The sequence below is a fragment of the Apteryx mantelli genome, chromosome 14 (assembly GCF_036417845.1).
Source record: "Apteryx mantelli isolate bAptMan1 chromosome 14, bAptMan1.hap1, whole genome shotgun sequence".
NCBI classification, from domain to species: domain Eukaryota; kingdom Metazoa; phylum Chordata; class Aves; order Apterygiformes; family Apterygidae; genus Apteryx; species Apteryx mantelli.
The window spans coordinates 22,819,521-22,959,315 of NC_089991.1; the positions used below are offsets into that span (position 1 = coordinate 22,819,521).

Consider the following 139,795-nt stretch of genomic DNA (forward strand, 5'->3'; position numbering starts at 1 on the left):
GCTGATGCCCTTGCCCCTCGACTGAGGGGATGGGAGTACTGGTGAGAGAGCACAGGAGCTTGGCTCTGCCTAAGGAGCATCTCTTTGGCTGCCTTGGAAGCAAAGCCAGAAGCCCAGGGAAGTCCTGTTGTTCCTCACCGCAGGATGGGGGTCAACAGCTGGGGCTGGCACTGCAGCAACCCAGTGGCTTGCATTAGCACTGAGATGACATCCAGGACTTCGGACGTGGAGAAGGTCCTTCTGCAAGATGAATGCTCAGTAATATCTTCATTTCTAGGTCATCAGAGCTGCCAGCTAGGCTCCTCGAGTGTGTCACCACATCTGTCTTGTTTCAAGGGCTTCTCTCTCCTTCCACCAAGGCAGGGAGCAGGAGCCTGCCAGCTCCCATCTGCACAGGCATCTCCACTGCTTTCTTCCCACAGAGGAGCCAATCCCCACGAGGCCTCTGGCAGTCACCTCCAAGAGCTGCTAAAGTGCAGTGAACAGGATCATGATAGGCCTGTACAAATACCTGTACAAATACTCCACAGGAAGGCATCTCTTGGAGGGCAGCAGTCAACAGAGGCTGGACTGAGGACAAACTGTGAGCTGGCTGGACCTAAACAAAGAGAGGTATCATGTCAATGATGTGGAGAGAAAAAATGAGCAAGGGGTGGGAGCAATCTGATGAAAGGAGCTACCAAGAGAGGGCTGCTGAGGCACGGTGGAGGCAGAGACTGAAAAGGAACGAGGTGGCATGTATTAGAGGAAGAGCCTGTGTTGGTGGAAGACTGGAGGGATGAAGGTGCTGCAAGGTGTATGTAATTAAGTGGATCACTACAGCAAAAGATGCCCTAGCAACACGGCATGGTTTCTCCCAGCTGTGCCTGTCTGCAACACAGCCATCCCTGCTTCCCCCATAGTATTTGGGAGGGCTGGAGTAGGCCAACTCCACCACCCTCATCCATGCTGCAGGGAGCCTATTTTAAGCCTTGCTAACGTAGGAGGATTAAATTTGGCTGTCTGAGACACGTCCTGCTCCCAGCTGTCCCCCAACCTCTCCTGAGGTTGGCAGCTCTGCTGCAGGCATGTCTCATGACATAGGAGGCTGCCTTGGACCTCCATGGTCAGCTGCCCTGCACAAGGGGAAAACAAAATTAGGGCATTTTACGTGTCTCTGCTACATAGGCACCCATCTTGGGTTTGCGGCAAGAACTCTTCCAGGCGTTGGTCTCAATGGGTTGAGCATGTCCCCCATGTGCAAAGCACCCTGGGACAAGATCTAGTGGGATGGGTGGGTTTGGAGGGAGCCCCAGCCCCATGGTCATTCTGCCCCATCTGTGAGGAGCAGTGCCCTTACACCAGCCAGCCTTCATTTCAACTTGTTACACGGCAGCTACAGGGGGGCCCTGCATCTTCTCCCCTGGCCAGCCCATCACTAGGGTGAGGGAAGAAAGCCAGCCCCACGAATGTCCGTCTGTGCCCACCCTGCTGGAGGAGGCAGGTGTCTGGGGAGCTATAGTTTGCCCTCATTTGTCCGGACTCCTGCATACACTATACATTCCTGGTCAATCATGTATTTTATTAATTTATAGAGTGCTTGTTCTTGGAGCACTTGCAGAAGAGCCTCACAGAAAATTGTGTCTTGCCTGGGCAGATCAATCTGCCCAGAGCCTGCAGTGTATATATTTAAGAGAACATTACACCCAGCCATTGCTGGCTGAATTACTGACCGCCATCTGGAGGCTGGGCAGGAAGGACCAAATATTCAGCTGGAGAAATTGGGCAAGCAGTGGAGGGCACAGCTCTGATTTACACTCAGTGGGGCAGACTGTGGCCTCCTCCTGAGCACCGAACTGGGCTCTGTCCCTGGTTACCAGTATCATGGGGGACATCACTCAGTGGCTCTTCCTCGGTTTGCTCACTTGGAAAATGGGGGTAATAATACCCATCACCTATCTGCAAGGCTGTTGTGAATTTTCATGAGCTACCATCTGAACGGGGCTTTGAGCAGGGAAATTGCTGTATCAGCTCTAGGCAATGATAAACAATACTCAGCATTTACATATTCAAAGCACTTTGATTAACTCTTGGGGTTTAAGGACTTGATTCAATTCCCACTGAACCGTAATGGCAGCTGGACGGGGTTATCAGCAGCGCTGCTGTCTCGTGCTGGCCCTCGGCACTGGGTGCAACCTCGGCTGGCCGCAGGCCGGGAGCCTGGGGTGGGTGCTGGAGCTGGGGCTTCACCCCTCCTGACGCTGCTTTGCTGGGGGACCCTGGTGAAATCAGGCAAAGCGCCTTGTGCCTTAAGTCCCTGCCTAATAAAGAAGAAATAAATAACACTCATCCCCCCTTTGGAAAGCAGTGAGATCCTGTGATGCAAAGCCAGTGCAGAGCACAGAGTATCATCAGTTCTGCTGCAAAAGCTGTAACCAGGTGTTAAATAGCTGTGAAATTCTAACTTGATTCATGCAGAAGATGCCAAATAAAGGGGTTTTTCTTTTCTTCTTCTTCTTTTTTTTTTTTTTTTTCAATAGGGAAGGGTAAGAGGTGGGCCTTTGCCTCCTCTATTGCAAAGCGCCGCAGATCCAGAGTGACCTCCCCCCAGCCCGCCTGCTAATGCCAAGGTGGTGTTAAGCAAAGGAGACCAAACCCAGGAGCACACTTCATAATTTTATTCAGCAGATTATTTTGCTTTTTCCTTTCAAGTCTGTTCAGCCCCTTGATTTTAAATGGCCCCCCTCTGTCCAGCCGGATGATAAGTCTCCCCCGGGGTGCCTTGTGTAAGAAGATCCTTCGGCATTATTATTAAGATCACCGTAAAACAATAGCAAAACCTGGCGAAACTGCGGTCCCACCGTGACCCATTGGCATAAGATTAGGAAGCCTCCAGCCGGCTGCGGGAGTGGGGCTGCTTGTGCAGGGCAAGGGGTGTCCGTGGGGAACTGCAACAACAGGCTGTGAGCTCCCAGGGTAAAACCCCTCCAGCCTTCCTAACTGCCGCCAAGCCACCAGGCAGCCCCGTCAGCTCCTTCTGCCATTAATTAAAGGCGCTCTGTGAAAAAGTAGCTCTCTCCATTGCTCGAGCATTGGGGGACAGCGCTGATCCTGCATGAATGATTTCGGAGCATCCCCTGAGGCAGCCTGGGGAGGGGAGACGCGCTGCCGTGTCTGACACTGTCATTTTACGCCACTGCTGAGCCCAGCAAGGCTAGGCCCCCAGCCTGCGTCCCAGGCCCTGAAAATCAGGCACTGGCTGGAAGAGATAAACTATAGAGACACACTTCCCCCCCTCTCGAGGATGAATAAATGGTGAGCTTGGCTGTATTGGCCTCCGGTGCCTGTGCACCAAATGCCAGCCTGTTTGCTTTTAGATATTAAAAAAAGATTTCTCTGCCACCAGGAAGGAAACTTTGGGCAATGCCTCGAGTGCAGCACTCTGAAAGCAGCCGCCGCAGCAAAGTCCTCACCAGCCCCGGGGACAGCAGACGCCCAGAGCTGGCAGAGGTGGGGTTGGCGCATGGGTCTGCATGGGCCCCACAGCTCTGGTCCCGGCACTGGCGCCTGACTGTGCCAGTTGGGCAGCTCTTTGGGCTCGGTGGTGCAAGACACCTGCAAAGAGCTGCAAGGCCCAGGGTTATGGAAGCTGCACTAGATCTTCAGGCTGGCTGGATCCTGCTCCTGCCTCTAAAACGGCTCCACAAATTGGGGGTGAGGGAGACCCCAAGGGAACATCCTGGTACCTTCTGCAGGAGGATCTGGGAGGGGAGACACAGTGGGAGGGGCCAGGCTGGGTTTGGGGGTGCAGGGGGTGGCCAGGCTGTGCTGCAGCAGCCCTCCAGTCTCAATGTGTTCTTGACCCCTCCCCCCCCCGCCCCCCCCAGGCCACAGGAACACTGTGGGCTGGGGAAGCCTGAACTCGTCATACAGCAGCAAATTTTGCTGTCCCCTCAGCACATCCCAGGCAGTCCTAGATGTGTGGGTGTCGCACCGACCGACCCCCTTGCAAATGGGTCCTCCCAGGTTTAGTGGGACGTGCCTGGGGCTCGGTCCCTGGCTCTCATCCCCTTCGCAGACCCTGGTGCCGTGGGTCACCCCGGGCAGGCAGTGCCGCTTTCCGCTGATCCCTGCAGCCTCAGCACGGCCCCTTCTTCCGTGGGGTGCCCGGTGAGGCAGTGCCTGGGGCCCGGCACCCGGCGGGAGGGAGCACCGGGGAGCATCGCTGGGCTCCGGTGCAATGCGGAGCGGGGAAAGGCAGGCTGCCGATATCAAATCAAGCCGTCTCGGCTCGCCGCTTTCGGGAGCGAGGTGCAGCGTGCGGTGCCCCGGCCCTGCCGCCGTCCTGGGGTCCCCCGGCCCGGCGGGGCGCGGGGTGGCGCCGGGGCCCCCCGGCGCTGCGGCCCCGGGGCAGCCGCGCGGGGCCAGGGGCGCCGGGACCGGGGGCCGGGGCCGCGGTGCCGGGCGTCCCGCGGCGGCGACGTGCGGGCGCGCCGCGCCGCTGCGCAGCCCGCGCCGGCCGCGCCGCGATCGATCCGCATCGACCGTCCCCGCCGAGCTGCTCCACTTTCCAGCCAATGTCAGGCGGCGGCGGCGGCGGCCCGGGGAGCCCCGCCGGTGGCACCGCACACCCTCGCCTGGCGCGCCGCCCGCGCCGCGCTGCCCCGAAGAGCCGGCCTGGACCGCGCCGCGCCGCGGAGCCGCACCGCGCCGCGCCGCGCAGCGCCGGGCAGCGCCGCGCCGGGCACCGCACCGGGCACCACGCCGGGCAACGCTGCGCCGGGCACCTCGCCGGGGACCACGCCGGGGACCACGCCGGGGACCTCGCCGGGGACCACACCGGGCACCACACTGGGCAGCGCTACGCCAGGCACCGCACCGGGCACTGCTGTGCCAGGCAGCGCCGGCCACCTCGCCAAGCAGCACTGTGCCGGGCACTGCACTGGGCACTCTGTGCCGGGCACCACACCGGGCACCACACTGGGCAGTGCTGTACCGGGACTGGGCAGCACCACGCTGCCACCATACCAGTCACTGCCATACTGGGCAGCACTGTACTGGGCACCTTACTGGGCACTGCTGCGCCAGGGACCACTGTACCAAGCAGCACTGTGCTGGGCATTGGCACACCAGGCACCACCATACTGGGTGGCATTGTGCCAGTCAGTGCTGCACTGGGCAGCACCAAATCAGACACCTCTGCACCTTGCGCTGTTGTACCAGGCACCACCCTGGCCACTGCACCGGGCACAACTACACCAGGCACTGCGCTGGGCACTGCCATAACGGGTACTGCACCAGGCTGCGCTGCACCAGGCATAGCCACACAGAGCATCACTGCACTGCACTGGCACTGCCGCACCAGGCACTGCACTGTGGCAGGCATCATACTGGGCACCACTGCACCGGGCACTGTATCACCACCACACACCACCAACCCATACAGCCCCTCCCGTGTTGCATCGCCACCCCACACCATCCCGCACAGGCCCCCCATAGCACCACCCAGCAGTGCCCCAGCTCCTCACCTCCTACCACGCACCACCCCATGACACCCTGCATTGCCACCCCACACCCCACTGTGCCAGGCCACCCCTCCACACTGCACCCACCATTCCCACTCCTGCTGCGCTCTGCGCCCTACTGCCCTTCGCACTTGCTCCCCATGCTGGAAGGCTCCCAGTGAGGCGCACGTCTGCCCCCAGGACACCGACACCACATTCCCATCCCTCTGGGCTGTTCCCTTGATTTTGCAGAAGAAATAGCACACGGAACAGGATCTTCCTCTACGTTTATGCTGGTGGCCCCTGGAGGACAGCCAGGCCCATGCCCCACGCACTGAGTCCAGCTGTGCAGCCACGTTGCGGAGCCCGTCCAGGCACGCAGCAAGGGGAGCTGCCCCTCGGCACAGGCCTGCGCACCCGGGGCAGCGTGCCTGCAGCGCTGGGAAGGTGCTGGGGCCGTTGTGCAGCTGCAGAGATGATTGCTGGGTTGCGTTATTTCCCTGATAATGCAGAAATACGTCCAAACACTGACTCCATTATCTCCTGCTCGGTTTTCTGCGTAAGCGTGAGAGTGACCCATGCATGTTTTTAAATGTAGCCTTTGCACTAGGTACACAAACCGGTGACTTTTACTTACCACGGAAATGCTGTCTGCAGACTTAATAGAACAGCTTTTGATTGTGTGGATAACACTTTGAAACCTGGCTCGGTGTGTGCTGCTCACCTCAACTGCTTTACAACCGGCAACGCAAACAGTTTAAAAACAAGGCTGTCCTAAGCGTGATACAAAATAAGCCTGTAATAATGCTTCACTGAGAGCCTGCTGGGGAAGCTGCGCGTAGCCCAAATATTAATATGAGAGCACAAGCAATGCACTTTTCAGGGCGTCCTTTGTGAAAGTGGAGGAGGGGGATTTTTAAGTGTCTAATCGCCATGCCACTCACAACGGTGATTTCAGAGGAAGAGGCTGATGATTTTAATGAGCGGTGAAACGAGCGTGCAACAAGTAGCTAGTGGGACTGCGAGGGAGAGTGAAACGTTTGCAGCAGCAGGTGAGCTGGGAAGTTTGGGCAGCCTCAGCTCTTGGGCTGCTCTCTGAAACCTGGAGCATCTGACTCCTCTGATGTACCTTGGCCGTCAGCATCCTTCTCCCAGCCGTGCTTCCCGCTGCCTCTCCCCAGGCTCAGCAGCCTCGTCTCCCTCGGGGCAGCCTCGTGAGCCTGGCGCAGGTTGGCCTGTCCCCGCTCTTGCCCATGGGAACTCGCCCCAGCACCCTGGTGGGGAGGGGGGTGGCCCCTGCAGACCATTTCGCTTGTGCTAACAAGGAAAGTCTGGAGGGCGAGCACTGCACGTGGCTGCTCTCCCCAGCGAGAAGGCAGTGGAGAACAGCCAAAGCAGGCGGTGAGGCTCTTAGCATCAGGCTGGCACAGCCCGAAGGCCGCTGCCCCGAGGGTGGGGTGGAGAGTCCCCAGGCGTGCTGGTGGCACATGCACATGGTGCTGGCGCGGGGACGTCGGGCTGCCTCTGGAGGCGTGGGGGGGGGGGGCGCTCAGTGACTCAGTTTCCCCATTGGACGGCAGGCGGGGGGCTGGCTGCCCCTGCCAGCTCTCCGGGAGGCCCGTGGCGGCGGTGGCCGTTGGGCTCGCAGGCAGGCGGTTGCAGAGGCTTCCTGTTTCTGCGGGATCCGACTGGCATTGTGCCGCACAGCGAGGGGGGCAGAGCCTCTTCTTGCACCTGCCCAGAGCATCTGCTAGGGAGAAAATCGCCATGGCAACTCCGCCGCTTCCTCCATCGCTGTTCCACGGGGGGCGGGGGGGGGTCTCCTCGCCTCCCCCGCCGCGGTGCGCTGGCCTGCTGACCCAGCGAGACGGGCGCTCCCCACGGCTCGAGGCAGGCCGTCTGTGCCCCAAAAGCACGGCTTACGTGGAAGGAAGGCTTTGCTGTGGGGTGTCTCCCACCGCCAAACCCTGTTGCCCTTGTGCGGTGCCCGGGCTGGGTGGGAGGAGATGCTGTCCTGCTCCAACCCTGGAGGGACACCAGGTCTCCAAGGCCACCCATAATGGGAGATGAGATCTGGACTTCACTGAATTTAGGGGAGGGTCCCCACTTTGAACCTAGCTTAAGGGAGGGCACATGGGTCCCCACCTTCCCAAACAGCTCCACACAGGGCACAAGAGGGAGTTGAGGACTTGGCCCTTTATGGAGGGGGGCAATTTCTGGGCCTGGCACAAGTGGGCCCAAGGCTCCTGAGCCTGGAGCAAGCAGCAAACCTGGCTACGTGGTGCACAGTCCATGCGGCTCGTGCCCTAGGGTGCTGCTGATGCTGCTGGTGGTAATTCAGAGCCCTGATGTCTCCCCCTCACCTCATACAGGTGCAGGGGAAGACAGGGGAGATGTTCTCATGGGCAAAGAGGTCCCTGCGAGTCAGGTGTCCTGGGACTCCTTGGGAAGCTGGGAAGCGTGGGAGGCAGGCCTGCTTCTTCAGCCTCCATCACATGGTCCCCTTGAACTCCTAACACCCTTCATCTTGCTCTGCCCTTGCTCATCACCAAGGGGCCATGGGCCTTGGCTTGCCAAACCATGGGCGGAGGAAGGGGCCATGGAGGAGGACAACGTGGGAAGAGCTGAGCTGAGATGGGAGAGGAAATAGAGGAAATTGAAATTGGAAGCTGAGCTCCTGAGGGCTACAGAGACTGTCATAAAATCATCTGGCCCTAGTGCTTATGAAGGCACAGATGCACCCAGGAAAATACTGATTTTGAAGGGCTGGTGAGACCCAGTTTCTTGCAAACCCTCTCCTGATTCCAAAAGTGGGTGGGATATTGGGGAAAAATCCAGCTCACCAAAGGTCATCAGTCGCTCCGAGCCCTCCTCCATGGCTCTCAGCCCTGCCATCCTTGTTTCCCAGTGTGAGGCCTGCCTGGGCTGCTTGTGAAAGAGCAGCCAGCGGGGTGGCTTTTCCCAGAGTGAGGGCTTGTGGCAACTCTTCTCTCGCCTGGGTCTCTCCCTTCTGTCGTCTCCTTTCACCTCTCTGCTGAGTCAGGTTCAAGCGCTCAGGGTAGCGGGGATGTAGCTCTGATCTGCTGGGGTGGCAGTTCCAGTGCAGAGATTGCGTCTGCATCCTTCTCATTGCAGCTGGCCAGTCAGGGTGCAGGCGGGACAACGGGGTGATGGGCTGCAGCAGGAGCAAGGCCTGACCGGTTGGGGTGCTTGAGGACACCAGGCCGCTGGCCTGCGGCGAGCTCTCATCTCCTTCAGTCCCACCTGCAGCCAGAAATGGTCCTCTGCCTGGACCTAAACTGCGAGCAACGCATGGGGATGCCAGGTGTCTTGATGGTGGAGAGCTTCTCCTCGACGTGCCAAGCCTCCCTCACTGCTGTGAGACTCCCGTCTTGAAATTCGCTTCACAGCACCTTTGCAAACCTTTTCCCTTGCTGTGATGGAGGCTTTGGCCGCCCCTACTTTAAGGAAACTTTTCCAACCTTGTTCATTGGCCAACTGGGAGAAGGCAGCAGGCGCAGAGCGGTCAAACTCCAGAAGGGACCGTCCCTTCACCCCACCACCCCAACTCCTTGCAGGGTGTCTGCTCTGAACTGCAGCCCCTCTTCAAATTCAGAGTGTTTAGTCAAACTTCAGCTGCTTGAAACTAAAGCGGTGCCCCAGTACATGCATTTTTTAATGGGGAAAACAAGCCCGTTTTGCACTGCAAACAAGTAATTTAATGAGGGAAGCCCAGCCCTTGTTCTGAATGAAGACAGGCCCATTTTTCAAGTGCAGACAGCTTTCCCTGCTAGGGCTGGACGCTTGAAGGTTTAGTTTTCTCAGCCAAGATGCTGTCAAGCCCTGCAATGAGGGGCTGTCTCTGCCCCAGAACGCTTACAGAAGGGAGGACAACAGCAGGATGAAAAAAGGAGCAGTATCCCCATTTTACAAAAGGGGAAACTGAGGCACAGAGCAATTTTGGGACTCAGCCAGGTCATGTGCTACAGCAGTGGTAATGCGGGAGTTGAATGCAGATGGCTCAAATCCCAGGCTCTTTTCTGAATTGTGGCTGAATTTTCCAGAGGCAAAAATGGCTATCTTTGCCTCTGAAGCACCCAACCAAGGCTGCTGAGGCCTCAGGAGGAAGGGAACCACCACAGTGTCTGCGGAAAGTCTCCTGGGGCACAAACTCAAGTGTGGAGAGAAGGATCCAGCCCCCAGGGGATGGACTGTGAGTGTCAGAGTGCTAAGACCTGTGCCCTGCTCCTCAGGACAGCACTGTCCTCCCAGAGATGAATATTTGTGATCATCTGTGGCATGAAGTGAGTGTCAGCACCCAGATCTCCGTTAAGCATTTGCTAAGGCACCTGCTGGCCTCCCTCCAGCAGGTCATTTGTTTCTGGAAAGCTTGGGGCCTCCTGCACCCATGTGACAGTGACCCAGAGGGTGCTGCAATTTGATGGGGCCCTTGTTGGGACAGTCTTCATGCCCATCCCTGAAGTGACTAACTTGTTTTTTTGGCTGATATCAAGGTGGACACATATCATTGTTCTCATACCACAGACGGGGCAACAGAGGCACAGAGAGGTGAAAGGACGGGCCCAAGACCATCCAGTGGCCAAAGCGTGATTGAAGCCTGGCTCCTCAGAGCAGTCCTCAGCTGTGCTGTGGCCCGTGGGCTGTAAATCTGCCCCTCAGTCAGGGCATCGCTTGAAAAAAAACTGATCTCTGCCTCTGGGCAGCATTGGGTAACTCCAGGCGACCTTGCCAGTGGGGCTGACTCAGGAGCTAGAGCAGGGCTCAGGGTGCCAGGTGCCCCATATCCCGGCTGCTTGCGGGGCACACGCAAGCTCAGCCTGGCTTTGCCCCCGTGCCTGCCTACGTGCCAGATGGTGGAAGAGTTTGGCCTTTGCTGCGGGCTGAGCAAAGCGCCTGTTGAAAACTGGCCATGTGTGAAGATAAAATAAAGGGAAAGTCACGTTCCGAAGCCGTGGTCTCCGGGTGCTGTTGAGCGGGCTGGGATTGTGCCGGGAGGACAGCGGCCAGGACGCCGAGGCAGATCGGCAACTCCCCCAAGCCCAGCCTGAAATCAGAGACGTTTGTACCTAAGCAACACACAAATCTGCTATGAGCTGAGTTTACTGATTTCACTCCTCTTCTAGGCGCAGTCAGCGCGCTTTGCACAGAGCAAAAGCAGAAAGCGCCGAATGCCAGGCCCTTCCCAGGGGCTTCCAAGCCACAGAACCTCCTGTTTGCTCTGCTCTGGGTTTAGATGGTTGTGTCTGTCCTGTCTCGCTATGCCTGGACTCCAGTGGAGGTCCCCAATTAGCTGATGAGCAGCTGTGAAGGCATGCAGCCTGCAGTGAGCTCGCCGTGGCCAGGGCGCTGGGGCAGCATGCTGGGAGTCTGCCCTCCTGGCTTATTCTTGTCCTCAGCCTTGGTTTGGTCATGTCCTGACCGCGCACTGGACTTTTCAAGCAGGTCCGAAGGGAGGAAAAAGTGTCCAACTGCTCCTCAAAGCCGGAAGTGGCCCAGCTCGCCCAAGAGCGCCGCTGCTGAGGTCTGCACTAAACTGGCAAGGCCACACCCGGGGTTTCTGTCTGCCCTGCCGTGAGATGTGACAGTGCCCTGGCTGCGCAGTGCCCCAGTCCTAGGACAGGACCCCCAGTGGGAACGCGGGAGGAGAGCTCGGATGTTTGGGGCCTGTGCAAGGTCTGGACAAAATGTGCTCATCACCCCGATTTGGACCGGAATCTGCTATTTTAGTAGCTGTGACCTAATGCTCTGTAGGTGCCTTTGAAAATAGCCAGAGTGTGTTAGCAGAGGCTGTATTTCAGCAGTGCTCTCTATCCTGAGCCCTTATGGAGCAGCACCAGCCATACTCTCATAGTCCAAAAAAAAAGGGCAGTTTGACAGCAAATTCCTGAGTTCTGGTGGAATTTAAATTCCAATTATTTGTATGTGGAAGGAGTGAAAATGTATTGTCCGGCTAATGCCAGAGCACTCGATTGTCGCAGTACATGAGAACAGGGAAAGATGGTGAAGTCCAAGGGAACAGCACTGAAATAGTCTGCGTTAAAAATGGCATGAAAATCAGCTTTTTCCTGTGAAATACTTTGGCTGGAATGAAATTGTTTTTCCTGATGGCAGCTGGTTCCTTCAGGGGTTAACTGCAGCTCTTTCCAGAGAGCTGTAAAAAGTGTTTCCGAAATAGTTCCACTGCCCGTTGTTTTTATGGCCGGGAAAGGCAGGGCAGGCCTGCCCAGGCAGGAGGGGAGCCACAGGCTCGTCGCGCAGATGGAAACTGAGTTCAGGAGATGAAGTGGGAATTCAGGCTGGGCATCAGGAAAGTTATCCCGGCAGTGAGGACAGCGGGCCTTTGGCAGCAGATGTCTGAGCCTTATCTGCAGTCCACGGCGGTGGCATGGAGAGACCGCAGAGCCACAGCAGTGGGCACAGAAAGGGGCTTGGGAGCCCCCATCCTGATGCCACCAATGTCACTGAGGTGGTGAACAGCTCTCCCTCGCTCACAGGGCGCAGTGAGGCCTCTCAGAGCAAATGTGTCGGGATCAGCTCTGGCCTGCTGATTTCAAGGAGGGCAATGGAGAGCCTGGAGGTGCCCGTGGCTCCCTCAGATACAGGCTGTGACATGACGATACTTGTGCCGGGAGGGTGGTGTCTGGGGGGGGGGGGGGGTGGGCTGAGGCTGCAGCCCATCGGAGGTCCTGTTCCCCTTCCCTGAGGCCAGTAGCGCTTGAGGCTGCTGGCCCAGCTCCCCTCTGCCACCAGCAGACTGGGTCCCCTCATGGCAATGGAGGCTCAATGGGCCAGCTCCAGGAATGAGGGGAGAGGGAAGAATTTGGACTTCATCAAGCAGCAATCCAAATCTTAGGTGCCTGTTCTGCAATGGGTAGGGTTGGTTTTTGGGACTGTGGGGCTATGTTCATCCAGCCTAATTCAGCCTCCCTTGCCTAGTATCGATGGCTGAGATGTTCATGGATCTCCAACACAGGAGAGGAGGAAGAGATGCAACACCCTGATGATGGTGACTCAAAGCCAAAGTGGGTAGAAATAGAGATGTTTGCAGATCTGAAGGCCACAGCAGAGTCTCTGGGTGCCTGGTCGCTCTCCTTTTTATACCCTGGGTCGTTGGACTTCTTTAGGGTGCCCTTGGGTTGGGCTTGGACACATGGGGCTGGACACATGGGGACACTTTGGGAGCCAAAGTCCTGAGGGAAGCAGAAGGTGCTGGACGTTGGCTTACCAAGTACTCCAAAACTCACCCAGTGCCTAAATAGCACATATGAGAGAGTGTGGCTAACAGGCATGCTTGGCTTTGATGCTTGCCAAGAAGCCAGGAGGTTTCCCCCTTTCTGATCCCTCCTTTAAACTGCCTCCAGCACTCAGGGGTTGCACTGCACTTGCTCCCTCCTGCTCTGCTGTGCAAACCTTTGGCTGCATGTTGTCCTCCGACGCTTTCAGGCCAGAGAGTTTTCCAAGTGCTTTATACTTAACTCAGGCACAGAAATTAGTGTCCAGGATGCAGCAGAGAAGGAGCAGCCAAGTTTGATTTGGGCAAAAAGTCTATTGAATTCCCTGACCTGCAGAGTGCATGTCTAAAAACAGTATGTGAAACGGGAAGGCAGCCGAGGAGTCTCCTCTCCAAAGTGTGTCTGCATTTGAGTGGGGGGTGTCAGAGGAGCAGAACAGGGAAGGCAGCTGGGCAGGGAGGTGCGTGGGCTCCAGGCACCATGGTCCCTGGAAAGGGGCATTCTCGGTTTAAGGATAAGTGGAAGAAATATGTGCAGTTTTGTGAGCAGCAGAGCTGGCAGAGATGGGATTTCTGCAGATGTACGTCTCAAGGGTGGAGGCCAGCTTATAATTGTGTAAGCGACGAGGCTGATAGAAACAGGCTTGCGTTCGGTGGCCAGGCTTGGCCCAGCTCGGCGGGGGTGAAGAGCTGGGGAATTTTTATTTTCGTTCTGTGCCTTTTCTCACTCTCAGAAGTAATGAAATGCAGGAGCCAGCATTAATGCACCATTAAGACTGCAAATTTCAGCACGCAGCCATCAGGAAATGCAAATACTTGGGTCTACTGTCAGCTCTACCTTCGCTACAGCAGCGGAGGAAGGGGCTGGCGTGCTGCTGACCTTTGCTACCTTGATTAAATCCTTGGTGACTCGCAGTTTCTTGTGCTTGCCTCCCTTTCTGAACCCTTCATCTTCCCCCACCTGCATCTGGGCTGCTCTTCTACTAGCACGGATGGACACAGAGAGGAGCGTGGTGGCATAAGCTGGCTTGCTCTAGGACCCCATGGTCAGGCCGAGACCTGTGGCCAGTGGGTTCTCCCAGGAAGCCTGCATTCCAGGAGAGTAGGAATCTGGGAAACAGGCTGTGCCATGGGGCGCAGCATCTTCTGACAGCCAGGAAGGATGGCGCAGCCTGGCCCCACGTCCTTTGGCTATGCAGAGAAGTCTCCGTCACCCAGGCCGCCAAGGACAACAGCCCTGAGAAAGAGGCGGAGAGTGAGAGAAAGAAAAGGGTTGCAAATGGGGAAGGGGAGACTGAAAGGAGCCCTTTTTGCAGCCGGCGAGCACCGTCTGTTCTACCTTTGGGTTGTACTGCATTTCCCTGGCAGGGACCTGCTTTTCCATAAATTTGGGTGGAAGGGAGAGTTTGGCAGAGCCCCTGGCTGCAGGGAAGGATTTACTGCTGCTCTGACTGCTCTGCACTCTCCCTGCGGAGCCTGGGCTCCCGCAAAAATGCCCTGCACAGGGAGGAGGAGAAGGAGGAGGAGGAGGAGGAGGAGGAGGGAGCGGGTGCTGGTGTCCAACTGGGGGCTGCTGGCAGGGCCTTTCCTGGAGGTCCAAAGGGGGAGGGCGATGGTTGGGCTCTCCATGGAGAACCCCCAGGCTTGCTGCTGCCACAGGGGGACATCTTTCACGGGCAGCCCGGTGGGCAAAGGGCAGGCACCCAGCCCCTCTCACCTCATGTGGCTGCCTGTCCTTGGTTGCCAGCCGGCAGTCCTGTGCCCCTCAGCAGGACTCCTGGCTGGGTTCGCCCTCCTCCCCATGCTGTCGTGGGTGAGTGCGAGGGGTCCCAGCCAGTCCCAGTCTGGGGCCACGCAGGGCATGCAGGTGGCAGGGCAAGGAAGGAAGGTTCACGGGCAAGCGTGGCCTTGGCTCACCTGCGGACCTGCAGCGACAGAGACGGCGGGGGGGCCGGGGGCTGGCTGGGCCCCCCAGCGCTGCCCCGCTGGCTTGCTGAGCTGTCCCGCCAGACTCGAGGCGGGTGAGGGCTGTCGGAGTGGGCACGGCCAGCTGCCAAGGCTCCGGCGGGTCTCCTAGCAATGAGGAAGCACCGAGGAGACCGTCTGAGCCGCCTCCGCTGAGGCCCGTGAAATCTCCTGGCACCAGCCTTCCTGCGTGCCCGCGCGCTGGCCTGTCTGCCCCATCCTGGGACGTAGCTCTTCGGGGCTGGATGCAGCTCTCCCGTGTTTGCACGTCCTCGGGCGCACGTCGGGACCAGGCTGCCCATGCTTCCTGCCCTCCACGGCTGCCGCGTCGCTACGGCGGGCAGTGGTCTCCTCGAGCGAGTGATGGTGCAGTGGGCCTGGGTGGGGGTTCGCTAATAACCGACAGGTTTCCAACACTGGCTCTTTGCCGCCTGCCTCGCTGGCCCAGCCCCGGGCACCTCACAGCCTGGCGGATGGTCCCTGGATGCTCCCTGCAGCCCAGATGGTGCACGTCTGCGCATCCCTCCTCGGAGACAGCAAGCCAAGGAAACGGCTGGGGCTGAATCGCGTGAAACAAAATGAGCTGGAAGCAGCGGTTGGAAAGGCCGGACTCCAGCTTGCTCTGCGTTATTAGAGATGAAAAGTCATGCTGCCGCACCCTGCTGGGAAAGGACATTTTCCTTCCATTTCCACAGAGGACGTGAATTTGCCAGGCAACCTCTAGGATGTGAGTAACGACCCTGCGAGCAGCTGTGCAGCTCTTCCCAGCCGGTTCGGTCAGGCGCTGCACCGCCTTGCTTCCCAGCCGCCAGCAACCCCAACGCTGCAGAGCCCTGGCTGCGCTCCTCCGGCCACGCTCGCAGGGGGTCTCGGAGCTCCTGGCAAACCTGCCGGCAGCCTCACAGCACGCGCGCGCGCGCAAGAGGCATATTGCGGTGGGTGTATGTTATGAAAGGCGAAGCGGAGCCGGGTGGGTTTTGCTTTCTCCCCCTTCAATCGAGAGCCGTCGGGGAAGTGATAAGACAGCTGCCATTTTGTTTGCGGTTGGACGCGGAGCGCCGCAGAAGGAGCCATTCTGCTTTCTTTCCCTCGTGGCGACTTTCTATTTATTCTTCCTTTCTTTCCCGCTTGCTCTCTTTAACTTGAAACGAAAGTCACCCGAGGAGGGAAATGCATCTCAAATGCCTGTCCTCTCTCCTTCGCAGTGAGCACAAAATAGGTGTTGGCCACGTTCTCAGATGGAAAAGAGAGGCCTGAGGATGGATAAATACTTTTCCAAAGCTTTGGAGCAAGGTGTGGACAGCGCTGAGAATAGCATCTCGAAATCTCAACTGCCAAGCCCTTAGCCTAACCAGAAGGTTATTCTTCTTCCCTTATGCTCATACATATCCATTAGGATGAGACCATATGTGTGAGATGTAGATGAATTTCTTTCCTCTTGACAAGTCCAGTTGGTCTTCCTAGGTAAGGAAATGGAGATCTGTTCCCATCCAACTTTGGGCTGGCTCTTTGCCGTGATTTCCTGGGTTGCGTTTGCCCTGTTAGAAACAAAGCTACAAGTCTGATGATGCCCAGCTATCTCCCCTATCTCCTAGCTATTCTCCACCCTTGGGGGCTTTTTATGCCAGACATTTCTGGAGATGTGCAGAGGTTCCCCCTGAGTGTAGGAAGTGGACGAATGTGTGGAAGCCTTCAGTGGAGGAGAGCAGCAGAGTGAGATGTTCTGGTGGGGAAAAACAGCTGGCTGGGGAGCGCTGGAGACCTCTCTGGGTGATCTTAATGAGGACCCAAGTTCCTCACCAGATCACAGAGAGCTTCTCGATGAAGAGGCGACTTCTCTGACAGCAGGGAGCAGTGGGGTGAGCACACCTCAGTGCTCCTGCTCTTCAGGTGGTTGCCCAAGGTGTCTTCTCAGACTCCAGGCAGGTGAGCCTTTGATGGGATCCCTGCACATCTCAGCCTGCCCAGGAATTTGATACTGTCCTTCTAGTTGAACACTGTTATTCAAGGATCCTTTGAAGATGAATTTAGGAGAGATATCTTGGAGGTGTCTTACGTGGTTAAGGAACTAGCTTGTGACGTGAGACACATGCAGTTATTGCTCAGCCCCTAAGCTTCCTTTCTGGAGGAAGAGATATCTGGACGTAATGGGTCCTTTTGACATCTTCCAATCCATTACAGGCTGCAGATCAGTGCAGAAGTGGCATCAACCTGGATGATGGATGTTGTTTAAGTGATCAAGCAGAGACAGCGTCCTAATACCCATATGGTCAGATCTATCAGCTTCTTTCAATAGCATCGATCGCATGTTGTTGCTGACATCTTTACAAACAGTAAACGGGAGCACAGAGAGATGCCCCAGGTTTTGGGCACTTATCCAGCGCTTAGGTGTAAGCATAAGGGGCTGATTGCTTATCACGTCTGAGATGGTGGAGCTGGGCAAAGGAGCCCAGCCCAACTTGGAGGGGATAGTGCTTGGGAATCCTTTTTGCAAGGCACACAAAAGGGAATCGGATGAAGTATGCTTAGTAACTAACTGATGCTATGCACAGCTCTTGCACCCCCAGCTCCCCTTTCAAAGGTGGTTCAGTCAAGACTGCGGCTGTGTGGACATTACTGAAGTACTAGATGTAGAATAAGGGGAAAATGGGTCTGGGAGGCATCTCACAGGCAGGGGTGACCCGCTGTGCTCCCTTCCTTGGAGACCCGATGACCTTCAGAGGTGATAGAGCATGCTTTGTCTGCCAGACTTTCTCAGCCTCGCTCAGACTTTCTTGCTGCCAAACTGGGTGCTGAGAGCAGCCTGAGCTCTCAGCAGACTGACCTGGCCTGATGATAGAGACTTGCCTCTGTAGGGATGCGGAAGATGACAGGGAGTTTCATGGGGGCTCTCATAACCCTTAGGGCTAAACTCTGCTCTAAAGTTACCGTGCTCCTGGGGCTCCCTAGTGATTTGCTTCTTGGGAGCATCCCCCCAGGTCGGTGCCCTTGCTAGCCAGGACCTCTGCTACCAGGGCTTGCCTGGCCAGGGCTCTTGGTGAGCCAGCTCCCCCAATTCAGGGACTGTCACGGTGTAAAGGGTTCCCTGCAAAACAGGGATTGTCCCCTGCTTGGTCAACCCAGAGACCATCCTCTCCCACTATGTCCATGTCCTTCATTGACTGCTGGCCCAGGTATGCCAAGGCAGCTGGAGAAAAGCTGCTGTGAACTGGTTCTTGCGATACAAGCTCAGCTTCGCTTGATTGCTTCTCCATGGCTTGCAATGAAACAGCAGTGTGCTCAGATGAGACTCACCACCGTCTTCAGACACCCAAATCCCCCAGGCTTCCCTCGGCATTGGTGCCTAAACACTCTGTTGGCTGCCGCTGCCCCTTCCCAGGGGCACCTTGTGGGTGCAGGGGCCAGGCCCATCCCTACTGATCACTGCCTGCCGGCAAGTCGCATGGGCAAGACCTTGGGCGCGGGCGGCACGGGGGGCACGTGGTTGATGTGCTGGGTGGAAGGAGACGTCCTGACCGTCATACTGGTGAGGGGGAGGCCATCACAGCTTTCACGGTTGTTTCTCCGCAGCTCCTGACTCAAGCGCACCCAAATTAGCTCTTGCCATAAGTAACTTTTGATATTTCCTGGGGGGGGGGGGGGGGGATTGTTTAACTTACGTATCCCTTTCTAAAATTGCAGTTGCCTTGAACCACAGCGTTTGCTGACTTTGGAGTGCTGCTGCGAGCAGAAGTGGTTCAGTAAGCCCCATCTGACCCCCTCTGTGCATGCCTGCAAGAAGGGACCCTCTCGAACAACCGTCCTGTCTCTCCCCAGGTACCGTGGTGGAAGGGTCCTGTCCTGTCTTGGGAACGATGCTGAACTGGGTGGGCCAGGGGCTGTGATGGCAAAACAGGGCTGGCCAGGAGAAGAAATGAGTGAGTATGCAAGTGGGGCAGGAAGAACTTTTCCTGTGGGTCTGGCTTGGTTTGGATTTCAGCTTCCACCTGAAGAACAGCTGCCTTGAGCTGAGAACAGGCATTTTCATGTCACTAGTGTGTTCCCAGACCTGACTGCTGAGCAGCAGCTTGGGGTGAGCCAAAAAGCTGCAGGCACTAGGAAAGCTCCTGTGTTACCATGACCCAGGCTGAGTGTCCCCTGCCTGGCTGTGAGTCACAGTGCTTGCCAGTCCCCCTCTCGCGGGTCTTGGGCACGCTTCCTTAAACCACCAGCAGCAGACGTACGCAGCAGGAGTGGCCGGGAAGGGATCTGAGCAGAGCCGACGTGCCCCAGCCCCACGGCCGCATCCCGGCTGCCTGCCCAGCCTGCACAAGCAGATGGCTTTTGCAGGGTGCTCCGGAGGTTGGAGCAAGGCTATTTTGGACCACGTGGGCGTCTGAATTCCAGGCGAATCCCTGCTCAAAAGACGCCTGCCAGGGTCCCCGGAGGTGGAAACACTGCAGCTTGAATGTCCTCGTGGCTCTGCTGCCGTCTCTCACGTAGGCGTTCCTGCAGCCATGCCTGCTCGCCAAGCAGTCAGGCCAGCACCCAGTCCCACTCGCCTTCCTGCATTGCAAAAAGGCATCACGCCCACGTACCCTGCTGCTGGTAAGGGCTGCTTGCCCGGGGCACCCAGCCGGCCTCCAAGTGCCCCACATGTTATCGCAGCCCCCTTAACACTGGTGCAAGCAGCTCCTCAGCCCCTAGACAGGATTGCTTTGGAGGGGGCTCGTCTTGTGTCCCTGCGGGAGGCACAAGCGGATGCCCTGCACCCCTGCCACTTGGCACTGTGCCGCGGTCATCAGGCTGCCACCTCCATCCATCCTCCTGCAGGCTGGGTGAGGGAACCTGGACATCTGCTGATGCTTCCCTGTGCCCAGCAGCCCCCGGACCTCTCGGGCGCTGGAGACAGCTAAGCCCAGAGGCAGAGACCCACAGACGAGCTGCTCCACCTCTAGCGAATGCTTCCCCGGACTGTGCTGTGCAGCAGCAAGACCTAGTGCTGCGGGCCGAGGGGGATGCTCCCCCGCCTGCCCCCGCTGGGGGCTTCTCCCCAGACCCCTGCCCACTGCGGCTCCCACGGTCGCCCGCCCACCGTTTCTCCCTGCCGCCCGCGGCGTGACTCACGCAGCTGGGCTGGCTCCCCCCGCTGCCGCGCTGGGGTGGGAGAGGGCAGAGGGAAACCGACTTCCTGCCCTTCTCGCAACTGCCTGCGCTGCTTGTGTTTGCTTTGAGGCCCGTGTCCCTCTTGCCAGGACATTCCCGGGCAGCGGCCGCTGCAGTTGCGGAGGAGCCGTGGGACAGCCCTGACCGCAGCCGTCCGTGTGCTGGCTGCAAAGGCGAGCACCGCATGCCTGCCCCACAGCTGCGTCCCCCCCCGAAACCCCCCGGCCCACCACGGCTCTGGGCTGGGATCCCACGAGGGGGGGGAAGCGGCCAGTGAGCCCCGGCACAGCGGGAGCGCGTCCACCCCGTGGGCCCTTTTTGGGAAGGGGTGGCCAGCCCCAGGGCAGCGCCGAGCACCCGCTGCACGTCCCCGGGAACTGGGAGCAGAATGCGCCACGGTGGCGAGCGACTGCTGTGCGGGAGCCGGCTGGGGTTAAAAATTAACACAGCCAGAGCCTCGATTAATGCACGGCGGGGACGTGAGCTGGCTGAGGGCTGCGTGTCCCTCTTGACACTCACTTCGCAGAACCCAAAGGTTTCGCGCCCTGGCGCCTGCCTCTCACAGCCCCCCTCACTGCGGGACGAGGAGGCGCTGCGCCCCCTCGGCTGGGCTCGTGGCCCCACGACTGAGAAGCGGGCTTGCATGCGCTGAGAAACGGGCGGCCCAGAGCAGTAGGCCAAGCGGTGCCGTGGGTCATCCTGACCCCGGGCACAGCAGCCACGCTCCGGCGTGCACGCTGGCAGGTTGACTCAGAAACCCCCCAGCGACTCCAGCTCGGCTTTCTGGCACCATTAGAGCGAGGGCCATGGGAGGAAACCGCTTCCTAAAAAGACCAAAGGCTTGCGCTGGCCTGTTCTCCCTGCTGGGCCAGGGGCTCTCGCAGCGCAGCATCTGGCGGAGCTATTCTGGCTTCGCAGTCCTGTGTCCCACGAAGTTCCTGTGTCCTGGTGCTGGGGGGGTTTCAGGAGGAAACTCATTCAACAGGCTTTCAATGGCTGAAGAAATCCAGACCCCTAAATTGGGGGTGTCGCTGAGATCTGGGGCTCCCTGCGCAGGGCTGGCATTTGCTGCTGCCCAGATTGGGGTTCCCTCTGGGAGAAGGTGCCCTGCGTCCGTGCTGGGTCCCAGTGGGGAGGAGGTGGCGAGTGGGTGCCCGTGCTGTAACCCACTTGGATCACGGCGGCTGGGCCAGGCTTTGGGCTTTGGGGTCGGATTTTTTTTGGAACGTGTTTGTGTGCCGGAGGTTGTTGGGATGCATCTTTTTCTCATGCAGCCTTGGCAGGCCTCCAGCTGCTATCCCACAGTGCCCTGCATCCCACTGGCATCCAAGGGGCTGTGTACCTGCGTGACCCACACCTCTGCAGCGTGGGCCTGCCCGGTGTCCCCTCCCCAGCTGTACGCTGGCGTGCCACCCGGCCGGCTCCGTCTGTGGCGCGAGGGTGCGTGCCTCTGCTTCCCCCGCTGTTATTCCAACAATGCCGTAGCAGCCCGGCCCTGTGCCTCTGTCTGGAGCCGAGCAGAGGTCCTGGATTTGCTCACCAGCCAGGGAGAGGAGACAGCATCGGCCCCCGCCGCAGGAGCCGCGTGCCCTGCATGGCGGGGAAGATTTTGGCACCAGTTCTGGCATGCAGAGATGGGAGGCAGCATGGCTGCTTGCAGGCCTGCCTTCCGCCCTGTCCCCCTCACCCTCCATCCCTGTCCCCCTCGTCCTCCATCCCATGCCCCTTGTCCTCCATCCCTGTCCCCTTGCCCTCCATCCCATACCCCTCACCCTCCATCCCTGTCTTTCTCCCTCTGTCCTGGCCCCCTTGCCCTTCATCCCTGTCCCCCTCAGCCTTCATCCCCATCCCCCTCACTCTCCATCCATCCCCCTTGCGCCCCCACAAGCACTGGCAATCCCGCAGCCCCCAGGCTCTGGGCTGCAGTGTGGGGGACATTCCCAGGAAGATAGAGACTTTCTCCAGTGCAAAGGCAGGTCAGTGCAGATTTGCTGGGGAGGGGGAGTAGGGGAGATGCGGGGAGCAAGTACTGGTGCTCTGGAACTGCCCAGTGTGGCCCCCAGTCTTGCAGCAACCATGCTGGCAGTGGGCCACGTTGCAAGTGCCATGGTAGCAGCGGGGGGACTCCGGCAAACAAGGTACCAGCTCTGGGGCCGCTCAGGAGCCGGGGGTTTGCTGGGGAGCTCTGGGCTGGAGTTCTGCCTTTGCTATCGGCTTCCTGCCTGCCTGTGAGCGAGTCACTGCTTGGCTCCGTGCCTCGGTCCCCTCTTGGCTGGGTGCAGCGCCTGTTCTGTCGCCCTGTAAGGTCACGGTGGACTGGGCTTTCTTGCTGTGCCACACTGGCATGCGGTTGTCCCTATCGAGACTGGCACAGCCTGAAGCTTTAAGTGGCTTCTGCCCTCAGTAAAGGTGATTTCCTTTTATCGGAGTTTTCCGAGCCTGCTGGCAGGTGAAATCACCCCATGGTTGTGCAAGGACCTTTTCTGGGGTGCAGTGTCACTGTGCTTGGGAGACTTCAGCTCAATAGTTAGGGCACGGGGCTGGGGTCTGCAAAATCCAGGTGCAACTGCAACTGGCCCTGCTGTGGCCCTGTCTCTGCAAGGGGGATATTAGAACCCTCCATCTCAGAGTGGCGTCAGGTCCATAAAAATGGCAAAAAATGGCCAAAGAAATGCCTAGGACTTCTCTGAATACCCAGGCGAGGAGGCCTCCCACACTGGGCAGCACTGAGCAGGTAGCCAGCATTGCTGGGTTTGGGCTGGGGCTGGTAGCTGCTGCCGGGGCTCAGCTCTGGTGGGGAGCCGGCCACCTCCTGCGTCACTGGTGCCGCTGGGATCCCGCACGTCTGAGAGCAAGGCGCTCCACCGGCCCTTTTTGGGAAGAGCATTTTGGAGGGAGGCTGGTGAGCCCCAGACTGATGGCACGCGCAGGCGCCTGCGGGAGGGCGAGCGGAGGAGCCGGGGGGCTCTGAGTGACGAGGTGGGCTGGTGGCGGGGGAGCAGCAGTGACCCCACACGCCAGCTGTCCCTCACGGCCCGGCTGCCGGCGCTGGCCCCCTCCGGACCCACGGCGGGCTGCAGAAGTTGGGCAACCAGGGCACCCTGAGAGCGGGGCAGTGCCGCTAGCCCCGGGGCCCCAAGCTCGCCCTGGTGCGGGCCGACGCCGGGGGAGCATCCCGGGGAACATCTCGGGCTGCGTCCTGCCTTTCCCATCCCGCGTGGCAGTTTTTCCCTGTCTGCAGCCCAATGAACGTGGTCACCAGCCGCATGGCCCAGCCCCGCTGCGGGACCTTGGGGGCACGGGGCAACGCTCCCCTCTCACCCCGACGTGCCCCATGGCCGCCCGGCACGGCAGAACCGCTCTCCCCACGGTGGCACCGGAGGGAGATTCTGGGGAGCGCCTTGTGGTGGGCTGAACGGGCTCGCAGGCAGGGGAGCGCATCGTCACGCCAGCAGCAACCGCGTCTGAAAATCCCAGTTGCTAAATATGTGAAACTTGCATAATTAACAAGACGTGTGTCAAATACAAACAGCGCATTCACATTACTTTCACGTTACGTTTTCTGCGTGGCCCCCCCCCCCCCCATTGCACCGTCTACAGTTTTGTTTCGTTTAAAGGCTCGAGCGGGGTGGGAAGTGATTTTGTATTCCTGTGAAAAAAAAAAAATCAACGGCAACAAAACTGAGTTTCATTTTTGTCAGTGTTTTCTTTTGGAAGGTTTTGGATATTTGTTGGCAACTGAAAAGCCTGCAGGACTGAGGGCTTTTTTGGTGTTTGTCCCTGGAAAGCTGCAGTGCTCTCTGCCGAAGAGTGTGTTTTAATGAATTTTTAACTCCAATTTTTCATTTCCCGCCACTCACAACTGAAAACGACCCCCCCCCCCCCCGAACCCAGGGCTGTGCTCATTTTAGCTGAGGCTTGGTACTCGGCTTTGCGGGATTCGGAGCGGAGAGCAGATTTATCCTGAAGCCAACTCCATTTTGCCAAAGGGGAAAAAAAAAAAGCATGCAAAAAAGTTTAGCAGAAAACTTCTGGGCCAAGAATAGCTCAGAGGGGCCAAATCACAGGAGATCTTTTCCCCCTCCCTCTAGCTGGCTGATTATTTTTGCATCTTTGGTTATTTGCTATTTATTTGGGGGCAATTTCTATGGGACAGAGGGCAAAGGACTCTCTGCCTTAGAAATCAGCAAGATTCGGGATCCCAAGAGCTCTCCTGGGATGTCCTGTATGTCTTGGCACCGTGACTCCCCCAGCGCCCCAACCGCGGCTGCTAACGCTTTGGGCTTCGGTGGCGGCGGCACACTCAGGTGCGCTGGCCCTGGCATTTCAGCCTTGTTTAAGGTGGCTCTCGATCTCGCTCCAACCAAAGGGAATCGTCTCTTGGAATAAAAGAAATGTTAAAACGCTCGGCCCAGGCAGCCGGCGGGGGGACGCTGGGAGGGACCCGCTGGCCACGCGGCCCCGAAGCCCCCCAGGACGGTACGAAGGGCAGGGCGGGCGGCGCGACGCAGCCGGCGGGGCGACCCTGGCGTCTCCCATGCGGGGAGGGGGCTCGGTGGCCCCGGTGTCCCCAGCGTCGCCAGCTGGGCGCGCCGGAGCGTGGGCCAGTGGGAGAGGAGGCAACGGGGCGCACTCGGGCACCCCACCGGCGCGAAAGCCGGGCGACGGGAAGGGAGGGAGGCCGTGGGAAGGGAGCGTGGGGCCGAGCGGGCCGGCAGCGCCGGGCAGCACGCCTGCGGCTCGCCGCGGTTCAAATCCAATAATCTAAGATGTCTCCGGCGAGCGGCTGCGTGGCTCCCGGCGCGCCGGGCGCCGCAAGGCGGGGACGCGCGGGCGGGCCGCGGCCCGAGCCGGGGACGGGGTGGCGCTCGGGCGCGCGGGGGCCGGCGGCTGCTCACACGCCGACGGGGGGGCAGAGGGGCGGGTGACACCCCGCTGCGGGGGCAGTGGGACGGGGGCACATGCCGGGGGAAACTCTGTGGGGCTGGATGGGGGGGTGGGGGACACCCTGGGGTGACACCCCGTGGGGTAGATGAGGGGATGAGGGGCAGGTTGGGGTGACACCTCGTGGAGGGGGGTGGGGGGCACACTGGGATGACACCGTGTGGGCATGGGTGGGGGACAGGGGAGCACCCTGGGGTGGCATGGGTAGATGGAGGGATGGGGGGCATCTTGGGGTGATATGCGGTGGGGCAGATGGGGCAGGAGGACACCCTGCGGTGGCATCCTGTGGGGCACGGGGGTGACACCCCACGGGGGCGGAGGGAGGGCAGGGCGCACAGCACGGTGACACCCGGGGGGCGGATGGGGTGGAGGATGGACACACCAGGGTGACACCCCACGGGGGTGCTTGGGGGGTAGGGCCCCACACCAGGCTGACCCCCCCTGTGGGGCAGAGGTGGCGGGGGAGCACACCGCGGGGACACGCCACGGAGCGGGCGGGGGTCGGGGAAGCCCACGGCGGGGACACGGCGAGGGGCGGGGGGGGCGCGCCGCGGTGACACCCCACGGGGGCGGGGGCCCGCCGCGGTGCCGGCGCGGGGGGGGGCGCAGCGCTGCCGGGGGGGGCCCCGTGCCGCGGGGGGCGGCGGGGCCGGCGCGCGCGTGGGGCGGCGGGGGGCGCGCGCGGCGCGGCGCGGCGCGGCGCGGCACGGCACGGCACGGCACGGCGCGGCACGGCGCGGCGCGGCGCGGCGCGCGGGGCGGTCCGGTCCGGTCCGGGTTTTGCCGGCAGCCGCGGGCAGCGGCCGCGGCAGCGCCGTGCAGCGTGTTTCGGTGGCTGTGCACTCCCAGAGCGAGCAGGGATGTGGAGGTGGGTGTGCGGCGGCGGCGAGGCACCGTGCCCGCCTCGGCTCCCCTCTCGGCGGCGGGCCCCCTCCCCGGCACCGGGCAGGTGCTGAGCCCCCCCGGCGGCGCGCCCCGGGGCCGCCCGCCCGGCGCCAGCCCCCGCCGCGCACGGCCGCGCTGCCCGGAGCGGCGGCGGCGGCGGCGGCGGCTCCCGAGCCCCCGCCGCGGCGCCCGCGCCCGCCCCGGACCGCCGGTAGGTGCCGGCCCCGCGGGGCCGCCCCGGCGGGCGGCGGCGGCGGAGTTGGGGGAAAAGTCTCGGGAAAAAGTTTGGCGGGGGGCGGCGGGGGGAGCGGGGCGGCGGGCCGGGGGCGGCGGGGGCCGGTGCGCGCCGCGCCGCGCCGCGCCGCCCGGCCGGCGGCGGTGCCGTGCCGCGCCGTGCAGCGTCGTGCCGTGCCGTGCCGCTCGCGGCGGCGGCGGGCGCCGGGCTGGCCGTTTGCCCGCGCCGGGGCCCCGGCGGCCGGCAGCGGCCGGTGCTGCATGCGCGGCGCCCGGGCGGCCCCGCCGCCTCCCCGGGGTGGCGGCGGCGGCGGCGCGGTCGCGTTGTAACGAGCAAAGTTTTGTTGGCGCGGTTGAAGCCACCGTCCCCGCTCCCCCCGGCGCGGCCCTTTATGCCCCCGGCGGCGCGGCGGCGGGCGCGCTACCGGGCGGCGCTGCCCGGTGCCGGCTGGCGGCGGGGGCCGGGGGCCGGGGGAGCGGGGGGGCCGCGCCGTCCCCGCCGCCCCCGGCCGCCGCAGCATCGCCGCCGCGCCGTGCCCAGCGCGGCCGCCGGTGGTTTCCCGGGTGACAATGGTGGCGGCGGCGGGGCCGGCCGGGGGCGGCGGGGGCGGCGGGCAGCGGGGCGCCCGCTAGCGCCGCGCCGGCTCGGGGCCGCGGCGCCGCCCGCCCGCCCGCGCCCGGGGGAGGCGGCGCGCCCGGGCACCGGGCACCGCGCGGGGCCGCGCCGCCGCCGCCCGCGGCCGCGGGGGCGCCCGGGGCCGCGCCGGGGCGGCGCTGGCGGCGGGCCGGGCGGGGGGCTGCCCTCCCCCGCAGCCGGGGGCCGCGGGGAGCCCCGCGGCCGCCCCCGCGGGTCCCGCTTCGCTGGTCCCGGGGGCGGGCAGCGCGAACGCCGCGGCCCCGCCGCGCTCGGTTCCCGGCGTTGTTTTTTTTTTGCCAGCACATTTTGCCTCCCCGCAGTCGGTTCCATCCTTTGGGGTTTCTCTCGTTCGAACGGCAAGCGCAGTTTTGTTTTCCGCCGGCGACAGCTGAGGGGTGGACGTGGGAACGGTGCCGCTCCGTATAGCTGAGCCATGTGTAACAAGTAACTGAAGTTTTTTTTCTCCTTGCAAAGTAATTTTTTTCCCACTTTGCTGTTGGATCTGTAATATGCAATTCATAAAGCTCCGCTCCCCCCTGTGTTTGATGTGAGGGCACTGAACATACTCTAAGAATAAAAGATTAAATGGAAGCAGACGAATCGCAATGTACAATGTGTAATATATCTAATACGCATCCAGAGCGGGTGCTGCCAGCTGTAAAGCGATAGTGGATTTTGTGAATGATGACTGAATGTTGTGATTATTGTACAAAACTCCACTGAATCGGAGCCAGACAGGCCCCATGGGTGAAGTGCCTTTTTTTTTTTATTATTATTATTATTTTTCACGGCAAGGTTGTATCCTGTAATCAGAGATGTCCTTCTTATTGCAGGCCCTTGTTTGGTTTGGGTCATTTCATTCTTTGCTCAAATGATTGATTGGGAAAAGAGAGAAGGGGGGGGAAGTCCTCCTCGTTCTGCGTCCTACACATAAACAAAGCTGTACACACATCCTGTGATAACAGATCACATGTGTGCCGAGCCGGGCCTGACCCTGGCCTGGCAACCTTTACTCCCGGGAGCAGTTCCCTTGAAGTGGCGGGGACGGCTCACGTGCCCGGGGCGGTTTGAGGGAGGCCGGGGCAGTGGGCACCCGTTGGAAGCGCTGCCCGGAGAAACGCCTTGCCGTCGCGCCGGGGTCCCCCTGCGCGGAGACCTGGGGGGCTCGCTGGCTCCCACCGAAGTTGGGGAAGTTTTGCTTCTTTGGAAACAGGCCCTGCTGTGTCAGCAGCCCCTTTGTGAAGGCTTTGTCGGCTCTTGGCATCCCCTTCGCCCGGCGTTTCGGTACCCTTTGGCCCCATCCGTGCCTGGAACCGTGGAGGGAACCCCGTCTGCGGCTCTTTGCTTGCTGGAAGGCCTGGTGAAGGCTGGTGTTGTGGCCGCAGGTGTAACAGGTCCCTCCCGCAGAGCTGCGCGCGGTGCCCCGGTCCAGCCGGCGGCGGGGGCAAGATGGGCAGCTCGCCGCGTGAGTCCTCAGCGAGGTGCCGTTGGGCAGCCCTCGCGCCTAACCTGACCGCGGGGTCGCAGGCCGCAGGCGGCTGCTGCGAGCGGTTGCGGAGGGTCCAGCTGAACCCCAGAGGAGCCGGGAGATGAAGAGCTGAGCCTGCAGCTTCCTTCTTGACTCCATCCCGCTTATCCCCTGGGGTCCTGGAGGGCTCCCCGGCCTCCGGGCAGCCTCCCAGGCCCTGCCTAGCAGGCCGGAGTGACCGGCGACCGCCGTTACACTCGCCTGAACGTGCTGCTGTGCTTTCTGTCTCGTTGCACTCATTTCCCCTCTCCCTTTGATTTAGGTCTTTCTCAGTTGAATATCTGGGCCGTTTTTAGATCGGCCTGGAGACAAGCAGGGGGAGGCCAGGAAACCTGGATCAAGGTGTTCGCCTCCAAGGGGCGTTGGTTAATGGGAAAGCAGAGCTGGTTTTTCTTGGAGGGCTGCGTTGGTGGACGCGGAAACTGTTCCCCTGTCCGCTCTGTTGGTCTGCCTCTCCTTTTAAAATCTCTGTCCTGAAAGATTGGCGGGAAACATCTTTAGCCACCGAGGAACTCCCTGCATCCCTGAAGAAAGATAAAACACGACAGGAAAAACAAATCTTGGCTTTTCAGAGGTGGCTGAGAGCTCTCATCCCAACGTCCAAAACTGGCGCCGCCGCCGTGTGATTTGAGCCTGAAACCCTAAAAGTGTCGCTGCCCAAGGCTGCTGCCCGCATTAGGGAGATAGCGCGCAGAGGCCGTTGAAAGTCCCCTGCCGCAGGCAGCCATGAGACGTCAGATGGTTTTACGAGCGTCGCCCCTCGGAGCTGGGGAGCGCTGGGAACAGACGGTATTCCCTCGTGGTGGGAAGGGGCTCGTTTGGCAGCGCGGCGCCCTGGCGCCGGCCGTGGGGGTGCGCGTCTGCGCGCGGCGAGGTGCGTGTCAGCAGGCTCGCAGATGTCGTGCTCTGACCTCCGGCGCTGACGCGGGGTGACCCGCCGGTGGGTGACAATAAGAGTGAGCTAACAAAGGACCCGCTCGGAGCTCTCCGAAGTTCATCCCGGCTTTCCGCGGCGGTTTCTTTAACGGCGGGGCGATCCTGCGCCGTGCACCGGGGCTGGCGCAGGCTCCAGCAGGGGTTTGAAGGGCTCGCGAAGGAAACAGGCAGAGCGAAGCGGTCGGCGGGGGCTCCGTGCCTTTGCCCAAGGACGCGCGTGGGATCCTTAGCTGAACTCGCTGGAGCCATGACTCACAACCTGAGTGCGCCCCGCGCCTCGGATGGGATGGCGGAGGGTTGCGCGGGGTGAAGCGGGGGGGTCTGCAGAGTCGGCGAGGACCGGGCCTGGGCGGGAAGGCCTGCGCCCGAGAGGCAGGGGACCGGGAAAGCGCGGAGAGGCGCGTGTGAACCAGCGCTCTTCAGACGGACGCCCCCCCCGCCGCCGCCGCCGCCCGCGCAATTCAGATTACGCCGCCTCGGTGGGAAAAATGCAGGAGTTGTCCGAGGCTTTGAGCTGAGCTGTCCTTGACATGGATATTGCGGTGGAGACGTGGCGAGCGGCCGCAGCGCTGTCAGGTGCCTCTCCGCTGACCTCGGGGCAGTCGCGCCAGCCTCCAGCGGGCCCGCCTGGCCCGCAGCCCGGCCGGGGGAGTGCGGGGCCTCACGGGGCTCTGGGGCCGTGGCCACGGCAGGGCTCGTCCAACAGCAGCCTCAGCCCCGCCGCCAGAAGTCCACGGTGCAAAATGAGCTGGCAAGGGGGGACTTGCAGATGCTGCTCTCCAAAATTCAGCCTGTTTCTCCATGATAAAAGGAGGTGGCTGGCCTAGGCAGCGGGGACTAAAGCGGAGGGGCCCGTGGCAGGAGGGGGAGAGGGTGCACGCGTGGCACGTCTCCCTCTGGACTTTGGTTGTCGTGTTGTCCTGTCCCCATTCAAGGGGGGGCCTTACCCTCGCCTGCGGCCCCAGCTTGGCTCAGCCGCTGTCCCTCGCAGACAGGGCATCCCCTGGTGTCGCCTGTGCTGCTTGTAGGTTGTTGCCCCAGTGGTGCTGAGGACAGGCAGGTGTAGGCAGAGCAGGTGCTGCTTGCCGTTACCCTTGGATTTGGGGTCGTTGCATGGCTTTTGGTAGTGCCCCCTCCCCAGATCGGTCCCTCTCTGCCTCCTGCCGCAGCTTGTGTTTTGGGGGCTTTGGGGGTGGAGGGGGATGGCGGTGAAGGGGGCGGGATCCTGGCACGCTCGGGCCCTCGCCGCCAGCATCTCCCCTGGCACATGCTGCGGTTGTTCTGCAAGTACCTTCTGTGCTTGGAAGGCCCTGAGTGTCTTGCCTGCGCGCTGGCGTGGGCTGCTGCGCTCTGGCCACCTGCCTCTCCGTGCCGCACTGAACGGCCACGTCTGGGCGGGTGCTGCTGAGGCTGGATCCAGCCCTGGCTTGTCCCAGGCTCTTAGCCTCCTCGTGGTCTCCTTTCTCCTGAGGAGAGGGAGGCTGGGCAGTCTGTGGCCTGGGGGAGCACATCACTAAGGCCATGTTGACCTAGTCCAGTCCCGTCAGCTTCTGTCCCTCACTTTGCTCTGGTGGCACATTTGTTTTCCTAAACCTTGGGTGCAGGAACAACCTCTTGATTAAGTGTATTAATAGTTAAACTTTCAGCTCATAGCTTAAACTCACCAGACCACGAAAAGCCTCCGTCCTTTACTCATGCTCTGTTGCTCAACTAAAATATTGCACTCAGAGGCGTTTTTTTTTTTTTTCCCCCCCTTTTCCCCTGACTCAACTTTGACTCTTGGGATCTTGGGGGCCTTCCAGGGGCTCCATCACCTCCCCATCCAGGGGTGATCCCAGCTTTCCACTCTGCCACTGGCTTCCCCTGCTCTGTTGAACAGCCAGGAGCAAAATTCTCCTCCAAATGCCGAGCGGAGGGGAGGGAGGTTTGCAGCCCTCAGGCTCTGTCTCTCAGTGAGTGCCCTTGAGTGTGGCCAGGCCCAAGCAGCCATGTCTTACCCCATGTAACGGAGAACTGAAAGCCCGGATGGGCTGGGGAGCACTGGAGCTGATGTACAGGGGAGGCCTGGCTGTGTCCAGAGGTGGAGAGTAGAGGAGAGCCTTGGCTGTTCTTCCCCCAAATCGCCCCCTGCCCTGTGGGGAGTGGGTTAGAGACACGGCCAGTCAGCGAGGGCGACCGGCTGGGACCGAAGGGAAGGGACAGGAGTCACTGGTGGTAACCAGCCTCTGAGATCAACTATTTTCCTTCCTGTCTGGCAAGCCACGAGGTGGACGGGACAGGGGAAGGCAGAAGGAAGGATGGAAAGGAGGAGTCGTGGCGTAGGAGGGGGAGAAGGGAAGAGGTGTTGGGAGCAAAGGAGTAGCCAGACGGGGAATCGCTTCCCCTGCCAGCAAAGCTTGGGTCCAGGCAGATGGGGAGGAAACATGGGGGTTTGCTCCAGCTCGGGGGTGGCTCTCCTGTGGGGAGTGGGTCAGGATCAACCCTGCAGCAGGTTTAACCTTCACCGTGAGCGTGGGCCCTGGAGGGGAGGTGGAGGACAAATCCCCCATCCTGGGGAGGCCGTGGGAAGCTTCTATCCTTGGGCAGAGCAGGGGGTGAGTGGCAGGGGAGGGGGCAAGAGCAGCTAGCTCCTGGCTCCATACTCCTGCACAGCCCCTGTGGGGTCTCTTGTGGGACCACTGGGATGCCTGCGGTGTTGGAGCCAGGGATCGGACGCAGACTTTGTGAGATGAGCCCTGCCCTAGGAAAGCTCCCAAGAGCTGGGGAGCAGGACAGAGTGACCCGGAATGAATGGCTGTCGATCCCATCATCTTTGGGAGAGTCCAGGCAAAGGGCATGGCAGATGTATGTTGGACAGTGGTATAATGTATGTTGGACGATGGCCCTCAGGTGTCTGAAGACAGTTGAAGGAAGCTTTTGAGCCCATCAGTATCTCTGTGCTCACGGCACAGCTGTGCTGTGCCACAGAGCAGGTCCTCCCCCTGCCCAGTATCCTCGCCGTCAGGGTGCTGCAGGGCTCAGGGTGTGCTGTGTTAATGTGTCTGGAGTGGTTGCATCTTGGCTTGTCTTCCCTGATGGCTTGGAAGCAGGTGGAGGGCACTGTATGGGCTGGGATGACAGTCATTGCTGTGCATGGGTGGCAGCCTGTTATTATATGAATAAAAGGATTTTTAAGGTCACAAGTTTTTCAAGAGACAGAATAAAGCTGGGGGAATCCATGTGTTTTGCGGGAGTTCTTGGATCTGTTTGTGCACCAGGCTGCTTTGCCCACGTTTGAATGCAGTTGTCTGTCCAGCATGAACAGCGGTCGCATCCTGTGCGTACTTGCTTCAGGCTTTCTCTGCTGCCTTTGCTGATGCTGGGTCCATCCGAATGAAGCTAACTGGGAGCTCACGGGCTGATGCTCCCCCGCATGTGCATGTTGTCTACTGTCTCTGACCTCCACCCGTGTGTCCTGCATGACCTCATGTGCCTACCTGGGAGGTGCTCTGTGATCCCTCACTGTGAGGGTGGCATCTGCATGGTGGTCCCTCCTGCCCTGCTCCATGAGTGGTGTGTGACCTGTGCCATCCTCTGTGCAGAACCGGCCTTCTGTGCTGCCTCTTGGGATGGGTATGTCCTTTGTGGGTCACTAACGCAGCAGCTCAGAGATGAAGTTATGGTATGGAGAAGGGACTCGGGTAATGGTCTGAACATCCTTTGCCTCCCTTACTGAATTCACATTATGAAGACTTGGCTCACAATCTGGCCTTGGGATTTGAGGTCCAGCTCGGTAATGGTTGTACCAGAAGGTCTTCCATAGGCCAAATGTGGACATCCTTTGTGCTGGGAGGATGCAGACCCATCACCTTTATGGAGTGATGCCTACAGAGTGCTGGTCCTGACCTGGGAAGGTGTATGTTGGCCTTGTCCCTAGAATTGATGGCGGAAAAAGGAAATGCTGTCTTCTGACTTTCCAGGTAGGATGTGCTTCCCCACCTTGCCTCTCCCAGCTCAGAGAGATGAGAGCTGGAAAAGGGCTTAGATCATTGGCTGTATCTCTTATTGAAGGCATGATATAATTCTTCAGCGAGAGCACGTTGTAGGTAATAAGTGGGCCCTGCACTGTGTTGTAAGATATAGAGTTTTTCTCTTCTGAGTCATTGGATCAGGTTCATCCCAAGGGCCTGATCCTCAGCTTCGCAGCACCGTATCCTGCAGGCATAAGAACCCTGACTTCAGGAAGCAGCTCCACGCCTGCTCCCTGGCTGGATCAGAGCTAACCCCAGGTGACAGTGCTGAAAGACCATTTCTCTCCAACCCTTGGCTGATGGCCTCTGAAATCTCAAGCAGCTTGGCTTAAACTAACTTCAGGGCCCTCAGAAGTGAGAAATTGCTAGTGTACCTGCAAGGCACTCTCTGCGTTCCTGAAATGCCTTGGTGGCAGGTGTAGGAAAGGGTGCTGTGGATCCAGCTCTGCTGCTGGGATAAATCTGAGTGATTCCATTGAGTGCTGGATCATGGGTGCAACTGGGAGGAGTGTGGCCCTATGACTTTGAGATGCAGCTGACCCTAGCATAAGTTTACTTAGCACTTATGGTTTCTAGGGATGGTCCAGGCCTGAGCAAGGTTTGGATTTGTGCTGTGGTGTGATGGGATTGAGCATGTTCACTTCCAGCTTCCTTTGCCTGTGCTGTTCCTGGTCATCTCTTGGTTTCCTGGTGGTCGCCTGCTGTTTGAAGGCAGCCCTGGGCTAGCTCGTGACCACGACTTGTTGGATGTTTCATTTTTGCCTTTGCAATCCCACCTTGAGTTCTTGTCTCCACTCCAACTCTCGATAGAGATATCTGAGCCACATCTACCTCCCACAGTTGTCTTCATGAGAGTCTTCCTCTGTGCCCAAAGAGGCAACACTGCTCCATCTATTCTGATCCCAGATGGTTCCCAGAGTCCTCAGGGTCCTGGGATCGCTGCTTCTCCTGTATTTTTGCTTGGGCCTGCCCTTGTGGCTTGTGCACTTCTTTCTCTCTCTCAGAGGCTTGATGAGAAAAACTATTTGTGGTCTGGATCCAGGTCCAAGGTCTGTCATTTCAATGTCTTGAAGGCTGTGCCTCTGGATGATCCTAAATGTTTGCAGTTACAGGTGTTCCCAGCTCTAATTCTCCACTGCTCCTGGGGGACTGAGTTTCCCTTTGGTTTCCTCTGTGCTCTGTAGACTCTTCTGCTGCACCCACGTGTTGTTGATTAGAGGCATTGCTGGCTGGTCCTTGCTGTCCAGCATCTGCAGCTGGCTTAGAGCTAGAACATGGCTGCAAGGGGGCATTTGTGCCCAAGGAGCTCTGATTTCTCAAGGATGGCTCAAGACCCTCAGGCACAGGTGCTAAGAATGGAGCAAACCTTTGGGAAAAGGTGAAACAGCACTCTTCCTTCAGCTTTGCAGAAGTCTTTTTTTATGCACCAGAGGAAGATTTGAGCTCATGTCAAGAGAGAAAGAATTGTGCCCTCAAATGTTGCTTGGAGGTTGTGCGTGGTCTTGTCTCCTTTTGGCAGGTCTAGACCTCATCTGGGCTGCATATAGGCAAGGGATCTGAGGTGGCCTTGTGGCTCAGGGGTGGCAGCAGGCCCGGGGACAGCGAGAGTGAATGAGCACCAGGCTGAGCGCCTCTGCTTGGAGAGTTTGAATGCTGGGCTGGACCATTCTGCCCCACCACTTTCCCCCCACTTGCAGTATTTCAGCATCCTTGCTCGAATAACAGTAGTGCGGTCTGTCCTGTAGGTGCTGGGGGCCCTCCACTCTCGCTGACCCTCTTCCTGGCTTAAATGGCTATGCTCTGATACGGCCCCCCGCCACGCAGAGCCCTGGGCCCTCTTTCTTGGGCCAGGCTGTCCTATGGCACTCGGATACCCCATCCTTCCTTGGCTGTGCTGAACTATATCTCCTGCCAGCTGGGACGTGGCACAATGGCGGTACCCGCCGACTTCACTTCTTTGTGCCAGGAGAGAGCTGCCGCTGGGTTCCCGCGCCCACTCCTGGCCCCGCCGCCCGTCTGGAGCCGGTGCCTGACCTTGGGCCGCCCGTCCGTGTGGCCCCTCTCGGAGCCTGGCTCTCTGTGCGGCGCTGCCAGAGACTTTTCCCCTAGTTCCTGTAACCTTTGCGAGTGAGTGGCTGAGGATCGCTGACTCCGGGGAGTGCTCGCCTTGCCCTCTGCTTTACCTTCTTCATCTCACTAATCTGATGACCGGAGGTATGCGAAGCATTTCAAATATGGCCTCGTTAGCTGGCTCCGGACAGAGCATGCAAGAAGCGTTTCTTCACACTCTTATTCCAGCCTGCTGTTTCTGTTCCCTCCTCCCACGGGGATCCCGCTGCGGTTTGCCCGGCTGCTGCAGTACGTGGGCCCGTCGGTTGGGAGCAGCGCGGCCGGTTGCCTGTGGGGCCCATCTTGCGTGCCTGGCTGCTGTGAAAGCCCGCAGGACGGATGCCTCCTTTGCAAGTGAGGTCTGGGGTGTGCTGGAGGCTGTAGGCAGATGCAGCCACGCGCACATGTCAGGTATTATGGTTGTTAGAGAGCATCATTTGTAGCGTGGGCGTGTGGCGAGTGTGTACTGATGATGGGGACTGGGACGTCCCTTCTGCCCACAGCCTTGGCATACGCCCAAGCCTCTTGCAGCCCTCGTTCCCAGTGCTGCGCTGCGGCGGAAAGGTCTGGAAGGACAGCACGGGGCAACGTGACTGCCTTCACACCCTCGCCAGTGGGGTGGCCTGGGGAGATGTCCTAGGGACAGCCACGGGAGGGGGGGGCCTGTCTGGAAGGCACCGTATCAGCCTCAGGTGGGACTGAGCGGTCACATCTCCAGCACAGCCCCGTTCCCCTGCCCAGCCTCCGGGCTCGGTGTGTGCCTGATGCGGTCACCAAGCTGAGACTTAAAGCGGAAAGTTTGGGCACACTGAGGAAGGGGTGTTCGTGGCGGCCCAGCGTCTGTCTGCGCGGGGCGCAGGGCTCGGTGGCACGGGGGAAGCAGTGACAGCGGGCGCCTGGGCTGCTGGCCGGCCCTGTGGGACGATCTGTCCCAGGCAGTTTATCTCCAGGTGGGAATAGGCTGGTGCGGCGCTGGGAGCAGGGGAAGGGCGGCCCGGAGATAAACAGCTGGCTCGGCGCTATCCAAGGAGACTGCGGAGCCAGGCACCCGGCTCCGGTCTGCTCTCCGGTGCTTTTATCACGAGCTGTCCTTCCAAGGGCAGGGTCAACCCTGGAGCTGGGGCCGGAGCCGCCACGGTGCCCGGCATGCTGGGGGCTCGGTGTGGCGTCCTCCCCCCCAGCCCCCACCTGCCACCGCGTCCTCTCCTGCCCAGTGGCTCTGCCTTTTGGCACCCCGGCGTGAATCGCTGAGCCGGCGCGCTCGGGCTCTGCTCTGGCCTCCTGCCATGGCGCTGCGTCCCTCCTGCCGCCTTGCCATGCTGCGCTCCCGGCCCGGTGCCCGCGGCGGCCCTCGCGCCGGCGGCGGTGCCGCGCTGCCACCTCGCCTGCCGCCTTCCCGAGCCATTAGCGCGCGCGAGGAGCCGCCGCTCGCGATTCCCCCCGCCAGCCGCCGCGGCCGCTCGAGCGGCGCGCTCGCGGCTGCGGGCTCCCTGACCTTGCGGATGAGCCCTTTGTGCGGAGCCGAGGCGAAATGCTTTCGCCCGTGGCCGCGGGCCTGCGGAAGAGCTGTTGGTGCTCCGCCGGTCGGGAGGGAGGAGGGGGCCATGGGGCAGGGGAAACGCCTGGCGCGGGGCCCGGCAGCTGGGCAGCGAGACGCCCCCCGGGGGCAGCTGGGCAGGGGGGGCCGAGGGGCCCCGCGGGGAGCGTCGTCCAGCCGTAAAATCCAGGTGGGGTCTTGCTCGCTGGGGAGGTCCTGCGGAGGCCGGGTGTCGTGCGGAGGCCGGAGGTGCCGGTGGCGCACCCTGGGACACCACGACACGGGAGGAGATGCTGGCAAAAGCTGGCAGGACGAGGGGATTATTAAGGGCAGGAGGGATCAGCAGGACCAGGGCGGGGGCGTTTGTATCCTCCCCAGGCCCCCAAACCGTGCGGGGGCACCGGGAGGCTGAGAGGGGCGGCACAGGGGGCCGAGGGGTGGCGGGACGCTTGGGTGCCCCGGGAGGCTGGAGGGGAATCCCGAAGCAATTCCCCCAGCAGCTGCTGCTTTCCATTAAAGGCTGGAGGAGCGAGAGGGGCCGTGAATCTTTTCCGGATGCCGGTTCCCCGGTTTGGAGCCTGCTGATGCTAATGCTGCCGGGGCAGCCGTCAGCCCCCGTGGCCCGGCCGGGGGCTCCGCGGGGCGGTGAGTGCCGGGGTGCCTGGCAGCCCCTGCCGGCACCTCGGAGCTGTGCTTTGCCGCAGGAGGGAGGGAGGCAGGCAGTGGGAGTCTGTCAGCGCTTCCCAGCTCCGCTGAAGGAGCTATTTAAAGCTGGGGGAGGAAAAATAAAAATATAAGCCAAAGGGAGCGGGGAGGTTTGGGGAGCGCTGGCGCTCTGCTTGCCCCCGCAGCCCCTGCGCGCGCGAGACCACCGGGGCCCGCGGCAAGCTGCAGCGCCGGCAGGTCCGCGGGGCGGCCGCGAGGGGTGGGAGAGCGTCGTCCCCGTGGGAGGGGGGCTGGCGCGGCCCCCCGCCGCCGCCGCGGCAGGTCTGGGAGCGAGGCACGAGGCGTTTGCGCTTTAATGCGTCAGGACAGCTTGCAAATTCCGGCACGACGCGGTGAGGTGCTGGCGGTGGCCGAGCGTGCGCTGTCTCGCGTCTGAGCGGGGCCCGCTGACAGAACAAGTTAGACCGCGGGCCGCCGGCGGGGCACGCTGGCCTGTGGGGGGGCCGCGGCCGGGGCACGGGGCGGCTCGCAGGCTGCGGCCACGGCCCGCAGGGAAGGCGCCGTGCGGGGAGGGGGCCCGCCAGGCCGCCACTGCCATTTGGCGCCGTTGAGGGGCTCGGCGGGCTGGAGCGGGGGCCCAGGTGGCCCCCAGCCTGCTGGCCCTGTGAGCGGTGCGGCGGTACCGAGGGATTGGCCTGAGAGGGCAGGTCACCAAAGACCCGCTTACCTCCCCTCATGCCGAGCCTGGAGGTGATTCCCAGGCTTGAATCCCTTCCTGGCAGATTAGTTAAGAGCCTGGAGGCCGTTCAGGGGCCTACCTGGGCCGTCTGAATCTGCCCGCTGAGCCCCCCGGGGCAGGAGGGGAGAGCTGCCATCCCTTGCGCTTGGGGAAACCGAGGCACAGAATGGCCGCGCTGCTCGGAGGTGGCCCCGGTGCCGTCCCGGTTCAGTCGGCCCTCCCTGGGCCGCGGCTGGTGACATTGCTGCAGGCGAATGCGACGGTCGGGCCGCGTGTCTGCAGAGAGCACGCTCCCCCCCCGGCTTCCCCGGCCATCGCGGGTCCCTCAGCGCTCGGGGCAGGGGCACGCAGGACCGTGTCCAGCCTGAACCCTTCCCAAAATCGCAGCACAGGCTGGCCTTTGGTGGTGGGGAGAGGCGCACGCCACCTTTAAGGCACTAGGCTGGGAACAGGCAACACGAATTCAGTTCCCCATCGCTGCCGAACGGGTAACATCTGCCTCCCGTTTCCTGCGTCGCTCCTGGTTTCCCCTCCTAACACAGAGCATGTGGCTTGCTGTGCTGCTTGGTAAGTGTTTGCAGAGCACCTAATCTTGGGGCGCTTTGGTCCCCAGCAGGACTTTTCTAGTGCAGCGTGTGATGCCAGACTGACACAATTTGGCTCGGGAAAGCTGTGTGTTCACACATGGGCGCTTCCAAAGCGAGCAGCTGGGTATGTGTGCGGAGGAGGAAGGAAGGAAGGGGAAAGCCAGCCGTCAGGGCGTTTCTATTGATGAGTTTGTTTTATCACGTAGGTGTCGAAATACTTTGCAAAGAGAGCAACTAAGCAATGTTTGGGCCTGGCCTTTAGCAGAGGCGTGATGGGAGGGAAGGGGCTGGATCCGGGCTGAGCAGTGGCCTGGGGAAAGCACAAAGCAGGGCCTGGGCTGTTTAAGGCGTAAAGGAGGGATAGCTGCACCCCGGAGGGGAAGAGGAGAGAAGGGAAAAGACATCTTCGCTGGAGCGTGGCGGGGAGGCCGTCTTCACGGAGCGGTGCCCGGCACGGTGCCGTGGGACAGATGTGCTCACGAGCGCGGCCGCGGTTGGGGAGCGCCTGGCAGGCAGGTTGCCCTGGGGCTCTCTGGGCGTCTCTGCTACGAGGAATGCAAGCTTGCAGTGGATGGCTTTTCCCCAAATCCTTTCTAAGAGGCAGTTTATCATCCTTTTTCTAAATATTTGAGGATATGAGCTCCCAACAGTTGAGATGAGAGCTGTAGAGGTTTCCTCCATCAGTTGCTGCGTCCAGATCTTCCTACAGCTGCTTTAATTCCCTTCTTCCCGCCTTTAGATTTTGTTCCCCTAAATAAAGAGCCTTTAACAATGCTTATTAACCATCTTAATGGGAAAATTGGAGTCACCTTGAATAGTAAACCAGCAGTGCTGAGAGGCCTTAGCCTCTTTGCACGAATTTGCTGGGCTGTGGCTTTAGCATGTTGTCTCCCCTCCCTGCCGAACTTCCCGAGCCCAGTGCAGCGAGCGGTCTCTGCCTGGCACTGCCTGCTGCGGGAAGCCTGAGCTCTCAGCCCCTCTCCGAGGCGCTCAGCCCCGCAGAGGAACGGGCCTTTTTATTTGTGAAGGCGTTGGAGGATTAGCGAGAGGATTAGTAAATATGACCCCAGGTAAAGATTAAGACAAAAAAAAAAAAAAAAAGCTGTTTTTTCCCCATGCTGATGCACCATGAAGATTAAAATGGGATGAATTCACACAGCCAGCAGTTAGTTTATTGTTGGAGGGGGTGCTTTTGACAGGGAGGGATGGAAGGAGATGAGAGCGTCGGGACCAGGAGGGTGAGGAGCGGGAGCGGATGCCGGGCTGGCAGATGGCTGGCTCTCCCACCTGCCACGCGGGTCCGTAGGTGTCGTGCGCTCCCCGCCAGAGCCCGGCGTGCACGGCGGGATGGGGCCAGGCCGGAGGCTCAGCTCCTTCCCAGTGAAGGGCAGCGCAGAGGAGGTTGACCATGCATGGCACAGGCCGATGCAGGTCAGGATCCCACACTGCCGCTCCAGCGAGTCCCCGCTGCGGGGCTGCCGGGTCCCCTGCTGGCAGCGGCAGCCTCCCGGGCGGCAGATGGGTTACCGCCCTGGGGTACTGCTGTCCTGCGAGCTCTGGGAGTGATCACCAAGCTTCCTGCGGTGTCTGGAGGGCGCTTGGCAGCACAGAGAGAGGCAGCGGATGGGCTTGGACCCATTTGGGCCATTGGAAAGTCTCCTGTTGCCTTGCCAGACTGTTAAATCCATCGCTTTGCAGCGTCCCGCGTGGGCTCAGCTGTGCCGCGTCTGCTGCAACCCGCTCATGGGGGCATGTTTTATTTCAAGTAATACTTGGCTTTTCCCTCTCCTCCTGCTGCAAGAATAGACCTGCTGGGGGTGCAGGGAGCGGGCAGAGCCAGTGCTGTTGGGAGTGGGGCTGGAGGGTAGGAAAGCAGGGGGATTTTGAGGGCAGGGGGAGAGGTAGGGAAGCGGTTCAGCTGTCGTCCCTTCACCTGCACCCGTGCTCAATGTCTCAGTAATTGCAACCAGCCTAATCCTGGAAATAACTGACGCTCAGCTGCAAGGCCACGGCTTCAGCAGCTAATCTGAAAGGACGTTAACTCAACAGAGAAGGCTGGAAAACACTTAGAGCAGCCGGGAAGGCAGAGGCAAATAAGTCCCTCTCTTTGCAGCTCTTCCCTGCCCTTGCGAGGAACGGCCTCTGTTATCTGTGATATGTGGTCTTTTCCATTTTGAGCTCCTCTGATCCTCTATCCCGCAAACCGTCCTGAGATTCCCCACGGAGTAGCGATCTTTAAGGATTAGCTGGGGACCTGGAATTTCAGCTGCACATTGAATATTCATCAGATAAAGCTCTTCTCTTTCGGCTGGGCCCCTCTCCCTCGGTTTACTCCGGTGCTGGGCTGGAGGGTGTGCGTGTGGCTCCATGACAGGCTGCCTGCAGAGCCAGTGGGCCCGCATGTGCTGCAGGGAAAGGAGAGAGCTCCCAAAGGCCACCAGGGTTCCTGTGCCTTCCCTGGAGGTGATGCACGTCAGGGTGAAGCCCTGGACTGGGAGGTGGTAGCATGAGAAAACCCCTTTGGGAAATGCAGGGTTCGCCTCTCAGCCGTGGGGCGCCAGAGCCAGTGGCGTCACCCTGATGCCGGCCACGTGCTGGGGGCGCTTGTCAGTGGTGGGGACGTGGGGTGGTGTGGTGCTTACACCCACCGGGGTGCAGGCAGGGGCGCTGGGCCACGGGGCCGCGGAGCAGCCGCGGCTGGGCAGGGGCTACGTGGCTCTGCACTGCTCTGCACGGCCAAGCTGCCTTCCTCCGCAGACTTCATTAGAGTCTCTCCTGATTTACGCCAGTGCGCGCGGAGAGGCGCCGGGGGCCGGGAGGCGCTTGGTTTCGCTCTGCTTCAGGCTTTAAATTTTGTCACCGCATAAATCTCTCGCAGCACATTGCTAATGAGAAGAGGGGGCTGGCGTGCCCTGCGCCGCCCCGGGGGGACTGGGTGCTCAGCACGCTGCTCCCGGGCACGAAATACAATCCGCCCGAGCCGCCTTGCCCAGGCTTGCCCCAGCACGGCTGCTGGTCGCAGCCCTTTGGAAGGTCGCGGGGGACTTCCAAGAAGAGAGATACCTGTCCTGCTCAGGACACATCCTCTCCTGGAGTGGGGTGGCTGCTGGGAAGGGGCCGGCTTCCCTCGCTTGGAGCTTGTGCGTCTCTTTGGCTATGAAGAGGGAAGAAAGGAGGGGAAATGAAGGAGAAATCCCTGGGCTTTACTGACCTTCTGGAGGACCTAAAGACATGTGCTGTGAGGGAGGGATAGGGCTGTGCCTAGTATATTTTGGGATGAAACTGGAGGAGCCATCTCTGGGGAGACCGGCAGAGGATGGGAAGCTGTGACTGCTCTGAGCTGCGCCTGGAGCAGTAAAGGGGCCCGGGCTGCATCTCCAGAGCATCATTGTCTTCATTTCTTCTTCTCCCATTGCACATATGCGTTTCTGGCTTGGGGCTGCCTGCTCACCCAGGGGCAATCTTCTGGGAGCTGAGACCTAGCTCCTGTGTTCACGGTGTGCTCCAGGAGTGAAACGGGGCTGTCCCCCACCTCGGGGAGGGGTCTGCATGTCCTGGTGGCATTTGCCCCTCCGAACGGGCTGAGCCAGGCTGGAGGGAGGACCCCAAGGACTTGTTTTGCAGACAGCGGATGGGTGGATATGCCTGTCCCAGTTCGGCCTGGAGCTGGTACTGTCTGGTCCTGTCTAGAAGCACTCGGTGGGCAAATGCTCTTGTCCCCAAAGGCACCACTGCAATGGGCTAGACAAGTTCCTGGGAAGCTGTCTCAGGCGGGAAAGAACAAGGAGAGAGGCAAGCGAGGGAGGCTGTGGCAAGGCAGGGGCATGGGGCTGAGTAGGTTGGGAGGCCCCGTGCACCCCTGGCCGCTCTTGTGGAGAGTCCTTCCCTTGCAAAGGTTGCGTTTCATCAGTGTGCTTGTGTCACGGGTGCTGTGAGAGCAGACAGTCGCTCTCGGGGGGGGTGCAGACCCCCAGGAAACACCTTGCAGCAAGTACTGCCTCCTGCTAACTCTCCCATCCCACACTGAAAAGTCAAGCCATGCTGGGGAAATGTGCATCCAACATGCCAGCCCCTATCCATGGCGCTGGGCAGAACTGTGTCGGCTCCAGGGGCTGAGCACTGGCTCCAGGGGCTGAATGCCAGTTCTGGGCTGCAAGAGTGGCTATCGCTGCGGAGGTGGCGTGGGCATGTCCGGCAACCGCTTGCCTGGGAATTTTACAGGCTGTGGGGTTGGGTCAATGTGACGGTGCGTTGTTGAAGGCCAAGTGGCAGCCCACGGGTCAGATCCAGCCTGTGAGTCAGCTTTTTCTGGTGCTGGGGGCATCGTGCTGGCATGGGTTGTGCTCTTCACATTGGCCTCCGCGCCAGGAGGGTGGGAGCTGGTGGTGCCTGGGTTACTGCGGGTGCAACGTTGCTGCCCAAGGCGTTTGGTAGCCAGGCTACGTGACTGCCCGGCTGGAGCGGCGGGGCCAATCTGCCTCAGGACAGGGCACGAGCCAGGCGCTGCTTGTGACACTGTGCTCCCCATTTCCCTGAGCCCCAGGATTGCTCTGTGGCAGTTTGCATTTCTGCTTTGGACTGTGCTATTTTCCTGCTACCTCTTCTCTCTCTGTCCCCCCATGCACACACTTATACCCGGGCTGCGGGGATGGCCGCGTGATGAGAGTAGCAGGAAGAGCTGAAACCTCCAAGCTCTGATTCCCTGTCTGATGCTAAGTGCACGGCCGTGTCCCAGACCTTCCCTGCCTCAGTTTCCCTCTGGCAGCACAGCAGTAATGAGGCTGGCTGGCCATCCTCACCAGCCTTGCCTCCTGCTGCGTGCTTTCTGAGGGAGCACCAGGCTCTTGCAGGGGAGATAGAGGTGCTCAGAGGTATCACTAACCATCTCCTGCTGATCCCCCCATGGGTTCGGTTATCTCTGCCCTCACTGCTCTCCCTCAGGGCTGCCATAGGGATGCCCTGCCCCAGACAGGGAGGGTTGGGAGACCTCAGCCTGGACCCCCACAGCCGGAAGGCTGGTGCCTGGAGAGATGCTGGCTGTGTCCGTGGGCTGGGGCACCAGGACGGCCCGAAGCATCCCTTTAAGCATCACCCCGGGAGCTTTGGTGAGGCAGCATGCGCCGGCGAGTCCTCACCAGGCCAGTCCCGCTTGGCTCTGTGCTGCTCTTCCGGCTGTGTTTGCTGCGGCAGCCGGCGTGCCGGGCAGTCCTTGGCCGGGCGCTGGCGCTGCCTCCCAGCCCGCGGGGATGGGGAGCGCGGCGGGCTCTGCGCGGAGCATGCCGGGTAGGAGCGGCCTGGCGAGGGGCTGACAAGAACTAATGACCCTGCAGCCGTCGCCTGGCTAGGAACTGAATCCGCCAGGAGTTTCTCTTTCACGCCGCGGCCGGCACTCTAATTAGTGCTGGGGAGACCTGAGGACGCTGCAGAGAGGAGGAGAATTGCTCCCACCCCTGAAGGCTTTGGCTGCTGAGCTCATCAGGAGAGCGCATTGAGTCTGGGGTTTTGCATTGCGTGGAGGGGGGGTATGGCCTTGCTGCACCCTCCCCTCTGCCATCCGCGGTGCAAATGGGGGGCTTTTACTCTGGTGAGGTGCAGAGATGCCCTTCAAACTGCTACCCATCCCCTTCGATGGGGGGGGGAGGGCCTTCGATGAGCCAGCTGTCATTAAACCCCTGCTACCTTTTCCCCCCACCAACCAGCCAGTGAGCTAATGTTGCCTCGGGTGAGGTCATGGGTGCTGGGTGAGCTTGCCCAGTGCTGCATCTGTGTGTGACAAGGTGCATGGGTGTCGTGGGTCCCCACTGTCCCCTTCGAGCTAAGCTGCTCCCGTCAGAGGGGAAAGACACGTGGTCCCGGTCTCCGGAGGTGAGGCCCTTCTCTGCTGAGAGCGTTTCCCCCGCCTGTTTGCCAGCTGGGAGTGGAACAGGCGTTGCTGCAGAGAAGTGGAAAGTTAGAGAGGCTAAAGAGCAACTGTTTCCCCTCTCGCAGCCATGCTGCAGGAGAGGCCTCATCATTTGCCCGTTGTCTGTGGAGACCTCCAGGTACAAGGCAGCAGGAGGGACCCTGCTTTCGAATGCAAACAGCTTTAAAGAAGAGCCCGGCGTGTTCCCCAGCCCCATGGAAATGAAGGGCCCAAGCCCACTTTTTGCTTTGCAGGTCACCTTTAATCCTGCCGGTCAAGGCTGTCCTAGAGACCCATCTGTCGCCCTGCTTCTCAAGACAGCTCGTGGGATCAGAGCAGCTGAACCTTTCCCTGCTGCCCCGGGGGGAAATAAGAGGACGGGGGTAGGATTTTTTCCTGGTGCCAGGGCCGTGCGGTGTCCTGCAGCTTGGTGTCTGCGGGCCTGGCTCACTGGGGCCGTCTCACTCTTTTGCCTTGACCGTGTGGGCTGTACTGTGCCACCGTCTTGCAGCAGCACCTTCCCCGGTAACACGGTTGGGCTCCTTGCAGCATTTCCTTTATTCCTGTATTAATTGTGTGGAGCGCGTTGCGGGTGGCTGGGAGCGGTGGGGCCGGCAGCCGGGGAGCAGAGCCCTTTGTTCAGCCGAGTACGAGGCAAGTCCCACTCAGCCGCGGCCCCGCTGGCTGCTGTGCTCTCCCGCAGCAGGATAGGCATCGTAGAAGGGAGAGTGCTCTGCCCTGGGCCCTCTAGCTCACCTGGTGCCAGGGTGACTTTGCACCATCCGGCTTGTCGTGTCAGATGCAACCCTCCTCCTTGGAGATGCTCCCTTTCTTCTTGCGGAGCGCTCATTGTAAGGGGGTAGATCTGGGTCCACTGAAAGAATCCCGTGCTGATCCATTGCCTGGCATCCACATCATGCCCTATGCCGTGGGGCTGGGCTCTTGAAGGTGTTCCGGCTCTGCCCCGTATCCCTCTGAAGCGGACTCTGCGTGTGCTGTGTCCTTGCAAGCTGCTGGCTGCCTGCAGCCCTTCTGGGACGTGGCGCTGCTGAAAGCCAGGCTTTGTGTCTTGATGACGAACAGAGGTGTCTCGTGTTAGGCACTGAGGTGGGAGATGCTGGCACAAACTCTTGGGGTACTCTCCTCTGCCTGCTTGCAGATCTTAGTTGTGTCCTGTCTCCAGGTTTAGGTGGCATTGATCGTTTGCTGTAATCTGTGAGGGGATTGGGCATCTCTTGCCCTAGTGCAGGCAGCTGCCCTCCAGCAATAATAGAAAGCTCCCCCTCGTACGGGAGGGAGGAATACAGCCCTCAAGGGATACTGGTTCCAGTCTTGCCAAGTCCAGTTTGGAGGGTGAAATCCTGATGTTTCCCTCCGATGCTTTTTCATCAGCTCTGCTCTTGTGCTGATTTGGCTCTGCAGCGCTGCTGCGTTCGGTGGCTGCGTTTCCGTGCTGAACCCCTGAATGCCGACACAAGGGCTGGGGTGTGGGAGGTGAGTGACGCTGCTTGGCTCTTGCTGCATCTCTGCCTGCCCAGCGGATGGGGCCGTAGTAACTTGCCAGGGCCTGGATGTGCCGGGGGGGGCTCTGCGAGGAGCAGGAGCCCTGCTCTGCTGGAGCAGGGATCAGCCTGTTCCTCCCCCACTTTTCCCGGCTTGGCTAGCAAGCAGATGTGGATCTCAACAGCTGGCCACATCCACCCCGCTGCTAGCCCATCTGCAGCAGGCAGGGCCCACTGAGCTCTGTGCGGCTGGGGCTGGGGAGGAGCCCGCGTGGAGAGGGGATGGAGGGGCTGCCTGCGGGCATGGCGGTGACAGTGCTTTTATAAGCCAGTCATGGCATCTGCCTCAAAGCTCGCCTGATGTCCGGGCTGGGCAGAACAAGCCGCCTCACCCTCCTCTCGAAATTGGTGAAGTCATCCTCTGGCCTTCCTTGTGGGGTCAGAGGCTGATTTGAGGGGGACTGGTTTCACGGGCACATGAAGGTGGTGGCGTGCCCTCTTCCTCTGGTGGCTTACTCAGTCTTGGCCTGTTCAGCACCTGGCGGTCCCCTGCCGTCCATTTGGCTTCATCCCTCACCCAAGGAGGTCACCGCTGATTCACCACTGTTGCTAGCTCCTGCGGTAGCCAGAGCTGCCGCCATGGGTTGAGTCAGCCTGTCTGCATTCACTTGGCCCTTCGGGGGCTGTCTTTCCTCAGCGCTCTCCGGTCCCATCCCGCTTCTTCTTTGCATTGATCCTGAGCCTGTCTTGAGAGCCCCCATCTTCAGAGTTCGGATCGGAGGCCTTCAAAGGGGAAAAACAGCCTCATTAGGCACAGTTTCTCCCTCGGGAACGGGGCGCTTCCCTGCCCTGACCCCGCTGCGTCAGCCCGGCTGTCTGCTGCAGCCGCCTGCTTTGTCGCCTCGGTGAAGGCTCTGCCAGGCAAGGAAGCGCCTTCCCCAGCCGCAGCCTTGTCCTGAAGCGCCACAGGCACCATGAATCATTTATGAGGCAGAAATGAAAGCAATTAAGGACAAACTTGGAAGTACCATCTCAAAGAAGGGCCCGCTGCTGCCCTTGGAGTTTGAGGTGCTGACAAGTAGTTTGGGGTCTGCATCTTGACCTACGTAAAGGATGATCTGATCAGAAATCTGCCGGGGACTGTGATTACAGTGCATTGAACCGTCTCTCGGTTTCTGGAGATAAGGTCGCCAGACATCTAGATGTGGGAGGAGAGGCAAAGCTGAGGTTCTGGCTCACAGGGCCGGTTGTACCCTTTGGGAGCTATATTCTGCCTTTCTCCATCTTGCTCGTGCTGGGACCGGCATCCAGGTGTTGAGTGCTGAGCGATGTCCTGATCCCACCCCAGAACTGGCTGCATGGTAGTGCTGGGTGACACAGATCTCATGGGCGAGAGCACGGGCAGGCACTGTATGGTGCAGCCATCGCTGATGCTGGACACACAAAAACCCTGTGCTTCTTCTGCATGTCCTGGTCCATGCCACAGCAGTAATTAAGCATCAGTGCTATTTCCAGGGTTGCAGAGGTGCTTTACCTGTGTCCATGCATGAATTTTGCCTGCAGCAGGGAGGGCCTGGGTCTCCAGTGCTCAGCTGAACCACAGAGATGGGGTGGGGACCTGGCTTTGCTCGGGTTTGGGAAGAAATTCTCCCCACAGCTGTTGAGACAAGGAGGAGAAAGAGGCTTGAATTTTGTCAGCAGAAGCTTTAGCTGATGAGAAAGTCAGTGCAGAGGTCTAAATGCAGCTTAATGGCTTTAAACAAAACTTCCTGACCACTTCAACTCCCTTTCCCTGCCATTGGGGATGCAGTAAGGTTTGACCTTAGGTATGTGACCGCTGGCACCGCTGTCAGGAGCAGAAGCGCTATGCAGAGGAAGGCCTACAGATGCAAAATACATTAAATTCCTGCAGCTTTGGGGCTGAGAATGCCCCAAACTCATGTCACTGGTGAGAACAGCCATCCCTACTCTGTGGTGAGGTTGATGCATGGCCTTCTTAACTCTGTCCTTCAGCTAGAGCAAAAGCCTCGGAGATGTCCCCGGTGTCTCTGGGTTGGGTGTTCACGGGATGGTTCCCTCCCTGCTCTAATCTGGAGTTGCTCCTCTAGCCCGGCTGCCATGAAGCATGTGGAGATGTCGGGCTTTGGCGTGGTGCATTCACTTCTCCCACCTGCTGCCCAGGTTGGGTTTTGAGCTGATCAGGCTGTGCCTCAGCCAGGGAGAGGTGGTATTTGGAACGAGAGCTGTGACTCGTAGGAAATCACGTGGCTCTGAGACCTGGGGCTTTACGGGAAGAGAGATTAGAAAAGAGAGGGAGAGGGGGTGAGCTGTGGAGGGGACTCCTGCCTGGGGCTGCAGCCTGCCGCGGGGAGCTCGGCCTCCCGCTACTCGCTCCAAGCACACGCAGCTCCCTTCGCGGCTGGAGGAGTTTGGTCCCCGTTAAGCAGGAGTAAGGCCCTTGGGATTCGGCTCTGCTTCTTCCCTAAATCTCTCCCCGTGCACAAGCTGCTGGCTGATGCTTCCCGGCAGGCGCGGGGAGGCGCTTGGAGAGGTCGCGGGGCGAAGGGCAGGTGGGCAATCAGTCCTCCCTCCCGAAAGCAGATGGTCCCTCCGAAGCAAGCTGCCCCTTCCGCATCGATTACCCGGGCTGGATGTTTAACGATTGCTTTCCAGGGTTAATTAAACTCTCCTCGTCAGGGTTGCTGTGCCGTGGGGGAGGAGCGTTCCCTACCTGTGTTTGTGCTGCCTCCGACTGCAGCCCCGTCGGCCCCTGGGAGGGAGCGAGTCCGTGGCTGGAGCTGGGATTTGCTTCCAGGCCAACACTCACCCTTAATATAAATCTAGGAGCATGGCAGTTGTGCAGGGAGGATCTCCGTGATGGTCTGTTCTTCTCTCTAGGGCATCCGAAGCACAGCATTTGTCAAGGTCAGCTACAGAGTCGAGAGTTAACCAGCTCACCATGCGGCCTTGAATATCAGAGAAGAGGCTGGCTGGTGCCTTCTCCCCCGTCTGTCGTTATTTTTTTTTGAAGCCAGCCTGGTCCCTCCTCCCGCTACCTTGTTCCCATACGTTTAGGCTGCAAACACGTCTCTATTTCCAATTATTTTTAAAGCCGTCAAATATTTGGCAGCTGGACAGTCATTGTAAAGTAGCGTGTTTTGCAGAGCGGGTCACCAGCCATGCAATTGTTCGGAGTTTCTGATTCTTGCATATATAAATATGCCCTTTCATCGGAAGCTCTCAGTCGAAACTGCCATCTTTTGCCTCGTTGTCAAAATCGGCGAGGTTACGCATCGTTTGCTGACTCACAGCCTCCTGCTCTAATTACTCGGCTAAACTCCCTCCTCAGAGCGGGGAAGTGAATCCAGGCCCCTTATTTTCCCTTACCATGCTCTAGCTGCCAGGCTGCGCTCCTCTGCTGGAGATGGGAGATGATGCCTCCTCCGGGCTGCCTCCCATCACTAGCTGGGTACAAAATCCCACCTTCCACCCTTGGCCTCTGCCCGTTGGATTAGACCAGCCAAGAGGTTGCCGCCAAGCCGCAGGCGATTTGTGGGTACATCCGCGCGGGCCCAGCTCTCGTGCAGGTGCGTAACCCGAGTTTCCAGCGGTGGTGGGAGGCCATCACTCCCAATGCCGGTGTTTCTGGTCGCCCCGTACTGGTGGGCTGTAGCGCTCCTGCAGAGCTCTGGGCAGCCTCTGGAGCATTCTCATTTTCGGAGGTGCACGGCTGCCTCCTGCGGTTCCTGCCCGTGGGAAGGTTTCGGTGCGGGGCTGGAGGCGTTGCGAGGGCTGGCTGTTCCCGCAGGCAGCCTGCCTTCCTCCCGTGGCCCGGGTGTCGTGTTTCCCAGAGACCAGGCGGTATTGCTCTGCCGCCCGGGCAAGATGTTGTAGGGACTTTGGACTGAGCCCTGGCAGACCAGAGGGTCCCGCGTTCGCTGCCAGTAGGTGCGCGGGTCCTGGTGAAGCGGCCGGCTCCCTTTGCCCCGTCGGCAGAGGCCTCGCTGGCTTGCCATATGCCCCAGGCATCGCTTTGCTGAGGCACACTCGCCCGTGTGCTGGCAGGAGCCGGCTCCCGCGTAGCAGCTGCTTAGCTTTCGCGCTGCCGAGCACCTGGCGCACTGGGACCCCGGCGAGGGGTGCGACCGTGGCTTGTGCCGGGGTAACCCGGCCGAGACCCTCGGGGTAAGCCTGGAGCCTGGTCTCCTTCCTCTGCAGCAGCACCAACTCAGACAAGCTGTGCCCTAAACCTGTTAGCTTATCCTCTTTTATCCCAGTCTGATATGATCATCCGCACTGTAAGCTTTCATCCAGGCCCAGCGTGATTTCCAGCGTTGGAGTGATTTGAACAGACGCCGCAATTACTGCAGGGTCAGTCTCACCCCACTCCTCCGCACTGGCTCGGGCTCTTCTGGAGGGGTCCTGTCCATGTGTAGGAGCCCAGAAACAAAGCTGCAGAGGAAGACACGGGCTCTGACATTTAATTAGTACTATTATTTTTTTAAATGTCCCCAATCCCAGGCTTGCCGATGTTATGTTGTGCCAGCATTGCCAACAGGGGAAGATCCTGCTTTCTGTGCGCTGCTCTGACACAGATCTCCATCCTTAGAGGGCTGCGCCTTCCCTCTTTCCAAGGGGGGAACCCACACCCACCCAATTCCCCCCTCTGAGCCCCCGCCCAGTCCCAGTAAGCCTGGCCAGATTTGTGCAGGGCCCGAGTTGGATTTAATGTGCTCTTTTTATCTTCCCATGTGTTCGGTGGTAATATTGCAGTGGAAACAATGCCCCTGCAAATCCATCTTGCTAGCAGAGGTGAAACCTAGCCTCGTAATCCAGTGGTAACGACAGCGTGCCGAGCCCAGTAATGCAGTAGTGCTTGCTTTGGAAGAACAGATATTTTATTTATTTATATACGTGAAAAAACATATATGTATTTGCACGGGCTTCTGTCTGTCACAGAATGGTACAACCACGCATCTTATCTTGTAAAGCCATATTTTGGCCCTTTTTTCAAAAGAAAGTGAATTTTAAGCACAGGAGACAGTGATGGTTTCTTTGGAGCTGTTACGATCTGCCATGTACAATAAATCCGTCTTAGTTTGTGGATTATTGGCCCAATAGACCGTAACAGCTCTGTCAGCCCCTCCTGGCATGCTGTGTCCAGCTAGCTCAATGCTGTGTGGGTTTTTCTTTTTTTTCCACAGAAATTTCCTAAGGATTTTTCCATGCCGTGTGCATGTACAGCAGCTGATATGGAAATCACAGGAGCTCAGTCGTATGCCCAGTTTTTTTTTTTTTTTTAATTTCCCCTCTCAAAATACCCAAAGGAACAAATCTACATTACGGAATCCAAGCCCCAAAAATATTTTAAAGCATAAAGGCACAGCCGTTGTTTTTTGGGAGAGCGGCGGGATAGCAAGCGACTGCGTTTGAAGTGCGCGGCGGTGTCTTAAGGGATAGTTTCGCTGCTGCTCTTGAGCAAGGTTTTCCTTGAACAAAACCCCCAGTCACAGCCTCAGCCCGGCACCCCTCCTGCCGGGAGAAGTTGTTCCGGGTTCACCGCGTGGCTGCGGCGTTTCCTGCCAGCGCGCTTGAGATCCAAGCCTAGAAAAATAGCATTTCTAAAGAAAGCGCCGCCGCGACGGCGCGCGATAGCCGCGCGGCCCGGCCGTCTCCGGCGCGCTGCGTGTCGCCAGGCCAAGCCCCCTCCCTGCGCCCGCCCTGGCCCAAGGCCGCCAGGCGGGCTGCCGCGGGGCTGATGTGCGGCTGCTCCCCCCAGGGCGGATTTCGGAGCAGGCTTCACAGCCCCTCAGGGCCCAACGGGCCGTGCTGTTTGCCGAGGGCCCCGGAGCAGGGAGCGGGCGCCGGGTGCGAGTGACCCTTCGGGTGCCCACTGCCCCCCTCCCGGAACCCAAAACCTTGACGCTCGCTGCCCTCCCTCCCCCTCGGCTCTCGGCCGCGGAGAGCAGATAAGCGCTGACCCGGAGGTCGCCCGCGCCAGGCGGCGCGGGGGCAAAGGTGGCCACACAGGGGGCAGGGCCCCCAGCTCCGCGGGCCTCCCTGCCCCGGCCCCTCTGCCCCGTGAGCAGCCTGGGCAGGCTGGAGGGGCACGCAGCCGAGGGGCGCGTGGCCGGAGGGGCGTGCGGGCTGGAGCGGGCCTTCTGGCACGGTGGCGCCGACCCCACTCGCGCCCTCCGCTGCGGAGAGGGCCACGTCTCGCCTTCCTCCCTGCTCTTTATCTCGGCCCTTCCTCCCTTTCCTCTCCTGATACCTATCGCCCTCCCTCTGTTCCTTCCCTCCGCCTGCGGCTTTGCTCTCCCCTTCCTGTGTTTGCCTGCGCCGGGAGGCCGGGCAGGCGCCAACGGCCGGGCCGCGGCGAGCCAGCCGGCCCCCGAGCCTTGGCTTTGCCTCCCGCCCGCGTGGGGAGAGCCCAGCGGCCAGGCCCCAGCGTGCGAAAGCGGCCGCCGGCTGCCGTCCACCCCGTCTGGCGGTGCCCGTCTCCCTGTGGCTCAGTGTGGAGCGCAGTTGGTGTGACTGGCCCCGTGTGCGGCCCGGTGCTGGGTCCCTCGGTCCCTGCGCGCCCGCGCTGTGGTTTGGCTGGTCTGCTGGCACTGCCGCAGGGCTGCGCCCGCTCGGTGGCTCTGCCCGCGGTGCAGGCAGGGGGCTGCCTGCCACTCCCCGCCTCGCTTCAGCGTGTGCCCAGTGCACGTGGCCCCGGCACCAGCGGGCCGCAAGGGCTGCCGGGGAGCGGGGGCTCGGGGGAGGCGGGCAGGGGGGTCTCCGGCACGGTGGTCAGCCAGGCAGCCAGCGCAGGAAGCGCTTTCATCTCCCCCGCTCTGCAGATGAATGCGTTGCCTCAAAGCTGGCTGCGGCGCTCCGAAGTCCAGCTGTGCTGGGCCGGCCCATCCATGCGGGCAGGCGCTCCCCCCGCCCCAGCCCCGGCCGCGGCCCCGCGCGGGCATTGTCGCCGGCCCTGCCGCCTGCCTGTGCCACGGCCTGCTCCCAAGGTCAGTGAGGGGGACGGGGACGGAGGAGAGCGAGGGTAAAATCGTTAGTGGTTTTGCAAGGGAGCAGCCGCCCGGTCGCAGGGCTTTGTGCGACGGGAGCCGTGTGTCTCTCCGGCTCTGCCCCAGGCTCTGCGCAGGGACCACGGCCATGGAGGGCTAGAGCCACCGCAAGGGACAGGGCCAAGGAGCTGCGGGGGGGATGGTCCCCGTCTTTGTGCTTGAGGCCAAGCGTAGTCTAGGGGGGTGTTTAGGGCGTCTGGCTGGAGAGGGGTCCGGTGCCATGGTGGGGCAGGCGTGTAATTCGGAGTGGGCCTGGGGCGGGCTGAGAGCTCAGCGCTGTCGGTGGCAGTGACAACCCAGGCCGTGGCAGTAACGGTGACGGCCTGGGCTGGGCCGTCACGCGAGGGGTCTGGCGCAGGGCTGCTGGCCGGCGGTGTCTCTAAGGCCCCCTGCCCCTCCTGCTGAGGGAGCTGGTTGGAGCAGGTCCATAAGCCCATTAAGAGCTCAGCGAGCCTTACGCCTCAGGGGTCTGCAGGAGGGACTTGTACTAGTTTGACTTAAACCTCTTGAGTCAAAACAGGGCTGCCTGCTGCGTGGACACGAGGACGCGGGCAGGCGGTTGCATGCGACTGTGTTAGCACCTCTGGCTGGCGCCCCCCCTTGCCGGTGCCCGCCGTCAGTTGGAAATCCCAGCCGCGAGGCGCTAGTGGCATGCTTGTCCCTAATCCCTCGCAGATGCACGGTTGGATGGGCTTGCTGCAACCTTGGTGAGTTAGAGCTCAAATCCCAGCAAAGGCGGTTGAAGTGAAGCATCTTCACTAGCTCTGGGGGCACCATGGTGCATGTCTATAGGCGGTTACAGTGGCTCAGCTGACAGGTGCTAACGCGGGAGCCTGCCAGACCTTAGCCCATGCCTCATGCAGTCCGGGAGTTGGACCCAGGCTTCTCTGACCACTGTGTTAACTGCCAGGCTCTTTGTTCTGCCAAAAGAGAAGGTGAAGTCTGCAGCCCTGAGAACGTCATAGCTCAGTTTTTTGGCTTCAATACATCATTAAAATGCAGCATCAGGGGAAAAAAAAGTGTGTCCTGTTTTTCCCAATACCTCTTTCACTGCAAATCCTGAAGCAGCATTTTCCCCCTCCCTGTGCTGCAGTTCACCTTTACGTCATGTAGAAGAAAGGTGCTGGAAGGGCACGTGGGTCCATCCAAGGTGCCCTAGGATGGGGCAATGACCTCGATGGAGGAGAATCTGGGTGATATGACTGTGTTAATATGTAAAGCAGGAGGAGCTGCTTGGATCTGTAGGGGGAGAGGACCTTCCAGATAAAGGGAGGAGCAGTGGGATCTCACAGTGGTCCCACTGTTGTACTCTAACACATGGATGACCCATCAGAGAGTCCCCAGAGGTACCAGAATGATACAGGATAATAGGAGGTGCTGGGGAGCTTTCTCTACCCTTAGCCTGGATGTGCCATGTATCAAATGTGTCAAAAACTAACAAAGGAGGAAAAATATCAGGATGGGTCTTTGTGAAACCCTTGGGATGGAAATGCTCCTTCCACTCTTTTGTGTGCACAGCATTCTTCACAAAGCTTTCCTTACTCATGTCTTGGATTTACTGAGAACCTACCGGAAGATCGAGAAAGATATCACAGACATTCTCTAAACTGCCAGTGGCTCATCCTAACTGTGCTGTTTTTTTTTTTTTTTAATAGTTCCCACCCCTCCCCTAATTCAAGACTAAATTCCCTCAGTGCTCCTGCTCTCTGCGAGCTGGAGCTGCTGGGGCTGTCTGCCTGCCTTGCTGCGCTCTGCCCTGTGGCACATCTTCCCCAGGGCTTTGCTGCCACGGAGCGAGAGTCATCGGGGAGGTGAGGTGTGACAGCTTCTGCACTCCTGTCTCCTCGGCCCCATCCCCTTGTTCCCCTCGCTCCCGAGGCATGAGGAGTCTGTGACGTGGCTCTTCCCTGACACCATGTACCTGCTCAGTGAAGAAGACGGAGGAGGACGAAAGGAAGCAGCAGGCCAGGGAAGGCAGCAGATGGAGTAGGATGTCTGTCATGCAAGCCGAGAGCGGGCACTGAGGATGGCAGCATCTCGGCAGGAGCTGGAGCTCCCAGCCTAGCTTGTCCAGCCCTATCCATGGAAGGATTCAGAAACCCTCCAACACAGGTACCTTCTGCCCGTTGCTGCCTGATGCGAACTGCTCTGTTCCTCAGACCTTCACTTGTGTCCTCTGGAGCTCCCCTTGCAGGGAAAAGCGGGTGCTGGTAATTTGCCTTTTGTGCAGAAGATCCAGTGCTCTTTGCCTGGACCAGTCCCTCCTTGGTAGCCTGCCGTTCCTTGCCTTGCTCCTAGCTCTCCATAGGGATTCCTTTCCTTTCTGTAGCATAGCTATTCTGTACCATTCTGGTACCTCTAGGGACTCTCTGATGGGTGATCCATATGTTAGGAAGGACAACAGTGGGACCATGGGAGTCAGACTGGGCAGGAATGGAAGGATGTTGGCTCCCCTGCCTGCATTAGGAGCTGTTTTCAGCCTCTGTGGGCTGGGCTGTCTTGTCAATCTCCTCCTTTTTCTGCATCTCCCTTCCCAGCTCTCCTGCCTGCCTGGAGGAAGGTCTTTAAGTGGCACAAGGGGAAGAGCTTGCCTGTCTCCTAGAGTTGCAATAGTGTGGAGATGGCCAGCAGGGCTAGAGCCTGGCCAGAGAGGCTCTTCTAGGGCAGTGTCCCACCATGTCAGGTGCGTGTCCTCAGGCCTGGTGGGCTGCTTCTGAGAGCAGAACCTGATTTATCCCTCAGCATCAGGGCTGATATGCTCCCAGCTGTGACCCTTTGGGTTGGTGCCCTGTCCTCTAGAGGGTGTGTTCCTCCCTCCTCTGGGGCTTCCAGTCACTGCGGCAGGAGGATCAATGTGGAGATGGGCTGCTCTGTGATTGAGTCATTGGTTGGCCACCTTGTCCCAGTGTGCTGAGCTCTTTTTAATATACCTTCATAAATCAGCTTCTGGCACTCCCAGCCACTCAGCTGCTTTTGCTCTGAGTTCCCTCCAACTTCTCTGCTTCACTGTGGTACGAGGTAACCCAGGATGGAGCACTGCATCCCCCATGGGTCATTGTCACTCCATGTGGGATGCATGAGCATACCATTACCAAACAAAATTACCTCTTTCCTGTTTGGCCTGTTTCTTTCCCATCACATTTCTGTCTTGTCTAGCCTGTTCTAAGGGTCTGGCTTGCTGGGTCAGCCCTACTCATCTTTTCTCAGACATTTGATTCAAGGAGTTTTGCTTCTGATGACTTGTCTCATAAGGTAACCAAAGAGCCCGTTGGAGTACATGGTGCGTGTGGATGTTTTGTTTCAGGAACGCATGGGATCATCCCCTTCTTAAGAGTGAAGAAACATGTTCTCTTGCAGGGGCCATCAGCCTAGCAGGCAGGTCCCTGGGAGGAGGCTGGGGGCTCTGAACCCCTCCTGGGTTGGCTGGGGAAGAGGTGAACAGCAATGCAGTATGTACTGGCTGTGATAACCACGTCCGACTGCCTCCTTGTTCCTCAGATGGCAGGGAAGCGAGAAAAGGCAGAACATTTATGGCTGCCTCTAGTTTGAGTTGTACACACTTGGAGTTTAGGGACAAAAAGGACCAGCTGGTTAGCTTGCCTGATTGCCTTTATAAGTGGATGAAGATCCCGAGATACCCTCATGCTGAGTAAGGTCACTCAGGCAGTGACTGGTGTGCTGCTGTAGCTCCTATCCTAGAGAGGCATCCCCTCGGGACCCGAAGTCTTTGCTTCCTTGGGAGTGTATTCCAGGGGTGGATTGTCTGTGCTGTTAAAAACGTCTGCCTTATTTTGCTTTTGTGTTTGTCTGGCCCCAGGTTCCAGCCACCCGCTTCTGTCAGGCCTTGCTCCTTCAGATAAAGAGCTGTTTAGGGTCTGGTGCTTTCTCTCCGTAAGGGTACTTACACTCTGTAATCAAGTCTCCTCAAATCCCATCTCCTGTTCAATAAGCTAACCACATCAAGCCCTTTCCATCTCTCACCTTGTGTTGTTTCCTTCATGCTAAGGGATCAGACCTACGGCTCTTCTATTTTGCAACCTCCTGTGAAACTGGGACTACTCCTGGTCTCCCTGATACCATACATAGAGCTTAACCCTCCCCCTTGGTTATTGTGCATCCCGCTGCTCTTTCTTCTGAGGATCCCCCCATCCTGATTCATTGAATGCCTTGATTCTGGTGGTGGCACCTTCCCTCCTCATTCGCTGGGCCCCAGCACTGCTTTCTGCCTGTATTAGGGCTGTTTCTTTGTGATCTGCCAGTTCTTAATCTGTCTCACTTGTGCCCTATTGCTATGGCACAATGGTGATTTTTTTTTAAACTAGGATGGCTTGTGGCTGTAGGCAAGACATCCAGTGAAAATCTATGTGTTATAGTGGTGCAATTGCTTTTTTCAGCCAAACCTGTAATCTTATCAAAGATAGCAATCGGGGGTTGTTGGTACAACCTCTCCCCACCTTGCCACTGTATTGATGAAGGATGAGTTCTTGTCCCATTCTTCACTGGGAACTGTTTTCCCAATGACTCTTAACATCATCTTGCCCAGACTGCTGTTTTTCCATCCTGCTCCATCATGCTATATAGAAGGAAGAAATCCGTTCTCTTGGCTTAATTCTTGAATAAGCATCAAGAACCCAAAGAACTGTTAGAAATCCCCTCCAGAGGAGAGCTTGGCAGGAAGGAGGTGTATCACCTGTGCTCTTCTGGCCTCAGATGCGACAGCTCACCTCTGGCTTGCTGAGGGAGCTCAGTGTTCAAGCATCCGAGAGCGTGGCATGGATTTGGTGCAGGTTTCCTTCGAGGTCTTGAGCAGTCCCACAGCAATTGTGGCACTGGTGCTTGAGAGGGCCCAGCAGGGTGCCTGGAGATAGAGAGGGAAGGTTTTTCTGACTGGAGATACCACCTGGAGTTATACTGTGGAGGCAGAGTCTCTCCTCTGCCCAGAGCCACACTGAAGGCAGAATTTCCCATTCACGACATCACAGTAGGTCGCTGTCGAAACCAATGTCACAGCTGCGATGTCTCCGCTCTCCCTCCGCATCGTCTCTCCACAGCTGTCGCCAAACCCTAGATGCAGGCAGCCAGGAACAGGCTGTTCTCGCTCATGAGCCTTTGCATTTCCCAGTGCCAGGATTTGTTGATCTCCAGGACGTGGTGCAAAACCTCTCTGTGCTCAGTTCTCCCAGAGGTAAGGAGCTGGTTGCTCTGTGGTCTCCAGCAGGTACGAAGGGATGAGGGCCTTACGAATATTATATTTCCTTGCTATTTATACTGTGATGCTCCAGCTAGCCCACTATGTCAGGCGCTGTACGGACATGTTTTTGTGGACTTCCCTTGCCTGCAGTGAGTGTGTAGGTGTCCAGACAGCTTTGGAGATCTGGGTCTACTACCAGCAAGGGTCCATGCTGTAGAGAAGCCAAAGGGGAGAAGGGGGACAGAGGGAGTCTCAGGAGACCTGAGGACCTGTGAAAACAGTGTCTGCAGCTCCCCAGAGTGAACAGAAGTGACAGAGGGTGTGCAGAAAACCATGGGTCCTGGAGGTGTTGGGAGCAAGTGTCCCCATCCTCTCTTCCTGACTGGACTTTGGAGGCAATGTTTCCTCTGCTGTTAGCACCAGACTGCTCATACGACGAGATCTCCCAGCCCATCCTTGTACACAGCATCTTCCAAAGGGGCCAAGCCCAGCTCATGCTGCTGGGGCAGAAGATGAGAGGCAGGGCCCTGAGCTTTGAGGTGCTGCGGCAGAGATGAGCAGGAACAGGGATGCATGGGGCTCGGCTACTGGCTCTGGACTGCCAGCAAACAAGACCTTCTTGCCAGAAGGCAGTAGCATAAGCTGCTCTCCCCTGTGTGTCTCTCCACAGGAAGACAGCAGATCTGGTGGTGTGCAGAGCAGGGCTCATCCTGTTTCCCTACAGTACCTGGTGGTGTACTGATTTTGTGGCAGTGGTGCTGCCCTGCTCTGGGGGCCGGTCTCTGGGGAGCCTCAGGTTTCTGTGCATGTATTTTTTGCGTTCTAGGACCATCATAGAAGGTGATGATATGTTTAGTATAAGCAGAAACCTCAGCTCCTTATTTACCTTCTTAACAGAAGTCTGAGCCTACCTTCACAGCCTTTCCTGGCCCCAATTCTGATGGCATATTAGAGGGCAGCTCTTAAATGTACATATAATTGGTGGCAAGGGCACATATTCACTGCTTGAGTCAAGCATACACGTATGTGTTTTCTTCAATTGGGCTTTCCAGTTTTAGTCACTGCTGACTTCAGCAGGATCTTGCTCAGCCCCGTAAACTTGCCCTGATGAGGGATTGAGTGGGATGTTCTTGCTGCGTACAGCAGTGGGCTTGAAAGATCAATTTGTGTCTGAACTAGAGCGTCAGGGTTTGATCTGTATTATTCTAGATCTAAAAAATGTGATTGCTTTTTCCCGTTTTTTGTATTTCCTGAGAGCAGTCTAGTTTCTAGCTTATCTTCAGACAGCCTCGAGGGTATTCTCTAGGAGTTTGGGAGTTTAATCAGGCATTGCTGGGGCATGTGAACTCTGCATATAGTTGCTGTTCCCATGGAGGGGAGAGCTTCTTTCAGATATTTAGGTTGGCGTGCCTGTGCTGGGGGCTGGGCCTGGCTGGGAACAAGCTGCTCCTTTTCCTGGGGACGGAATTGGGAACGCTGGTGGTGAAGACCCACTTTGCCGGGGGCAGTTCTTGGACAAGGCACTGGCAGCAGTGACGGGCACGGCTGGCTTTCTGAGGGCTGCCCCCCTGCAGCAGGACTCGCACCAGGGAACAGCTGGATTTGGTTTTATTTGATGTTTTTGCAGCAGAGGGAGGGAGCTCCATTCCCTCCAGCCCTGGCTCAGCCACCTGCGTCCTTTTTCCCAGCCGCTGAATTTTTGTTGTAGCATCCTGGGTGGGGCCTGCCATCCCCCGCCAGCAATTCCAACCCAGTGCTGTGCCCATCGCCCTCCTCCTGCTCCTCCTGCCAGCCCCGGGCAGCTCCGTCCCCTGCAGCCCTGACCTAACTTCGCTGCTCTTTTTGTTTCGGGAGATTTTTAATTCCACTGCTAAGCGCGGACAATCAGGACCTCCGTGGAAATGACCGATAGGCGAGATGCTGGGCTCTGGTTTGCTGGTGAAATTGAGGGCTTTTGTTGCTGGCTGTTTAGCAGGCAGTATTTCTTTTTGGGCTGGATATATTCCTGGCAAGAAAAATGATGGATGCTCTGTTTCGTTTCCAGTGGCAGTGTTTCAGATTCCTTGCTCCAGGGCAGAAGCTGAGCTAACTCCGATTCCGGAACAGCTCTGGTACCTTGGCAGCTTAAAGGCCACGGGGTTGCTTGAATGACAAGTGGCACTGAGCGCAGGGAAAGCTCGGGAGAATCGTTTTTGTGTGGCGTGCCCTCGATCTCTCGCAGGAAGCAGGGCGGGAGGACTGAAAGCCCACTGAGCGGGGAGGGAGCCTTTCATTGTCTTAGTGCTTTGCAGGCAGAACGTGTGGCGTTAGTAAGCGAGCCCAACGCACAAAGGAGCAGAGTGCTGTGCCTTCCCGGCGAGCGGGGAGTCTCTCCAAGTCTGCCTGTGGTGGCTGGGTAGACGGTGGGAAGCACAAAGTCTCAGGGTGTGATTGTAATTTTTCATTCCTAGGAGCTCTTATACTCTTCTTATCCCCTTTTGTGCCCTGGCCTCCCGTTATACCTGGCTTGGAGGGCCGAGTGTGGATGCCGGCAGCTGTGCTCTGAGAACAGCATCCTGTAACATCGGAAAGCCTGTGAGCATCGGGGAGCGCTGGACCTGCTGCCTCTGAGCCTGGTGCAGCGGGAAGCCACAGTGCTGGGGACAACACCTGAGGGATGGGTGCTAGGCTTGCGGGGGGCATGGGGCAGGTTTGCGACCATTAGGCTCTCCCAGCCTCTCTGTGCCTGTGTGAATGGACCTGAGGAGCTTGCGGGTCTGGAGGCAGAGCCCAGGGCTCGGTGCTCACGATGGAGCAGGGCCTGGCTGTCCTTGCCAGAGCTCTCCTGCTCCTTGTCTTGTGATGAGAAAGCACCTCTGGAGACGTCCCCGACTCTGGTCCCTGTCTGGGAGGGCACTGGCAGCTGGGCAGCAAGAGTTTTTACCCTGTGAAACCCTTCTGGTTCCACTGGGGTTGTTGGAGGCCTGGGGCAATTCCTCTGGATACCAAGTGAGACACTGATGCAGTGTGGGAGGACACCTGGGCGAGCTGCTTCCCTTGGCCACACGATGCCCTCGCTGCTGGCCAGGCTGGCCCCGTCTGTACTGCAAGCTCAGGTTGTACCCAGAGAAGCTGCAGGGCTGGGAAGAGGCTGATCTGTGTTTCCTGAGCATTGTCAGGTGCAGGGAGCACTGCTGCCCCATCACAAAGTAGGGCCGGTATCCTTCGCCCCAGCTCTGGCCATTCAATCTTCCTCCTCTTTCTTTCCTTTCTTTCTGTATTCCTTATGCAAGTGAGGCCAAGTAAAATGCAGTGCTGACCAAAGATAACAACCACAAGCAGATCCAGACAATGGATAAGCCCCCGGCGAGGGCAAGGGCAACCCAAATCCTCCCGGAGGAAGACAGGATTATTTTGCGTCCTATTAGACATCTGTCAATAGCTGCCATTTCTGGACCCTGACGCCTTTCCAATCGCGCAGCCACCTTCCTAATGTTAAAGCAACTCCTTCCTCAGCAGCCCTCTGCACATGGAAAAGGGGCTGTGTTTGGGAGCCAGTGCTTTCGGGGATGTGGGGGTGATTGCATGTGTTAATCCTGCAAGTGCAGAAGCAGTGTGGGCCCAGCCCTCAGGGGTTTTTCTGGTGCACAGCCTAGGTGTGAGTGGCTGAGATGTTACTGAGTCCTTTTGGATGCTAATGTCCTCTCCTGCCTGCAAAGGGGTAACTAGTTGGTCATCTAGGTCCTCGCTGCACCCTTGCTTTCATGGTTCCTTCTGACCTGCTCCCTTGTGCTCAGTCATTACCTCTGGGCACCAAGTCTTTAGCCCTGGCCTGCCTGTCTTTGAGCCACCAACCGTGTCACTAAGGACCACGAGGTTTGTTGCCACGCATTAATGACAAAATGCAAATCTGCTGAATCGGCCCAGGTGCTCTCAAGTGTTCGTTCCTGCTGCTGGCTGCTTTTCTTGCTAGACTGTCTGACAGCAATGGCGAGACAGCTACCAAAGGTGCCATGAATAAAACACCCATGAATTCCCGGCCCTTCCCATTGCCAACTTTTCTGGGATCCCAGGGATCCCATTGGTTTATGGTGGGTTGTTGCGTGGCCGCTTAATGTGTTGTGGAATGAGCCAGTTTTGAGAAAGGTGGGAATGAGAGGGGATTTCTCTGTGCCAGGGTGGCTCCTGGAGGTGGCACTGGTGGATTTGGGCCTCTTAATCTACAAATGTTCCCATGCTGGTGTCCCTAAACTTTTTTTTTTTTTTTAATTAACTTCTAGGAGCTCTGCTGCTGCTGATCAGTCTCACTGTGACCTGGTTATCAGTTATACCCCAAGTAATTTATGCTTTAATCGGCCCATCTGTTAACTGTAGTGATTCACACGTCTTAGCTTGGCCTCGTAGGTCTGCAGGGCTGCGTGTGCATCTCCCCTGGCTGCGCGGGTCCCTTGGAACACTCTGCTGCAGCTCTCGTGGGTCCTTCGGGATGCTTGGGGCGGCCCAGCAGCCCCGGAGCCTGCCATGCAGGGAAGTGCAGTGGGAGTGCTCTCTGCAGCACTCCTGGCTTCCAGGAAAACTGGATACCTTTACAAAAAGCTCTTTCAGTTCCCTCCTGTGTTCCCTTCCAGTTGGAGGAGTTCAAGTGGTTTCCTTTGTGACACTTTCTGCCCAAAATCCAGTTTTCCTCACCTCTTGAGTGAGGGGAGTACTTGGAAATGGGCAAATTGACGTCAGACTGTGTGTTGGTGCAGTGAACTGAACTGCTGGGATCCACCTCTGTGCAGTACTCACAGATGGCTGGCTGTGGGGCAAGAAGTGGCTGGAGCATCCTTCAGGCAGGGTGCATGGTCCATTCAGTCTGGTCTCTCAGATCTTGCAGCCCTGAAATATCATCAGTCGCTTCCCTTGGTGGTGTGTGTAGAGAGACACCAGGGACTGGCTGGGCTAGAGAGGCTCGGCTGTTCCCTCTGTGCTGGAAAAAATCCCTCCAAGAAGGTTTGGGAAGGCTTTGCAGAGGGAAGGTGGTTCTGCTGGGGCTGGACTAGGACTGATGTCTCATCTTCAGGGCTTTCCCCACAAACCACACGCTGGCTCGCAAAGTCTCTGGAAAGGACAGCACCTTGCTGGCTGACTTTGCATTTCCCAGGTTTACATGTTTGTTCTTAGCCACAGATTCAAAGTCGTATCTCCTCCACTGACCCCAGGAGGAGGACAGCATTAGGAAGGCGATGCCAGGCTAGGAGAGGTGGGCGAGAATGGAAATGTTCCCCAGCGGAGAGCCGTGCCACAGCGCGTGAATGTCAGATGCTGCTTGGCTGTGAGATCGGCTCTTGCAAACACAGATCGTTCAATCCCATTTGGAGGGAGGTGGGGGGGGGGAGAAAAAAGAAAGAAAGAAAGGGGGGAGGACTTTCTGAGTCTCAATCTGGTAGGTTTTAGTTACAGTCGTTTTAGGATTTGGGCAGCGAATGGCACAGCTTTGGCAAGGGGGGTGGATGAGCCGTGGAATGAAAGCACTGGGGGAGGTGAGGCTGCCAAGCCTCTGTTATACCCCGAATGGAGGGGGGGCTCGCGGGTGGGGGCACAGCCCCCTGGCTTGCCCTGGGGCTGGAGGAGGCTGAGCGAGACCAGGCTCTCCTTCGCCTGGGTCTCTGGGCAGCAGCTGCATGAGCGAAGAAGGGGGAGGAGGTGCCTGGAGTTGTCCACAGGGCAAATGGAGTCCTGAAATACTCGGATGGACGTTTCAAATCGCGTTATCTCCATAACCGCCCTGGTCTGGCCGTTCCAAGTGGCAGCGGAGATAAGTGGATTTCGAGGGAGCGCCTGGTCGTCTGACATTTAAGACTCTCTAATCCATAACTACCACCCCTCAAAGGCAGGATGGAGCCATGTTTCCAAGCTGGGCGGCATGGCGTAGCCCACAGGCATGCGTGGGCTGCCTGAGCGGATGGGGATACCTGCAGGGGTGGCTCACCTGTCTCGGTGCTGTGGCTCAGCTGGGGCAGGTTAGTGTCCCTGTGTGCATGGGGACCAGCTTGGGACCAGCAGCTCCCTGGAGTCCCACCGTTGCTGGGGCAGCTGGGTTGAGGTGCCACAGGGAGGAGACTGGACCAGAGTGGTGCGGGTGCTGGAGAGGCTGTAACAGCCCTGCTCAAGGATGAATCTCCCTGTTTCCCTTCTGACCATGGAGGTGATGGTGGTGTTGGTGACATCCGCCTCTGTTCAGCATGTGCTATCGTAACCTCTTTGGAAGGCCAGGGGACTTTGCTGTCGATGCCATCCTTGCTTGGTTGTGCTTGCCTGAGTTGGGAGATGGGAGCGGTGCATGGATGTGCGGTTGCAGCCTGGTTAGCCTGTGGGTTGGGAAGCGCAGGAGGGTGTTCAGCTGAGCTCTGTGTGCAGCAGCAGCTGTTGTGCAGATAGCAGGCATGGTTACGCGGGGAAACTCTGCCAGCTGCAAACAGAGGCCTTGGTCCGGACCCCTGGCCTGGGGAGCCTACCTTTCTGGTAGGTGTTGTCACCTTCTGCCTGCTCAGCAGGGCATCTGTGAGAAGTCAGTGTGGACTCACTGCGCCATCCCTGGTGGATGCACCGAGCTGTGGTTAATGTGGCAGGGTGGTGACTGCCCACTGAGGTCACCTATATTTCTGGCACTGGCTGGCTAGGCTGTGCGCATCAGGAGCAGTTCTTGCAAGACATCACCAGAGAAGAGTGGCTTTCTGCAGAGGAGGCTGGTGAAAGCCACTCTGTGCACCATGATGATTTGCCATCTGCTTTCAGGGCTAATTCCAGATGCTGGATTTAATCTTCCATAGCCTTTTTAATTCAGGAGTTGGCTTCTTAATGTCCCTCAGTGCCACCTCAGTAGCAGAGATGAGCAGAGCGGCTGCCACGACCAGCCCTTCGAAGGACATTCTGGAGGACTGGAGATGAACTGTCTCCATGAAAGATGTCCATCTGGCGACCTGTGAGACCTCCGCCTAGTTAACCTGCAAATGCCTGGTGCGAGGCTTAGTATTTGCAACACAGCCCAACAAAACCCAAACCTCTGTGTCCTCTCTTGATGTCTTGGGAAAATGGAATGGGTGATGGTAACTTTCTTGGTGCTTCTGGAAGCTGATCTTCTGCCTGGACCAGTTGTTGGGAAGATGAATGTGAAAAGCAGAGCTTGTGGGGGAATCTAAGCTGTTGGGTTGACAGCGCTGACGACTTGCAAACAAAGTGGGTGAAGGATGTCCTTGTCTTTGTCTAATGGTACCTCTTCACATTTAGCAGGCACCATGTTCTGGCTGAATGGATGTCCTGCAGGAGCACTCAGCCTTGGGAGATGTCGGTTTGATTTCTCCCTTCCTCCCTTGGTTCACCTTGTTGCACTGTGTGTCTTTGGCAGAAAAAGCAGCCCAATGGTGACTGTGGCAGCGGTCTCTGCTCTCCCGGCAGTCTCTATGTCTGACTGTTGCCTGGTTGAGTCCCCTGCAGCTAAAGACTTAGTGGCGGTTCCCTGTGATGCCAGACTGTCAGTCTCACTTGAATGCGTCTGGAGAGGTCCAGGAGCCTTTTGGTCTATCGCCTTCTGCCGAACCTCTTGTTGATTGGGCTGTGATTAGAAGTCACTGCTAGCTTTCAGTTGACCTCTGTCACCTGGCGAGGGGAGCAGCAGAGCGATGTCGTCATTCTGGCGCTGATTCTGCTGTGGAAGCTGGGTATTTGGGAGCTGAGTTGGGTGCTGCTGCGCTGAGATTGGAGCTGCCTGAATCTCGCTCTGGTTCTGCTTGTTCTCGTGAGCCTTTCCTTCCTTGTTTTGCTTCTGGACCTTCTGACTAGCAATGGTGCAACAGAGTGGTGGTCCCATCAAACCTGCTAGCTTTTCTCTGCTGTGAGGAAGAGAGGATGGTGTGAAACACAGTGGCCAGCATGCATCGAGGGTGTCACGCACACCACCCACAGCCCTCCTCTCCTGGCTGCAGAGATGCCATGTCCTCGTCTGCCAGCCAGGATGGTGCAGCAGCTCAGATGGCCTGTGAGAGCCCATGGCTGACCATCGCCTTAGGGTATGTGGAGTGTCAGAGCAGGGGAAAAGCTGTGGCACAGCACTACTGGGGGATGAAACCCAGGCCTTGCATGGGTGTCATGAGACAAGAGCCAGCTCTGTAGTTCTCTTGCTCAATACATGCTGCTTGACAGGTCCATTTAACATCCCTTTGCCACCGTGGAGTGTCTGTGGCCAAGGCCGTGGCTGAGACAGGGACCGTTTTTCTGTAGACCAAGAAAAACAAGCTACTGATCTACCAAGACTCGTACAGCTGCTAAGGCAATGATGGCTTGCAGAGGCCAGACTCCCCTTCTCCAGAGCTGCAAAGGCTTTTAGCTAGGAAGGCACCTCCAGCTTCGGCCCTGGTGGCCAGCAATAACACACTGCCTCCCTGTATCTAACTCTTTCCAGGGATGCCTTGGAAAGAGAGAAACCCTGGGGATGGGTGCTGAGGGTAGTGGCGATGCTGCTCCTTGTTGGGACCAGCCACGGTGCGGCCGAGTCTCTCACCAGCACTTTGCAAAGGAGGTGGAAGGCTGCGCTGGGCGGCTGGCTGCTGCCTTGGCTGGCTGGGGAGGAGGTGAAGGGGGGAGGAAGCGGGGACAAAAATCCTGCAGTGTACACAATTACCGCCACTTAGTGCCTCCTTTTTTGAGGCTGAAAAGACGCCGGTTTCCCTTCCGTCGTACGTCTGCTCCACCTCTGCCGGCCAGACAATGCCGTGGCCCCAGCGCCCACCAAGCAGCGCACAATGGGGGAGAGCGCGGCGCTGAAAGAATTTAAAAAGCAGAACTTTTATTTTCTCTCTTTGTCTCTCGAGCCTGGGAGCACCTCGGCTTCGGCTTTTCTTCTTTTTTTCCTCTCTTTACAGTCGTGTCTGTGCATGGCTGAATGAACAGTGGCTGTTACGGGAGGAGATTGATTTATTTAAAATTAAAGGAAAGCAGAAGTTATTTTTAAAGACAAGAGATTTTACATCTGAAGGAGCTGATTACTTTCCAGTAATGTTGGGCAGCGGACAGTGAAATAATACAGGGGGGTTGGAAATCGCAATCTGTCATTTTTACAAGAAGCAAAGCTCCTCTCTCCTGCTCCCCTCTTATGATAAATGGTTCCTGCAATCAGGGAGACTCTTAGTCCGTCAGTTGATGACTGTTTCTCCAGGTGCTGGGGCATTTGAGATCTTTTTGCAACCTTTTTTTGAGTTGTTAGCATTATCATAACATCGTGCTGTAACGAGAGCCCCTGGCTGGGCTGTGGTGATGAGGACCAGAGCTCTCCCATCTGAGCAGAGGCAGGCAGCGCACCGAACTTCTGCATACCCCACCTCTGAGCAAAACCAGGGACCCCGTGGGGAAACCCAGATCTGAGCCCTGGCTGAGAGCAGAGAAGGGGAGAAATGAGGTGGCTTAGGTTTGAGATACGTCAAGTTGAGCTCTTGGGTGAACCCCAGGGAAAAGGAGAGGCCTGGTGCGGGGCCAGGCTGCCTTTCTTCCTCGCTTGGGATGTGGGAGAAGGATACTGGCTTGCCCCGCTGAGGCATCCCAGGCTGGCGGTCACGGTTGCTGGGGTGGGGAGTCCGCTGGGCAGAGCTGCCTTCTCTGGGCGCAGCTCCAGGCAAGCTCTTGGGGCTCCCGAGTCCCTTCTGTGGACATAGGCCTTTCTCTGGGAACGGGGAAGGACAAGTGGGAGCGTCCAAGTTACCGTGGGTCAGCTGCAGCAGCAGCCTTCTCCTGGCAATGAGCAAAGCCTGGGTCAGTGCGGTAAGTCGCTGGTCACGTGAAGCCCCGGGGCTTTCAGAGCCTTTCTGCAGCTCTCAACAGCCACGGGCTCAGTGCATGCCTGGGACCTCTCTGGAGAACTGGGTTTTGGAGAGGAGCCCGTGAGGATAATGCTTTGGTCTTTGCAAGGTGTCAGCGCGTTTGCTGGGGGTAGTGGGTAGTAGGAGGCCCCAGCGAGGAGCAGAGTCTCATCTTGCAGCCCCCCTGCTGTCTTTGCAGGGTGCATGGCCCTGGTGGCACCCCCTTGCTGCACACCGTGACGCATGAGACAAGGTCGCTGTGCCTCTCTGCCCCGAGCTGGGTGCTGAGCCTCAGCCACTATGGCAGGGCTCCTCTGCAGCATGCTGTCCTGTCCTGTCGCCAAGTGGCATGACCTGGACTCGTGGCATCCGTGCCTGGCCACATGCTGGGGCTCACCAGGGCTCTACTTCCCCCTGCTTGTGGCCACTGCCCCGGGTGAAAGCTGTGGTGCTGGGTGCACGGGGACATTCTCAGTGCGGTCCCAGGCTTGGCGCATCGTCTCCTTTGGTCCCTCTTGCCATGGGCCTGCAGCCACTGGCGTGGCTCGCTTCCCCACACCACGGCATGCTGGGTTCTGAAACATCTCTCCGACGGGGGACACAGCGGGGACAGGGCCAGTGGCCCAGCACCTCTCCAAGCCACCCTCCAGAACTGTCTGGACCATTTGCAAAGGGCTGGCGGCCCGTTGGGTCTGATTTTGGACCTCCTGACCTTGACAGCATCCCCTTGAACCCTGGCATCTCTCCAGCCTGCTAAGCTGCTTGGTGTAAAGACCTGAATGAATGGGTGCATCACATGGTCCTTAATGCTGTGTCTGAAACTAAGCACCTTCTGATGGACCCAGATGACACTGCCCGGTGCATTCTCTGGGGGCTTGGGGGCCGGAAAAGGGGCAGGAACAGAAGGGGGGGTGTCTGTCTGCCTTTACTCAGGTCAGTCATAAAGAGGGGATTAAGATAATTAATCCCCCTGCACCCCCCAGCAATTAGCAGCCTGGCTGGGCAGAGGGTGGTAATGAGTAGCTGGGATGTGCCGGGTTGTTCACGCTGTTGGGGCTGTGTGGTCCCAGTGGGTGGGCAGGGGGTTCCTGTGCACGTGGGTCGGCTGGGCACCCTATAGCTGGTCTGCAGGCAAGTCCTGGGGGCTCCACGTGATGGCGTGGGGATGGGCACGTCCTGCCCACACACCGCCCTGTGCCTCCTCGGCACAGTAAAATGGGCACATCATAGGCAATTCAGCAAGCTCTTTCCCTCGGAAATCTGCTGCTGGTGTTTGCAAGAGGCTTTCTCTCCCTGCTGGCTCTGTGAGGCTCTTGGGCTCCTGGGTCCAGCATGGGAGCAAGGTGCTGTGACTGGCATCCTTGCCTGGTGTATGCTGCCATGGAGGAGGAGCAGCCTGAGCCCCACGGGACCGCGGAATGAGCGCAGCTGGGCTGTGCAGGAGCTGAAGACGCAGCGAGGGGCAACGCCAGGCGGTTCCAGATGGCAGGAGCTGGAGGGGCCGAAGCAGCAGTCCGGACAATGGTGGGATTGTGCGGTGATGGGGCCGCTCAGCTTGGCCGCCCCTTCTGAACCACCAGCTGGGCACTTTCTAGAGCGAGGGCATGCAAGCCCTGGGTGTGAATGCTGGCAGCATGCTGGCCTGCCGGCTTGGGCTGAGGTGGTACCTGTCTGACGGGGCCCAGGATCCCTTGACCTAAAGGGTGGCAGTGGAAGGAGCTGTGCTGGATGGGCTGTGGTGGCCTTGTCCCACTGGTGCACTGTCACCTGCTGCTGCAGGAGGACCCAGGGAGACCTCCAGTCCCAGCCCAGGCTGCCACAGAGGTATTCATGGCGAGGCTGGCTGCTGGCTGGAGATAGTCAGTCCTGTGCCGGTATCATGACCTGATGGCAAGAGGGTGGGGGAGAAACAAGAAGCAGGACCTTGCACCTTCCTCTGAACTTGCAGCAGCTCAGGAGTGAGGAATCCCTCTTGGTCCCCATCGGCCTTGGGGAAAGCCATTTATGATCAGCATATAAAATCCTTCCCCTTTTTTCATGCTCTGCAATGATCGGTTCCTGTTAGAGGAGGCTGTGGGATGGTCTCGAACCTGATATTTGTGTACACCCGGCTGGTGGGGGCTCAGAGCTGCTGGGCCTGATTTATGCAGTGGGGTGGGAGCGCAGAGTAGTTCCCTGATAGAGCCAGCTGGAGAAGGCTGGCCGTTACGGCCGACCGTGGGGGAAGATGTGCCCTTGGAAATAACTGATGGAGATGGAGACTGCAGCGCGTGGCTGTGCAGAGAAGTGCGGAGGTGCAAGGCTGCCAGGAGCAGAGCTGGGGAGGGAGCCAAACGTGAGGGACTTTGCTGTTGACGTTACGCAGCGATGAGTTGCGATAGTGACAAGCTCTTGCTGGGTCCAGCTGGTGACCGACGTCCTGGAGCCAGTGTCTTTCCTGGTTTGGTGCTCAGACCGTGTCGCCCGGTGAGTGGGGCTGGGAACAGGGCCCTGCGGTGTGGAGAGCCAGCCCCTTGCAGCTCTGCATGGCGGAGAGCCCCTTGCAGACACGCTTCGAGGTCTCCTCTGAGGAGCAAGGTGGACTTTTGCTGCCCCTCTTGCTGCTGCTCTTGTTTTTGGCCAGAGGCCCCTTCTCTGGGATTAATGCCGGCGCTCCGATGCTGCCGAGCCACTGAAGCATCAAGGCTGGAGACACGTGTTTGAGGTTTTAAGAAGGGAACACAGCAAAGAGCCCCAAAAGGTGTCTGAGCAATATCAGCTGCAGCTTAAACTCCACAAGATTACAGACAGGCCAGAAATGTGAGCTCAGCAGGCTGGTAAATCCGGGATTGATCCAGCGTGGTGCTTGGGCCTTGCAGATCCCAGCTCAGCAGCAGGGCTTGTCCAGGAGCCCGCTGCCTGGGCACGGTGGGGCCGAGGCTGGGGCAGCGGCGGCGCCGCCATTCCTGCCGCTGCCGGCACCAGCTCAGTGTGGAGCAGCCCCCGGCGTGTTGCTGCGGCATCGGGAGGCCGGGTGCTGGTGTGGCATTCGCCGCGGGAGCCGTGCTGCCGTGCTGTGCCGCCTCACCTACCGGCGTCCACCCTGCAGCCAGGACCTGCAGAGGAGAGGCTGCTTAATTAGAGCAGCCTGCTGGCCACCCCGCTACCCCAATTACAGCTCCTTCCTCATCAGCTGAAGGCATCCCACAGCGGTGCTCAGCAGGGGCTTGTAGCCACGGGCTTGCAAGAGCGCTGGAGGTGTCTGTGCCGTGGCCTCTTTCTGCAAAGTGCAGAGAACCAGCTGAGCCAGGCCCGCTGTAGCGCGGCGAGCGGAGGCAAACCAATTTCATATGCAGCGGGCGCTTCTGTCTCCCCCTCCAGCTGCAGCGGGAAAGGGCCGGTCGTTCAGCACCAAGCGATGCAAGGGAATAACCAAGCTTCCGCTGCCGTGGCATGGGGAGCCCGGGAACCTGGTGCCTCTGGCCCTTCCTCCCCCTTCCGGATGGATGCAAGGCGCCGCGCGAAGCGCCCGCCGTGCTCGCGTCGCCCGCTGGAGGGGGGCGAGGCCGGCTCCGGTCTTGCACGCCAGACCTGCAAGCCCTGAGCAGCTCCCGCCCGGCGCGGGCACCCTCGCCCCGGCGGCATCCTCCTTTGCTGGCCTGCTGTGGCAGTCCCTGCTGTGCAGCGGGGCGGCGCGGCGGCCCGAGGAGCGGCGAGGCAGGGGTGCGCTGCCCGCCGTGGAGGGGAGCGGGACTGCTGCGCCGAGGGGCGGAAGAGGAGAAGGGCCGCAGGAAAGGCAGTCGCAGGAGGGCGTGAGATAAAGCCGCCGAGCGGCTTTATCTCACATCCTCCCGTTAGATGCTTTTCCTGCCGTGCTCCCCTTCTGGCCCCAGCACCGGCAGCTTTTGTCATTAAGGTGTGACCCGTCCTAACGCTGCTGGAACGAGCCTGGGCTGGGCCCCGCTGCTCCCTTGGCAGCGGCTGGGCCAGTCCCGCGGCCGTGCGGCAGCACGGCTGCTCGCTGGCACGCCCTCCGGCACCCTGCGGCTCCCGGGCAGGAGGCGCGTCCCAAATGCGCCGCGGTCCTCGCTGGCGACCTTTCCCGCGCCCGGGGCTGGGGCGCTGTGCTCCCCACGTGGCCGGGGGCTGGGGAAGGGCAGGCTGTCCTGCTGCGGCCCCCTCCCTCCCCACGGGAATTTGAGAGCTCTGGGCTGGAACCCGAGTCCTGCATCGATCCACGCTGCGTCTTAAATCCCACAGCAGCTGAAGCAAGCGGTTTCAGCGCGAGGGTGGGGGTGTTTTTCTCTGCAGGCGAGCCGTCTCCTCTATCGGGGTGAGATGGGCTGGCTTCCTGTTCCAGTAATGTGGTGTTTGGCTCGGGCTTCTTGCCCCCGTAAGCGTTTAACGGCAGAGCGGCGCGGCGGGGCGCATGCAGCCTTGCGCTCCCCGCCGTGTCTCCGTCCCTCAGAGGGGTGCGCGCGCCATCGGGCTTGCCGTGGGGCCGCGCTGGGATGAGGCAACGGCGGAGGGAGGGCGCGTGGGCAGCCTCAGAGCGCCCCAGGGCTGCTCCATGCTCTGCGCGCGCCGCTCCCGGGCAGGGTGCCGCGGGTCCCGGCGGCGCTCTCCTGGCCTGGCTTTGTCCCCGCAGTCGTCCGGGGGCAGAGCCCCGGCACGGCGAGGATACGGGACTGCCAGGAGGACCCGCGGGAGTGCTGGGAGCAGGGCAACGCTGCCTGCGTGCCGGGGCAGCAGGGGCAACCCTTCCTGGGGGCAGCGGAGGGAAGAGGAGGCCTCCCACCGCAGCGCCCTCCCCCAGCTACTGCTGGGTGGGGATGTGGGTTCCCGCTCCGCTAAGCCCTGGAGCTTTTCTCCTCTGAAGCCTGATTACTCCGGTGGTGCCTGTGCGTGCGTGCGTACGTGCTTGGGAGGGGAGGAGGAGGAATTTCACAACAACAAGTGTTTGCAGCCACGCTGGGCCCAGCTGCCCCAGACCTGCCCGAGGGTCCCGCGGCATTGCCTCCCGCGCCGGGGAAGCCGCGCCAAGAGGGGGGGGTGCGCTTCTGCACCATCTAGTCCCTTCCTGCTCCGGCACAATGGGGCAAATGCTGCGGCTGTGCGAGCAGGGTGGCCATCGGGGGGAAGGTGCGGGTGGGTGGGTAGTGGGCTGTTCTGTTTTTTTTGGCTGGAGGGGGTCAGAGCTGGGCCTAGGAGGTGGACAGTGTAGCTCTCGCCTTAGCTCTCCAGTGTGCTTGTGCGAGTGGACAGGTTGGGGGTCTTCACTGCAAGAAGCAGTCAGGCCTGTCTAAATTTTCTGTTTCTCCACCTTAGAGCAGAGAGGAGGGGTCTCTGTCACACTTGCTCCTTAATATTTCTGTGTTCATGAGACCAGAAAATAAAAATCAGCAGGTGGCTGTAGTTCCTGCTTGGCCTCGGGGCGCTGGGTGGGTTTCATTGCCTGGGCAGACTGATGGTCCATCCCTCCCTCTCCTGGAAGGGTGGGTGCAGTGCTTGCAGGCTGGACGCCCTGCTCGAAGAGCTCGGAGAGCAGGGGGATGAGGACCTCGGAGCGAGGAGGAGGACGGAGGCAATGCTGGCCTGAGCTGGGAGAGAGCAGCTTCAACAGAGAGGTCCCGGGAGCCCGCGGTCCCTCCGGGTGCTCTGTCAGGTCCTGTACCCGGCTTCCTGGCTGCTGTGCCTGCCTCGGTGGGCAGGAGGGGGGCACACGGGCTGGAATGTGAGGGCCAGGCGGCCATGGGCTGGGGGTCTGGGATGGCCTGCGAGTGCCTGCAGCCCCTTCCAGCATCGGGGCCGCCCGCCGCTGGAGTGGAGCAGAGGAGCCCCGTGACTTCCCTGGGATTTCAGTCCTCAGGGGGAGGAGAGCTGGGCACAGAGAGTCTTTAAACAGCAGAGTGACATTGCTCCCAGGCCAGGACTTCCTTTGTAACCCCCCGATTTCTCTCTGGATGGCGACCCTTTTAAGGAGCAGCGGAACGGATCTCCACTGAGGTCCGTTCCCTGGAGTTTCTTTGTTCGTGGCGCTGAGACTTTCATTGCAGGGGGAGGAAGAGCTGCTTTGAAAAGCCTGTTTGCTCTTGCCAGTACTAACTCTCTTTTATTTTCTACTTCCAGAGCCGTATGTTTTGTATCAGAGCCGCAGACTATGTCTTTACACTGAAATTGTACTGAAGACCTTTGCAGCCGACCTTGGAGGATACGCCCCGTTCATGAGCGTTCCTATTTAAGCTTTCTCCGGTGGTTGGTGTGTTGGTGCTGCAAGAGGGGCTTTGGGGGTCTTTTGCTTTGGTTTTTGGGGTTTTTTTTTTTTGGTTTGATATTGCTGTTTTGCTCTGTGCACCATGTCGAATTCGGGCTCCCATCAAGACACTGGGAACAAGCCAGACACGTTGGAAAAAAATAACCAAGATGACTCTCAACCCCCTGTCAACTCCGAGAGGAGGAACAAAAGTGGAATAATAAGTGAACCTTTGAACAAAAGTCTTAAGAAGTCCCGTCCACTCTCCCACTATTCCACCTTTGGTAGCAGCAGCTCGGTAAGCGAACATTCAGAGAAAGGCACGTCCTTAACTAATGGCAATGAAGCAACTGTGGATAAAAGTAATTCTACCTCAAAGCACAAAAACATCTCTAGTATGCTGAGCAAATTAGACAGGGTGTCAGAAATCTCCTCAGAAGGACAGAACGCCCTACAACAGTTTGCTCAGTCGACAGAAATGCTCAAAAGAGTGGTACAGGAGCATATTCCTCTAGCAAGCGACCATGGGACTGGTATCTCTGATATGGAGGCGGTCTCAGCTGCAGAGACAATGAACAGCCCCTCTGATTTTCCTTACCTGGGGGCTTTTCCCATCAACCCAGGCCTTTTCATTATGACCCCCGCTGGCGTGTTTCTGGCAGAGAGCGCGCTCCATATGGCTGGCTTGGCAGAGTATCCAATGCAGAATGAATTGGCATCTGCCATCAATTCGGGGAAAAAGAAACGGAAAAGATGTGGCATGTGCCCGCCCTGCCGAAGACGGATAAACTGCGAGCAGTGCAGCAGTTGTAGGAATCGCAAAACTGGCCACCAGATTTGCAAATTCCGAAAATGTGAAGAACTCAAAAAGAAGCCTTCTGCAGCACTGGAGGTAACCGGCCCCTGTCAGGCACCCTAACCCTTCTCTTGGGCTGCTCTCCTGGGTTTGGATCTTGCCCTAGATAATAAAACACCTGGTACTTCTTACTTTTTTTTCTTTTCCCTTAACAGTTCTCACCATAAGTTATCTGCTTTGCCCAGCGCCCCCAGTCCCCAACCCTCCCTTACATACTGGGGTTGTTCTGGTTAGGGATGAGGGCTGGAGTCTCTCCCCAGGTTGCTGGTGGCCCTATACATGCTGAGGTTTGGTGTCCCTTTTGTAGGCATCTGTAGCAGAGAGTTTCTGCTGCTGAACTCCAGCTTGAGTTTCACTGCCTGTGTCCCTTCTACTAAAGGGACTGCAGCTATCCACTGTCCCTAGCTAGGGAGCAGTTTCTAACCTGGTAAGGGAGTCAAAGGATGGAAAGACGGAAGGCTTTTTAGGGTAGAGCTCGTGAGTAGTTGGTGGTGGCTGTGAAATTAATGTTTGTGGTGCACCTGGATCCCCGTCCCTTAGCTCACTCTTTGTTGTAAATGGGAGAGAAGAGGCCCTTGGTTTTGGGGTGGGAAATGGTTGCAGAATGCGCTCTTGGATGCTGTCAAAGATGAAGCAATAGCTGGTACCCTGGGTAACATTTCTGTGCTAAGGCAAAATGAGTTCTCCCAGGGCCAGGGTCTGATCGTGGCTCTATTGGTATGAATTCATGAGGGGATTCGTTGGATTTCCTTTGGGAAATCCAAATGCATTGTGTACATCCTTGGAGATGCCAGGAGCTCCCCTGCTCCTGCTGAATTCACTGAGCACAGAGGCTGCTCTGCTCTCAGCAGAGTGAGGCCTTGTGGTGGTACTCGGGCTGTAACTCTGAGGTCCACGGGGACCATGTCAACACAAGGTTGTTGGGTTTGGCCTTGGAAGCTGCTGCAAATTCTCCTGCCGGGTTAGGGTGCTGACTTGCTAAAAATGCCAGGGAAGGTACATTATTAATGTGGGAACCACAGGCAAGGTCAGGTGAATTGAGTCATCAGATAGGACTGAAATTCAACCGGGGCCTTGCAGGTCTGGCAGGAATATGGTTGTTCCCATCAGTGTGGTGTGAGTGAGAGCTTGGTGCCTTGGGAGTGCTGGAGACACGCTGCAGTGTGTTAGGGGTAGTGTGTGGGCGCGCTTCCCTCTGGCAGTGACTGCTTCGTGCTGCAGATGAGTGGCTGCTCTGGGCCAACACCTCTCTGTAGAGTCCGCTATGCATTGTGCTTAATCTGGGTTTGATTTTCTTGGGAGCTAATCTAGCCATCAGCTGCATGTGTATACCTTTTTGTCCTCTTCCTGCTGGTGAGTGTACCCACAAAGCTGGCAAAGGTTAAAAAAAATCACCCTGACATCAGCTGGAACTCACATACTGGTGCGAGGGCATCGTCCATCCTCTGATGTCTTCCCGAAGAGATAACCCACTGTTTTCTTAACCACGTTCTACGTTTTCAATTAGCATCAGCTCTGAATGAATAGTGAAGGGAAAAAAAAATCTATTTGGGCGGTGGGGATGAGGAGAGTGGGACTGTGTCTTTCAAAAACCGCTGTATTGCTAAATTATATTCTTGTTCTAATTTGCTGAGTCAGTGATCTGGAAAAAGGGAGAAAGGAAAAAAAAAAAGTTCATCTCTTTCGAAGAGTCCTAAAACAGGTCAATAGAATCACAGCTCGCATCAGCCTGAGGAGCCGCTCCTTTCTCCCCAGCATTACGCGAGTTATGGGGACGTTAAATAGCATGGGGAACCCATGAAACGATCACCCCGTTGATTTGTTTCCCCATTCCATGGCTGGCTGAGAAATTGGAGCCACTGAAATTGGGCTTTTAATTTGATAGCATTCGGGGACCCTGTAGAGGACGGGTCACTTTGCTCTCTGAGGGGATCTGCAAGAATGTTTAAGCTGAGGAGAGCTGGTGCTCCAGGAGGAATCAGACGCCTGGGCAGACACAGATCGCCTTGGGACGTCACAGACTCTTCCATCAGAATAGATACTCAAAGGCTGTGTATTTTGGGCTGCTATTTTACGATATCACCTCGTGCTGTGTGTTGACCTAAGTAAAGTTGAACTACATTGTGACCATACATAGAGGTGCTTGAAGAGGGACACACTGGGACCCCCTTGATGTCGCAAGGACATTTGTGTTTCTGACCAGGCCGTTAGGTCTCACCCCACATCATCTTCCAGTCTTGGCAACGCATTGCTTTTGGCCAACCTTAGAGCAGCCGTCAGAGCCACTGCTACCTGCCTTGCTGTGGAAACACCGTCTAGAGGTGGCAGCGGCCTGGGGAGTAGAGGTGCTGGCTGCGTAGGGCAGTTGGCTCGGCAGCTTCAAGGGCTGCTGGTCATGGCAGCACATCAGCCATGTGTTAGCATTAATGTCAGAGTAAGGGACCATTTGATGGCCATTTATACGTGGCTGCAAAATTCACTGTGCTTTCTTTGAAGCATTGTCCGCCTTGGTGGGGCCCTGTGTCAGAGCTGACCAGGAGAAGAGCACCCCACAGTGAATCCTGCCAGGCCGTGTCAGTCTGCCGGCCATGTGTGTTGAGAGGAGCGTCCTCAGAGAGCCAGGGCAGGGGCCGCAGCTGTGATTAAACATTGATCTAAAATCAAGCAGTAAAAAAAATAGAATTAAACCTTTATGGCAGCATAAAAAACAGGCTAAATCCCAATACCGCCGTTAGGCTTTATCTGCCCATCTAAAGAGCCTGAAGAACCGGTCGCCACTGGTGTCCTGGTGCAGCGGCTGCTGGCTGAGGCACTGAGGCTGGAGAGGCAGCTCAGACTCTTCAAACAGGCAGCAGCGCGTCCCTGCACCAACCGGGCTCCTCTGGGCTCTACCAGCCCCGGCAGCTCTAGGAAATGTTGCATGGTCTGCCATCCAGCCCTGGACTGGTAGCCCTGGGCTTATCTCCAGAGCGGAAGGCCACATGAAGGCCATGAGTACTGGGGATTTTACTCGACAGAGAGGTCCTCCATCTGGAGTAGACCTGGTGAAGTGCCTACTGCTGGCCAGGATGCCCCTGCTAATAGTGATGTAAGGGTTGTTGCTACATTGTGTGGACAAAGTGGAATCCAGCCTGAGCATCCTCATGAGCTAGTTGTCCATCTTCCCTTATTAATGAAGAGAGAGAGAGCTGTTTAAGATGACTATTTCAGGTGTCTACTTACAGGCCTCTTAGAAGCTCCCTCGCATCTCATTCCTCTCTCTTACTCAGATGTGGACATCTATATTTGGGTAGATGGCTCTTGCCTGTGAATCTGCGGCTCTCTCTCCCTGTGGGTTGCCTGTTTGGGCTTTTTTGAGGGATCTAGACTGGAACAGCATGGAAGGGTGAGCCATGCCATAGCTCCTTGTCCCAACACCACTGTTTGCCAGGAACACTTGTATCTTTCCCAGATATTAGGTTACAAATGCAGAGATCGTTGGGAAACTGTGATTCCTGCAGCTCTCTACTCATTGGCTTCCCCAGCTCAATTTTGCTCTGTAAATCAGACATGCATTGGGAGTAGGAGAAAGTCTGATCTACCTTACCTGGGCACCACCCTCTACCTCCTGTTATCTCCCTTCCACTCCCTCTCTGTGCCCAAACCCCAAATCTGGGTGCCCGTGGAGGTAGGCACTTTGGGGTACCTTCTGCAGGAGTGTAGGGGAAGGAGTCACTGTCCTGGTTACTCAGATGTCTTGCAGACGTCTTAACCCAAGAGAAGGACCAAAGGAGAGCCCAGCTGGCTCCTGAGGGGGCTTAATGACCTTAATGTGGCCTGTTTCTGGGCTTTAGGGCAGTACATGAATCTCCATGGGGAAGAGGGGAAGGTTTTCACAAATGGCCTTAGTTCTGGCATGATGTCCCATCTGATGGCATGTCCTGTTGGTGATTGTGTGGCCCTTGGGATCACTTTGCCTTCCCTGGAGACTCTTGGCGTCTAGAAACATCATGGTCCTTGCACAGGCAGCACTTAGTCCTGTAAATGTTGCTCTGGCTTTCCATCTCTATTCAGCTGGGAAAACATCCCACCTCCTCTTTCTGGGTAGTCATATCCTCCTACCAGAGTAGGACAGAGCATCTCTCTTTTGGGGCCTTTGGCTCACACGAGTTCTCTTGTCCTCTCTCCTGTACTGGAGGTGGCTTCAAAGAGGTGTTCTTCGATATCAGGCGCTTAGTCACATGCAAGATTGAGCCTGATCAGAGTCTGGAGCATGTTACTGTCCATCTTCATCCCTCTTTCCTCTGTGCAGTGAGATGCTGAGGGGTCCACAGTGGTGCCCAGAGTTTCTCTGCAGGGGAGAGGAGTGTTTGTCAGGGTTCCTGGTCAGGCTGTAGGCATCTGTCCCTGTGTCCTGCTAGGACAGGAGTGGCTTAGAGTCTATGTGTCCTTACAGATTTCAGTGTGGGACCATGCGGTCCCACCAGCGCACAGCCCGCCGATAGGTTAGCAACTCCACGGGGTCCGGTTGCGAGCAGCTGAGCCCTGGCCTGTTCCCAGGCGGAGGACGCCGTTGACTTCCCTTGGACCAGGGGAAGGTGTTTGGGCAAGACAGCTGTGTCGCAGGATGCATCCTGGTGCCTTGCGTTTCTCTTGTTCCTGCATGCTGGGTGGGGTCTTTCCATTTTTCCCCCTGTGGCTGAATTGCCGGAGTCCCAGCCCAACTCACGTGTGCGCTCCTTAGCATTTTTTTGACGTCCTCAAGCACAGGGGAGGTCCGGGCTGGGCTGCCGGCACTGAGAGTGAGGGAGGTCACCTTGCCGTGCCAGGCTCCGCTGGAAAGGCCATGCCCTGCCGCTGCGGTGGCTGCTTGCTGCAGCCTGGCCATTGTGCTCGCTATCGGCCGGAGGGGAAGTCGGAGGCTGTGCCATTGTGTCTGGAGCGGCGAGGGGACAGCGGGAACAATTGCAGAGCTGTTTTTCCAGATGCCCTTTCAGGAGCGAGTGTTCCCACTGCCTCCTTGTTGTCGCTGTGTTATAACTTCGGTGAAATCCTTCAGCGGTAGACCGCTGCTGCAGGGCAGTCCCAGGTCAGCGAGGCCCCTGGTGGCACGAGTTTGTTTGGTCTCGTCTCAACCCTAAACAGACTCTTGCTCATCTCACACCTAGCCAAAGGTCTTTGCCCAGCAGAAAAGCTGGGTCAGGGACTAGGAGCTCTTGTCCTGAGCATTTGGCTGCCTCTGCAGGTGGCTGGCGGAGGGGGCAGCCGGGGAGGGGGGGCCTGCCTAGTGGCCCATGCCTCGTCCGGGGAGAGGAAGACAGGGTGCTCGCGACGTGCTTGCTTCCCCCTGTTTTGGCTGGGCTGCAGGAAGGGTCGTGCTTCACCCATTCCTTGTGCACATGGAATAAAAGCAGCTCGGAGCGTGTTCTCCTGCCTGCCCCCATCGTGGGTGGGTGGGAACCCTCCGAGGCACAGTATTGCAGCCGCTTGCTGTTGTGTGCGCAAGCCCTCTGAGATGAGGATTTTTCTGCCGCTGGAAGGCATCCTTTCATTTGAAAAGCACCTGTAGGAAGACGGGTCTCTGTGGGGTGGTGGTAGGCAGCAGGCAGGACTGCTGAAGCAGCGGCGGCAGGATCAAAGAGGGTGTCAACACCCAGGTGTGGGCCAGGTTGCCACCCCCAGGGTGTCCTGCCGAGCAGGGAACCAGGAGATGCTCCACGCTGCCTGGGCGATGGCCTGGCACCCAGCCCGCCGGCCAGGAGAACGGTGCTGAGCCGCTCTCCCTCGCCCTGATCCTGCTCTCCCCAGCCGGCCCCTGGAGGGAGAGGCGCGAAGGCTGAGGTCTGTGGGATGCATCAGCTCCTTGCACCCAGGACAGCCCCAGGGGCTCGGCACGCGCGAGCCTGAGCTCCCTTCCGAAGATGTTGAGCACCCGGGGTCCCCGCGGGCTCCAAGCCTGCCTGGCTGCACCAAGCACCTTTGACGGGGTAGGGATAGGAGCTCTTCATTTGCTGCAGGTTGGAAACGCGGTGCAGAGCCTTGCGTGGGGACGGGGGGTGCTGAGCCTGGCATGGACCGGGCCCAAGGCCGGCAGCTTACGTGTCAGGCAAGGCCACGTGCTTGCCTTCCTCGCGCCGGCTTTGTCCGACGGCGCCAGGAGCGCCGGGGCTGGCTATAACGCCGAGCGCCAAGCGGTCCAGCGCCGGGGCAGGGCGGCCGGGCGCGCCGGGCCGTGGTACGGCGCGGCACCGCGAGCTCCTTAGCGGGTTGGATCCCTTTGTGCCGTGGCCAGCGGGCGGACAAAGGGGCGGCTTAGGGAGCGGGGTGAGCTCACGGCCGCCGTGCGCGGGGGCCGGCACCCTCCGGCGGGAGCCGCCCGCCAAGAATACGGCATTGTGCTCCCGGGGCACGTGATGCGCCGCGCCGGCGGCTCTCATCCCGGGGATTACAGCCTGTCTTGCCCTCCTCGGAGCTGACGGCTTCTCCCCGAGCCCGGGGTAGATTTTGCCTTTTCCGACGTGGGCTCTTCCCATCCTTCCCTCCCCGGCGAGGACAAAGCCTGCTGCGCCGCTGCCGAGCCCGAGCCCGAGCCCTCGACGTGAGGGACGGGGCAGGCCCGGCCCGGGCTCTCCGCGTGGTTGCCTGCTGCTTTTACTTAGCTGCCTTTAATCAACTTAGTGCTGATGATATTAGCGGCGCTGCCTGCTAATACCTGTTTGACGAGGCTCCTTCAAGTAAACAAGGCCGTCCTGGGGGCTCGTTAGCTGTGACCACAAAAGCACCGGCCCCAACCCCCCCCCCCCAACCTGAGCTGGCCCTGGGGAGCAGCCAGGAAGGAGCCCCCCGGAGCAGCTGCTGTGGGAGCGGGCCGCAGCGCAGAGCAGGGCTCGTGCCCGCAACCCAACTTAACGCCTTGTCCCTTCTCTGTTTTGTTCTTCTCCCCCTTCCCCTGTCTCTCTTCTTTTCCAGAAGGTGATGCTTCCTACAGGAGCTGCATTCAGATGGTTTCAGTAGGAACGGGAATCCCAAAGCTCTGTCATCCAAGTGCAATGTCACTGCTTGCTTGTGTTGTCTCAGGCAAGGGATTTTTGGCTGAAATGAATGGATGCACCTGTGTCTCTTTAGAACCAAAAATATTTTCTCGCAAAATTTCATTCCTGTTTTTATAATTTTTTTTTTGCGTTTGTTTAACATCTTCAAGTCCTAGTCAGACATTTAACTGCTTTTCAAATAAAATAATTAAAAGAAAAAAACAATGGATCTGTAAAGTACCAAGACTTAATAGACAGAGTATGGACAATCAGTTTCTTTCTGTGTTTTGGTGTTGATGTTGTTTATGTGTGAAAGATGCAGTACTTGTGTAGGGAATGTAAATTTACAGTAACCTTTTAAAATCTAGTTACTAATAAGCACTACTGTAATTTAGCACAGTTGTTTAATTGCACCCTCATTTATACTTTTTATTTGATTATTTCCCATCATACAATAGAGTGGATAGTTTCTAGAATGCCTCAACTTCATGTTTATAAATGAGAATATGTTTAAAGCGATGTAGTATCCCTTTTCCTAGCCATTCACGTATGTAAGTTTAACCAGCAAGAGGTTTGGTATAAAAGACGAAAGAAAACAATTGCTACAAAAACGGCGATCCTTGAAAAAGGAAAAAAAGAAGAAAAAAAAAAAAGAAAAACATGTCATTGTTAGTTTATTAATATAGAACAAGAAATACTGCATACAGAAAAAACTCCTAATTGCAATGGTTTACTTCTAGAAGTCATTTTTGTAAACTTACTGAAGTTAAAATCAAAATAAAAATAATATTGCAGGACCTGTGCTGAAGCAGTTACGAAAAGTGATATTTCTCTTCTGTTCAAATCCCCGTCTCTCCAGCTCTCTCTACATCATTAAATTGAAATGCTGTTTGTAATGTTTTAGCGATCCAGGCTGTTTTTGTGAATAAAATGAATGCATGTTTTGTGTCATGATTTACAGCTTTGTTATTTCTCTCCATCCCCGTCTCAAGCAGTTCGGCCCCCCCCACGACGCCGCCGGCAGCCGAGCCAGCCCCCCGCGCCATCAGCGACGCGGCCGGTGCCCCGCGGCCCCTCCGCCTGCCCGGCGCCCCGTGGGGGCCGCGGGCGCGCTCCGGGGTCTCGCTGCCTCTCCTTTCCCCGCCGGCTTTGCTCGCCGCTCCCCGGCGCAGGCAGAGCTGCCCCTGCGCTGGGGCGAGGGGAGGGGGCTGCCGCTGGGTGCTGCGCGGGGTGACGACGGCGGGGCAGGGTGGCAGCCCCAGCTCGGCCGCGGCCCCGGCTCTCCGGTCCCGGCAGGGGTGCGCACCGGGAGCAGAACAGCCCTGCGCGCGGGGCACGGGCGAGAGCCCCCTCTTGGTGCCAGCCCGGGGCTGGCTGGCGGCGCTGGGGCACGGCCGCCCTGGGGACTTGCCCCCACCGCAAACGTGCTGGGAGCGGGGGATGCTGCAGCTCGGAAAGGGCCATCACACCGCATAACCCACAGCTCCTGAGCCGGCTGCTTTCCGCTTCCCGTCTTGCTGGGGCAGCGCGAGTGCTCCTGGCTCCACAATTCTGCCCGTGCATGTGGACGCCGTTGGGATCCCTCCAGCCAGCCCCGGCATCCCAGCAAGGGGAACTCGGCCACCTGACAAAATAATGACCTAGGAACAGCGTCGCCAGCTAAATCTGCGCATGTTTAATCCTGGTGGTAGCTGGGTTAAGCCAGCCTTGTGTCTCCTCCCAGGAATATTTCACAGCTCGACCTGCCTGGAGTTTTACCGTGTTGCACACGCCATTTGTTTTTGTAAAAGAAAATAATTAACGTGCCACAGATAACTGCACTGAGAGTTGTTTTGTCAGGACAAGTAGAAAATGAAAATGTAGAGAAAGAAACTCTTCAAGGTGAGTAAGTTTAGGTGACTGAATATTTGGTGAGACCACAGGTCTGTTTTTCTAGGCTGTTTTTTCTGCAGGTGTTTTTCCACCAGGGCCCAGCACTGGGTCAGCGCGAGCTGTTCAGGGCAGAGGGCTGCTGGAGGTAGTGCTGGGCCTGGCCGTAGGATGGTGGCTGCTGGGATCGCTGCCAAGGCCGTGGGGTGTCGTGACATGCTCTCCATCATCATGGTCGTTTGGGAGGAGGACGGTGCCGTGCTTCAAGCCAGCCCTTCCCGAAAGCAGACGGTGTCATGTGCGCAGCCCTTGGCGAGCGGAGACAAGGCTGTGGGTGGCGTCAGCTGCGTCCCACCTGCCCGCGCCTGCAGGAAGCCCTGCACCGGCCCGCCTTGTCCCAAGAAGGTCCCAGGGTCTCCTGGGCCACGTGGGAGCGAGATCGGGCCCCATCGCAGCCAGGGCAAGAGGCAGATGTGACGTGACGTGGCAGACCTGGCTCCTACCTCACTGGGAGGAGGTAGCCAGAGGTCTTTGTCCCTGGCTCCAGCCAACTTTTGGGCCGGGCGGGTGCCCGGAGCCGAGCATCTGTTCAACAGATGTGCAGCCCAGCAGGAGGGGAAGGCAGGGAGGCGATGGAGGTACGTGGACTTCACGCAGCTCTGCTCCCTCCCTGCCAGGCATGGACCTGCCAAGCCCCAGAGAAGGCAGAAATCACAGAGGAGCCCTTTGAAAGTCCTTAAGGAAAACTTCCACAAACTTCCATCTCCGCCAGCTTTCGACTCAGGCCACCCTGCCACATTCATCGCCACCAGGCTTGTGCCGAGGGACAGGAATTTTGTGTGGGAAACCCTGCCCCCTGCCCTGGAGCGGCTGGGTCATGCTGTTGGCTGTGCCCAGGGGTGCAAGCTGGGCAGCCTGGAGCCCGCGATGGATGGAGCTGAGCCAGGGTGGCAAGGGACAGAGCCACAATGTCTGCAGGGACAACAGAGCCTGCGTGCCACCGCTCACGCCGAGGAACGTTGTGCTGCATGGCGTACCCGGGGTGCGTGCATGCCCCGCACCAACCAGTTTGGCACTGGTAAGTGTCTGCAGGGAGCTGGTTCCCTGTTTGCATTGCTCGGGCAACAGCCGAAATCACTTAGCAGGAATGTGTGTGAGGGGGTGGTGTTTAAGGTGGAAAACAGGAGTCCGACTGATTTTTATGACTGTGGCTAACATTTGGGATGGTGTGAATGGGCAGTGCTGGCACCTGGGGGGACTGGCCCCTGCCCCATGCTGGGAGGCTGTCCTGGAGGGTGGTGGGAAGGGGAAATGGCATGCAGACCCTCGCATGGGGCTTTCCAGCCCCGACCCCCATGTTGGGCGGAGGTGCTGCTATTTCATCCTCGGCAGCAGCCACAGCTGGGGCTGCCCTGTGAGGCCATGCCCAGGCAGCCCCCAGTCATGGGATGCTTTTGCCCACTGTCCCCAGCTGACTGGTGTGAGCCCACCCACCGTCCGCTGTTGCTGCCATGGCTGGCAGCGCAGCAGGGCTGAGGGCTGCCTGGCCCCAGCAGGGTGAGGGATCTCCCAGCCATGTCTCCCTGGCAGGTCTGCGCTTGGTGCTGTACGTACAGCTGCGGGGGCTGCCATCAGCACAGGCTGCAGGGTGGGGAAATGCCCCCAGGCCAGTTGCAGATGGGGCAAACCCCAGGCTTACTCCCCACTGTGGAGCCGTAATGCCCCCAGCCCTGCTTTCCCCCAGGGAAATCCCCACACTTTCACCAGACAGGAAACTGAGGCGCGGAGTGTGTCCCCCCCAAAACCCTGATAGGCATCACTCAGGCATGGCACACTGTGGCAGCCCTAATGCTCCAGCGAGCACCTTGCCAAGCCCTGGGGAGGTGCAGGGGAAGGCACCCAGGGCAGCACACTTTGGACACAGAGTACAGGGGGGAGAGCATCTCCGATTGGGAGCCAGGCCCCCTCCCAGCCGCTCTGCCTGGCTGCGAGGCAGCTGGCACAGGCCATGCCCTGCAGGCGGTGCAGCTGCTGTGCCCGGAGCTGGCACCCATGCAGGTGTGTGATTTTGGAGCAGCTTGCAGGCCCGAGTGTGGGCGGGAGGGGGGACGGTGCCTGTGCAGCAGGAACGGCCTCTGCCCATGCCTGTCTTTGCACTGATAGTCCTCTTGCCCCTTGCATGGGGTCTGGAGCTGGGAAGCAGTGACTGGCACCACTCCCCATGTCGCAGTAGCCTCCCCAGCCCCCTGAAGACCCCCAGCCTTGCTGTCATGCCAATTACTGGCACCCCCAGCAGCTGCATGCTCCTCGGCTCATGTGGGCACCGACACTGCTCCTGGCCTCCAGGCACCGTGCTTGCACTGGGGTGGGTCCCAGCGCCCTGGGGCCAGAGGTAGCATTATCAGGGGCTGTGGGTGCTGACAGGGGATGTGGACATTAACAAAGGACGTGGGCATCAGCAAGGGATGTTGGCATTGGCAGGGGACATGGATGATACCAGGGGATGTGAGCATTGGCAGGGAATATGGGCAATAGCAGAGGAGATGAGCATTCACAGGGCACATGGGCATTTGCAGGGACTGCGTGCATTGGCAGGAAACACGGATGTTAGCTGGGGGACATGGGTGTTAGCAGGGCCTTCCCCAGGATGGACAAGGAAAAAACAGTTTGTGAGATAAAATGGAGCTGGAGAGAAGATGGGATTCAAACCCTCCCTGTGAGTGGGCCTGGGGTGGTGGGGCTGTGAGGAGGTGGGAGATGGGGTAGCCCCTCCACACCACTGCTTGCTCACCCCCATACTGGGCTGCATCTCTACCTCTGTGGCTCCTGGGGTGGTGGATGGCCCTCTGCTTGCAAACAAGCTCCAGTCCAGGCAAGCATGGTGCAGGGACCTTAGGCATCCCTGCAGACCAAGCCCATTTTCTGCACCACATGCAGCCATGATGTTGCTGCTGGCCACAAACCATGCGCTGTGCTATGCCTCCAGCCCGCCCAAGCTGCTGGGGGGGGGAATCCCACAGGCTGCCATCCCCCAGGTCCAGGAGGGCTGGGTGCCGGGGCTGGGACCGGCTGCTGGGCGGCACCAGGAGGGTGAAACGGTGATAATGAGCTCTGCACAGTGTTGAGGGAGCTGCTTAAGCGGTACCACAAGGGCTGGCATGGGGGGGGGGGGTCACTCTTAATTAACATCCTCATTAACACTTGGAAGAGGAGTCAACACAACCTGCTGCCAGTTGCTGCCAGTTCTACTGTGTGCTGACACAGAGGGCACGACTGGGTTCAAGCCCTCCTTCCCGCTTGACCTTGGTGGCTCAGCCTCTGCGTAGGAGGACAGAAGCAGATGATGCTGTGAGGCTCTGGTGCCCAACGCAGAGCTTGGGCGGGGGCTGGCAGGGATGCGTGGCCACGGGCATGACGGCAGCACAAGCAGGGGTTTGAACAAAGAGCTGGCTCAGCCAGACTGGGGGGAGGATGATCCCTGGAGCCCTTGGTGCAGGGAGAGCTGCACCAGAGCTGGCAGCAGGAGCTGTGACCGCCGTGCTGATGACGGAGCTGCACACAGGCACCTCTCAGATGGTGACTCAGGCTGGGCGAGTGAGGCTGGCCTGCCACGAGAGCACCCCCAGCAACTGCAAGTGGCTTTGCATGCCTCAGGGGTGCTCACACAGCCCGCTCTGGAGTGGGATGGATGCTTTCCAGGCTGCGCAGTGTGCTGATAGCCCCCTGCCCCTCGCCTTGCCACCTTGCCACCCACCGGAGCCACCGTTGGCCTCCCTGGCCTACCGTCCTTCCTGCCACTGTTTTGGGTCACAGTTGTGGCCCGGTGGGCTGATGGCGTCCTCCAGGCCTGCCATGCTCTTGGATGCAATTAGCAGCCTGACCTCGCACTGACCCACGCGTCCCCCTCTTCCCTCCCTTCCTCCCTCCTTCCCTCCCGGCACAGGGAATGTGAGCAGGATGCAGGAAACGCCGAACAAAATGTGCTTCAGCTGAGCCGGATGGCGGGCTTGCTGCGAGCGCCACGGGCTGAGTGTGACCTCCCCGGGCAGGCTGGGGCAGGCCGCGGGCAGCGTCGCTCCCACCGCTTTGCTGCAGCTCGGCCGTGACGGCGGGGCGGGCAAAGCTGCAGCAGAGGCGCTTGCTGCCACGCTCGGTTAATGTTCAACGGGGAAGTTCAAGGCGCTTCCTTTGTGTCTCAAAGGCAGGGTGGGACGTGCAACCCCCCCTTCCACCCCCAACCAGCCTGGCGGCCCTTCCTGCGACACAGCTGCAGCTGGGGAAAGCATGGTAGTGGCTATCCCTGGAGATAGCCAGCTCCCCAGCTCCGCAGGGCCCCCATGGTGCAGGGTGGCCACTGACCAGGGTGCCCGGTCATGCCTGGGCCCTGCATGGCCCTGGAGGGGTGGTGCCATGCTGCTTGCAGGTTGGAGCCTGGCCCAGGAGCATCTGGCAAAGGGTTCCCGTTGCAGAGGCTGAGGTGGCCAGCCATGCTGGTCACCATGGGAAGGTCTCAGAGGCACGGGCACCGCTGCTCTCGTGCCCTCTCCAGCTCCAGTCAGGGCTCAGGAGCTGCAGGGAAGCAGGCGGTGAGCTGAGGAGGGCGAGCGGGAGCTGTAAACTTGGGTGGCACTGGCAGCTCTGCAAAGATGGGATGGGGTTGGCCATGAACAAGGAGGCCTGGGAGCTGCTGGGTGACTCTGCTTCAACCCAAGGGCGAGAGGGCGGCAAGAGGTCCCAGCAGGGACCGGTGGGCTGGGGAGAAGCGTGGGTGCACCACGTAGGAATGCTGCACAGCCAGGGGAGTTCAGTGGGGCCAAGACACGGTCCGGCCAGCCTCCATGCCAGGCAGAGAGGTGGTTGGCATCTCCTGCAGGGCCAGGCCATCTGTGGCTGCTTCCCTGTGTGTCCTGGCACGTGGGCTGAGCTGATGCCACTGCAGAGTGAGGCAGCTGCTGCTCTTGCATCGGGGGGCTTGGCAACCCTGGCCTCTATCTCAGCTGGATATGACCTGTGCAGACAGCATCACTGGCCTGGGACATGCCGCTCTGGTGCCAATTGCCAGTGGGGCTACCGGGACAGGTTTAGCCCAGGGAGGTTGTCAGTGGGTTGCCACCCCTCACCGGTAATGGGGAGCCATAGGGAATCCTGGCCACCACGCTGCCTGCTTTTTTGGGGCTGTTATGGACTGTTATGAGCTTTCTGATCATCTTCTAGTCTGGAACCTTAGGCTGTGCCTGTCAGCTGCTGGGTCAGCTCACACAGCAATATCAATCTAAATAAATCTCTCTCCATTCAGTTCTCCCTGGCTGGCCGGGTGAACTCTCCCCTGTGTCACAAAGCTCCTGTGAACTTTTCTGCCCAATTTTCAGCCCTGGCTGAAGTTCTTCTCAACATTGTGCATTTTGCAAATTCAGACTAAAAATCTCCCCTCTTTTGTAGCTTATTCACCAGGAACAAGTACTGAATTGGTTTCTTTCCCCAGATGGTGCCCATGCTGAGGTGTGTGATGGGGGCAGCAGGAAGATCCTGCCAGGACAGGAAAAACTTCTTCACTGTGAGGGTGACAGAGCACTGGAAGGTTGCCCAGAGAGGTTGTGGAGTCTCCTTCTCTAGAGATTTTTCAAAACCCGCCTGGATGCGATCCTGGGCAACATGTTCTAGGTGACCCTGCTTGAGCAGGGGGCTTGGACTAGATGATCTCCAGAGGTGCCTTCCAACCTCAACCATTCTGTGATTCTGTGATTCTGTGACACTGGATCAAAGAGCTGATGGCATTGTTGTCTCTGTTCTGGAGCAAGCCTGAAGAGAATCTATAGGCTTTTCTCAGGGAAGATGAACCCTGGGAGATCCTTCATCACTTCAGTGCATCTCTGGGGCTTTCAAACTCCCTGACCTACCACCACACACCGAGGTCTCCCTGTGCCTGGGAGCCATGTGAGGCGGATGTATATGCAGCAGAGCCCCTGGAAAGTGGGCTGTAGGTGGGAGATGACACCCACTCCTGTGTCCAACCATTCTGAGATGAGCTGGGTCCCAGGTGAGGCAGAGCTGTGGCCCTAGCTGGCCCAGATCCTCAGACTGGCCATCACAGCGTGGCTCTATGGGATGCCAAGGACTTTGCTGCAGGAGTCACAGGTGTTTTTTTCTAGTTGGGGATGTGCAGAAATTCCCCAAGGTCCTCCTGCCCTGAGGACCTGTGTACCACAGGACCTGACACCCTGCCTGGAGCTCAGCTTTCTACTCAGCAGGGCTGCCTCCTGCCTTGTCCTGGCTGGGAGGAAGCATCCTTGGTTAGCAGGGAGCTGGGGTCTCTGCTCCCATCCCTGTGCCCTGTAGAGTTTGTGAGAACTTGGGCAGTGACAGTGTCTCCTGCATGGAGGGGGACATCTCTCTCCTCCCTGGCCCCTTGTCATCACCCCACCTCTTTCAGCATCTGCAGCATGCCCCATTCTCCAGCATACCCCACTGCGAGGAAGACCCTGTGGGCAACAAGGAGCATGTGCTCTGGCTGAGCAACGGTGTCTTTCCTTTTAATCAAGGATGAGGCCTGACTATTCTTGGTGCACACGTAGGTGCCCCCAGATTCAAACCAGGCAACATTTGCTCGCTGCAAAGTTCACACCAATCCGCTGTGGCTCCTGCTTAATCGGGGACTTGTTGCTGTGCCAAGACCAGTTTCAGCACTGCGTCAAGATGTTTTAAGGCCAGAGCAGTCAGGATTTGTGAGAAATAGGTCGGCCCGTGACAGCAGAAGGAGGCTACTAAATACGAGATGCTATGTTATCGGGGGAAAAAAACTGCTGAGGCCTTTGCATTGCAGGAAGGGGAGGGAGTGACTGGTGTGGCTGCAGCCCCAGCATTAATATTCAGCCTTTGGATGATGACTTGTGAATAACAGCAGCTGAGCAGGGGCTTAGCAGAGGCAACAGGTACCAGCCCAGGCCGGCGGGTTTGCAGCCTGGATCAGCTGGGGCTGCCTCACCTTGCCTGGACACTGGCACTGACAGGCATCATGAATCCTCTGTCCTGGGGGGTTATGCCCCCCCCTTCCCCTCCCCCCGACACATTGTGAGTGGATGTAGTACTCATGATGCCAGCCAGGTGGTACCATGGGCAGCAGGGAGACAAGATCCGGCTGCCTTGCTGCTTGCCTCCAGCCTGCCCCACAGCCCTCTTGCTCTTCTGCTCCAGGGCTGGGTGTTGAGACCTTGCGAAGCAGGAAACGTTCCCTGCCATCTCCTGCTTTGTGTTTGAGATCTTTTGGCTTGCTCATCCTGCGAGTGGCCTGGCTGGATACTGTGTCCCAAGCCTGCAGCCCTCTCCCTAAGGCCAAGCAAGCCTGGCAGGCCTGCTGGGGCCGGAGGAACTGCTAGCTTGTGTCGCACTGATTGGCAACAGGCAAACCTATGAGCCAGCAAGTGTTAAAAGAGGCTATACCAAACCCAGGAAGGGTATAGGAACAGGATAAGCATAGATGAAACCTCCCAAAGTATTCTGTCCCTTTTCCCAGATGTGCCAGTTAGTGCCACCTACTTTCTTGCCTTTCCTGTTCTCCTCTTCCTTGCCAAAGAGGGGTGGTGCCCAGGGTATTTCACAAGACCACCTTCTGTGGTCAGGGTTTCTCTGGGACAGGAAACAAGACAGTAAGAGCATCTCCCCCTTTCTTTCCTGGATGTGCCAAAATGTAGCATCATTTTACCCTGACAGGGCCCTGGATTTCTGCCTCTTCTCACCTGCCCTTGCTGTTGCTGAGAAAACTTATGTTATCTTCAGGGATGTGAGGTCTGGGCAGGTGGGCAATACCAGTGCCCATTGCTCTTCCAGCCCTGCAGGCCAAGGACAGCAGCACTCGAAGTCATCTGAGCCCACTTTTTCCAAGTTGATCAGTGGGAGCCAAGGATCAGGGCCTCAAGGAGTACATCCTGCTTGACCTTTGCAGTCATTAATTTCTTCATTTTATCTCACTCGCTGGCCCTGTTCTTTTTAAAGCTCCATCTGCTGTAAGTAATGCTACCTCCAGCAGCAGCATGGTCATGAGCCTCCCCACTTCCAGTGGATTCAGTTTCCCAATAGAGGGAGCAGACATGCCAGGAGATCAGAGCTTACAAAGGACTCATATGTCCTGCACCTTCCTCCTTCCTCTCCTGCAAAGCTGGACAGTGCTGAACCCCTGAGAGTGAGCAGGAGAGCTCAGCATGGCTCAGAAGCTCTCAGCTGTGACCCACTCATTGCTGCAATCTTCCAGAAGCTCCCACTCACGTGACAGTGGTGACGCATTTCCTTTGACATCCTTCCACCTTGCCATCACAGGCACAGGTCTCCCTTCCAAAGCTGGGAACCAGAAGCTTTACAGAAGTACAAATTGCTGCATAATTCCCTGGAATTCCCCAGCCTAGCTCAGGCAAAGGGTGTGCCTGGGCAAGTTCAGGGAGTTCTTAATAGAGTTGATATTTTGTTATGCTAGGTGCTGTCTAATTTTGTACCATGTTTGGGTAATGGTTTGCAAGTTCAGGAGTGCTGAAAAGCCATGGTAGCCCCAATGGTGTAAGGCTAACCACGGTAAGCAGATGCCTGGCACCACAGCAACCCTTAGCCAGATGTGCCTGGCACCCTATCCACTATGCCTATGACTGTCCTAGGGCCAAGCTACCTCGCATTCTTCCCAAGATGCACATGTGCAAGCAGGGCACACACTCTGCCCCCTCCACCTCCACAGCTCCAGAGAAAAGTATTCAGGTCAACACACGGCTGTTACCAGCAGCCGTTTGCCGGCGTGGCGTGCCGAGGCGACTGAAGCGTGCGGGAAGCAAGCCGCGGTGACATGTCCCTGCAAGCACAGTGCACTAATGAGCACTGACAGCTCCTCCTGCCGCTGGGCGACGTGGGCACTGTCCCCAGTGGCAGATGCTCCCTGGAGAAGGGTGGGTGGCCATGCTCTGCACCCAATCTGACTCACACGTCAGCCTGCGTAAGCAAGAGACACTCTTTGCCCTGTTGCCAGGCCAAGGCTTGGTTTGCTTCAGGAGTTGATCCTGCTTTGCACTGATGCTTGGTGACGTCCATAGGGCACAACTGCCATGCTAACACCTTCTGGACAGCCCTGCAAGCCTGGCCCTGCCTGGGAGGGAAGATTTGGTCTGCATGGTTGTTGGGGCAGAGGAGGGAAGAGAGCTGACGTGGTGGTGGTGGTGATGGAGGGGAGTACTGGGAGAAGAGACCCCAAGGGCATGAGACAGCTCAGCTCAGAGTACCAATCCAGAGAGTGCAGTCAGATCGCAGATGCACCAGGCCTTTTAACCCGGGGAGCACGAGATGAGGCTGGGCTGGGGCAGAGCCCACACTACATGCTTGCTGCTCCCCCTACATGCAGTGAGGCCATGGGTGCAGGAGCCAGGCTGAGTGGGGCAAGGACTCTGGCACTGAGCCATGGTCACCTCCTGCTCTGCATGGTCTGGAGGGTGTCCATGGGCAGGATGATTTGTTGCCTTTTGTGGTAAGTCCAGACAAATTACCATTGAGACACCTGCAAGGGGAGGTTTAAATTGTCTTTGCTTGGAGGATATGTGTGTGTGTAATGGGGGTGCCACACACTGCTCCCTGAGCTCACTGGTAGCCCCTGCCATATCTCCTGGCCCTGGTTCAGTCGTGGTCCCTTGCAGAGGAAACAGTTGTGGGAGGAAGGACCCCAGCACTCATCTGGGAGGCTGAGCTGCAGGGTTGCGGATATGGTGTTGCTACTCCTGGGGGGCTCAGAGCAGGGCTGAGTTGGGGGGTGTGGGCCAGTGCGGAACAGAAGTGTGAGAGGATTGGGGATTGCATGGGAGAGTCTGGAGAGGGGCAAGAGAAGGGAGAGCAGGAGAGAGAGAAACGTGTCCTTTGGGCAGAAGGAACAGACAAAAAGGCAGGGGAAGAGGGAGGAGTTGAGGGTGGAAAGGAGACACAGAGGAGATGGGAACTGCTGTAGAAAATACAATTTGCTGGGGAACAGGACAAGGTGGAGTCCTTGATGCCACCGTACTCTGTCCTGTCCCTTCAAGAGATAGTTCATTAGAAACCAAGGAAAGGCCAGAGGTGAATCCTGGCATAACATATTTTAACTCCAACCTGCAAGGAACTGGCAGCAAGACTTAGCTGGAGACTCCTGGGTGAAGCCATACAGTGTCTGCCAAGAGCTGAGATGTACATGGGCATGTTAGTAAGGCTCAGCTGATGGGTGGTGACCTGCCTGCACCCTCTGTCTTGGGACGGTCTGCCACCTGAACCAGCTCTTCAACACAGCATCTAGCTGCAGACTCTGTCCTCCCACCTCTGTTTTCTTGCATCTCCAGATAAAGTGGCCTTTTCCCCCTTTGATTTCAAGCTGTGTGCACAGCACTGTGCTCGCCCCTTTGGCTGGACACAGGGAAGAGGAGGAATGTAACCAGGCAGGTTTGTGCAAACACAGGCACTGCATGGTCTCCCTCAGTCTTTAGTCTGGTAAGCAAAATCAGCATCTAATCCAGATCAAACAGGACTTTAGCTCCTGTCAAAGGACTGATCCCCTATTCTGCCCAGGCTGTGGTATTTAAAGGGACATGGCCAGGTTAAGTACAACTGGAAACAGGGGGTCTGTAAAAAAAGAAACATAATAAAAATAACAACAACAACAACAAAAGCTGGGAAGGATTAGCTGGAAGAGAGTTTGTATGAAACATAGCTGCCAAAAAAACCTGTGGTTAATCAAGACATCTCCCTGGAGCATTTGAAACCTCAGGTAGTGGGAGGGGGAAAGAGAGAAGCGAAACCATGTAGAAACAACAGCAAAACAGACTAGCCTGTTCCTGAATCAGAGCAAGATCTCTGCTCTGCTCTGCTCTCTGCTCCGCTCCGCTCCTCTCCTCTTCTCTCTTCAGAATAATCCCAAGAAGGAGCTCAATTGAATGAATGATTTAATTATATCATTTTGAAACTGAAACACAGGCAGTTCACAGGTCTGCTCTAAATGGAATGGAAGAGTGCCCAGGTGGCATGGGGCAGCTCTGGGAGTGGTGGCAGTGCCTCAGAGCATTGCCCAAGTCTTAGCTGCCCGACTCCTACTGACCTTAATAACTGGCACTGACTTAACTGGGAGTTGGGTGGCTAAATCCCGTGTGAATCTGGAAGTGTAGGAGTCAGTGTCACAAACAATTTATTCCACACATCTCCCAGCCTCCTAAACTTGGGAAAGTCAGTTCTTAACAAAGATCCCAGTGCTGCCAGAGCCAGGGTTGGAGCAAATCTACAGCAGCGTCTCTTTATACCCAGTTTTCTCTATTTCCTCCCACTTCTCTTGCAGCTCAGACAAGCTGCTGGATCTCCCAGGCTGGAGACCAAAGCCCTTCTTGGTCCCCTCTCCCTCTCCAGGAACAGGCGTGCAGCATGCACCAGACCTGGGCAAAACCTCCTCTGCCCACAGCCCTGCTGAGCCTCCCTCCAGTCATGGGCAATTTGCAGACCCAGCTCTCTCCTCCCAACCCCTATGAGCCAGGCTTGGCTCTCACATGAGTGCTGTACATGGATGTAATGCAACCTGGGGACCTCATTCCTGCTCCAGGATGCCAAGAGCCAGGTATGGCTCTTCTGCTTCATCCCAAATTTCTGCACTGATGTGTTGAGTGTAGAAGACCAGAAAAGACTCCTCAGTTGGGATCTGATGTGCCTAGACTGGGCACTAAGTCTAGGGTGGCAATACCAGTGCAAAGGGAGCCCAGGACTCGAACTTTGCCTGGGGTTTCTGGCCTATTCAGAGCCAGAGCAAAATGTTGGGGGCAGGTGGGGACCCCTGGACTGCAATTCCCTGGGCAGAACTGTCCCACATGACTCCAGCCCATGACTTCCCAGTACCGCCTCACTTGGGGGAGAAGCGAGGACCTACATGCCAAACAGCACCGCATCCTTGCAGCAGAGTGCCTGCCCTCCACTGAGATGATTTCTCACATCTGCATCTCTGGCTCTGCTTTCCATCATGACGTGTGTGGCTGCAACGCCCTGTACTTCTCATTATGAACGTGGGACCAAACCAAACCAAATGGCCTGGACCTCTCCCAGACACAACCACTCTTGGGCTACTCCCTTTCCTTCGGCATCTGCTTGGACAGCCTCTCTGCCAGCAACCTTCGATGTGTCACAACGCTGCTGAAAGGATCCTTGGCAATTCCCTCGTGTGCTAATCTCAGCTCTGAGGGTCATGTCATTCCTGCGGGAATGGAGGTGTGCACAGGTAGGAGAGAGGTTGGTCTGGCCAGTGCTTTGCAGGCAGGAGAGAAAGGGGGGGCAGGCAGCAGGACTGTCGGGAAGCAGCCAGCATGGGCTCACCGATGGGCCAGTGGCTGAGGGCTGAGGCTAGAAGGAAGGTTTGGCAGCTGGGGGCTGGCAGTTATCCCTGCTGTCTGCAGTGCAGGATGGACCTTTGTGGCTAGAGAGTTCAGGCTGGGTTACAGCCGATGCTGCAGTCTGAACATCATATTCATATCCTAGTTGCATTTTTTTGGCATCTTTCCCCTCTTTGGACATGGCAGAGCTCCAGGAGGGGAGGGTAAAGAGGGAAATGAACCCAGCTTGCTTCCTCTCTGCTACTCCGACTGTCTCAGAGGTGTTTGCCAGTTGTCCTGAGTTGCGTCTGAGCTGAACTGAGCTGACGCCCTCAGTCAATTGTGGGCTGTCCTGTTTGGTGCCTGAGAGCCTCCCATTTAAGACCACTGAAGGGTAACAGGGTCACAGCCTGTCCTGCCTTGGCTATGTGGATGATGCTGGCCCAGGAAGGGGTGACCACAACTCCACTGCCCGACATGAGAAGGCTGTGAGCCCAGCAGCAGCTGCATGGAGCCGAAGACCTGCCCTGAGGTGTGGCTTCCAAGTCCAGCATGAAGGGCAGGCACAAGGCTGGCATGCCACATGCAGCGCCTCTGAGCCCTGCCTGCAGGCTCTCCTGGGCAGGCACCAGCAGAGGACCATTTGAGGATATTGCTGAGAAGATGTTTTGGCACATCAGACCTTCTGTTCAGCAGCAAACACAGCTGCATTAGGGCACAAGCACTCAGAGTTAGACCATGCAGGAACCATCAAAGCTTAAAACTGTCTTGAATTTGATGACCATGTCCTGTCTATTCTGCAGGGTCCTGATTCACTTGTTCCCAACATAGCACAGCCATTGCTTTCCTTCACTGGGTAGCTCCTACCTCACTCTCCATGTGGTCTTTGAGCTTTGCTAGGGAATTAAATTCTTTTGAGCATGGCAGAAAATCCTGGGGGAAGTTGCCTTCTCCCCAGTACCCATGTGCTAAGAAGGGGCATAGTTATCTCAGTTTGCCCCTGAAAGGGAGGCCAAGAGGACTAACTGGCAGGCATATTTCAGGGGCTAAACATGAAGCTAGACACCCAGTGAGTTTGCATTAGGCTTCTAACTCTTCTGCCTATATACCTTTAAAACTTTGCACAGAGAGATTAGGGCAAAAAAAGCAAGAAAGAACAGAAGGCATAACACAACCCCCCCCAACTTCACTTTGGGAAGCCTTTGGGCCACATGGCCTTGGCGCTGGGAATGTATCAAACATGCTTGTCCTGGTTATGTGCCTTCCCCAGGTGTCTGCTGTTGGACACTGTCAGACCCAGACACAGTGCTGGTCAGACCTTCGGCTGGCGTGGCATGGCTGGCCCATCAGCCATCACACACTCCCTGCAGCATGCTCCATTTGAGAGACCTAGCAGTAGGTTTTCCAGAGGTTGAGCATATATTCTGTGGCATTTTCAGTCTGCAAACAAATCTGCAAACAACAGTTTCCAGAGGCTGATAATTTGGCTGAATATATGTGCAGCTCCTTGGGGAAAGGAGCAAGCATGTCTGGACCCAGCACAGCCATGGCCTGCCAGATTTCAGGCAAGGTGGTGGAAGATCTTCATAAGGAAATGGTCATGCTTAATGAGCAAACTGCATTCTCAGAAATGACCATCCAGTTTTTGCTTAAATTTTGGATAGAAAAACTTAGCCTGAATCATCCAGAAAGCATAGAAAATTTCAAGCAAGCAGTTGATGTGTGGCAAAAGTATACTTGGGATGTGAGAATAAGTAGGGTTTTTGTTTTGGCTTTTAAATCAAAAACTCAGGGGAAAGAAATCACTTTGGATCATCTCACAATGAACTGTTCTTGTTATTCTTTCTGAAAAAAAAAGCGTTGTTTGGACAGGAGGCACATGGTTTTAGCTACTACCAGTATTAACTAAATTTCTAGATGAATTACAAGTGAAAAGTTGGGAAGTTCCGTTATAAACATAAAAGTAAAAAGGAAACAATTTGATTGTTCTAAGATAACAAATGTCCGTTTTCATTCCAAATTGCACCCCAAATTCACAAATAATTATGGTCATTCTGAAACTGGAGATTTTGGTGGATAAACTGTTTGTGCAAACAATTCCTGCCTGGCTGCCCAAGTTGGAAGGCAGAGGACTGGAAGATGTCGCAAAGTCCATCCTGTCTCAAGGCAGGATCTGCTCTACCTACGTTATCCCTGAGAAGATACAGAGTGCTGAATGACCCTTATTTTGTGTGCCGCTATGATCCCGCTGGGCTATGTTTGGTGGGAATGCCTGACGGTATGGCAAGAGTCCTCTGGCCTGACCTGAGAAGGGGCTGGCATGGAGGCATGACTGGCTTGCTTTGGGAAGTTCACCCTGCCTAATTTGCCTGTGAATCTGGTTTTGGAGCTCCAAAATAGAGGCAGGGTAGGTTATCGACTTGCAATATTGTCTGTGACTCTGACTGAGGGAAGTGAGGTTGCAGGCTGCTCTTTTTATGAATATGTTAGAGCACACAGTTCATGATATCACTGCATGTCCCACGTATAGCATGTTTCCATCATTCTTGTGGGTTGCTAGTGGCACAGATCACAGCAGAGTCACTCCATGCCTTTGCATGGCCTGTTCTCCCAGTCTCTCCTGTCAAGGTGGCCCGGGAACAAGGAGGATCCTTAGCAAGACACCAGTCCCAGTGGGTCACAAAGACTCAGTATCTTTCCAAGGTAGGCTTTTCAATCTGAATTTTGCGCCCATTTTGCCAGGGCACAGTTCTGCTTTCACACGGGCCAAAGTGAGTGCAGGATCTGGCCTCTCTGGGAGAAACTCCTGCTCTCCATCTTGTCCTTTCAGCCCAGTTTTCAGGCTTCTCTGATTGCCTCTCCTCCCAGAAGCCATTCAGGATGGTGTTTGGCCAGGGAAACCCATAAGTCCTTTTGGGTGTTTCCTCTTGTGCTTTCATAAGCAGGGACAGAGCACAGGTTGCAAGAGCTGCTTAGAGAGTCCTTTGCACTGGGACAGCAGCTTTCCCCAGCTCCCCAGCCCCAGGGACCTCTCCGAGGAGCCCCGGGCAGCAGCCCTGCCTTGTGCTCTGCCTCCTCCGCACTGGTTATGCAGGTTGGTTTGGAAGCAACACAAACTACAACAAGAAGAAATCATTGTACAGCTCTGGTGGGAAAAGATATTACCCTGCATTGCTAGTGAGATTGGCCATCTGCAGGTATGGCCTAGAGGAGAGCTATATTCCAGGATGATCGCTGATAAGATGCCGGGTCCTGCTCTGATGGCCTCAGGAGACGGAAGCGCTGCACTGTGAAGCTATGGAAACGGCAAGGCTAGGTACGAAGCTGTAATTGGGCCACTTCTCCTCACATCACAGCAGCGCAGGCAGGTATGCCTCGTTCTTTTGTGTGTGTGCGTGCATCGGAAATAGCAGGCTGCGGAAACGGCACCCTGCATTAGGCAGAACAAAGTTGCTCCATTTGGAGCGGGCCAAGCGGCACAGGCACCGCCAGCAGCTGTCCCCAGGCCAGCCTCCCTCTCCGGCTGCCTGCTTCTCCCCTCCCAGCTCTGCCTTTGAGTCACCTCCGCGGCATGACGGCTGCGTCCGCCTCGTGTGAATGTCACGCTTAAAAGAATTGGACATGGCTGGGCTCGGAGGTGGGAGAGGCGATACAGAAGTCGCATCTTGTTTTTAAGGAGTTGCGCCAGGACAAACCACCCAAAGTCGCCCTTCTAGGAACGGGGCTTGAAGAGCCTTTTATTATTTGCCAAGAAATGTAAGCCCAGAGGTCCGTGAAATTGTCAGGATGTGTGAAATCAGGCACCGCCGGGGTAGTTCTCCCGCATGACCGTTTTAAATATTTAACACATTGATTATACAACATTTGGAATGAATCGTCGGCCTGAGCCCGGACCTGGGGGAGGATGGGGGATTTGGCGGCCCTGCTTTGGGCTCCTCGCAGCAGCCACTGCGGTGCCGGCGGGAGGGGAGAGGGCGGCCGCGGGGGCGGCAGGGAGGCTGTGCGGGAGGCACTCAGGCGCAAGTCTCTGCTGCTCAGGAGTCTCCGAGTGACAAACGCGCTCAGGAGCAGGAATTCATTGCTGTAAATATGTTTGCATTATTTATTTTAAGCATTTTTATAAATCATAATAGGAGAGACATCTGCTGTTAAAACTGCAAACTGCATTCATGCCTAGGGCAAAACAGGAAGAGGCTTTTCCCCTGGAAAGCTTGGTGAACTTGGGGGAGCATTCCAGATTTCCAGGGAGAATGGGGGAAAAACACCTGGGGATATTTTCTTAGAAGGAATTAAATAATCAGCCGCTCCTTTCTGGGGTCGTTATTTAAACAGTCACAGACCTCCCTGTTTCTCCTCGGACCTCTTGCTTTTGATAACTCTTTACATGAAGCTTTATCATGAGGATGGAGTGTGGTATCTGGAGGGGGAAACGGTACCACTCTCTGCAGGTAAGGCTCTGAATTTGCCATGCTGCAAAATTAAACTCTCCCCAGGCCCAGTGGCATTTGAAAGTCCCCCACACTGAGATTTTCTGCCAGCAGCTAGAGATCGTGGCAGCCTCGTTCCGGGTGATGGGAGGAAGCTCTGGGTGACTCTGACTCACCGCTTCACAAGATTAATTGCCAGGCGTTGCAGGAGGTTTATCACTGCCACCTCGGCTCCCTGGATCTCACCTCTCGCCATGGCTCCCCTGGCTCACTCTCTGTGCCAGTGCAATATTTCTGGGGGGAGTTACAGTGAGAAGAAACATAACCACTTCCAAGCCAAATTGCACCCTTCTCCAGTGGCCTGTGCATCAGCGTGACATTTCTGCAGCCTTTTGTGCTGCTGGGGATAGCCCCAACACTGCCGGGGAATGAACGCATTACTGCGAGGAGGAGGCTGGCCAAGGAGGTGATGGGGAAAGGGTGAACTATCTCCTCTCTGCACACCCTGGAGGCGGCTCCATCGATCAACTCAAACATCCTCAGGAGGTGCAGGCCCAGGCTCTGTTGATACCTGCCAGTGACTGAGCAGGTCACGTTGATCCTTCGCCTAGGCTTCCTGTGCCCGGGAAGGGGAGTGGATTGCTTGAGTCAGGCTCTCACCGTGACACATGACTCCTTTTTCTGAGCCATGCTACAGCTCCTTGCCCTACTGTGGCCCACCAGGGAAAGCAAGTAACAAATGCACTCTCCAGGGCTCACCCAGACATACTCAGGGACTCTCTCCATCCTGAAGGCCTCAGCCCTCCAGTCCCCCAGCACTGACAAGCTCAGCAACTGTGATGACCAAAATCTTTTGCATAATCAATAATTAATGTCTGGGGTTTCCAAGCAGTTAATTAATCTCTTGGTGAATCCTGAAAAAAATATTTAGAATAAGTGTAGGTGTTTGAAAAACAGGTGAGCAGAAGCTCAGGCTGAATCCAGGATCTTCTATCAACCTGTCCTTTTTAGCTGTCCCTGGCAAGCTTCTTGCTCCAAGTGATGCTGTTCATTGCCAGGGAGTGGACAATATTGATCATAAATATTTGCCTAATGAGATCATATATGCTTTCCAGCATATGCAGTGGGTGACCTCAAAAGGCCTCTGTCCTTTGGGTAAGCTTGCAAAGAGCCTAATTGTCTAGCTGAGTGTTCCAGCTCTGGAGATGAGTGGCACTGGTTTTGTGTGATGGTGAACTCACACTGTCCCAGGTCGGAATAGGAGCACTGGAGATGGGGAATAAACCTTCCTTTAGACACATCAGAGCATCCAGTCCTAGTGCCCCCACCCAAGATCTGGGAAATGTAGAACATTCAGAGGCTTCATCCAGTGCAACATCTTATCTGATAACACCCCTACTTGGGCAACCTCTGCTGGGTTCACTACAGCTTCAGAAAAGTGGAGATTAAAAGCCTGTGGAGCTACAGTTGAGCTTGGGTACCTCCAGAAGATCCCTGGATCTAAGGCTTTTGGTCCAATCTGAAAAAATTTGTTTGGTGGAGGGAGTGGTGGGAAGATGAGAAAGTGAGGAGGGAAAGGCCATTTGAAAAATTTAGATTCAGGGTTCAGTTTTTAAAATGCTTCCTCCAAAAAAACCCCAGAGACGATTCAAAGTGTTTGAATCTCAGATGTTGTCCTTCTCTGCTCAGGTGCAATGTTTCTGCAGGCTTGCAAGACTTCTTGGCTTTATCAGTTCTTCCCATAGGAATGAGAAGGGAGCAAGTCCTGGCTTCTTCAGCCTCCATGGGCTTCTGGTCATAGCTGCTGAGACTCATTCACCTTACTCAGAGCTGTCTCCATCTCACCTGCTTGGAGCTGTCTTCATCTCAGCTAGTTGTTCAGGCTCCCTTTCCAGTCAATGGAGAGGAATGGGTATCTTTAAGACAGGATTCCTTTGTCTTATATAAATGTTTGTTGTATATAAATATTTGTCTTACATAAATGTTGACACTCACTCCCTCCGTGACTTTGGGGGACCCTAGATGGTTATTCCCACTTGTAGAACTGTGAGGTGTGGTAGGTAAATCCCATGCTAGCTATGCAGTCATGGCTCCTCATCAGTGACCAAGGACCATGCTTTGCAAGTTTTAGACCAGCACCAGGCAAACCTGTATCTGCTTCGCCTCTGCGCTGGACGTTGTTCACATTCAGGCTTGCTGCAGTCCTTTTATGTGCTAGCAGGCTCTGAATTTGCTCTTCGCAGTGCTGGCTCCTAGATTGTCCCAGAATAGCCAAGTCACTGACTTGGCTCATTTTGAACAATTGCCAAGCAGCTGCAGCTGTCCTTGACTTTATCTCTGCTCCAGTGTGGCTTTGCCCAGCTCCATAAGTTCACACTAGGAGACTCCACTCCCCCTTCCCAGAATAGAAGACATCCATGGCCCAGCGTCAGCAAGTTTAGCAGCTGTGGGAAGCATTATTCTTTGAGCAATCAGTAATTAGTCTAGTTGAAAGGCCAGAGTCCTTGTGGCTAATGAGCAGCTCAAGATGAGAGCCACAGTCTTCTGACCCTTTTTAAGTCTGGCCTGGTGACTTCCAGAGACTTCCTGGCTTGCTCTCATCTTTATGCCAGCTCACAAAGGACCTTCTGTCCTGGAAGCTGAATCTCTCTGGCAGACACTAAGCTCATGGTCCTCACCCAGTCACTTGCAGTTTCTGCCTGTTCCTTCCCAAGTTCTCCACATCCCTTTCAACTACTTGTTTCCATCACACCCTCTGGGTTCCTCTGCCCTGATATTCTCGTACTTACCTTTCCATAAGTCTTTTGTCTATTACCGCTAGCTATTCAATGCTGTAGGTCCATCAGAGCTGGTCTGGTTCGATGCTTGTCTAGGAGACATTGTAGAGGGCTGTTGTAGGCAGAGGGTCTGATGGCTGATGATGGTGATGTGACGATCTGTTTTTGATCCATGTAGCCTGCTCCTGGTGTTTCCAACCCCTCTTAATCCAGTCTTCAACCTGGAAAATATATGGCTTGTGTTCTGAAGAGGCTTAGCTATGGGAGGACTGACTTCTGGGTTTGGCTCATGCTGAGGGACTGTGAAATTAGAGCATGGGGCAGATAACTCAGCCAGGCAAACAGGCTGACCGGACAGCACTTGCATTTCCTGTGTAAGCTACAAATGTACAATGACATTCAGCCATTGGTTCCTTCAGGAGCAACATGGAAATTTAAGGTACAGTGGGATTAAGGGTTTTACCTGAGACCTCTCAGGCCTCCTTGTCCATTGTTTTAACCATTAAATATGTCTATTTCCCTACAGAAAGCTCATCTCTTACAGAAAGTGGCTTTTTTTTCCCCCTTCATTGGTATTGCAGGCTAGGAGTGTTCATAGCCCTGTGTTACTATGTATTTGCTGAAAGGTGGGAACATCTCAGACTGAACTAATTCAGTTGATTTCAGGCATCATTCCCTATCCTTAGAACAGCCCAGAGTGTGATGAGATATGATCTGGTCATCTGCCTTCATGTTTAGTGGGTTTGGGCTCAAGAGGAATACAAGAGCCCAGGGCAGCTGGCGAGGACTGTTGTACAGGACTGCAGGAGTCTCCTCTCAGCTGGAAAGGATGTTGAGAACAACAGCAGTACTGGAAGATTTAACCTTGAGAAGGGAAAGCTTCAGGGAGACCTAATATCAGCCTTACAGTACCTACAAGGAGGTTATCGAGAAGATGGAACCAGATTCTTCGCAGTGGTGCATGGTGGGAGGATGAGAAACAATGGGCATAAGTTGAAACAAGGGAAACTCGAACTGAATTTTACTCCATGAAGACAATCAGAGCAAGTTGCCCAGAGAGGCTATGCACTCTCTGTCCTTGGAGGCTTTCAAATTCCCAGTGGACAAAGCCCTGAGCAACCTGGTCTTATAATTAACCTTGCTTTGAGCAGGAGGTTGGACTAGAGACCTCCTGAGGCCCCTTTCAACCTGAAGTATTTTGTGATTCTGTGATGAGGTCAAGACAGTTGAGCTCATCTGAAGGGCAACACTCCAGGACTGCTCCACCTCATCAAATGACTAATTCCAACATGCTATGCTACCTCCCAAAGGCTGGAGGCAGGTGGCTGAGCCAGGGCTAAGGCCATGGATTTATAATGCATTGGCTTCTTCCATCGCTGTGTTTTTTTGAGTTATTTTTTAATATAGATCCTTTTACTGAGCTGTTCACAGCATGGCCTTATGAAGCAGCTGGTGTGATCATGGGTACAGCAAACATGCGGCAGTACAAGGAAGAGGGCAGGTAGAGGGTAGACTCACATTAAAGCTGCTGCAGAAGCTGGTGTACCAGGACTCTATGGCCTAAAGAGTAATGGGTCACATGATGCCCTGTTCACCTTTGGGATTTCCTGCTGACTATGGGATGTCAGGACACTGATGAGGTCAGGTTTCGGGTAACAAGGGTTAAACTAAGTTACAGTGCTTACAAATACACCATGCCTGGAGAGTAAGTGCTCATAACTCCTATGAGAAAGAGGAGATTCGTAGGAAATGATCATCATCTATGGGGTCTCCTCCACCTTCCCACAGAGGTCTGAGAAAGGCCCTCTTCTGAGCTGGGATGCTGGATTCCATAGAACCTACACCCCATCCATTGCCATTCCTTGGCACATGTCTCATCCCCAGGGTTTCCCCAGGTATCAGAATGAAGCAGAAGGAGACTCACAAAGTTTGGCAGCGGACTGGCTGTGCCTGAGCCAAACTGACCTAGTGGGATGTACAGAAATGTAATCATGCCATCCCCTGCGGTACTGCAGGCCGTTCTCAAGCACTCAGGAACTCCAGGGGAAGAGAGGGATGTCGCAGTGGTTGAGTCAGCATCTCTCTGAGCTCAGACTCTCAGAAAAAAACCCGCAGAGCACAGCAGCTGGAAAGGCCAAGGACGTGATGTGCAATATAGCAGTGGTTTCTTCCTTTCTATCTTCTACGACTTCTCTCCGAGGCACGTTCTGGTGCAGAGGTTCACATCCTGTCTGTCTCTGTTGGCTGCATCAAAGTGAAATCAGCCCTGCAAAACTTTGCAGCTCCACATGCACCTCACTGCCAAGGAGCTGGGGGACAGAGATGTCTAAAATCCCCGTGCCCTGGTTGCTTATGGGATGGGTACCTGACAGCAAGGCAAACCTCACCCCACTGCTACAAAGGACCACACCTGCTTGTGTGGCTCTCCCCTTTCCAGCTTGGCTCCCCTTTGGGACACTGCTCTGCTTTGGCTGGGGATTGCTAGTTCTTTAGCAACTCATCGTCCAGAAAAACCTGCAGTCACGCAACTATGTATAGCCTGAGAGAGCAGGCCATGAATATTGTGACGCAGTCTGGAAGTGGTTCCTGGCAGTTTTCCAGCAGCTGGGAGCAAGACACATGGCTTTGGCTTTTTAGGTGCAGTGGTGTGCAGGGGCGGTGGGAGAGCAGGGAGTTGGCAGCACAAGTGGCTCAGAGAGGACTTCATCCTCATGTGGCTTCAAGTGCAGACTGGTGGGATGAGCCAGCAGATGTGACGCCCCTCATGGTATTTGGGGCTTGGAAGAGGTTTCAGTGATGCAGAGACATGGCCCAGCTCTCCACTCAGTGAAACTTCCTGGTAGATGGGACTTGGCCCTGAAGCAGGTGTGAAGGTTATCAGTGCTGGAACTCCTGAGAGGACCACAGAGTTGTTGCTGGTCTCACCATCTTCTTCACAAACTGTTTTCCTCTGGCCTGAGGACCATAGAGTATCCTGGATTGGGAAAGCTCAGCAGAAGGCATGCACAAGCCATTGGCACAGATCTTGGTTCCAACATGGCCAGACCAGCAGGGACAAAGCACAGCAACAAGCCAGCTAGCCCCAGAGTCCCCCTCATCCTACATGTTGCTCTGGGAGGACCTAACAAAATGGTAGAGGCTTTGGGCTAGACACTGTGCTCCATTGCTGCCTCTCTCCCACGCAGATAAGAGACAAAACCAGCCCTGACTCAGCAATGGGATGAAATCAGCAGGGACTGGCTCCTCTTTGAAAAGCAGGGGCATTCAGGGCTCATCTACCTCTGCCTCTCTGCAAAGCTGGCAGCTGCTGGGAGGCGGCCCTGGAGAGCATCCAAGGGGCAGGAACCACTGCATGGTGCGCCCTTTCCCTGGGGACCCTGCACCCACAGTGATAAGGGCTCTTCAAACAGGAGACGGGGCCCAGGAAGGGACTTCCCCAGTCTGGCCCATGTGCAAGCCCCTGACACCTCCCTGCTCTGAGGCCTGGGCTCCACACTGGGAAGGATCTCTGCACTGCTGTCTCCAGTATCTCCAGCAGCACCTCACTCTGCCAATCACAGCTGCAACAAGTCCTCTGATGCCTCCAAAGCTTGGGGTCTCCCCCAAGGCAGGCCAAGGCCTAGGTGGGGGATGGGGTGGTCTGCTGGCAGGTAAAAACTGCAGGGCTTCAGCCAGGGCATACTTCAGCCCTGTTCATGTCCCAGAACCCGGCTCATTGCCTGGCTGTTGAGCAGGAACATCTGGGGCCTTTTCAAGGCCAAATTCTAGGCTGGCTTGGCAGGATTAGGCCCAACAAATCCGTGTGTGCTAGTTAAAGCCTTTTGGGATGTATCTGGGGGTGTTCATACCTTGCAACAAGCTGAGGCCACTTGCTCCAAAGGAGGAAATCTGGCCTGGTCTCCCAGCTACAACCTGTCAACTCAGAGGGGCTCCCAATGGGCCACATGCAGAGCGCCAGCTCTTTGTGCCTGCCTTGAAGGAAGCCAAGGCAACGGAGGTGGGACATGGTGGCTCTCACATGGCTCAGAGAAAAAGCCAAGAGCCCATCAGAGCAGCCCCCCCTGCTCAGGGGTTTGCTGGAAACTGCAGTCAGCATGCCTCCATGTCTGGACAAGCAGAAACCCCAACCAGCAGGACCTTAGTTCAGCCTCTTCTCACACAGTTGCTCCACTTGTCCTGTGACAGAATCACAGAATCACAGAATCACTGAGGTTGGAAGGGACCTCTGGAGATCATCTAGTCCAACCCCCCTGCTCAGCAGGGTCACCTAGAGCACATTGCACAGGATTGCATCCAGGCGCATTTTGAATATCTCCAGAGAAGGAGACTCCACCACCTCTCTGGGCAACCTGTTCCAGTGCTCTGTCACCCTCACAGTGAAAAAGTTTTTCCTCATGTTAAGATGGAAGTGTCTGTGTTTCAGTTTGCGCCCATTGCCTCGCGTCCTGTCGCTCGGCACCACTGAAAAGAGTCTGGTCCCATCCTCTCGACACCCTCCCTTCAGATACTTGTACACGTTGATGAGATCTCCTCTCAGCCTTCTCTTCTCCAAGCTAAACAGGCCAAGCTCTCTCAGCCTTTCCTCATAAGAGAGATGCTCCAGTCCCCTAATCATCTTTGCGGCCCTTCGCTGGACTTGCTCCAGTAGTGCCACATCCCTCTTGTACTGGGGAGCCCAGAACTGGACACAGTACTCCAGATGTGGCCTCACCAGGGCTGAGTAGAGGGGGAGAATCACCTCCCTCGACCTGCTGGCAACACTCTTCCTGAAATCCCCTTTGCCCTCTTAACAGGTTGGCAGTTAACACTGAAACCTACTGGTGGCAATCAGATCCAGCTTTTAATCTTTTCCACTCTTGCTCTGAATGATTCTTGTGCTCAAAGACCTGAATGAGGCTGTGGAGTACAGCAGTAAACCTGGCAAACTGCCCCAGGGTTCATCTTATGAATACGCCAGGCAGGCAAAGAGCTACCTGGAAAGCAAGGTACAGACTTGGGTTTAATAGACTTGGTAGTGTTTGCCCTGTCCCATTCTCTTACTGTGGGAGCAGTCCCAGTTCTCCTTACTGATGTTTTGACATGTCTGGTCAACCATACAAGACATGGTATAGGAGCAGTGGATAACTAGCACCTAGATAGGGCAACTAGAATATACACAGGTGTATGCATCCTGTCTAAGACTTGGTCCCCATGTGTTCTCCCATCTTTGTTCCAGCAGTGGTAAACTTGGATTCAGGCTTATTTTCTCCCTTCCTGTATTGAGATGCAGCATGGTCTCCTGTACATTGAAATAATAATCTGTAGGTTTTACAGTGCTGAAGGAGCAGAGACTGCCACAGCATGAATGCTCTGAAGCAGACGGCACTGCTACACAGAAATCTATGCCCAAATGCTCCATATCATATCGTACAGCATATGTTTAGAGACAGGCCAACAAATTTAGACCTGAAAAAGTGTATAATTGCCAGGCAGGACTTGGAAGCTGGAAGAACTTCAAATAGAACTTGCATGTCTTGACAGTAGTGGGCTGGTACTCTATGCATGACGTTTAGAGGGACAAATCCTACCTTTGCATGTAACTTAGCTGAAACAGGCTCTTCGGGGAGCCAGATTTGACCTTCAGACATTTCTAGGACTAGCACTTAAATATTTGTTGTTTTGCCTCAGAAATAAGGTTTGCTGGGTTTAGCATGATACATGATATCCCCATATAGCCCTTTTTCTCTCTTCCTACTACCTCTGCAGCTTAATTTTTTCAATGCCTTTGCCTAGTAACAGCCCTGCAAAAGTGGAAAATTTTGTCATCGGCAGCATATCTTACTCTGGTCAGTGCCATGGGGCTGAAAGCAGTATGCAGGACTGGTCACGGAAACTAGTCCTCCTGAAGAGCAAGGCACTGTGCCTTTTCTGGTTCCCAGCATGCGTCTGCGGGCAGCGGTTGCACTGTCCTGTGCTCCAACACACCCTCATCCCCATGGTGTCACCCCATCAAGAAGAACCAAGCCTGTGGGAGAGGCAGGCTGTCCACAGGCAGGTACCCAGCAGTGCTGCCCTGGCAGGGCAAGCAGCCTGGTGGCTTGGGCTGGCAGGGGGCTCAGAACTAACCTAAATCCTGCTGTGACCTACCCTAGATGATATTTGGTTGTATGCCCTCCCTCCTGGTAATAAAGGTGCTGTTAGAGGGATGCTGCAAACTCTTGGGATTATACCATCAGCAGTGCAATGTATGGGCAAACCCCATGTGTGGGAGTCACACGGCTACATGAGAAGACTAGTCTTGTAAACCTTTGCTGTGCATGCAGTAAGCAGCAGGGAAATTCATCCCATCTTCCTTCCCCATTGCCTACAACCTTTGCTCTGTGGGATCTCTCTCCACGTCTTCCACACACCCTCATTCCTCCCCTTCAATATTACCAACCACATCCCTGAAACCCCCTCCCTGCAGCCTCAGCTCCCTGGTTGCCCTGCTCACATTGCCTATGCAGTGCCAGCACAGTGGTGAACATTTGGGTTCTCCGCAGTCTTTCCTTTCTTTCAGAAGCCAGGTGAAAACCAGTAGTTTTTAGGATCTGTGTTGGCAGAGAGCAGTGAGCAGATGGTGCCCTAAAATCTCTGCGCCCCGAAGATTGAGCTAACAATCATTTCTGAAGCTCTCAAGATATTTTTTCCAGATCCTGCTGAGCCTGGCAAGGACTATAATTGCAGCTCGGACTGGCTGGAGAGGGCGATATCCGGATCGGCTCCCTGCCTTGCAGGCCATAATTGGGCCCCGGTGATACAAAGCACAAAGCTCTTTCCTTCCTGTTTGCTGTGCTCCCTCTGTGAAACCTTCCCCTGCCTGTGCTGTGTGTGCTGGAAAATATGTAAATACCAGGGCACGGGAGAATTACTCCCTCGTGCCTGCGCTGCGTCTGAAATACCGATTAAAAATATATGTTCCAAAAAGAGCACCTCTGCACTGAAACACAAACTCTCCTGGCAATGAGGGATTGTTTGAAAGGAACGAGAGGCAGCAGATCAAAGGGTTTAACCATGCACTCTGCCCAGACAAGGGACAGCCTGGCTGTCCCGGCTAAATTAGCAGCAGGGACAGGGTTTTGGAGGCTACACAAAACCAATAAGACTATCTTGAAATGCCTGCCACTCACTCAGGAGACTGTAATTCGGCAGCGGGGCCTGCAGTGCTGTGCCACAGCTCAGCCAGCCGTGCCAAGCCCGGGGAGGGAAACAGCCTCCAGGGCTGCACTGAGCGACAGAGTGAGCAGGGGGAAACGGGCTGCCAAGGCAAGGGCTTGCACAGTCTGCAGAAGACAATAAGTAGGTTTACCAAGGAGCCTTCAGGACATGCAGCCCCCCAACCCGACTATGCTGGCCCCATTTCCCTCAGTACTGGTGGGACAGGGCCCTGGTGGCAGAAGGAGCTAGCTCTGTGTTGCTGCCTTGCTTCCGCCACCCCATATTTGCAGGCTCCCATCCTACTGCTGGGTATTGGGGGGGGGCAGATCCGGCACAGGGAGCAGCATGCTCACCTGGCATAGTGCAGAGCCTGGTGCTGCACACAGCCCCACAGCCCTGTCTCTGCCTTGTCCCCACCGGCACACCTGCCTTGTCATGGCCCTGGCTGCCCAGGGAATGAATTGCACATAAATTTGCTGAAAAATCTCCCCTTCAGCTTGGCAGGGAATGTTTCTTAATCAGGCATTAAATTGTCCCAAAGGTGTCATATGATGTAGGAGCACAATTTAGGTTTTCAGGGTGCTCCGGAAAATCTCACATGAGGCTTGGAGGAACCTGGGAGGTGGGGTTGGTGATGCCTCCTGTCCTAATCCCCTCCTCCAAAAACGCCCTTGAGAGATGTGCCCAGGGCTGGGGGAGCTCTTGGGCAGTGGTTCCCATCTCCAGGGCTGGGCACCGGATCTCGCACAGCTCCAGATGGTGAGAAAGGGCAACCCATGGAGAGGTTTTCTTCTTCTTCAAAGGAATTCAGTGTTTGGCTGTAGCTTTCAAAGGAGATTTAAAAAGAGAAGATAAAAAAGGAAGTTAACTGAAATTAAAAACTGCCCAGTGAGGGGTGGAAATGGGGATGTGGGGAGAGACCAGGAGAAGACCCTGCAGCAAAGGAATGACAGAACTTCAACGAGTGCCAGGGTGAGGTAGTAAGAGGATGAGGAGGGTCTTCAACCTGTGGCTGTCCCACCAGGGCAGCTGTTCCCATCCCCCAAGATTTACATGTGTCTGTCATGGCTGGCTGCATGCTTGCTCCAGGTGATTCCAGAGCCTTGGCGACAGGAATGGGTCTGGAGACAGCTGCCTTGGGGTGAGTGTATGGGGAGCTGCATCCTGGGAAAGCAGGATAGGCAGTGCAGGAAAGTCTGCTACAGGCACACAGAGCTGAGACACCAGGAGGGAAAATGTTAATAAACCGCAGTGCCTCCCTGAAAGGAGCCAAATGTAAATGAGATAATTAAGCTATTATTTAAAGCCGGGAGACGGTGGGGACAGGCCCGGGGTGGCCGGACTGCATTTTAATCAGCTGCCTGGCTCGGGGCTGGAGAGCCTGTGTGGTGCACCCCAGCCCTGTGGGCTCTGCCGCCCTGCCTCCACTCCTGGGAGCTGTGGGCACCCGTGGTCCGTCCATGAGGCCGTGCAGCCGTTCTTATGCCCTCCCCGTGAAACTACTGCCATCTCACTTCACAGGGTTTCCAGCCAGGCAAAGGGGTAGTGAGGTTCAGTGATCAGAGTACCAAGGTGTGGGTTAGCTCCACCTATGCTACCACTTTTTTGTGGGACTTTGGTTAGGCTGCGTGAGCCCCTCTCCTGCCTCAGTTTGCCTGCTGTCCCTATTTTACAGGCTAAAACCTAGTAATGAGGATAAGTGGTGTAATACAGTGAGGCTAAATGCACCCAAGGAGGAGTAGGATACAAATGCTCCATCAATGTTGACTGAATTGACCTCCAAAAGGAATGACAGGGCTTTGGGACCCTTATTTTACCTTCTTGCCTGGGGTTATGGGGTGACCAGAAGACATCTAAATAATTGTCTTGTGGCTCAGTTTCTCCATGTCTGACAGCAGTGTTGGTGCTTTAGAGCAGCTCCTAGCACAGTGGGGGAGCTCTGAGGGTATCTAAGAACTGCAGTGAGATAGTGAATGTGGCAGGGCAGGATTTCCTTCCTGCCATTTCTTTATTTTGGTCAGGAATGGAAAACAAAACCAAGCCCAAAGTCATCCACAGCAAGGGGCAGGAACTCATTTTGTTCCCTGTCATCAGGACTGTTCTTCCCTGGAGCAAAGCATGCAGCTTCTGGAAGCAGAGATCTCTGAAAACCTGAGCAGCACAGAGAAGATGGATGGTTGTTCACTGTCTCTCCTCATATACCAACTGGGGCTCTGGTCAAATGAAATTAGCATGGGGCCAAATTCAAAGGAAACACAAGGAAATGTTTATTCCTATGGAGTATCGTTAAATGGTGGAACTCCTCACTGGAAGATGGTCTGAGTACTGAAAGTTTACATGGGCAATGTGACAGTTCAAAGACTCAAAAAAAAATGTGGAGAGCTCTTAAACAGAAAGATAGCACCTCTCTAGCTCAGGAAACCCTGAACCATGAATTTCTGGAGATCAGGGGAGCAAGGAAGTATTACATGCACCAGCCACATTTATAATTTCTTCACAAGGCACCTGGTATTGGCCTCTGATGGAAATAGGAGACTATGTTAGAGGGACCTCTCCTAAGTGCCTGTAACACAGCCCTTATCTTTCAAGAGACTTTCTTACAGTACAGTTAAAGAGTAAATTAAAAGCCTGATCCAGAGTGGCTTTCAAGTGCCTAACTCTTATTTAGGTACCTAATTCCCACAATTTCAATTCCTTTGAAGAACTGGACCCTTAAATCCTGAAGATGCTTTAGAAAATGTTACCCAGCATCCCCTGTTAGCAAGAGATTACCCAAGTGCTTTTGCTAGCAATCCACTGGATGCCTGAGCATCCAGCAAGCGCCAGCAGTTGACACATGACCACATGCAGACTGGTCCTGCACTGCATCCCTGCTCAGAGGGCTGTTGGTGTTGGTGTGGGAACTGCTGCAGAGAAGGCTAATGTTTCAAAAGCATGCTGTCTGGAAGCACCACGCTGACCCATGCAGCCTCTTCACAGTGATTGCTTTCATGGGAGTGTAAATCTGGCCTTCTCCTTGTGTTATTTGTCCAAAGGAACAGCATCGTTCCATCCAACCAGCCATGTTTACAGCAGACTCCCCTCTCCCCTTGATCTCGGACCCGGGGAGGGACTTCAGAGGTACAATCAGCATATAAATAATTGGTTCCGATAACAATGCAGGTTTCTGCATGGTTATTTTTTCTCCTCGTGTGCATTGGGCAGATATTGCCTTTCTACTTGCTGGATTAGGAAATGAGCTTGCATCATTCTCCTCTCCCTTTCTTTTTCACCCTGCTCTCAGGAGTAGTGTCAGTGACATCAGCCATACTGACAAGGCAGGGGAGATATTTAAGGCCCATTTAGATATGGTCAAGCCTATGTCCTGGGCTCTGAGCATATCTCAGTGGCCTGGGGTATGTGATCATACAGGTATAGCTTGGCAGCTGTGTTGGAAGTGGCTCAGAAGTGCAAGGAGTGAAGAAAGCAAATTCCATGCGATTTAGCTAGCTGATTCCATAGCAGTGAGGAGATGATGCTAAGTTGGGGTTCACGCATGGTGCAGAGGTTGTAATGCCTCTGTCTGGACTGGCCACCAAATTCTGTGAAACAGAAAACCCAGGAGGTAAAATGGGTAACTCTTAATGGCTTATTTTTCATAGAAAACAATTTGCATTTCTTTTTTTCTGCCTGATCTTCGCAGGCAAGACAAAACTAGCCCAACCAGCCTCTGAGCTCTGAGAAGGAACAAATTACTTAACCACTGTGTGACTCAGTTTCCCAAACTGTGATCCAGGGATAATAACCCTTTCTTCTCAGCCAGCAGTGTAGGGAGGTTTCTGCATTGCTTCCTTGAGGTAAAGCTCTGTCCACAGCTATCTGGAGAGTGTCATTAACCCCAATGCAAGAATGAAGTATTTTTCAAACTGCTGGTGAGCATTATAGGACCACGCATTTATATATGTGGAGACAGGAGGAAATGCTGACTGGAGTTGGGGCATGGCTGCTGCTGTGGAAATCACAAACACAAGCTGGCAACTTCCTCCTCTTGGGCGAGAAAGGGTCCAAGCATTTGAGCTCAGGATACAATGCATTTTGCCCTGAAGGAGATGCTACAAGAGCTCAGAGGAAACCTCAAAGCAACTTAGTCTCTCTGCCCATGATAGTGCAATCCTGGGTGGGATGGCTCCATTTGTAGAAGTCTACTTTGCAAGTGTCTCGAGGTGGCAGAGGTGAGTCCCAGCCTCACTGTGTTTGTATTGAGAGGAGGAGGGAGATCACCTGTCTTGAAGCCTCACACTAACCTGGGCAACTTTTTCATATGAGCCCCTTTGATGTGGGTGCAAATATGGCTGTGAGTTGGCTGGAGCTGGCGTTGGAGCTGTGGCCTGGCTGAATGTGACCTGGCAAGATGACAAGGTTGGACTTGTGTGTAGAGGGGAAAGGCCTGGTCCCACAGTGTCCTGCTGCGCTGGCACAGCTCAGCAGACTTCCAGCAATGCTACCAGGACAAGTGGTTTCCTGGCATGCTGATTTTGGGTGCTGGGGTGGGGGCCACAGTGGGGCTTTTTCTGCTTTCATGTTTTTTCCAGGCAAATCCATCACAGGTTCAGACAAAAGGAAATCAAAAACAACACAGTGTCTCGAGTACTTGTAAAGTTGTTTTCTCAAGGGTTTGTCCAAATGCCGAAGTTCCTATTTTCCCAGTGGGAAGGGGACAGAAAAAAATGCAGGCAGAAAAGCTTCAGGAGCAGGCACTGGCTTGAGTACAAAGGAAGAGGGCCAGTGCAATGGCAGTAATTTTCCACATGCAGTGGATTAGGTGGGGCGCTTGGTCAGGAATGAATTGTGTTTTTTTTTCCCCCCTTCTTCCCTACCTCTAGAGAACTGTGTTGGACCAGAGCCCGGGAGAGGCAAGATAAAGGTCTTCTCTATCAGACAGCTGTTGAAAGATCTCAAATAAAGAGGCAGGCATCTCTCGGTAATCATTACAGGCAGCAAATGCGAAGGGTAAACTGCAGGACAGGCACTGTTCATTACCTTGGGAAGCCTTTGAAGCTACCTCCCCTCCTGGCTGAATAACTTGCCTGACCTCTGGCTCCTTGGGGCTCTCCAGGGCTCTGCGAGCTGGGGTCTCACTGCTGCCTTTGGAGGACAGGAAGGTGGCTGCTCCCAGCACGGTGGCTGCCTTACCAGCCAGAGCTGGGAGAGCTCCTTTTTGCATCTGGCTGGAGGCAGCGAAGTGGCCATGGGGGCTGGGTAACCTCAGCCCTCCCGTCATGCCACCACCGAGACTGGCTCAGTGCTCATGACCAAGCTTCACAGAGCTTTGGTCAGTTGGTTCCTGAGGGTCTGAGCTCTGGAGAGGACCTGTGGGCCCAGTGCTGTGCAAGGTGCATGCAGCCAGGTGAACCGAGTCCATCTCGTGGACACACTCGTGGCCAGCCCTTGCCCCTTTTCCTTGCTCTCTCTCACCTCTCCAGTTGCTCCCCAGCATAAACACAGCCTGGAACATACCAAACTTTCCCCTCACAACCTGGTCTTACACCTCCAAAAATCCTGCAGCCATGTGCCACGCTGGTTTGGGTCGTGTTAGGGCTGGTCAGGTGGTGGGAATCAATGCCAGTGCCAGCTCCTCCTGGACCCCTTTCCCACTTCCTGTTTCCCGTGGGGTGATGAGGGAGCTTGGGTTCTTGCTTCTGCAGCCCTTTGCTGAACCAAGGGGGAGCTGGAGGTGAGTTCCCCGCCCCAGTTGCTTGCAGATCTGGATAGCTGCACTGGAGGCCATGGTGGGCAACTGTGTGCCAAGCAGCACCTGCAGATACCTGCAGAGCATGGCAGCATGGTGCTCCCAAGCTGAATGCTTCACGGAGATTGGGGTGGGATGGGGGTTCTTCAGAGGTGGGTGGGTGCTGGGGGGCTCACTGTGGGGATGGCTGTGCCAGCTGGGCATGGCTGGAAGGTATGTCACCCCACATGCAGTGCTAAAAGGGAAGCAGAGAAGCATGCAACATCCGTTTGGGGGCAGCCTACTCCCCTTGCCATGTCTGAGGCCCCCAAGCACTGGGAGGATGTGGGTGAGGGACTGGTCATGCACCGGAGGCCGGGCCATCATGTCCTTGCTACGCTATGGTGTGTCATACATCTAATCAGATCTCACGGTCCTGGGGGCAAATCACTTCCCCATGGGAAAGCGTGAGATGCTTGTGCTGGGCCTTGCACATGGCTCCCTACCTCCGGCGTAGCACCCAGCAGGGTAGAGTTGGCAGGCTGATGAGGCTGCTTTGGCATTGCCAAGGCTGCCGGGCAGGGGTGCTGTCCTGGGCTCTGCCGTGAGCCCGACAGGGCCAGCTGGGCCACCCCATCATGTCCATGGTGAGCAGGGTCCCAGGAGGGCTTCCTGTCCCTTCAATCCTGTTCTGTCTCATCCTCTCCTGTCCCAGCCTCACCTGTCTGCCTCACCTCGTCCCACCTGTCCCATTCAATTCCTTCCTGTCCCATGCTGCTCCATCCTATTACATCCATCTCATCCCATCCCACCTGTCCTATCTCATCCTGTCCCATTCTATCCTCACTTGTCCATCCTTGACTGTCTGTCCCATCTTGTCCCACCTGTCCTATCCCACCTATCCTGTCCTGTTCTGTCCTGCCCCATTCTCTCATGTCTGTCCTATTCCATCCTGTCCTGTCCTGTTCCATCCTCTCCCATTTGGCTCATCTTATCCCACCTATTCTATCCTGTTCTGTCTCACCTTGTCCCATCCAGTCCCATCCTCACTCATCCAGCTCATCCTATCCCATCCCACCTGCCCTATGTCATCCCACCCCATCCCTTCCCTTCCCATTCCATCCTCTCCTGTCTCATCCAATCCTGTCCCACCTATCCTATCCCATCCTGTCCTGTCCCTCCTTTCTTGCCCTCTCCTATCCATTTCAACCCACCTCACTCATCCTATCTCATCCCATCCCATCCCATCCTGTCCCATCATGTCCCATCCTCTTCCATCCATCTCTTCCCATCTCATCTGTCCCATCCCATCCCATCCAATCCTGTCCCACTCCACCTTCTCCTGTCTGTCTCATCCCATCCCATCCCACCCATCCTATCCCATTCCATCCCATCCCACCTATCCCATCCTTTCTCATCCCATCCCATCCCATCCCATCCCATCCTCAACCCAGCCACCACTGTGTCACTGCCTGCATCTCCTCATGATAAATCTGGTGCAAGCATCTGGTCCTGACCAATTTCATGTGCCACATGTTCCTTTTCTGGCCCAATGCCATTTGCCCATGCCTGCCTGGATGTAAATAACAGCCCTCTGGTGCTGGCTGGGCTCCTGCCATGCTGGAGGCACAGGATGGGGTGACAGAGCAGAGGAGACTGGGTTGAAGTACTGTCCTTTGGAGAAGACCCCTATGTGTGCTCAGGCCTCTGTGTGCACATGACCAGTCCATGACCTGATGATGGTGGCATATGGAGTTGTGCTTTCATAGCACACCCTGTCTTTCACGGTGAGCCCAGTAGCTGCTAGGAAGATAGGAAATGATGAGCATGGAGCAAGCCACTCCCAGGGCATCCCTCTAGGGCTTATTTCTCTCCTGGATCCTTTTCTCTTGGCTACTGTCTGATGCCTCTACCTCCTGGTTGAACAATTTTATATGCATCCTGCATTAAGTCATGGACAAACGTCAAGCAGGAGCTGATTTACTCCAAATTAAGTGACTGGGGTCTGATTCTGTGGCATGCAGAAAGGACTGGTTTGACTGGGGTCCTAACCTTGGGGAGGGCATGGACCAGACAGAGTAGTACCACTTCCACTAAGTGTCAGGGTACAGCTGCCTTTTTGATTTTGCAGTTACTGAGGAAAATGATATAGACCTGCCCTTGACTCAGCCATTTTATAGCATCTCTTGAGCTCAGTGAAACTGGCTCTAAACCTTTGATCATGACAAATAGGAGCTGGTAAACCAAATTCAGTGCAAAGTCACTGGCTGTCTGTGAGGCTGCTGCTTTTTCAGGTTTTAGTTGTGTATCTGGTGAGTGACCTGTGACTCCACTGCCTGTGCTGCCAGGGCCTGGGATGTTGTCATCTGAGCTCCTTCTCTGTGAAACAGGAGGAGCCTTGGGAGGCTGGTGGGACTTGCCCTGCCCCTACTTGGCCTGGGTCCAGGCTATCACCTCTTGGTAAAGACCTTGCCAGGAAGATGCTGAGGGATATGTCTGTCTGACCTCAGCTGTGTTAGCACATTTGGCTGAAGACAAAACTTATGCTTTTGAATCACTGGTCATGTCTTGCTGGGATGACACTGAGGGCAGGAAATTACTCTGGGGTGGGCAGTTGAGAGGTCACACGGTTGCCATCCCTGTCTGCTGAGTGGAGGTGAAAGTCTAAGTTTTCTGGGAGGATGCCAATTACCCAAATCATCCAGCTTGTGGTCTCCTCAATCATCCCTGCTCCTCCAGAAACTCAGCTGGCTTTGTGGCAGGGTCCATCACAGGGGACACAGCATGGGGCTGTAAGCCCCACTGAGGAATGGCTCATGTATGTATTATTCAGTGTCTGAACTGATGGAGCATTTTGCAAGTCCGTGGTCCTCTCCAAACATCAGAATGAGGTCCATGGGGCTCCTGGAGGAGGAGACAAGCTGGGACACCTGATGGGGGTATGCTCACAGTGCTTGGAGAACATGTCCCTGGTCCCCCGATGTGCTGGCATGGCTACATCCCCAAATGGATGCCCTCAGAGGAACAGGAGATCCCCTGAACTCTTACTGGGGTGCAGCATAGGTTGTGTGTCTGTCCCTGTATGTAGGAGGTATGCATGTGGGGAGTGCATGCATGTCGCATGCAGGCAGTGGGATGGGAGGGACCGAGAAAGACAGCCAGCCGCTGCAACGTGGCCCCCCACTCCCACCACACCTTGCTCTACTTGCTGCGGTCCCTGAGCTGCCTTCCTTTCCCCTCTGCTGCCTTTTATGCAGCTCGCCTGAGGCTCCAGGGCCTGGGGATCTTTCCAGGCTTCCCCAGCTGGGGTTTGGCAGCTCTAATTTTAGGTACTTCTCAGTGTTGCTTTCTCACTGCTCAGTAGAGGAAAAGCGCCTGTGCAGGGAGGCGAGCCTGGCCCTTTCCCACCGCTGTTTGCTCTCTCTTTGTCTCTCTCCTCGGCACACTCCTGCCTGGCGCCTGCTGCACTGAGATGCTTGTCGATGTTAATAAGGCCCCTTTAAAGCCAGTACTCTTGCAAGGGTGCAGTGTGGGGATGCACATGGAGCCAGGGCCTCCCCAGACCTTCTGCTGCCCCATGGTGATGATCACCAGACTGTGGCACCACAGGCCAAACTTTCCTGCACAGACTCGAGAGGGCTCAGGTCCAGTCTTTCCTGCAGGTCCAGAGGAAAGCCCAGACAAGTACATCAGACTGGCTTCACTCCAGCTGAGCCTCTGGAAGGAACTGGGGAATGCCTCGCTGCAGGAAACCAAATGCTAACTGTGGGGTGAAAAAGTGATCAGATCAGTCCATACACAAAAAATCCACCAAGAGCTAATTCAGTTCTTATATCTTCCCTTATGTGCCTGTTAGAGCTGCTGTCAGATGTGATCCTGGACTAGGTGGGCCTTTGGGCTGAACCAGTAGAGCTAGCTGGTAGGATTTAATTCAGAAGTCCAAACTAAGGACAGCTCTGGATGTGAGATAGGATATTTCACCTGGATTTTCAGTTCAAAGGCCTTGCTGTGCAGTTTGGGCATGAAATTGGAGAGTGACAGCATCCCCCTCCCTACACCCCATGACCAGAAGGAAAATATCTTCTGGGGAAGGACTCAAGGGAGGAGAAAAACCAGCTGAGGAAGAGAGAGGAAGTGACGGTAGCTGGGAGAATGGGCTGCTTTGGTTAGGTTGGATCTTGCCCACTGTGCACTCTTCCTACTCGTGTGTGAGAGGCACACTGGGCTCTGACTGTATATCTGATGGGCTTTCATTTTACAGCAGGGAAAGGCTGGAGTGGGAGCTGTCTAACTGGATTGTGAGTCGCCTGCTACTGAAAGGGCTCTGCATCCTATTATCCGTAGACCTGTTCATGGCACACGGCTAATTCAGGCAATTTGCAGCACGTTTACACTGTCGATATAATAAGCAAGCTGTCGGCCTTAGCTGGGCTGGAGCACCGTGTCGTGAACAGCAATGTGCAAATCAGGCTCCTAATGTGGGCCCTGCTGTCCCTGGACTGTGCGGCTGGGGCTGCTGTGGGAACCTGAGGCAGGACACGCACTGTGCTTCAGTAAAGATGGGCTGGTGGCCCACTGAGGCCAGAGACATGCCAATGTGTGCTCAGGGATGTGTGCCACGCCTGGCACCTTCCTGGCCTCCTCCCATCTCTCCCCACTTTTGGAGCCTCTCTCCTGCCTGCAGGGAGGTGGGCTGACAAGGTCCCCAAGGAAGCACTGCCCTGCAGGTGATAGGAAGCTTAACTGCTCCCTCTGCACTTGCACCCCCCTTGTCACAGGTTTCCAGGACCCAAATCCAGTGTTATCAGAGGGCCACACTGTCAGAGAAGGGCCCAGCTGGCTCCCTTCACCTTCTCCTCTCCCCATCCCTCATGTGCGGAGGCGGGGGGAAGCGTCACCAACTCTGCTTTGCTGCCAGATTATTTCTGGGCATCGCCACGGACAGACGCTGCCGGGAGCATGCAGGATGCAGAGCAGGAGCTCACTGGAAAACACACTGGGGGGCTCAGCAGAGGGCATGACTGTGCTGGTGGCCAGGGGCCTGAGCCAGTGCAGAGCCTGGGATGTGTCCCTCTCTCTCTGCTTGCTGTGTATGCTTTTCCTATCACAGAACGGGGGCTGGCCCCACTCCTGCTGCATCTTTCCCCTAGTGTGTTCAGCTGGGTGGCTGTGGAGTGGGTAGAGTGATGCAGGCTGCCCACCGGCACCGCAGTCCTTCCTCCTCCACCCCCCCGGGCTGTGCATGCGGTGCGTCACCAGACACTCGGCTAATTCAGGGGCAACTATTTTGTGCCTGTGATGGATCACACTGCACGCTGTGCCACGGCCCCCGCGCTCAGTGGCCCAGATGCCCCCCTCCTGCCTGGCCTGCTTCTCCCCTTCCTCCCGTAACCAAGGAGAAAAATTAGCAGCACGGGGAAGCGGTGCTTTCTGACGCAGGGCTCACACCACTAATCACCCAGAGCTAGGAATGGCTTCAGATCCCCTTGTCTCCACACTAGCTCATCGTCACGGCTGCTCTGACCCTGCGCACAGGGAGGGTCGGGGGCCCGGGGCTGATTCAGGTCTAAGCACGGCTGTCACGGTCTCTGTGCAGAAAAGGTACAGCTGTTGTTTATTGGGCCCTGCGAGGGGTGCCTTGGGGCGGTGGTGCTGTGTTGACCCAGAGGTGAAGCTGTTCCTGAGACACTCCGTGCAGGTGGGCTCCCTGGGGTGATGGCTGCACTGGGATTTTTCTGAGGGGGAGAGAGATGAAGGGCCATGCCTGGGCCATGAGCCTTCTCTCCAGGTCCTTCCAGCCCTCACAGGGGCTGAAGAGCATCTGCAGGGCTGAGCCATGCACTAGGCAGGATGGGAAGAGACCGCTGTGCTTAGCTGAGCTGAGTGTGCAGGGGGAGCCAGGTGGGTTACCCACCAAGTGCTCATGCCTCAATGTCTTCGTGGGATCCCTCTGAGGGATGGGTGCAAGGATGGGGTCATGTGGCCCTTCAAGGAGAGGTTGCCTGCGTGGGTGTGCACCTCAGGGAGAGCTGTTCAAGCAGAGCTTTTCCTCCTTGCAGCCCCCACACTCTCTGCTCCTGACACAGCTTGCAAGGCCATTGGGGGAGCTGCGTGCCATCACCAGGGCAGCAGAAGCATCCTCCCCAGGTGGGCGCAGAGTGCTCCGACTGCAGGCGCAGTTGGCCAGCTGCCAGACTGTGTGTCTCTGCCTTGCATCCGAGGCTGTGCAAAGTGTTGGAGCTCACACACACACACACACACACACACACACATAATGCTGCATTTGAGTCCCACCAGGTTGCCTTTAAATTGGAGGTGATTTTCATAAATCTTCCCAGACTCAGTTTCAGTGTGATCTGGTGTCATCTCAAATGGACTGACACAGGGAAGTCACCTCACTCAGACTGGGGTGCTTTGCAGTGTTACATATCCCCATCCAAGCAGAGAGGTAAGGGCAATATCACAGGGGTGAAAAGGGGAGAAGAAGGCTCAGAGGCATTCATACCCCCTATGGGACCTGGAGAAACAGAGCTAAGGCAAAATCAGTCCCTTAGGGTGTGCATGGGGAGATGCACAGGCTCCTGCTCCAACTCAGAGAGGTTGGAGCTCACTCTCTGCTGCGTAAAATGGAGCAGGATGTGGAGGAAAGAATGGCTTTAAACAGTCAGTTTCCATCGCTGAAAGCTGACAAGTTTAAAACAGCTAATGTGCCCCGCAAGATGAGGCCTTCGGAGATTTACAGCTCTCCTCGGCTGACTGCTCCCATACGGTGTGCATGTCAGCCAGGGAGCCTTTTAAACAACCAAGATAAAGCTGCAGAGAGGCCGCATTGCCCACCAAATGGATGGCAGAGAGAAAAGAAAGGAAGGAGAGAGGTTGTTGTGTGTGTTTTTTTCCCATCGGACAGGCCGCTGAGCTCATGTCCTCTCCTGCAGCCACCACTGCCGAGTTACTCGAGGTCAAGGTCGAAACAGCCCTCCTGTAGCAAAGTTTTCCTAAGCCAACATGGGAGGCCATTTGCATAGTGCTGCAGGAGCATGTCAAGGTGTCCACCAGGGTGGGCTGGGGCGGACGTCAGCAGGACTTGCAGGTGGTACCAGCTGTTTGAGCCCATGATGGGGCAGAAGAACCCCATAGGGCTGGATGTAGGGGCCAGAGAGCCCTGGAGATGAGCAAAAAAACACCTGAGCCCTTCACAGTAGTCTGGGGTGGCACTGGAGGGAGTGGGAAGGCAGACAACAGGCTCCTGGCTGGGGCAGAGTGAGAGTAAGAGGTCTCAGCAGGCCCCCAGTCCAGGCCAGCATCCTCCCAGAGGCTCACACATCACAAAGTGGATGTATGATGGTTTAGGAGCAGCTGCCACTGAGCTCTCCTGAGCTGCTGCCTATCCAGTCTCTGCCCCACGCTAAGGCCAGGCAGAGGTGTCACGGGTGCTTACTGGGGCAACTTAATTCTCGATATGATCTCTTTGTCCCTCTGCTGCAGCCACATGGCTAGGAGAGTCGTGTGCTTGAGCAGACCTATGACCAGCACAGTGCCGTGTGGGCATGCATCAGGGTATCAGCTGGCCGGGGCCATGGTTGGGGGACACAGCTCTCTGGGCACATGGGGTGTCATGGGGGTCTGCCTGCCCAACCCCGGCATGCTTGTGGTGTCTGCAGCGTGGGAGCCACATGCGGTGTTGCCCTCAGCTCTTGTTCTGTCCAGCAGACATGCGGTCAGTGGAGCCCTTGAGGCAATTCACTTTCCCTGAGGTTGCCAGATGAAATAGGTTGAATGAATCATGTCCTGAGAGCACCTCTGCCTCCCAGCCATAGCCTTGGGACTGACTCCGATGGAGATGTCTGCAGGGGCTGGCAATGGTCCCCATTTCCAGGACCATGCAGGCAGCTATCTGCCATGCAGGCAGGATGCATGTCTGCTGGACTAACAGATGGACCAGATGATCTCCAGAGGTCCCTTCCAATCTCAACTACTCTGTGATTCTGTGTGCTCACATCAGTCCCTCTCCTCTCCCCAGCCTGGCTCAGGGTCTTCTGTGCAGGCCTTGGCCTTCTGGCAGAACCACAGCCAAGTCAGAGGGACCACCAGAAGAAGGTGAAAGCAGGATGGGAGCTAGAAACAGGCAGGGCCAGGCATCCTCATTTCTAGGCAGGCCCTTAAACTCTGACTGAACTGTTCAGAAAGACCTTTTGTGCCTCCTTGTGCCACTCAGCCAGAAGTTCAATCCTGCTGAGCTCTTCTGAACCTGCAGCTCAGGGGTGAGGCTGTCTCAGAAGATGGGCAAGCTGATGGGTGTAATTGGTTTGCCTGTGCATGTGCCCAGAGGAAAATGAGCTCCCTGCAGACACCCCTTGGCCAAAGGTACCCAGAAGAGCTGCCAAAGCTGCAGTGTAGGGTGTGGGGTGTGGGAGCCATCTCAGGGCTCTGCGATAACTTTTCTCTATCCCCAATCTCTCAAAAGCAGAGCTCACTTCCCTGCATTGAACTACAAACGAAGGTCCTGTGTGACCTGGCCCTGTGGACGGCTGGGAAATGCTTTCCAATTTGGTTTTGGGATCAGCAGCAGCAGCAAGAGCTGCCAGGCTCCCAGCTAGGACATTTCAGCACCTCAGAGAGGCAGAGCAGCTCTGGCTCCCATGGAAGTGGGAGACAGGAGCATTTTGGGGAGAAGAGTCAGCCAGACCATGGCAAGCACTGCTCCTTGACATGTATCAACTGCTTCTTCATGATGAGGAGAAACAGGGCATGGCAGAGAAGCAGTGTTTCTGAGGCCTCCGGGCCATTCAGGCATGGTACATTTGGGGATGCTTCCCATTGCTTCTGCCTTCACTGCTCCCCAGCTTTGTCATCCCAAAGGTCAGAAAACCTAAACTCCTCTGTCCAGCCAGGATTGGGAGGGACTTTCCATCCTGGCACCTAATTGGTGCTCTTCCTGGAAGTGGGGCTGGGACATAAGGGCTAGTGGCAGAACCCATGTGCTCCTGGTGCCATGGCACTGCCTTGACCCTGATGCCTCAGGAACGTGGTCCTGTGCATTGGAGAAGCAGCCTGCACCTTGACACTGGCGGGTGGCACACCTCTGACTCTGACAGTTCCTGCTGCAGAGGAGGGAGACAGGGTAAAGCTGGCAGAAGAGGACAGAGCCATCAAGTCCCTTCCTGTTCCCATACATCACAGCATTGTCTGTAGCTGTGTGGGCATGTGGGCTCCGTAACAACATCCAAGGCAGTTGTCGGCCCCAGCACTGCTCTGACTGTCACTGTCCCAAGCACCAAGCCATCAGAGAGCTGTTTGGCCATGTCTCCTTTGAAACTCCCAGCCCTCCGGGGAGCAAAGAGCCCCTTTGCTCAGGAGAGACCCACTGCCTGGGTCCTCGATGGTTCCTGTGCTGTTTATTGGCAGCGGACTATGCTCAGTGCTCGGGATCCAGCTACTTGTGCAGTGCAGTGGCACAGACTGCTCTGGCAGAGGGGCCACTCCTGGTCATAGGCACAGGGCAAAAAACCCTCTGTCCTCCCAGCTAGGCCTGGCTTGGCAGGAGGAGCCAGCAACAGGTCAGATGGCTTCGGTCACTGGCGCTGCCAGAGAGTCGTGTTGGCACCTGCCCCTCTGCACCAGGCCATGCCCTTGCAAGGCACCCAACTGTGGCTGGGCTTTGAGGGTGGTGTGGAAGAAGCAGCCCCTTATCTCTTCTTTTGTGTGAACACACAAGCCTTCTTGGATCCGCCGTGTGATGCCGCCAGCCCGAAAGCCGCAAAGGCAGAGAGATTGCCCAGCTTCTGTCTCTTTCCCAGCAGGTGTGGCTGGCCCTGCCAGGCAGATGGCTCAGCGCCTGGCAGAGATGAGTGCTGGAGCCAGGAGCAGCTGGCTCCATCCGTACCCGGGCCAAAAGCAGGAATGCTGAGCAGCGTGGGGAGCTCATGGCAGGCAAATGAGGCAGTGACCTCGCCCCACCAGGCTCAGGTTGTGGTGGGCACCTCTGGGCTCTTGCATGCATCTGGGATGTGCTGCCAACTTCTGCCTCTACCCATGGCGCCTGCCATGGTGGGGCTTTTGGGAGGGCATTGGTAGGGGCCCAGTGGTGCTCTGGGGAGGCAGACATCTCTCAGAGACAGCTCCAACACTCAGCTCCAACGCAGACACCTCCAGGGCACCTCTGCTCTGACGAGACCCAGATGCCAGGTGCACAGAGGAGTCTCTTTCTGCACCCCTGGGCAGCCAGGGCACAGAAACGAAAAAACATGGGGTGGACCCTGCTCTGAGTTGTTGCCCTCTCTCCTGAGTTTGCTCCCTGCTGCACTGGCCCATGTCACCTTGCTTTCCCTGTCCCTCTCAGAGCACAGCAGCTGAGCTGGCCTGCAGGTGCCCTGTATCTAGAAGCCCCCTTTCTCCTGCTCTCCTCTGCCTGCAAAGGCCCTTTCTCAAAGACAGCTGAGTCTGTACCTGTGCTAATGAACTGCTGACCAATCAACAGAGCAATTGGAAGCAGTGTCAGAGCTGGGACAGGCTCTACTTTGTTATTTCTAACCAGGGAACTTTGGGCATGGACTTTCTTTCTTCCACTGGCAATCACTCCATGCTGTTGTGCAGCTCCTAGCACAGCAGCGCAGCACAGGGCTGGAACAACAAAATCAGAATGGAGACAAGAATACAGGGCAGAAACCCCTGCCCTGGCCAGGCTGAGGGACTTAGACTAACAGGGGGGTGCAGCAGATATTTTTTCTCCCATGCAAAGCCCGCTGTGTGCAGACTGTCATGATGGCAATGGGGGGGAACCATGAAGGCATCTGTGCCACAACAGCTGTGGACAGCCATGTTCACATGCAGTAAGTGAAGCAGCCTCATGATGTGCAGTGCACAGCCTCATTTTCCATGCAGCTATTAATACACATATTTTTCATATCTCTAAATGGAGGCAGAGAGCAAAAGTGAATGCACCAGAACTGAAAGCCTGAAAGTGCAACCACCTCTTAAGTCTGATTTTAAGGGCTAGAAGAAGCTGTTCCTGGGGCCCTGGCTCCCCAAGAAGCAGAGAGAGGACCAGAAAGAGGAAGGGGGTCTGACCCACAGGAGCAAGGTCTCTGGGCAGGCCATTCCCAACGCACAGACTGTTCCTGCCTCCTCTATCCTCGGCTTGCAGCTGACGCTGGAAGTGGAAGTTTTGAAGTCATTCATGGAGCTGTTTGCTTGGTATTTCCTGCCCCCGAGAACAGGAAGCAGCAGTGAAGCTCGGGAGGGAGCTCTTGGGAGATTTCCAGCCTGAGATGTTTCGATCTCTACGGGAGAGGGGGAAAGCTCCTTGCTCCTGCTCTCACCCTGGTGCCCAATGCTGGCAGCTGATGGGCTGGATTCAGGCAAACTCAGGCTGGGGGAGGTGGGTTGGGTAGAAATGTAGCAGTCTGGATGATTTTCCATTTCTCTTTTCCTTGTAGTGCTCTGACATGGACCTTCTCTGCTCAGGCTCCAGGACAATCAAACAGATGGTGGTTCACAAGCCATGGTGTGAGAAACCCCTAGCAGAGATGGATGCTTGTCCACCCAGTCTGTCCTACTGAAGTCCTGCATTTGGGAAACTCTCCTTTCAGCTCCATAGAGCTGCAGAATCAATCCTGTCCAGTGACAACCATCCCCTGGCAGGTCTGCAGCAGCCTCTCCTCATTGCCCTCAATGCCCCTTCCTGCCTTCAAGGCCTGGATCCATTCTGGGAAACACCAGCCTTTGCTGCAAGGCCACCTCAGCCCACCAGGGTTTGAATGCAAAACCTGAGGTTGTCCTGTGCCCCAGCGCACATCTGGGTCTCCCTGGTGCTGCCTGGACCCCTGGAGTCTCTGTCGCAGGACCATGTCCCCCTCTCCATGGCTAATGGTCATGATGGGACAAGGCTAGGGGAAGGCCAGGTTTGGCTTGTGCCTCCTCTGGTGCTAGGCAAAGGCTCTGTTATGGCAGGAGTTATTCCCTGTCAGGACTGTCAGAGTCTGCTACTGGCAGACTGTAGCAGGAGTCTCTGATGGACATGAACAGTACATTATTAATAATCTTTTAAAGAACTGCCAGCATGTCCTGCATCCCTGTTTATCTCTGCATACGGCCTGTACACTGTTGAATATGGCATTCATAAGAGATGTTTCCGCTTAAGGTGGTTTATTACTCACCTGAATCAAACTCCCCCATTAGGTGGTTTCTCCTCTGGTTAAGGACAAAGTCCCACAGAAGGAGGGGGGTTATTCTCCTTCCAAATCATCCCTGGTTTTCTTTTCCTTCTCCTGAGGGACATATCTGTGCAAAGCTGAGGTTGGAGTGACCATGTCTGAGCTGGAATATGTTGGTCCCCAGGTCTTCTCCCAGCTTGCTGTGTGTATGGGTGCTGAGACTGTTTCTATGGTCATGTCCTGAGCACACCCTTAGATGGAGAAATGCAGGGAAGTGTTGGCCAGTGCTGAAGCCAGGATGAGTCCTGAGCTGGTGGAGACATAACTGGGCAAGGATATGTCTGGAGAAGAAAACCATATCAGATCTAGGGTGGTGGGCAAAGACGGGGCAGATAAAACTGTCATGTCTCAGCTTTGCATCACAGAAGGGATCTGTGTGAAAAGGATCCTCAAACAGCTTTTGCCTGTGGAGCCGAATAGTGGCTCCGTCTGTGTGGTGGGTTAAATGGAGCAAGGACACAAGGCTGAGCGCTGGACCCTAGACTTCCATTTTGCACCACTGCTCCCACACCACTGGCTGAATTTGAGTTGTGCCAACTGATGTTTGTCATGACTGTTCCAGGAATGGATCCTGGTACACAGTGTGGATGAGCTCGCACTAGGTCTGGCTCCCTCCATTGGTGAAGACCTCAGACACTTTGCTCAGCACACTTTGCATGCAGCTGCAGCCTTGTGCCAGGCTCCAGCATGCGGCACATACTCCCAGATTCACACTGGTGGTTGCAGCCTCTCTGCAGTGGTACTCCAGACACTGACCTGAAGGATGGTGATCTCACCATGCAAAAAGCAGTTACTCCATTTTAAGGCCACAGAGGTACCAGATGGGACCAAGAGCTCTGGAGCTCCCTATCTTTTTCACCCAGCAGTGTTGACATGAGCCATGGGACTCAGCAGCAGAGAGCCACCATCCCTGCTAGCTTTAGTAAGAAGAGATTGTAGGGAAACATTTTGTCCAGAGGTATCCTGGCATCCCTGATCTGCTCCTCTGGTGACATGGTGTGTTTTGAAAGTGCTGCAGGGCAGTGTGATTTCTCCTCCCTTGTCCACAGAACATATCTCTGGGGTTTGGCTAATGGGTGGGAGTCAGTGCTGCAGGCCTACTGGAGCAAGCAGGAAACTGGATGCAAAGAGTTTGGCTCTCTGGAGAGCTGGCTGCTCTTCAGGGCCATTCAGCTGCATGGTGCTGTACTGTGTCTGGACACAGACAACAAAATAACACGTGACAGAGAGAGACTGGGCTGTCAGGGGGGACATCACTTGAAACACCTTTTGGAGGAGGCCTGATTGTTGGATGGATTGGTCTTTCACATGACCCTGGGAGACCTGAGTCCTCCTTCCATCTCTGCTGCTCACCTGAACTCTGTGCCCATGACTTTTCCTGCCAGCCTTGGCATTCCTCAAGCAGCCTGTCCCAGGGCTGGCTGAGAAGAACTGAAACCGTTCAGCTCTGGGTCTACCTGGAAGAATGTTTCTTGTGTGAAGGAAAGGCCAACACCGAAAACAATAAGGAATCAAGCTTTGAGAGTGCTGGCACTGCCAGGATGCTGACTGTATGGCACTGCTGCATTGCTGCATGGCATTGCTGCACTTCTCAGCACTGCTGCATTGGCATGAGCAGTATTTGTACAGCACCCAGTGCAAACTCCAGGCACAGTGGCAATGGAAACAGCAACACAATAATTCTGATCAAACCATGGCAGGTTTTCACAAATGAACCTGATTTTCTTTGTAAGCAGCAGATCTGGATCGCAATTCTAGAGCTGGTGAAGAGAAGGTTGGTCCACACAAGCAGTAACACACACTGGCTTGCCTGCACTGGACTCCGGTTACCCCTCACTGTGTGTGTGGTGTGTGTGTGTGTGTGTGTGTGTGTGTGTGTGTGCCTGGCAACCAGGGAGCGGAGGGGTTGTTGCAGGATAGTGTCATCCCCTCGAGGAGGTGAGCACGGGGGGAAGGAACCACTGGGACATGCAGCTAGCGTGCACTTTTCCATGATCAGTCGCCTGGGCAACTGTGAGAGAGGACTGAGACAAGCCACCAGGAAGAGGAGTCAGTGTGTTTGTTCAGGGAATAATTTCCAGTCCTATCCCCTGGTCAGAGGGCTCTCTAGATCACTGCATTTTGCCAGCCCAGAGTTGGACAGCAAATGGCACTGCCTGGGGCTTACTGGCATGCCAGGTGCTAGTTGTCGCAAATCCCTGTTTCCCCCAATGAGTGCAGTGTCTCCCCTTGGATAATTGGGACTCTGAGGGATGGGGATGAGAGACCCCAGACCCCCCAAGTAAAAGCCACCAAATGCAGTCAAGGGGGATGGCTCAAACTGGCACCAACCCCATGGCTAGACCCTGTCCCCAAACCTTACATTTCACCCTACAGAGAGAGAGGATGAGGCTTCACGCCTGTGTTATTAATGTAAATGTGCATGCGTGTGTGCATGCCCTGAGCAGCAAACACTGTTGCTGAGGTAAGGGACTCTCAATCCGTCTGTGTTTCTGCCTCTCTGCAGTAAGAGTGTGTGTTTTGTTGCCATTGCTGCCACTCGCTTGGCACCTGCATGCCCTGGGTGAGCCTGCTGCTTTGCTAATAAGCTGCAACATCTTGCTCCGCGTCCTGCTCGCCATTGGAGCTGAGAGACTCTCCAGGCTCATGCGCTCAGCCTAGCCCCACAGTTTAAACCCCTGCCAAGAGAAATGGAAGAATCTGGTGCAGCCGGTCCTGGAAAAAACAGCGAGGACCGACTCCGATTAACCCTTCACTGGGCTGCCTGTTCTATTCCCCTCTTTTCTCCTCCCACGCACTGGGATGAAGTAGGCTTTGCACCCCTCCTCCCCCTGGTCCCCACCAGTTCAGATGCTTTTCTCTACCTCTGGGGAAAAAACAGCTTTTCTCGTGAGATTGCCCAGAATACCCAAGACCCGAGTATTCCCACGGCACTCAAATGCGTGCCCCCTTTGATCGCGGGAGGGCAAAGGGCAGAGATCTGGGAAAAGAAAAGAAAATCATTTAAAAAAAGAGACAGGAAAAAAAAATGAAGCAATTCAGGCAGGAGCTTCCCTCAGCCTCTCTAAAATACGGTTCACGTTTCCTGTGAGCCTGGGGCGCAGATCATATTCGACGTGAGGTGCTTTGCCCAGCTCTGGTGTAAATTCTGGAGCCTCACATTTGCATGGCGTGATGGGAAAAAGCTTAAGAGGGGCCCGGGGAGCTGCAGAGGAGGCGGCTGTGCTATCTGGCTACCGCAGGGGCTGTCGATGCACTGAGCATTTCCAAGGCTATTTGTGAAGGTGAAATGGTCTGTAAAGATTCCAGGACACCATGTGGCAGGATAGTTAGCAGGGCTTCTCTTTCGGTGTTTGCACAGAGCTGCTGGGCTGGAGAGAGGGCTGTGTGCGCAGAATGCCTCGCGGTGATTAGAGCATCTGCAAATTTCAGCTTAATACGCAGCATAATGAGACACAGAATATTATTAGCCTGCAGCCATCCCCCCGCCCCAGCGGCGATCTCTGCAGCCTGAGCTGGTTTCACCTTCTCAGTGCTGTGCTCCGAGAGCTCCTGTGAGAAATGCTTGCCCTGCTACTGGCGCAGGCAGGCAGCCTGCAGGCAGCTCTGCAGGGCAGGCAGGACTGAACCCTGACACCAAGCAGGGTGACTTTGCACTTTGGCCTATATAAAATAAGGCTTAGTCCTCCCACCCACTGGCTGTGCACATGAGTCTGTACCCTGCTGGCCTTTCCTGCAGTGTCGCGAGTTGCAGCCTGCCCATGCCAGCATCCACAGGGACTGATCGCCAGTGAGGACCTGTCTGGCTACAGGGAGTAATTCGCAGCTGCGTCTCCCAAACACTGCTCATGGCCTGGGGCTCATCTCCCCAGACTCCTGTGCAAATCGTGAGGGCCAACCCCACGTAGGCTCCCTGGGAAGGCAGGAGGTGCTGGAAGGTGCCAGCCAGCATGGCAGCTGCACAGAGCTGGGTACTGTGAGCAAAGCTCTTTGTTTTGTGTGAGATAACGCATGCGTGGTGTGGCTAAACGTGGCTGGCTGTACGTGAGGAGGAGTATCCCAAAGTGCTGTACCCACTGGCAGTCCGGCATATGTATGCAGACCCACATCAGCTGTGAGCACCCCCCCCCCCCCCACTCCTGTGGTCTGTGCTACTCCATCCCATGTTCCAGGCAGGGTCTTGCAGCCCCAGCCTAATGCAGCGTCCACTGCACTGCTGATTTTCCCATTTTCAGACAGAAGATAATGTCCCAGTGCATGCAGGCATGCATGCACCTGGGCTATATGCAATGTCTGTGTGCAGGGTACATGCAGATATTCATGCACTGTGGTACGTATGTTCTGTGTGTGTGTGCGTGTAGGGTCTGTGTGGAGGGAGAGTTTGTGCAGGTTATATGCAGGTAGCTGGGTATATACAGGCTGTGTGTGTGTGTGTGTGTGTGTGTGTGTGTCTGCATGGCCTGTGTACGGGTGTGAGGTGGGTGCTGAGCATAGGAAAACAGGTACCTCAGCAGCTGTTTGACACCCCCCCCCCCCCCGACAGGCCTGCTGGCTCTTTTGACAGGGTCGCTAGATCTTGGCATGGTGTTTCAAGTGACATGGGCAAGGCATGGTGTGGATAGGAGGTCACGATCCTGAAGCCATTGCCTTCTGCCTGGTGGAATTTGTACAGGACAGCATAGGCCCCAGAGGCTAAGCAAGGGTGCTTTGGGCTGGTCTACAGCAACACCCATGGAGAGTCCAGACACACACTAGTCAGTGGCTGTCCCCTGCACAGGCCTTTTTCTGTATCCCCCTGCATATTTTGCTGACCCATGTGTTTGCATGACCTTGAAGCAGCCTCAAAGGGCAACCTTTTTATGTTTTGTCAGGAGCATTTTGCAGCCGGATCAGTTCCCCTGCCTGGTTCAAAGCTGGAATTGCTACCGAAGGTGTGAGAGTGACATCTGCAGCCAGAGACACCCCCAGAGGTACCTGGAGCTAAGTGAATCAGTGTTCCTCATGTTCACCATTTACCGTTCTACTGATATACTTAAAAAAACATGCAAAAACAAAGTCCAGGGAAGGTATTACCAAAGCAAGAGCTATTATGAATGTCGTTATACTAACACTAACTGCCACTGCTGTTAATCAGTACCAAGGTCAAATTCACAAATCGGCCGGTTAGTTTCAGTACTGGCCTGAAATTAGATTATCAATTAGTTAAATCATCACTTTGCTACAGAAAGAAAACAGGAGCTGACCCAGTCCTCATGAATCCTGCAGAAGGGTCTGAGAAGGTGATTCCACATTTTATCAGAAAGAATTTGACCAAAGCAATTCAGATCCATAGTGTGGAGCCAGCTAAATATCTTAATGGTGAAACCAAGTTCTCATCCACTGTTGAAAACATAACGTCCAAGTTGATTTGGAAGCTGCCATTTCAGACCTGTTTCCCTGTGCCCAGCAGATATTATAGCACAGCGTTAACCTCTGCTTCAATAAGCAGTGATTTGAGACTTCATATATCCCAGAACTGACGACAATTTCAAGTTTCTCAGGACTTTGATACCCCCCTAAACACTTTAATTTTATGAGTAATTTTATGCGACAATCTTTAGGTCTGTGAAAGCTGGAAACTTTTCCTTCAGGTGCCTTGACCTTATGGCTGCTCATCTACCCATGCAGGAGCCCAGCTACACTTTCATCTGCTCACCTTCAAATTCAAAGCTATAAAAAGGTTGGGATGGCTCCCAGTTAATAAAAATAGGAAAAAAGGGAGAAGAGAGGCTTAAGATAAAGGTGTTGCAAGTCCTCCGCTCTCGCAGCCTTTGGAATGTCACTGAGTGGGGGCTGGTATCTGAATCAGCAACCAGATGGTGAAATCCTTTAGGCACAGTACTTCTCACTGCTGGCCGTCCGCCGACACCCCAGAGAGCAGTCAGAGGCTGGAGTGGGCTTTTCACTGAAGTCCAAGGCCAGTGGCCTCAGACTGCCCAGCGGGTAGTTTCTCTGTGAGCTGGGGATGCAGAGCTTGCAGGATCTGTGCCTGAGAGCAACCTGCTGTACAGGAAGCTTGGAGTCAGCTCTGCAGGGTCTACCTCATCACCGAGCTAGGTACTGGCTCAAGGAAAACACAGCTCTGGGTGTGAGTGGATTTTAAACTCTCAAGCTCCCAACTCTGCTTAGGTTCCTCAGGCTCCCACCCCTTCAGCCTGGTTGACGGTGCTTTTTTTGGAGATACACAAAATGAGTCATGTGGACTGGTCTAGAGTTCTGAGCATGTGTGTACAGGTGTGTGTGTGTGTACATGCAGTTATGTGTGTGTATGCACATGTATGGGTGTGTTTGTATATGTGTGCATAATGCATGTGGAGAGGATGCTGAATTAGGAGATAATGCAGAGATACATGGCAAAAGGAAGTGGAGCAGATCTTGGCTATAGCCGCATGGATGGGTTAATCTGTTCTCATACTGCTATGCTTGGTGTCCACACATTAAGGTCACTACATCCATCATCAGGAGCAGAGGCTGCTGAGCAGCACTACAAGCCAAGGATGTGGCCCTCTCCATCAGGCGTCAGACTGACAGGATAGCCCTGATTCAGGGCCTTACTTGTTCCCAGGGTGATCAGATCCAGAGTCATGCCACCTACTCCAACACCTAGTGCACCTAGTGCAAGCACACCCTTAACTCTCAGCTTTGCATCTCTCAGTACTTCTAACTCTCTGCTCATTCTTTTCAGTTGACTTGTCTCTTGCATTACTTCTACTGACAAGTGACATCTACTGACAACTTTTCCTCCAATTGTTAATAAGGAACCTAAAACCACAAATGTTTCCTTCCTCCAAAGCCTTTTCTCCATGGAGGGCCCAGCAATGTCTCTGACAACAAAACAGCGACGTGTCATTTGTTCTTATTACTCTAGGAGGGCAAGCTGCTGTGCGTGACCAAGGAAACCGAGAGCTGGCTGCCCTCGTGAACTTGCCGAGTGCCTGATGGAAAACAAGAGGAGAAGAGAGCTGGGGGAGTATGAAAAACATTACTTCTTTCCTGCTTATTGATGGAGGCAAGATTGATTGACTGTACTTGCTATAGTGTAGCATGCGTCAAGGTAGGCACAAAATTGTGGTTAGCACTAGAAAACCACTGGCCATGTGGATGAACTTAACACCAGAAAAGATACATGATGTAGACACAGATTTTGCCTTCATGAAGCTGGGAGGTGAGCTGGGGAGTTGCAAGGCTCACTAGGGTAGATAGGGCAGGGGAGATGGAGTTAGACATGTAGCACGGATGCATGTGATGATACTGGTTGGCATGACAGACCCTTGGGAGAGCAGGGCTGGATTCATCTTGCCTACGTTGTGATGCCTCCAGTGTTTATACCCATTATTAGAGAGAAATGGACACTTTAAGATGTAATTCAGCTCCTAAAATCAGCCACATGAGTCATGAGCTACAGGTTTACTCCACAGACAGTATTTTCCTCACTTGAAAGTTGAAGCCCTGCCCAGCAGGCAAGATGCCCTCAGAACTGTCTCATTCTGGGAAAGGGCAGGTTTAGGAAAGGCCTTGAAGGAGACCAGGGGGTGGCTGAGGGGTGCTTATGGAAGGTGGTGGGAGATGAGAAAGCACCATGGTATTTGCTTGAACCCTAAGTGGTTGACTGAGGATGGCTGCCATTGCAAGGCTGCTGTCAGCATGCTGGCTGGGGGTATGGCCAAGAAAGAACTGAAAGGGAAGGACTTGTTAAGAGAAGAGCAGTTGGAAATATTTTGTCAGAACAGAGCTTTTTGTGAAGTAAAGTCAGTTTGACAAGAACAGCTTAGTTTTGTCATGATGATAATGACTTCAGTACTATTTCCCACAGTGACAGATACTCAAAACAGAATCATTTCCATAAAGGACAATCTTTGGTATGGAAATGCTCAAAATTCTGCCTCATATTTCCCCTAATTTTGATGCTCCCCACCTCCCATTTCCCAAAGCAGAGGGAAAAAAGTTCTGTTTCAGGGAGAACTTTGAAAGAGCATCATTTCCCTCAAAAGTGAATACAAAGCTGCCATCCTCAAGAGTTTGGATTTCGCCACATTGAGACTGAGTCAACAAGATGTATGAGGGGATGACAGAGAAACAGGCTGAGACGTTAAGGAGGCTGAGGGTGTTTGCATGGACAGAGGCTGCTCTGAAAGCAGGCGGGAGCTACCTGTCGGAGAGGCGTGTGAGGCAGTCTGAGCGCTGTCGGGGACCCGCGCCAGAGCAGCCGGCCCCTCCACAAGCCTGCCACATTCCTGGCCTCCGCAGCTTCCTGTGGCAATGCGTTATACAGGCTATTTTTATGCTGTGTGAAAAAGCGTGTCTTTCTGCAAGCGGAGGAAAGGCGGCGTGGAGAGGGAAAGTGAATTAGTGAAGGTCACAGGCATAATGTCACTCTCTGCGCTTCTGGGCCAGAGTGTGAAGAGCTAAAGAGATGGCATGGAGTATGGGCGATGGACTCGTGGTGGCTCATTTGGGGTCGAAAACGGATATGGAGCAGCTCTGTACTCCACCTCTGGCTTCTCAGGGAAAATCTAGCTACCGTGTCCCTCCACCACCCTGACAGTGCTGGGGAGCAAGCTGGCACTGTGCTTTTATTTCTGCACTGCTCAGTCTTTGCTTCTGACCATTTATAGAGTATCAGTCACTATATGGACTGTAACTGGGTTTTATATACAGAATAAAAAGTAATGATCATCCTCTCCTGCTAAATCGCACACAGTCAAATTGTAATATGGAATCCTTTCTGTCTGTAGTGGCAAAAGGTTCATATCTGGGAGAACCTGAATAGCTCCTGCTATAAGCACCCTTTTTCCCCACTAAAATCAAAGAGGTGCCCAGCATCAAACCCCCAGGATCGGACCCAAAACACTGGCCATTTCTGTGATGTCCCTTTCCCCACCCTTTCCCCTTCTGACCCTTTCTTTAAAATAACGGCTTATGTACGAGCAATAGGGCAGGTAAAAGCAGAGTAAGCCTTGCCTGTAAATTACTGCTTGTAAATGGCGAGAGGATGAATTCAGGATCTAGATCACGGCTGAACTTTCCCCACTTGGGTGAACTAAGTTAAAAGTTCACTGGAGTATTTCTCCTTTCTTTGCTGGGGAGTTGCTGGGCTTAAGAGCCCCGGCTGTGGATGTGAGACCAGGCAAGGTAGAAGGCATCCAACTGCCACGCTGCGAGCTGCTCCAAACCCGCTGCTCCAAACCAAAGAAAACTGCTGAAGTGACGGGAGAAATAAACCCAGCTAAGCAGCACATCACCAGCAGGGTACAGTTGGAAGCCTGCGCGTTTACGGCAGTCTCCTTTTTCTGGGGGACGCTGGAGGCAGAGTTCCCATCACTTTCAGATCTCAAAGCAGATTTATGAGCCTCCCAAAAGCTCTCTCGCAGCCCTCCAGGAAGGCTCAGGCTGGGGGTTAGGTGGCGGGGGGGACGGGGGACGGGGACTATTTGCAGGGAATTGTGAATCTACTTTCTTACACGGCTGCGTACCACTGTGCAACGGTAATCCCCTGAGCAGGGTGAAACGGAGGCCTAGCTACCATGACCTCCTCTGTAGGTTTCCATGGATACCATGTACTATAAATAAAAAAAGGAATTTCAAACCAGTTTTCAGTCCTGCTTAGTGGGAATAGGAAACCTCTTTTGAATTTAGTTTCCTATCTCACCTTACAGGGGTTATTTTGCAGCCTGTTTGAAACAAATAATTACCCCTTCAGCCAGGAAATTACCACCAATCATACCTATTTACTTCCAAACACTTGGCTAATTAGCACATTGGGGAGAGCTGCCTATTTGCACGCTGGAGATGGGAGGCTTAGCGTCTTTATTTTGGTGGTGCTAGGAGAAAGGACGTGGGGCCAAGGGTCAGCAAGGGGCGTCAGAGCCCTCCGAAAAAAATAATAAAGAGAGAAGGAGAGCTGTAAAACTCAAAATGCTGAGATGCCATGTGAATTAGCGTGCAAGAAGCCCGGCAAAAAAGGGAATATTACATCTGCATCCTTTTGCAATGAATCAGAGTCATGCTGCAGATTTTGTCTGGCATACTGGGTCTCTGGAGGATAGAAAATAATTTGGTCGCAGCAGTGGGAGGTGTGTGTGCGTGGAGAGGGGAGTTGCTTTCCAACAGCCTGCTGTGGTGAGAACATGCCTGACACTTCATTCCTTTCCAGTTAATGCAGCAAGGCCGGGAGGAAACTTAACCCTCTAATTGCTAAAGTGTATCAGGGACTTGGGAAAGTCCTTGGAATCCGAATGGCTCCCCGAGCTGGTCTTATCTTGCCAAAACACAGGGCATCAATTCAGAGACAGCAGAGGGGATTTATCCAAATGACTGGAGGTGGGGGCAGGGGAAACATTAATTTGAAACAGGCATTGGTCAGCAGGACAGGAGGACAGAGATGTTTTTCAGATGCTAGGCTGGAAATAGGCCTGCAGGTCCGGTTTGTTGCAATGATGGGTCTAAGTCAGTTGGACATGTGGTTTGCAAAGGGGTCTCATAGTCTCATAGTCTGGGGTTCGCAAGTGACTCTGCAGCCCAAATTTCACAGCAAGGTCTGTGCTCCCAAATCATGGTCACTGAAAACCCCAAACGCTTTCCATCAGTAAAACCAGTGCTATGTCCTCCTACCTCCCTCGAAAAGCTCCTGCTGTGCTAATTGCACAGCGTGGCCGCAGTGGTGCGGTCCTCACCAGGGTGGTCCACAACTCCAATGTGGAGGAGGGAGGGTAGGTGATGGACAGCTGTGTGCACAGTGTGTCCTCGGATAGGCCTGTGTGTGCCCTTCCAGGTGCTAGCAGGGGGCTGCAGCCCTGCAGCTCTCCGGTGCTGCCTGGGGCTCTGCTTGCTGTGGAAAGGGCTTGGTTCCCACTGTTGTCCTTTGGTGGCTACTCCCACATGACTCCGTGTGTGAATCAGCTATCAGGTGTGTACTGTTTCATTGCCTTGCTCACCCCAGTAAACTTCTGCCAGTCAGTCCAGGACTGGGACCACCAAGCATAAGCTCTCCACAGCAGGGGAGGAAGAGGAGGAGGAGGCTCTGTCCTTGG

General features: G+C 56.3%; 1 protein-coding gene across 3 annotated transcripts; it reads left to right on the top strand.

The window, feature by feature from the left end:
• The first annotated feature begins 25,595 nt into the window (after nucleotides 1-25,595).
• On the top strand, nucleotides 25,596-83,183 carry CXXC5 (CXXC finger protein 5). Of its 3 annotated transcripts, none has more exons than XM_067304718.1 (3): nucleotides 25,596-25,657; nucleotides 74,240-75,255; nucleotides 82,168-83,183. In XM_067304718.1, the coding sequence occupies exons 2-3, from the start codon at nucleotides 74,467-74,469 to the stop codon at nucleotides 82,210-82,212; spliced, it is 834 nt and encodes a 277-aa protein (XP_067160819.1). In that variant the 5' UTR covers nucleotides 25,596-25,657; nucleotides 74,240-74,466; the 3' UTR covers nucleotides 82,213-83,183. The 3 variants fall into 3 exon arrangements, with proteins under 3 accessions (XP_067160819.1, XP_067160820.1, XP_013809994.1); XM_067304719.1 differs by lacking the exon at nucleotides 25,596-25,657 and adding an exon at nucleotides 49,633-49,648; XM_013954540.2 differs by lacking the exon at nucleotides 25,596-25,657 and adding an exon at nucleotides 72,401-72,443.
• The last annotated feature ends 56,612 nt before the right edge of the window (nucleotides 83,184-139,795 follow it).

What these genes read in the sequence shown, in the direction of transcription:
- CXXC5 (XM_067304718.1), top strand. Translation starts at nt 74,467, where the DNA reads ATGTCGAATTCGGGCTCCCATCAAGACACTGGGAACAAGCCAGACACG. An exon ending in AGCCTTCTGCAGCACTGGAG is followed by an intron (nt 75,256 to 82,167) that starts GTAACCGGCCCC and finishes CTTCTTTTCCAG; the next exon opens with AAGGTGATGCTTCCTACAGG.